The sequence below is a fragment of the Asterias rubens genome, chromosome 4 (assembly GCF_902459465.1).
Source record: "Asterias rubens chromosome 4, eAstRub1.3, whole genome shotgun sequence".
NCBI lineage: Eukaryota > Metazoa > Echinodermata > Asteroidea > Forcipulatida > Asteriidae > Asterias > Asterias rubens.
Window position 1 is genome coordinate 2,046,985 of NC_047065.1, and position 144,179 is coordinate 2,191,163.

At 38.0% G+C, this 144,179-nt stretch overlaps 8 protein-coding genes across 10 annotated transcripts in view; 4 read left to right on the forward strand and 4 right to left on the reverse strand.

Annotated features, from left to right (window-relative positions):
- Positions 1-884: 884 nt before the first annotated feature.
- On the forward strand, positions 885-9,803 carry LOC117289487 (zinc finger protein 3-like). The gene is made up of 8 exons (XM_033770625.1): positions 885-1,198; positions 3,165-3,239; positions 3,668-4,009; positions 4,453-5,114; positions 5,573-5,761; positions 6,431-6,476; positions 7,165-7,228; positions 8,032-9,803. Exons 1-8 carry the CDS (start codon positions 1,147-1,149, stop codon positions 8,978-8,980), a joined length of 2,379 nt encoding a protein of 792 aa, XP_033626516.1. The 5' UTR covers positions 885-1,146; the 3' UTR covers positions 8,981-9,803.
- Positions 9,804-10,613: 810 nt separating this feature from the next.
- Positions 10,614-37,747, forward strand: LOC117288940. Its single transcript, XM_033769816.1, has 3 exons — positions 10,614-11,799; positions 13,910-13,995; positions 37,363-37,747. The coding sequence occupies exons 1-3, from the start codon at positions 11,750-11,752 to the stop codon at positions 37,728-37,730; spliced, it is 504 nt and encodes a 167-aa protein (XP_033625707.1). The 5' UTR covers positions 10,614-11,749; the 3' UTR covers positions 37,731-37,747.
- On the reverse strand, positions 14,543-37,422 carry LOC117288939 (ras-responsive element-binding protein 1-like). Of its 3 annotated transcripts, none has more exons than XM_033769814.1 (3): positions 37,348-37,422; positions 21,964-22,934; positions 14,543-20,181 (listed from the first exon to the last, which is right to left on the reverse strand). In XM_033769814.1, exons 1-3 carry the CDS (start codon positions 37,385-37,387, stop codon positions 15,430-15,432), a joined length of 5,763 nt encoding a protein of 1,920 aa, XP_033625705.1. In that variant the 5' UTR covers positions 37,388-37,422; the 3' UTR covers positions 14,543-15,429. The 3 variants fall into 3 exon arrangements, with proteins under 3 accessions (XP_033625705.1, XP_033625704.1, XP_033625706.1); XM_033769813.1 differs by lacking the exon at positions 37,348-37,422 and adding an exon at positions 36,280-36,594; XM_033769815.1 differs by lacking the exon at positions 37,348-37,422 and adding an exon at positions 25,964-26,074.
- Positions 37,748-41,186: 3,439 nt separating the features above from the next.
- On the forward strand, positions 41,187-54,900 carry LOC117289205 (phosphatidylinositide phosphatase SAC1-like). The gene is made up of 19 exons (XM_033770215.1): positions 41,187-41,218; positions 42,114-42,211; positions 42,395-42,472; positions 43,046-43,173; positions 44,119-44,268; positions 45,295-45,354; positions 45,506-45,539; positions 45,896-46,083; positions 46,682-46,768; positions 46,898-46,966; positions 47,535-47,614; positions 48,058-48,156; positions 48,553-48,691; positions 49,801-49,876; positions 50,919-50,991; positions 52,444-52,537; positions 53,077-53,178; positions 53,458-53,518; positions 54,669-54,900. The coding sequence occupies exons 1-19, from the start codon at positions 41,193-41,195 to the stop codon at positions 54,803-54,805; spliced, it is 1,779 nt and encodes a 592-aa protein (XP_033626106.1). The 5' UTR covers positions 41,187-41,192; the 3' UTR covers positions 54,806-54,900.
- A 5,272-nt stretch (positions 54,901-60,172) lies between these two features.
- On the reverse strand, positions 60,173-83,026 carry LOC117289206 (gamma-aminobutyric acid type B receptor subunit 1-like). The gene is made up of 15 exons (XM_033770216.1): positions 82,906-83,026; positions 80,274-80,501; positions 77,742-77,904; positions 73,795-74,068; positions 72,815-73,072; positions 71,854-71,981; positions 71,311-71,440; positions 67,138-67,258; positions 66,593-66,734; positions 65,484-65,727; positions 64,968-65,088; positions 63,741-63,891; positions 63,189-63,301; positions 62,386-62,593; positions 60,173-61,815 (listed from the first exon to the last, which is right to left on the reverse strand). The coding sequence occupies exons 1-15, from the start codon at positions 83,009-83,011 to the stop codon at positions 60,969-60,971; spliced, it is 3,234 nt and encodes a 1,077-aa protein (XP_033626107.1). The 5' UTR covers positions 83,012-83,026; the 3' UTR covers positions 60,173-60,968.
- Positions 83,027-114,244: 31,218 nt separating this feature from the next.
- Positions 114,245-119,865, reverse strand: LOC117289324 (deubiquitinase OTUD6B-like). The gene is made up of 9 exons (XM_033770399.1): positions 119,793-119,865; positions 118,878-119,038; positions 118,003-118,095; positions 117,577-117,714; positions 117,251-117,316; positions 116,377-116,485; positions 116,188-116,249; positions 115,515-115,621; positions 114,245-114,487 (listed from the first exon to the last, which is right to left on the reverse strand). The coding sequence occupies exons 1-9, from the start codon at positions 119,863-119,865 to the stop codon at positions 114,394-114,396; spliced, it is 903 nt and encodes a 300-aa protein (XP_033626290.1). The 3' UTR covers positions 114,245-114,393.
- Positions 119,866-120,101: 236 nt separating this feature from the next.
- On the forward strand, positions 120,102-129,487 carry LOC117289325 (geranylgeranyl transferase type-2 subunit alpha-like). Its single transcript, XM_033770400.1, has 12 exons — positions 120,102-120,180; positions 121,692-121,802; positions 122,195-122,319; positions 123,112-123,299; positions 123,854-124,051; positions 124,534-124,617; positions 125,073-125,257; positions 125,888-125,984; positions 126,575-126,715; positions 127,446-127,651; positions 128,226-128,424; positions 129,181-129,487. Exons 1-12 carry the CDS (start codon positions 120,178-120,180, stop codon positions 129,336-129,338), a joined length of 1,695 nt encoding a protein of 564 aa, XP_033626291.1. The 5' UTR covers positions 120,102-120,177; the 3' UTR covers positions 129,339-129,487.
- Positions 129,488-135,169: 5,682 nt separating this feature from the next.
- The window catches only part of LOC117289469, a 38,648-nt gene continuing 29,638 nt past the window's right edge, over positions 135,170-144,179 (reverse strand). Inside the window, exons 37-47 of the mRNA XM_033770607.1 lie at positions 143,248-143,370; positions 142,609-142,669; positions 142,292-142,356; positions 141,866-141,994; positions 141,199-141,324; positions 140,076-140,252; positions 138,964-139,254; positions 138,321-138,434; positions 137,223-137,385; positions 136,989-137,088; positions 135,170-136,473 (exon numbers count right to left, since the gene is read on the reverse strand). Of these exons, the coding sequence (XP_033626498.1) occupies positions 136,283-136,473; positions 136,989-137,088; positions 137,223-137,385; positions 138,321-138,434; positions 138,964-139,254; positions 140,076-140,252; positions 141,199-141,324; positions 141,866-141,994; positions 142,292-142,356; positions 142,609-142,669; positions 143,248-143,370 (1,540 nt within the window). The 3' untranslated portion in view covers positions 135,170-136,282. The remainder of the gene's footprint in view (positions 136,474-136,988; positions 137,089-137,222; positions 137,386-138,320; positions 138,435-138,963; positions 139,255-140,075; positions 140,253-141,198; positions 141,325-141,865; positions 141,995-142,291; positions 142,357-142,608; positions 142,670-143,247; positions 143,371-144,179) is intronic.

The window sequence follows — 144,179 nt, forward strand, 5'->3', positions numbered from 1 at the left end:
TGCTCGGACGTTTGGAAAATTACACCGATGTAGGAGTGTTTTTCTTTGCTGTTGGGGAAAAAGCTGCAAGACTTCTAAGTATGTCTCGTGTATTTCTGAATGTTTTGCATTTTGCACTGTATGCTATGGGAGTTTACTTAATGGGGTGCACCCAGATTTTCTCAATGCTTTGTTCAGAAAACAATACATATTAAGACCTTGGTTAAACAAATTTACTTGTCATCAAACTTCAAATTTTATTTTGTAATCATGCTTAGTTACTCTTGCAAAATAAACATGAACAATTACTTTTATCAATCAAATGTGTCTTTTTGAACTGTTTGCAAATTTGTTTTGAAACTTCTCTTAGAAAATGGTCGTGCCCATTTAAGATTAAAATTGTCTGTCAGATTTGTTCTTGCATCGTAAGTCGGCACTTTATTTTACATAATATCAACTTTAAAATTGCCATCATATTTTTCAAGGTTTAACCTAAGAAACAACAGAGTGAATACCTAATCTGTCAAGTTTTATTTCAAGATTTAATTTTTCATGTCATTAATTGCAAAATTCAATTGAGAGGGTTTCTTTTAAAAATCCTCTTCAAAAAAAGAAATTCCTTCACATTTGATTTCAGAATTGGTTCTATTTCTAAACTGGGGGTACCGTGTTTTTTTTTTCCAAATTATTTTTTTCATGAGTAGACACAATTCTGAATCAATTAGATTGATTTTATTAGAAAGTCAATAGTGACCTATTTGCTTTTTTTGCTAGACTGCGGATGTTTTTTGTACAAGGGGTGCGCTCAAACCATGATGATAATTGATTCTTATTCCTCCGCTCGTCCTTTGCTGGTCCCCGTATACGCGAATATCAACACAGCAACAGTCGTCTAGTGCCAGCGAAGTGCTCGGCCGTTCGTATCGTGGCTATTTTATGCTTATTAGTTTAGGGACATCATTTATTTGTTTTCCCACATATCTTCCGGACCAAAAATCATGTAATTTGAGTTTCCAGCTATGGTTTTGAATAATATTCAGTTTGAATATACCTATTGATATATTATTTTGAATTGTTTGAGCTTCGATGTTAAAACATAATCATTTCCCTGTCAATTTAAGGGTTTAAGCCTTGCCCGAACGAGCGTATGGTTACAATTTTTATCAAATGGCGTCGTACGGTGCAAAAATGGCGGAGGCCATTTTCAACAGTTTGTCGGGTAAGATATAAAACCGTTGTATTTCACTCTTTATTAGTCACAAAATAACAAATGAAACCTTAGGCAGTTGTATAAAACATCAGGGATCTATTTCATAGTAAATTCATGAATTGGTAAATTGATAATGACCTTAAACAATTGTTATATGGCGCAACGTAAGGGTCAACAGTCATGAATTCCTAAAACAGTCGCCTTGCACACACTGTAGAAATGCACGTTGAGATAGGGAAAAATAAACAGCCGTGAATGTGTGCTGTGGTAACGTATGGCAAATGCACCCACTGCAGTACTGTTTTGCACGAGTCGTTGAGTTTTGTTGCGAGAAGTATAGTGTTGTAGTGAAGTAATCTAAAGTTAACGGCTGTTCGATTTCATTCAACCAATCGATTTAGGCTTAGGATTTTGTTGGAGGCAATTTTAAATTAACAAAATAAAACAATGAAGAACAAAATGTCTGTCAGTGTCAAAAAAAAAACCAAACATTTGAGATAGGAAAGTACATTCAATTTTCCAACATGTGAACTTTCCTGGAAGAGTTTCTATCCTGCCACCACTTTTTTTTACGTAAGTTTCTGTATGGCGCCACCAGTTTTTCATTGGATATGAAATAATATAGTTATAGTAATCTAATTTACCTCAAAGAGATATCCCTTATTGTAAAAATGAGTGAAAAAGTGGTGGCGCCATTTGGAAAGATTGTTAACAGCTAATTAGAAGCAGTTCTGAAATCTGAGGTCTTGAAATCAAACTCGTGGTAAATTACTTCTTTCTCAAAAACTATGGCACTTCAGAGGGAGCCGTTTTTCACAATGTTTTATACCATCAACCTCTCCCCATTACTCGCCACCAAGAAAGGTTTTATGCCAATAATTGTTTTGAGTAATTACCAATAGTGTCCACTGCGGTCTGCCTTTAAACCATGGAGGAAGGAAATAATTCCTTCACATATTAAAAGTTAGTGTACACAATTTAATATATATTATTTAATTCAGAAATATGATTACAGATAAGTCCCCATGCTCTCCTCAATAAAACTTCAATCTTGAATTTGTTGTTATGAACATGCTTGAAAATGAAATTCATCTATCAGTGTTAAATGTTTGCTTTGTAATTTGATATTTAACCAACTCGGCATAAAATCTTTAGAGTAAAAAGTAAAATGTTGAGGAAAATTTATTTTAAGGAGACGCAAACTATACCATACATACTTATTCTTAAAGGCTGCTTATAAATAAATAAATAACACCCAATGACCCAAACATGATTTTTAAGGGAGAAATAATTGTCCTAAGATTGAAGCTCATTAATAAGGTTGTTGCGTTGCAGCATTCGTGGATTTTTTCATGACTTTTATTTTATTTTAAATCTTTGAACAAGATTGAAAGAAATTACTACTTTGAGAGAAAACTTAAAACTGAAAAAAAAAAAAGCTCAATTGCTAAAAATATAAAGAGACCCGGGTCACTTTAAGGACCTAATCTTGGCTCGATTAAGCAACTAAGATTCAATTGTTTTAAAGACGTTCCTGAAAAGGGAATCATCCATGATCAGAGTTATCATTTTAATTTCATTTGATTTATTCAGAAAGTTTAAAGACAGTGGACACTATTGGTAATTGTCAAAGACTAGCCTTCACAGTTGGTGTATCTCAACATATGCATAAAATAACAAACCTGTGAAAATTTGAGCTCAATCGGTCGTCGAACTTGCGAGATAATAATGAAATAAAAAACACCCTTGTCACACGGAGTTGTGTGCATTAGATGGTTGATTTCGAGACCTCAAGTTCTTACTTCTTTCTCAAAAACTATGGCACTTCACAGGGAGCCGTTTCTCACAATGTTTTATACCATCAACCTGTCCCTATTACTCGTCACCAAGAAAGGTTTTATGCTACTAAATATTTTGAGTAATTACCAATAGTGTCCACTGCTTTTAACCTTTGCCCTTTTAATATCCCCTGCAGTGATGGACACCAACCAGCAGGCAACTTGCCTGATGGAGGGACAGCCACAACATGTTGTACAGACAACGGTCACAGGTAAGAAATATGATACATCATCTAGACTGAGGAGCGACTGTCTGTCTGTCTGTGAAGATGTCTTCTGTGCAGGTGTCTTCTGTCTTGTTAAAGTTCCCAAGGGTAAAGTCAGTCCAACTTGATGACTTTTAATCGAATGCTTGAACAAAATCCTGAAAAGAATTTTTTTTTAAATTCAGTATACCACAATATCATTTTTGTTTGAAATTTTTTGTTTTCAATCTCAGAAAGAGAAAAGAAAATGTAAAAACAGCATATACCTTTAAACAAGGTCACTAAAAATGAACCTGAAAATATAATTTACAATCCAAGATAATCTATCGTCGATGAAGATAATTTCTCCGTTGCTGAAACTCGGGAAAACAAATTTTAACAAGTAAAATTTAAGGTTTTTCAATACAGGTACTGTTTATTTTTTTGTCCAATAGTGTGTGGAGAGGATGACGTGTTTCTTTGCGGTAAATGCAAACGTCGCTTCGTCACCATCAACCAGTTCATGAGTCACAAGCAATCACAATGTGTTATGCCGACCAACGTCCATGTACCTCACGGGCATCCCATGATGCAACAGCACAACAGAGGTCATTCCTATGGCAACCTGGGTCATTCTCCGCATATGCAGGTTTCGTCGGAGGTTGTACTTGGGGATCAAGGGGTTCCGATATCCAACTACACCAACATGGACCAGTATCAGAATACCGTGTTGCAGAGACCTGCGATGGCTATGCCTGCTGGACCCTTCCTAGCTCCACATTCTCAGATGGGTATAGGTAAGGAATTTTTTTTTTATTTTTATTTTTTTTTACAAAGTCCTGTCTTTGTTTTTACAATCTATGTGGTGAGTTGGTTATCACAGTTGTTTTGGTATTTTTAAGTGATTTATCATGCAGCAAGCATTGAATTTCCCTCTTGAAGGGGCATGCTATGAGGAAAATGTAAATTTGTATTTGAACTTTGCAAAGGGCACCACAGCAAAAGCGCAGGGCATCATGGCAATATACCCTTCATATGTAAATTGCACATAGCGTGTGTGCACTAACATTTTGGTTTTCAAAATGAGGGAACATCACGTTTTTTTGTATGCAACTAATGGCTGCGTGACGCAGACGCGATTGCTATAGAGTGAATGTAATAAGAATTTTTATGGGAAGGGTCTATATGCCTGAGATGTAGTGACTGAAATCATTTATGTTGTTTCACATTTCCTACTCAGCCACAACAAATAACCAGACCTACACCCATGCAAATAGTACACCACACATGGGATCCAGTACTATCACCTTGCAGCAACAACAACATCAGCAGCAACAGCAACAACAACAACAACAGCAACACCAACAACAACAGCAACATCCACAGCAACATCCACAACAACTTCAACAGCAGCAGCAGCAGCAGCAACAACAACACCATCAACAACAGCAGCAAGTACAGCATTCAGTCCTCTTGCAATCGTCCAACGAAACCCTCCCAGCCACTTTCACCATCATGCCCAGTGCTCTTGATCAACCTAAAGAAGTTGTCATCCCTCCGAAGCAATCACCAAAACCCAAGAAGCCACGCCAGCCTCGGAAGCCCAAACCGTCTCCAGATTCTCCGAAGCCTCCTAGGCGTAAGCGGCAGGTTCACCTCTCGCCGACCGGTGGAAAGATATCAAGAGCGCCCTCTAAGAAGGTTCACAAGTGTCAATATTGTGATAAGACATTCCCCTGGAATCATGAGCTTCAGAGACATCTTAGATACCACACGAGAGAGAAGCCATTTGAGTGTCCGCTCTGTAAGAGGCAATTTGCTGAGAGATGCACTGTAAGGAAGCACTTGATGACGCACAGGGACCTGTCGAAGAAACTTAATGAAAATCTACCTAAGCATCATGTAAGATATTTACCTCCTGTGTTTTTTGTTGTTGTCTCTTAATTTGTAATTTAACAAGGTCACACAATAAGATGTGGCCTTGTTTCATCATTCCTCTTTTGTAACTTCAATAAAATCATCTCTTTCTTTATCACTGAGGCCAAAAAGCGCCCTCACTGAGGTAAAAAGAGGCAAATAATTGGATGATAGCTGTTCTTTGTGCATAAAACATGCGCATGACCTCAGCGTCCCTGTAGCAATTTGCGGTATGCAAGGAGTCTCTAGTTAAAAACAGGCACATAAAATATGATTTTGTTGCGCTGACGAAATAATAATTTGTCAAAAATTAGTAGGGCCTAACAAGTAACAGGTTTGGATCAGGAAGAGATAAATCTTTACTTAACACTTATTGCCTGCTAAACTTATATGACTTGCTAACTCTCATAGTGTTATTGCTTTCTCTGTTTTCTACTTGATAGCAATGTCCGCATTGCAGCAAGATGTTCGTTGGATCCTTCGATCTTCACCAACACATGAGGAGTCACACAGGAGAGAAACCCTTCAAGTGTGAGATCTGCAATAAATGCTTCTCTCAGAAGTCTAATATGAAGACTCATATGATGAGGAATAAGAGATGTTCTACCATCAGAGCTGCCATGCAGGAAGAGGTAGGTTCACTCTTCTTAAGTTGTTTGGGGTTAAAGGCACTGGATACTATTGGTAATTGCTAAAAATAATTGTTAGCATAAAAACTTACTTGTTAGCGATCAATAAAGAGATGTTGATTGTATAAAACATTGTGAGAAGCGGCTCCCTCTGAAGTAACGCCATTTTCGGGAAAGAAGTTATTTCTCACTAAAATATTTGAATTTGATTTTGAGACTTCAGAATTAGATTTTGAGGTCTCGAATTCAAGCATCTGAAAGCACACAACTTCATGTGACAAGAGTGTTTTTTCGTCCATTATTATCTCACAACTTCAATGACCAATCGAATTTTCACAGGTTTGTTATTTTGTGCATATTTTGTGCACATGTTGAGATACACCAAGTGAGAAGACTGGTCTTTGACAGTTTCCAAAGGTTACCAGTGTCTTTAAAGCTGGACGGGAGAAAGTGAGAGATAGAGAGATTTGTTTGAATTAATCCTTGCAATCCATGCATAAGTTGTAAAACACTTACAACTACTCCAAAGTCTGGTTTAATATTTACTATCCCAACTCAACAATCCGAGAGGAGTTAGGTACAGAAATCTTGTAAGGAGCTGGTATCTCGATTCTAGGCTGGTGAAGTTTTTGGTTTCTAATACTTTTATCTTAATTGTTGTTTTCTCTATAGCAAGCGCAAGAAGAGGCTGCAAAGGAAGGTGATGGAGATGAAGAAGGTAATTATTTGGGATTTGAGGCAGACTATTTTAGCCTTTGAGAAATACTCTGCTAGGGTTGAAATGTCAGATCATTAAATATGTTTTGCATTGAATGGTGTTGTATGAAATAACACTTCTTTTTTCACACCAGTTGTGATAGAGGGTATACCTAGTACAGCCGTCGATTTCACCAAACTCATTCTAACTTAGGATTAATTTTAGGACTTAGGACAAGTTCCCTATCTGAAGAAGTAGGACGCATTAAACCCATCCTATAAAGTTAGGACGGGTTACTCGTCCTAGCTCGAGATAGGATTAATTCTAGCGTTTTGTGAAATCGGCCGCTGAGCACTTAAGAGCTGTTGATGACACCCTTTGTTGTAAGGTAGTTTTACGGAAAGAGGTAACTCTAGAGAAAGAGGTAATTCTCCAGACAAAAATTAAATCTGAAAAATACTTCAGGCATGAAGCCTTTTCTTTCCATCTGTAAAACACACATTTTTATGCATCAAGGGTGATATTTCGTTTCATTTATTCTCCTTCAACTTCGATGACTAATTGACCCAAAACTTTCACAGATTTGTTATTTTATACATTTGTTGAGATGTACCAAATGAGAATACTGGTATGTGATAATACCAAAAGTGTACCCTGCCTTCAAATTATGTTTTATTCATTGTTTTATATTTTATGTTTTTTTCATCAGATGGAAGTCAAGATCATACAGAAAAGTCACCGATTAAACTACGCAGCAGAAGGGAAGAGCAAAAGTGAGCCATTTTATATCATTTCATTTTTTTTGCTGTACTTAGGTAGTTAACATGAATTAATAATATATGATGATCCTCGAAGATAAAAATCGACTATAAACAGGCATGTGAGACCTCCTCTTTTCTGCTGATTTTCTCTTTTTTTCTTAACCTTCTGCATAAAGTATAGGAATATTATCTTTTTCTCTTTTTTTCTTGCCCGCTTTTCTCTTTTCCTTTTTTTTTTTTTTATGGATAATTACTCACCTGCCTGTATAAATAGTTAACTGGCGGGTACAAACATGTACAAAATAATAATAATAATAATAATAATAATAGAAATAAATATGGCTTCTTATATAGCGCTCAGGTCCGTCACAAAGTCAACATTATTACCCCTGGTCACTGGGCCTTAAATCATTCCGTAAACCATCTCAGCTCTTAGTAGGGATGTTGGCTCTGAAAAAGCTGGTGTTGTCTTGATGTGTTGAACAATATACTCTGCTTTTCATTAGTAGAAAGCTAAACTGCTGGTTGTGATGCAGCTTAAGTAGAGCTTGAGGGATGCACATTTGGGTAGGAAGTGTCGCATGGTGTGAAGGATAAAAATAAACTATAATGAAGAATAGACTTGTGGGGTACCACCATGTAATAATTCTCGTTTGAGGGAGTGTTGGCTCTGAAAAGAGCCGGTTTGGTCTACCCTCTTAAAAGACAGTTATTTCTTGGTTTTACCTGCAAGTTTCCTATTATTTATAGTTTGTTCTTATAATTGAACGTATTTTAATTTCTTGTTAAAATATGTTGACTGTCTTGCTTCACAGGGAATTTACTTGCCAGAAGTGCAAGTCTGAATTCACGAGCCTAGAGGATCTAGGCCAGCATCTTACCAGCACCAGGCATCATCACAGCTGTCCATTCTGTAAGAACGCCTTCCCGTGCCAGCACTTTCTTAGACGTAACCTCTCCACCAAGAAGACACGCAAGGGAAGCACCTTTCAGTGTCGTCGCTGCCGCAAAAACTTCAGTTCTGCAGCCATCTTCAAGGTACACATGGCTAGCCACGCCACGGCCAGTCGACCTCATAAATGTGATCAGTGCGACAAGTCCTTCAAGAATCCCGATAAGCTTGCAAAGCACAAGAGGCTAGTCCATGGACCGAAGAGAAAGCTCAAGTGCCCCTTCCGCAACGTCTCCGATTGCAAGAAAGAGTTCAAGAACTTTGCATCTTTACGTATCCACATGGTTTCGCACAGCGGCGTGAAGCCCTTCAAATGCCCGCAGTGTTCCAAGGCGTTCACGCGAAGGCCTAATCTCAACGAACACATGCTAACACATTCCAACGATTACCCAATTCGCTGTAGTAGGTGCAATAAGGGCTTTGCCTACGCCCGTTATCTGAAATTCCACCAATGTCCGATGTGGGCCCAGTGCCAGGACGCCGTAAACGCTACCAAATTATCAGACAATGACGATTCCCAAGAGTTGGACGCTGAAGACAAATCAGACACACTTGATCAGAGCGAGCACATAAAGAAGATTGGGAATCGCTCAACGGCAGACATTGAGAGAGATCTACAAGCAATAACATCACAATTACAGAGCCAGCAGACGCATTCCATCGTCCAGGTGGCCGTTCCGATATCCAATAGTGATGAGGTGACTAGTGAACAGATAGCAACGGCTAACGCTACGGCCATTGCTCTACTGGACATTGGCCAGATGGTGGAACAGAGTCAGAACCAGGAAAGAATGAATAATATGGCGCAATAATTATTACTTCAAGTTCAGAATTCATCTGATGGTTTTTTTAATGGTTCCAAGAGTTGTGTATTATTGTTGGAAACCATTCTATCCCAACCCTTCATTTAGTACTTACTTGTATATTATTGCACTGACAATATGAAATGTTTTGTGATTTGGCTTGAAGTTAGTGCTGTGTGTGTTGAAAATGAAAAGCAATTTATAGATGAAGAGCAATTGTTGTCTTCGGACATGGTCTTTTTTTGTTATAGACTTTGGAACAACAGTTGAAAGCAGACAGACGGGTAAATTTCCATTAGTCATGTAGTTCTGAGCTTGCGCATATTTCGATGGCAATGGAGTTACCTGGTATGTCTGCTGCCACCTAGCATCCCGAAAAGATCTCATTCGAAATCTCTCGTCCCTTTTTCCCCCAGACCTACAAACATAGCACACCTTTAAATCAGGACCCATTTTCATAAAGCTTTTGCGTAAAAACTTGCTAAGCTCAAACACATCTTGCTTAACAGAAACTGGTTACCAGCCAAATTCAATGAAGTTTACCATGTTACAACTGGTGCCCCACTTTTTATTTTGCTTAGCAAAGAAGCTTGATAAGCAGTATCTTCTGAAGATTGTGGTGCGTCAAGTACAAAATTATCCCACTTTGGTTCAAAACATTACAGCAAAAAGCTGGGGATGCACACACCAGGCAATTTATTGAAACTATTTCTGAAGCAAATGAAGGGTGATTCTTTGAGGTACTGATTTAGTTGCTATTGAAAGGAACACGTTGCCTTGGATCCGGGACGAGTTGGTCTTTAAAAAGAGTTTGTAACAGTTTTTTATAAAATGCATATGATTGGAAAGATGTTTTAAAAGTAGAATACAATGATCCACACAAATTTGCCTCGAAATTGAGTGGTTTTCCTTTTACTTTGCGAACTAACATGGTCGTCCATTTATGGGATTTAAAAATTTGACTCCCATAAACGGCCAACTGTGTTAGTCGACGAGGTAAAGGGAAAAACCGTGCAATTTCGAGGCATGTTTGTGTGGATCATTGTATTCTACTTTTAAAACATCTTTCCATATGCATTTTATAACGATTACAAACGCTTGTACGTAGGTTTACCCTTGTACTCAATAAAATTGTTCTACATTTCTAAGGGTAAAATATTATGAATGATATTTAGAGCAACGTTTTAGATTAAGAGTTGTGTTGTGAGTTGAAAGATTCAGATGGTTTGATCAATGAATATGTTAATTCATGGTAATAAAATTATCACTGAAGTGAAGATTTTTTTCTGGATGCATCATGATTATTTTCTCGTCTTGTAGTCAATTAATACAGGCCTGGAATTACACGCAGGTCATGGCCTTGCTTGGTGCACCTTCTAAAGTTTCCCATTGACTTAAAGATTTTCCAATGGAAGTGCCCTACCCGCAAAATGAATCGGCCTCGCCCTTTCAAAGATGAACTCCCAGGCCTGTACATGTTGTTAGTTATAGATGAAAGTAAAGCTAAAATGAATTCTCAGCCACATGGTTGATACACAGTAAAGGCCGAGTCACACTGCAGCGATAACGGAAACGATAACGATCACGCCGCTAAGAGAACGCATTCTATTGGTTGAAATGCTCCACTCGGAATACGCCCACGCTCATTCAACCAATAGAATGCGTTCTTTTTGTGTTGTGATCCTTTTCGTTATTGCTGCAGTGTGACTCGGCCTTAACACTCGAAAAGATTTTCATTGTATTTCTGTTTATAAGGGTCCTCAAAAAAGTTAACTTTAAACCTTTGAATTTTTTGAAGGTGTTCAAACTCAAAACCAAATACAAGTACAAATAAAATCTTTTGTACAGAGATTTGTTTCCTTATGTATTTTATTATTAGTCAATTATGTAATGTACACATAGTTTGAAACATCTGCATAGTAACCCCAAAATTAATAATAGAAATATATAAAATTCATCATGGAAGAATAATAATTAAGGCAACAATGGTGCATATAGTCATCCGTAAGACAATGCGTATAAAATCTGACTATTCTTGGAAGACAGTTAAACACTTTTTTTAAGAAGTCCGAAGTATAATTTGTCGTGGAAGAAACATCGATGAATGATTGTCATTTCCACAATCCATGACAACACTTGGCTATGGCTAAGGTTCTATCAGCCATTTTTAAAGACAATTGATTAGTGTACATGCTTTGAGTGGCTTAAAAAGCCACAGTCAAAACTATAACTTTGAAGGCTACACTTTTGAACCCATTAATTAATTTCCTTAAAACAGAAAGGTAAAACTGGCTTTATACTCAATCTTATCAGCTCATTTAAGAGACAATAACCTACTTGACAATATCTCAACCACCAATGTTCTTGTTTGAATTGCTACATCATTTCATTTCTTTTGGTTTCTGAAGTATTTAACATTTTTATTTCAAGTGATACTTCTAGCAGCCAGTGTGCTGCAATCTTGGTCAGGCTCCTGAACTTCACAGAATGATTACCATGCTATTTCACTTTGTATCAAACCAATGAGCAGACTACTTTCAACAGGGCATGGTTTTACCTGCTTGGGCAGTTTCACAAAGCACCAAGATATATCTGATGAGCTGTCAGCAGTATTGCCATACTGATTTGCATGGTAACATCACAGTTTGCTTAGCAAAATTAAGAGTGATTTTGCTTAGCAACATTAAGAGTGATTTTGCTTAGCAACATTAAGAGTGATTTGCAGTTAATATCAGTCTTAGCTCTTCCTGAAATCAAGCCCACGTAGTTTAGTCTATCATGGACAAAGTAGATTCTAGCAGCATGGAAAAGTCCCATTCAGAAGCGAGGTAAATATTAATATCAGATATTAACAAAAATAAGTGCTTAAAATGAATTATTAATGTTGTACATGTATATGAATGCAGCATAACACTATTACAATGTATTACAGTATACTACACACTAAACCTACACTTTACTTAGGTAGGGCATAGTTTAGGGGCAGCCCACCTTGTTGTGCTGTTATGGCTCTCTTATAACATTGGACTTATGTTATAAAAGAAAGCCATAACAGCCCAACAAAGTGGGCTAGGTTGGGGGGCACTGTTCAAGGGTCATCATCATCAGTCGGCTGCACAGCAGGCGGACACAAGCTTTTCCCATTCTCTCCTGTCTTGTGCTATTCTCCGAATCTCAAGCCAGGAGAGCAGAAAATCCGGAGAAACTAATCTTCCGATGTACTTGGGATACAGTAGGCGCTGACGACCTTGTTTGCGCCGGCCATGCGCTGGGGAGTCAACTGCTCCTAAAAGCACCTCACTTCTCCACATTAAGATATATAACCTTTGAATGTAAACTCATAATAATAATACTATTATTCTTATTATTATATAATATGCACATACTTTACAACTATTAATTATTGAAATGATGTGTCATCACATACAACAATTCAACCATAGAGACCCATAACATAACCAACCAAAAAAAATGTAAAAGTCGTTTATCATTGGCACCGAGAAGTTCATATAAAAAATACAAAAAAATATAGTTTTAGAAAAGTATTCTCTATCGTTGAAGTCATTGTGGAATTGTTGGGAATGTGTAAGATTCAGTTTACAAATGTCTCTTCTTAAATCCTACAAAATATACCAATGCATGCATAGCAAAAGCTGAACATTAAAGCCAATTAAGTCATGATCTGGGTCCAATTTCATAAAGCTGTTAAGCAGAAAATGCTGCTTAGCAAATTTCTTTGCTTAGCGAAAAACAAGTGGGGTACCGGTTACAACAATGTAAACTTTATAGCATGTCGGCTGGTAACATGTTTCTGGTAAGGAAGATTTGTCTGTGCTTAGCAATTTTTTTTGTGCTTACAGGGTTTATAAAATTGGGCCCTTCATCCCAATAATCCAAGTAGAAACAAATTGTAGTCAATGCCCCTATGTTTTAAACAGTGTAGTGCACATTTTTTAGACAAAACAATATTTACAAGTTAAATCTCATAATGGCTGCGTATGATGGGGATGCGAGGGTTTAATGGTTGCATATCAATCCAAAGATAATCTCCCTTATGATAAATGTAAACATATCTCCACCCATTAACTCTACAGCCACCCAACACACACATATAAATACAACCTACAGCTCACTTTGAAATTTCCCCCCACTGTGGTTTCGAAATGAAGAAAAACATCTGAATAATCTCTTCAAGTTGTTGTCAAAATGCAAGGACAAAAGTTTATAAAGTATTTGAATCAAAATTAAGGATGCTGTTCAAAACACATCTTCAAAAACGTGTTTCTAAATAATTTGGTCCACTTTCTGACCATTAATATTTACATTGGAAGTTTAGTGTAGAAGTAACATAGTATTATTAAATTCAATTTGGAACAGAATTTACACAAAAAAATAGCTTAGAAAACTAAGACTACAATGATTCCTTATTTCTTGTTTATATAAAAACTACTGTGGCAAATATTATAACTAAAAAATGTAGTACAATTATGTTGCATTTCTTATTTTCTTTTGCATTGTATATTAAAGACAGTCTTCTCATTCGGTGTATCTCAACATATGCATAAAATAACAAACCTGTGAAAATTTGAGCTCAATTGATCGTCGAGGTTGTGAGATATTAATGAAAGAAAAAACACCCTTGTCACACAAAGTTGTGTGCTTTCAGATGCTTGATTTTGAGACCTCAAAATCTAATTCTGAGGTCTCAAAATCAAATTCGTGGAAAATCACCTCTTTCTCGAAAAACTACGTTACTTCAGAGGGAGCCGTTTCTCACCAAGTGTTATATTACCAACAGCTCCCAATTACTCGTTACCTAGTAAGATTTTTATGGTAATAATTATTTTGAGTAATTACCAATAGTGTCCACTGCCTTTAAGAAAGACGTACAAAGTACATCCATAAATTGATGTATACTTTCTTTTTCTATAATACAAGGAATATGCCCCAAGGCTCTTGGAAGACGAGTTGCCATCATCTCAAGGAACTCAACATTTACCTGTGTACATTTCACCGCCATGCAGGTAATTACTGTTATATTTATCCAAATTTTCATTTTACTTTTATACATGTTGCATTCTAATACAAATATTGCATTAGGGAGAAATTTGACATGATTATTCATCCATGGTTTCCCCCCCACCCCAAAAAAAGAGGTTTTAAAACTGAAACCGCTTACATGAATCATTGGTATTCAGTTTAGGTGAGATTTTTAATTGATAAAGTCTTTGGTGGTGATGAGGTCGAACAGAACTCGACTTTCAGTCCATGATGTGCCCAAAATTAAAGATGAGTTCAGCCAAACAGCACCCTTGCAAATAAATTACATCTTTGCGAGGGTGTTTTTCAGGCTTTTGTGACATGCACAAGGAAGTCTTTAACAATTGAACATAAAGTACAAAATGAACTTGACCCAATTTCACAGCTCTGCTTACCATAAGCAATAAATCAGCACCACATAGGGAAGCAAGGAATTCCGTGCTTACATCAATCATTTTTTGCTTGTGCGCGTGCGTACTCCACGTTACTAGGCATTTCTACGCTTACACAGCTACGGCACAAATTCTGCGCTTTCACAGTAAGCAGAGATTGGTAATTGTAAGCGCAGAATTTGGTGGTAAGCAGAGCCATGAAAATGGGCTCTTATAAAGTCAGCTTATATGCAGCTTCTCAAAAATATCTTTGACTTCTCATCTCTCTTTTTTCATCAATTTTGTAGACTAGATAAAACATCAAGTTAATAATGAAAAAAACATGGAATGGTGAGATAGTTAAAAAATATATAATCAACTTATTATTGTTGCTTGCTTTTTTAGCACCTGTTACAAATAGCAAAATATAAAAGGATATCTTCACACATTATGTAATTATTTTCATAATTGGCTGGAACATTTTGTCCTTGAGGAAGTTGGCAAGGATCAAAATGAGACGCTCTTCTCTGATCGATATAAAATCTCTGCACAGTATTCTTTGACATCTCAATATGTTTTTAAATGCCGTCAAATTTCTTGGATTAAATTTTGGTTTAAAAAATTCTTAAAATTTTTTTTGTTTTGAATGCTTTTTGGGCAAATTGTTCAGTTTTAATCATGTTTGTTCAGTTCGAAGCTTTTGGAATGATTTAAGAACTTTGAATCAAACATAGACTTTGAATATTTTGGGATACATTAACCCCTTCCCCCATCAGTGCCAATGGTCTATTTTCTGTGAGGCCAACAAAGAAAGTGTTACCAATTGTATATGTCTGACCCATAATTTACATGCTATCCTGAAAGGGCAGTATCACTCATGAAATATTGTTGCCTTTTGGATGTACCAAGGCAACTCAAATAAGCAAGATACATTTTTTGGGGTGAGAAGGACTTTTTTCTGATTTCAAAATTTCGAACAATCTTAAAAAGCTGGGCATTTTAGGTTCAAAGACAAAAAAGAGCGGGCACTGAAAGAGTTAAGAAACTTCATTCAACACCGAGGAGCTTGGCAGCAGAATCGGCAGAATCCAACATCTGATCAATAACGGAGGAATCCTGTATCCCAAGAAGATTCTGAATAATATCTGAATTATCCGCCGTCCCGGAAACAAAGACATCTCTCCCACGACCTCTTGGCATCTTAACATCGCTGGCCGGATTATCAGACGGTCCCTCGGTGGAATCTTCATCCCAGGTTGAATCAAAGTTACTCCCTTCCATGTTGGTTTCCTCAAGGTCCGAGGCTGTTTCACCAACCTCCATCTCGCCGTCTTCACCAAAGTCATCAGTTTCCGAGTCACCGTCATCATCCCGCACCTCACCCTCCTCTAGATCCTCCTTATTATCTTCATTCTCATCTTCATCTGTGTCTTGGCTCTCATCACCCATCCCCTTAGAGCTTCCTCCTACGTCCGCATCCTTGACACCTCTAGGGACCTCTGGATCTTCGATGAAACCATTTTCCTTGACACCAGACTCTGCAAGTTCTTGGTTCCCTTCACCATCATTCTCAGATGACATCGCTGACTTCTGTTTCGCAATGAGTCTTAGAGTTTCCTCTTTGCTCTTGCCGTGAAGTTTCAGCATGTGACGCTGACAGTTGAACTTTGTGGTGAAGCTAGCAGAGCACTCCGTACAGCGGAATGGGTGCTCTAGAGTGTGGACTCGGTAATGTCGTTTCAACGTGGTCGCACTTTTGAATCGTTTGCAACAGTTGCTGCAGGAGTGGCGAGCATTCTTACGTTTGGATTTGCCCTTACGGCGTGACGGTTGCCCGCTACCCTCACCAGTGACGTATCCGAGACTTTCTGTGATGAGATTAATATCTTCACTGGTCACTGACAGATCCAATACAGGTTGGCTGTTAACTTGATCGCCTACTCTGGATGCACCGGGCCTGCTGCCATTGATATTCACCATCGTCGGCAGAGACTTCCTCTTCTTCTTTTTGAAAACGATTGGAAAAGGTTTACCCTTATGAGAAAAGAGATGTTTCTTCCTGGAAAAGCCATCGAGGGGTTTTCCCTCTTCACCGGTCACCGTCTTCTTAACGAGGGAGAGCGGTTTCTCATCATGGGATGAATGTCTCCTCTTTAAAAGAGGTTTATGTCGAGTCAGCTTAAGAGTTACGCCTGACATCCCTACTCGGCTGCGGAATTCGGAGCTCCCAAAAGGGCGAGTTCCTCCAAGCTTCGATGCTCGTCTCGCCAGAGCATTTCTGATGACAGATGCGGGTAGTTTCTTGACTTCGTTCTTGTAGCACTCGGGAAAGGGCACTCCAACATGCTGGACCTCGTAGTGTTTGATGAGCTTTAGTTTGGTGGAGTAAGCACAGTCGGGGCATCCCTCTAGGCAAGTGAAGGGGAGTTCTGGAGCTTTAGAACCAGGGCTGGCATTGAGACAGTGTCTACGTACAATGTGTCTCTCGCAATTCGACTTCGTTGAGAAGCTACTGTTACACTGAGGGCACTGGAATGGTTTGAGGCCAGTGTGCGTCAGGATGTGACGGCGCAGTGAGCTGATCCAGGGAAACTTACGGTTGCAGTACGGACACATCTCCTTCGTGGGTAGGTTGGATCTGTCTCGTTCAGTGACCCGCTCTTTGGGCTTTTGTGTCTCAAGCCCAGTTGTAGATTCTGACGATGACGCAATGGATTCATCGATGACTAAATCGTACTCCTCTGATAGCTCAATATCTGATCGTGCTGGTGTGTCCCACTCCGTCTGATCTTCAGATTTATTGGTGGGATTTTCTGGAACTGCAAACTCATTTTTGTTTTCGTTGTCTCCGGTTTCTTTTACACCATCTTTCTCTCCTTTCGGCTTTACCTGGGCCCCAGTCGGTGGGAAACAGACCTGGAAGTTGTTGCTGCTCGCGGCTAGAATCTTGGAAACGCTAGCCAGCTCCCCGCTTGCGTCCGACCCGAAGCTACTACCTGGGGACTTGAGAGTTTGGTTCTCAAGTAAATGCTCGACAGACATATCAGTGGCCTCAACTGATTCATGGGCAATCCGAACTCTAAGGCCTTGACTCGAGCGAGACATGAGCTTAAATTGCATCGGGGTGGCTACTTTGGGGATGAAGGACTGAGCGGGTGACTCACTCTTTGACTCGTCACCGTGTCGACGTTCAATATGTTTATCCAGGCTATCCTTCATGGTGAATGCAGCTTTACAATAGTAGCAGCGGTTAGGGCGCTCTGTGATGTGGGATCGGATGTGTTCTTTGAATACCGAACCACGCTTGAATGCTCGACTGCAGTGCGGACACACTAAGGCATCGATCACCTTGCTGTAGAACTTGTGATACACCCGTTTGAACCGTAGTCGGCCGAGACTGCTGTCAACTGGAGGAAGAAAGGAGGAGTTTTTCTCCTTGGGTAGACTCAGGTCGATGGGTGCATCCACGTCAGTCATGTTGGGCAAGGTGTAGGCACTCAGCCATGATTGGTCACTCAGGTCGCTATCGGAAGCTGCAAGAGGAGATTTCCTGCTGAAGTCAATTGGCGATAATTGTTCTCCGTTACTGGCAAATGAGTTGGCCATGGTTTGAGATATGTCCTTAGTCTCGACCTGCTTGACCATCATGAAGTTATCGAGATCGTCCTTCTCGATCTCAGGGTGGCATTTGGTGATGTGACGGGCGCAGTTGTTCTTGGAACTTAAGCCCGTCTGGCATTTGAGGCAAAAGAACTTACTCGGAGTTCGTTGATGAACCTTCAAGTGATTTTGTAAATCTCTGAAGAATCTGAACTCGCGGTTGCAGAGCTTGCAGAGTGTGTCCGGAGCCCGGAACTTATTAGGGGATGCCTCCCCCGGGGGTCCACCTGATGTGTTGTGAGTAATGTTCAACTCGATGTCTATCTTCGTCTCTTTTCCATGTCGTTTCTTGATGTGTCGCTCGCAGTTAGCCTTCGTTGTGAAAGGAAAGTCACACATCTTGCAAGAATAAGGGCGCTCCCCACTATGGGTTCTCATATGCCTCACTAAGGTGCTCTTATCAGCACTGGAGTAGTCACACAATAGACACTTGAAAGGTGTTAGCCCCAAGTGGCTGCGAAGATGTATCTTCAAAGCGCTGTACTGTGGGAAGTTTTCCTGACAGTGTTTGCAGACGTATTTACCGGTCTTCTTCTCATTCTTAGAGTCTCCCGCCGCCTCTTCGGTTTTCTCCACCTCATTCGGCTCGGATTCGCTTCCAACATCTTGAGATGTTTTCTCCTGTGTACTTGTTGCTGCATGCTCCACCTTGGTCTCGTCCCTGGCAACTTCCATGGGAAAGTGCATCTCTGTGGCTGGATCTCCTGAGCGGGGCTCGTGATCCGCTTGTCTGATGTGGGTTTTGTATTGGTCCGGCAAATGAGAGTGAGCGGGTGGGGGTTTACTCGCAAAGGTTACTTTGGACTTTGGTTTGGATGCCAAGGAGGTTGAGGTAGATGATAAGGCTGATGCTTTTACTGGAGACTGCTTCACACCTCGGCTGAGATGCTTCAGCATCAAGAGGGGGTTACTGGACGCTGATGTCGTCAGCGTCAATATCTTCCCCACGTCAGCAAAATCTCTATCTGCTTCGACTTCATCATCGGAGGCAAATCCTTGATCCGTGAAGGGAAATTTGCTTTTAGTTGGCGTTGCTTGCTGCACCGATGCCATGTTTTTGTTTGATGCATTTTTCACAATGGGAGACGGGCTGGGTTTGAGGTTCAATGTGGCCAAGAACTGTACCTGAGATGGGAATGTATGTGGAAGTTTACTGTAAAAAGCGCTAACTTTATCAGTAGGCTTGGCTTTTTGGAGCAGGACGTTTTCTTTACCATTCTTGAGGCCGACATCTTCCACTTGGCTCGTCATAGTCATATCCATAGCGGAGTGGTTCTTCTTTTTATGAAGGTCGAGGGCGCTAGAGCATGGGAATGCCTTAGAGCACACCTGACATATGAACTGGTGCACGATGCTGTTACAACGGCGTACATTTCGCTCGCACCACACTTGAGCTATCAGAGGGAACTTATCACACGAGATGTCTGCAACGCTACCGAGATCTTGAAAGCCTAAAGGTACATCCGGGGCAGGAGTCGTCTTGGTAGGACTGGGTTTCTTGTGAGACATCAGGGTGTGCATACGCAGGCCTCGGTGATTCTTGAATGTCGCCTCACACATATCGCACTTTATGATGACATTGGGGTGAAGATCCATGTGGGTCTGGAGCCCGTAGTGACACAAGAAGGCTTTACCGCAGATAGGGCAAGTCAATTCCTCCTCCTTGACTCTGGATTTGAGAGGACTATCTTCATCCTCAAGGGCAAGGCGCTTTTGCGGAGAAGTCGACTCTTTGTCAAGCTCATCTGAGTCAAGAAGACGTTTGGATGGGATTCGTTTACGCGGCTTACTGTACGCCGTCTCAGTAACGTACTCTCCTTCCGTGCTTACTGCAGCACCTTTCTCATGGGTCCGGATATGCCGCCTCATATTCCCATTCGTTGTAAACGCCATGGGGCAGATAGGGCACCTGTGCGGTCTCTCCCCAGAATGAATCAACATGTGACGATCCAGGGAGCTAGTGGAGCTGAGTTTCTTACCGCACAGCTTACAGGAATGCATCATGCCGTCCATGGTGGTGGTGTTGTGTTCTCTGAAGTGTAACGTCAAGTGATGTTTCTCCTGGAATTCTTCGGAGCAGACCGGGCAGGTGAGGCAGGTGTTGCCCTCCTCCATCGGGCGACGACGCTTGTAAATACCCTGCAGAAAATAAATAAATAAATAGAAAATAGATCATATAAATAAAAACACATTACCTGCCGCTCATTAAAAAAAAATTGTGAGTTAATAATTAGTTTATAGGGAGACCCCCAACAAAGGGCTGGATATCTCACTTGGTTCAAATCTCGCTCCAGTAATTTGTTGGGTTTTTTTCAAACCAAAATTGAGTTAAAGATTTCTCCAAGAAGTTACAATAAGGTGCGTTAACTTTTGGTAGTATTTGACTGAAAAGTTATTCAGGTTACATTGAAGAAATTTTTGGTTTAATTTCAGCACAATTCAAAATTAAAAAAAGTGTTGAAGTTATTTGTTTTTTCAAATGTTAAAAAAATTGATTAAGAGTATCATAACTTGCAATATTGGTTTCTACAAAATAATATATATAAATATATTAATATTCCATTTTGCTTCTTTCAACATCACTCAAGATGGTCGGTCTGGAGGTTTACTTCCACTTCAAAAACATTTATTTTACTTTCTAAAATCAATAACTTCCACTTCTCAAGTAACTGATTGTGACTCTGAGTTCTCAAACTATTTTTTTCAAAGCAGATCTCAAAACTCATCTTATTAAAGGAACATGTTGCCTTGGCTTTTTCTTTGAAACATTTATAACCGTTTGTTATAAAATGCTTATGGGTAGAAAGATGTTGTAAAAATAGAATACAATGATCCACACAAACATGCCTCAAAATTGCGTGGTTTTCCTTTTACCTCGTCGACTAACACGGTCGGCCATTTATGGAAGTCAAATTTTAGACTCCCATATATATGGCCGACCATGTTAGTTCGTAAAGTAAAAGGAAAACCACGCAATTTTGAGGCAAATCAGTGTGGATCATTGTATTCTACTTTTAAAACATCTTTCTACCCATGCATTTCATAACAAACTTGTATACACCAACTCGTCCGATCCAAGGCAACATGTCCCTTTAATCCTTGCTCTATGAATGAATCTATAGATGAATCAACAGCAAATTAGATTTTCATTTAACTTGCTCTATATTTGTTTATCTTCTTTGCCTACCTTTTCTCTGTTGAGCACTTTGCAAAAAGCTCTACATAAAACCGTGTTTTAATTACAAATTTCTTCTCTAATTTTGTCTTTGATAAACATAATTCATAATTGAGAAGGGAAAATGTGCTTATTATAATGACTGAAGTCCTTTTACGTTAATTTTTATACATAAACAGGAAATGGTTTCAAGTTTGTGTCATCACACATGATCACTATTCAGAGTCCCGATTCTGAATCATCTTATGTATCACTTTGAACTTTGGGAGGCCATAAAGTGTGTCTGCGATGTGCACAGCTGATACCTGTGTATAACACAGCTGTGAATCCATTTCAGAATATATTCAGTCATGCAAATTTTGCTCCGATGTAAAGCCTGGTTCATATTTACTGCGAATGCAAATGCCATTTGAATTTTGACGTAACAAATTCGTCAAACAAATAATTCGCAACAGTTTGAACTGCGAAACATTTACAGCGAAAACATCCATGTGACGTCAAAATTTGTATTGCATTCGCATTTGTAGGAGTATCAAAGTAGAAGTATGAATTGGGCTTAAGTCGAATTATTAAGAGGATGGTAAATGACATTTCTTTTTGCAATGTAATTCCCTCTCTCCCTCTCCCACCAATCCTCCCCGATTATTCTGCGAGACATTTAGTAACTGAATAATGCCTCATATCCTTCACTGAATCCTCCCGCAGCAGATACACATCTACAGACACAGACTATCATCATCCCTCACCTTTACCCAATTTGGATCTGCCAGTACGGATGTGTCAGAGGGTGAGCCGGCCGGCCTCTTGCTGGGCTCCGTCCCTCCTTTGGTGCCAGTCGTCGTCTCTCTCCTCTCCCCACTTGGGCTGTCACTCTGCACTGACTCAGTCTTGACTTCCTCTGATTTGGCCGGGGTACATCCCCAGTCGCCACTCACCTCCCCTCCGAGTGGATCCAGGCCAGCATCATGATGAGATGAATCGCCGACCGACAACGCTGCTGCTTGGTCATTACTCGTCGAGTCACCGTCATCCTCTTCCATCGGTAACGACGGCGTTACATCACCTGTCTCACGTTGATCTCCGCAATCAATGCTGGCAGCCAGATTCAAGGGTTGTACATCTGACTCAGCAGGTAACGATGACATTGCCGTGGGTCTCTTGAGCTCAGAGGACCCACGGCTATTGGGTACTTGATGGATACTCTCAGGCAGGTCAGGTTTGTCTACGGCGCTTACATCCCTCAGGTTGTCCACCTGTTGACTTTCCAATTCATCCTTGTCTACATCAGTTTCCAAACTAACATCATCTGTCACTCCATTCACTGGGGAGTTATTCAAACTCTTTGACGCCCCCTTGCTCTTCTTCCCACTTGGCGCTTTCACCTTCGCTACTCCTTCAGTAGAGCGTCGTCTTTCACTTCTTAACTCAGCACCAATCATCCTGTTCTCCTCAGCCGCAGCGATCTTTCCCAGTTTATATCGCTGAGCAGCGTTCTTACGCGAGGTCCGTCTGAGACCCGGACGCTCTGATCTGAGTTGAGCAACAGGCTTGGTCTTCTTGATCTTTTGATCCTTCTTAGCACCTGAGTGGCTCCCCCTAGTTTCTCTCATGCTGCTTTGTCTGTTCTTAACGTCCGCCATGTCCACTTCCTGGATGTCAGCAATTTGTCCATCAGTCGAGGATGGGACTTCCTTTTCCCCTTCGCCTCCAGAAAAATCTGCATAGATAATGAGATGCAAAAAGCAATCAATTTACCGACACCAGATCAAGAAATAAAGTCACTTGCATAAATAATGTTTACATTTCCAGGCCTTGAACTTCGCTCTGAAGGGGCGCAGCAATTTCCCTCTGGTAAGGGGCACTTCAGTGTAGGGAAATGTAAACTTGTATTGGAACTTTGCAAAGGGCACCACAAGAAAAGCACACGGCATCACGGCAAATGCTGTTGGTTATTTAGAGGCCTGCATTTCTGCGATGAGAATGTGAAAATTTCCTTCCATAGATAATGAGATGCTAACAGCAATCAGTTACTGTAACACATCTCTTAAAGTCACTTGCATAGATAATGTTTACGTTTCTGATGAAAATGGGGGAAATATCTTTTCTTTTTCCACTAAATTTCACATTCATTTTCATAGGGGACTTCCACATATAAGGAGCTTATTGAAAATAAAAGTGCTCATATTTACACAATCCTTACATGATCGAACAAAAGAGTATCTCTAACCATTGAACAACTCAAGAAGGTCACAACAATTCACTTTTACACACACTCAATGTACAAGAATTAACATCAAAGTACAACACACATTGAAATATCAAAATGTTTGTAAATGAAAACAATGAACAAAGTCTACATTTTTACAAGCATACATGTACTCAATGAATATTCAGTTAATAATAGATTTGTTGAACTTCCTTTTTTTCTCTGCCTACATAATCTGGCCGCAGATGCAGGCCATTGCTCATCGTTGTTTTAAATCCTACTCTAGTAAATTTGTCTTTGTTCCTCCCAAACTCATTTAAAACTGTATCCAGGCAGTTTCCCCTTTTTTACTTTTTTATTTGATAGCTCATTTAACAAAGTGAACCCTACAAATCTCTCAACATTTAAGTATTTACTAGATTCACTTTGAGAACAAAAATTATTTGTCAATCAAAACACATTTTTGGCTAAAGATGTCAATTTGGATGAAAACTGTTTGACTAGAAAAAGTAAACTACTTTCTCATGAAACTGTTCTGTTGATTTGTCACAAAGAATTTTAGTCACTGAAAAAGAAGCTGACATTACTAGATTGCCGAAAATCCTGAGCGGCTATGTTCGCCCAGGAAGAATAATCTGTAATCTGATAAATGTTTCATCCAGAACTATTTCTAAAGTTGAATTGTGTGTGAATTCTTCTCTCTAAACCTACATTCCTTTAAAGCCATTGGACCCTTTCGGTTCAGAAAAAAAGAAAAAAGTTCACAGATTTACAAATAACTTACAGGGTTTACAGAAGGCAAGGGTGAAAGACTTCTCTTGAAATATTATTCCATGAAATGCTTTACTTTTTGAGAAAACAGCAAAACAATATAAATTCTTGTTAACGAGAATTACGGATTTATTTTAAAAACATGTCATGACACGGCGAAACGCGCGGAAACAAGGGTGGGTTTTTCCGTTGTTTTCTCCCGACTCCGATGACCGATTGAGCCTAAATTTTCACAGGTTTGTTATTTGATATAGAAGTTGTGGTACACAAAGTGTGGGCCTTGGACAACACTGTTTACCGAAAGGGTCCAATGGCTTTAAAGAGAAAGTTCCCATAAATGTAAATTTAAAAACATTATCAACAGCTGAAGCGCTTCCTACCAAGTAAGTTTTTATGACCACTAATTTTTGGAGTAATTATCGAAGGTATACCCTCCCTTTAAAATCAAGTTTAGAGATGGTAAAACAATTAATTGTAAAAGGTAAGGTTGCGTGCATGTCATCTTGTGGGGGCAGATGGCCACTTTCCTTATAGTGCACAGAAAAATTAAAAGAATATTTTGATGAGGCAACAAGGCTAGGAACTGTGTAACAGCTTCAGTTCTCTGACGTTTGGCCAAGGGAAGAATTAACATTACCACAATATTCACTGATACACCGATACAAGAAACGAAAGTAATTCACATTAAAAAGAGACCGATACTACCTGTAGAATCAATCCCAGCATGGCTGTACAGAAAATACATCAAAAGGGAAATGAAACACTTCACGATCAATTTAATTTATGTCAAATCTTACACTCGATATTTCTAAATTTAGTTTGAGTGATAAATAAAATATGAAGAAAGAAAAACAAAATTCCACAGAAGCTTTATTACTTGCTTTGGTGCAGTAGTTTTTGAGAAATGTGTCAAACAATGTCACACAAAATATTTTGTCTCGGGGATGAAAATTATTTTAACACTGCTCTGTGATTTTCACTTTTTTGTTTTCCTCCAAAACTTGACGACTATAATGAAGCTGAAACTTCTACAGGTAAATTACATACATCAAGTCATGACCCCCCCAAAAAAAAGGTATCAAAACCCTTTAAAAACTTACAACATTTGAAAAAATATATCTAATACTGTTGTCTGTTCTCATCATCTCATAAAGTATTTTAAAAACACCACTTCTTCCCTCAGCCAGCCACCAAAAACAGAGCATCCTTCACCCCCAAAAATATCATTAAAAAAAAACCTCGAGTGAAATAATTCCATTCAAGGCACCATCAGTTTATCACATCTTCTCTCCATTATCACACATCACCATGTTGAAACCACACCAAGCAACAAAAAAAATAGTTACCTTTTAATAATTCTCGGACAAAAACAAGGAAGTTGTTAGTTCTCTGGTTTTGGCCTCTCCAGGAAGTTGTGCATCATGGCATCCAGCGCATCAATAAACTAACAGTGCCGGACTCTAAAACTCTCTCTCTCTTTCATTCCTTGAAGGACCTTGCCTCTACTACAACCCATGAAACCGAGCACAGGAAGTGTGCCATACTAAAGTAATCATCCTGTTAGAGCCACAAGGTCTTTTTTTGTCTTCTAACGATAAACACTCTTCATCACCCCTTCATCCACTCCCAAGGTGGACTCTTCCAAAAAACTAAAAACCACCCCAAAATAAATCCCAAAGGAAAAAAATGACAATTATTTTTCTATCAAAGTCAAAGAGTCATGAACAAGAATTATAAGCCATACATTGAGGCTACGTAGTTTAACTCACAACGTTCGGAGTCTGTGGTTTTTCCCATCTGACTGGAGTGAATGATAGGCCACAGTATCAGCTGCACCAGCCAGCACACACAGGGATGAACTCGGTAGGACGAGGGGAAAAAAATGAAATGAATCATTGAGGCCAAACTTTGTTGTTGGAAGATACCACTTTTCCGAGCTGTAGGGGTGTTGGCAACATCCACATACCATGGAATTGAATAGGTGACCTCTTAGTGGAAACCTCATCATAGCTGAGTGCAGCTGGGAGAGGATGACCCTGATGGCAACCCCCCCCCCCACGAGATTCTTTGTTAGCTTCTATAATCACCTGTATGATGTTGCTATGTATTGAGACTAGTATACTAAACACAGGAGACCTTCAGACGTGCTGACATTGAGATGTGCTTGGGATTAAGTTACTTGTTCCTGATCTATAAAGTGGGCTAGGCATTCCCAGAAGGTAGTGTTGAGACCATGAGAGGAGATTAAGAGTTTGAAAAGAAACAACAAACTACGTCAAGAGGAACGATCAAAAAGAAAAACCCATGAACTTTAAAGTCATTCAACATAAATAGACAGTAAATTATTTTAGGAGTCTGTATCCACAATCCTCGCATACATGTGATTAAACGTAAAGGTTGATTTCTATTAGTCCAGTACTAATTGCTTGATGTATCATTCATTCATTGATGGTTTATTCATGAAAAAAATTCCATGGCAGCCAAAGGCTGAATTATGAACATTTTGTATATCAAGTCAATATGATAAAAAAGGAAAGCTAGTCAAAAATGCTGACCCAAACTAAATCTGGTCTGAAAAATATCAATACTACCCAAGTCCACATATAGGATACCAACATTTGGGATTAGCCCACAGATAAAAACAAATTGTAAGCCAGTTTACTTTTTGTTTATCCCAATCGTTTATATTGTAATTACAATGTACAAAACCAACAGACTAATACAATAAATCCCTCACAACAAAAGGGCAAACTACTGACCATAAAAAAAAACATGTACAGCCATTAAACAATAACTACAATGAAAACTTGTGATAAAGCATACAGCCTGGGTTTGTAGTAAACACTGCTCTATTAACTTCCATGTCAACTCTATCACCCATTCACAACACATTAACATCACAAGGTTATAGTACAGGATGACCATCCATTGGCCGTCAGTCCCTATCAGTGCAAACAATTTAGTTAGGAGGGACCCAGACTGCGCCAACACAACCACCCGGGTAACGGAATGACCTGGCCTTGACTTTTTCACACGGCATTTTGGAGGAGACGGGTATTAAAGAAAAAAATGAGCATGGAGCAAAACAGATGAAGTCAATCGTATCCCGGTTATTTTGTTCGTCCAATCTTAGTAACTATCATCACAGAGTTTTTTAGGATGCAGATTTTATACACTTTACAAGTCATGTATGATGTACAAATCATGTACAAATCAATGCAAGTAAGAGGAATAAAAAAATATTAAGATGCATTAAGTCACTACCAACAACTGTGCAAAATCATTTAAAAAAACTTGACTGTCTCATATCTTTGTACGCAAGGTTTTAGCCAAGATCTCCTGGTAATTTTTTCATCTAATCTCTTTTTATAATAATTAACACTAAGTCTAGAGTAAAAATGAGACAAGTCTTTAGGATGAAGACCTTATAGACTTTACTACTATATACAAAGCAAGGATTGATGATGAAGATAACTAACTAAAATTATATATTAGTAACATAAACATTATTTTTGTAGAAAAGAACGTCTCAACTCATGCCTCATATCCTTGTTCGCAAACGTTTTAACCAGGATTTGGTAAAAGGGTGTCCACATTTCCTGGAAATTGAAAAATTGGTTGTCCAAATTGCTCATTTTTAATACACATGTAAATGCTGTACAACAAAACACACAGACACCTCTATTGCTTTTAGATGCTCATCTGTTTCGACTCTTTGATGGATGTATAGTGTTGAACTTGTTACGATTCTAAATTGTAAATTGATGGTAAGAATGATTAACGCAACCTAATTCATTCAACGACACATGTATATTAATTAAAGTAATACGCTAACGGAGGTTCAACTTGAATGATTGGGCTTTCAAGCCGAGAAGTTTCTGTCAAACATCAAAAACATTGGATGAAACTTCTTAAAGTCACTGGACACATTTGGTAAAAGTCAAAGACCATCATTCTTGACTTGTTGTATCCCAACATAAAATAACAAACCTGTGGAAATTTGGATTCAATTGGTCGTCGAAATTGCAAGAGAATAATGGAAGAAAAAACACCCTATTTGCACCAGTTATGTGTGCTTTCAGATACCAAATAACAAAGCTTCAGGCCTGATGTATTTTAGTATTGAGTGAGAAAATACCTCTTCCTCAAAAACTAAGTTACCTCAGAGGGAGCCGTTTCTCACCATGTTTTATACAATAAACAGCTCTCCATTGCTTGTTACCAAGTCAGTTTTTATGCTAACAATCATTTTGAGTAATTACCAATAGTGTACAGTGCCTTTAACTCAGGAACGTGAGGAAGATGTCATGAATCAATAACATCGGGTATCCATTTCCCAAATGTTTTTCTTTCATGGGTTTTTAAAATACTCGTCTGCAACAGCGACCCCTTGACACTTGCATCTCTGCTTATATATAGACTTTTGTATCTGATAAAGGTTTCAACAAGTTGCAGTATAAACACTGATAAAAAAATACATACTAAAACCGACATGTAGATATCAATAAAAAATACTAATTTGTAAAGCATCCATTTGGCATACAGGTTCAATCGTTTTCATCTTCTATATTTCAAGAATCATTAAAAGGTCACTAAATTCAGTGGATGTGTTGCAGTTAATAGCATCTAAAATGGCTTTATGGATCAACACATTGCTCTTGACATCTTTTTTAATTTGTCATATTTTGTTCCTCATTTCTAAAATATAAGAGTAATTAAATTTTCTTCATGGTAGCTGTTGACATGCAAGTGTTCTTTTTGGCTGTAAATGTGATGTTATATTTGTTGTAAGAATGTCATCAATAATGCTGCATCCCCTTAAAGGCACTGTACACTATTGGTAATTACTCAAAATACTTGTTAGCATAAAAACCTACTAAGTAACAATCAATGGAGAGCTGCTGACAGTATACATGTAAAACATTGTGAGAAACGGCTCCCTCGTAACATAGTTTTTGAGAAAGAGGTAATTTTTTTACTCAAATATTTAAATACCTCAGGCCTGAAGCCTTTTTTTATGAATCTGAAGGCACACAAAGTTGCACAACAAGGGTGTCTTTTCTTTCGTTCTTCCTTCTCGCAACTTCGATGACCAATTGAGTCCTAATTTTCACAGCTTTGTTATTTTATGAACATGTTGGGATACACCAAGTGAGAATACTGGTCCTTGACAAAATTACCAAAGGTGTCCCGTGCCTTTAAAGATAAATATTTGTGATAAAAATCATCCATATTGCAACTCTGTAAACCATTGACATGAAGTACTGATAGTGTTTCCTCATAATAACTACTGTTGTTATAACGCTCTGTCTAAACTGCCTTTACTAACAAAAAACTCCAACCAGCAATGTCCATAAGAAATAAACCCGGTTTACATGGGAGAGATCTACAATGGATGCAAGTCAAACTACACAGAGCTAAATAATCCTACCAGTATCTATCTTAAAATTATGCAGAAACGACGAGTGATGACTTTATATCTTCAGACAGTCATTGTGATTGATAGCTTGAATAAAGAGGAAAAACTGTTTGCTCATAACCATCAAACATAGGATATGTCAAAGTCTCTCATATAGACAGTTTTTTTAGCTACTTATTTAATTGAACTCAACTTCTTTATTTATTTATTTCAACTGGTAAGCCTCATCCTGCTTTTGCCTTTGATAAATTTTTTGGATATATGGCGCTTTATAAATGCTGTATTATTATCCTTTATAAGGAAATATTTCCGTATCCCAACGCTTTTTTAAACTCATTTTTACCAACGGAATATCTCATTTGAGTAAATTCGATACTTCGATATGGACATTTTCCCCTTTCTTAAAACCAAGACTGCCACAGTTTGTCTTCCATTTGTTAAGATAAAATCCCAAATAACATTGTTCAGGGTTAATTTATTTGTATCAGGCCTTGAACTTTTCAGTGTCTTGAAGGGGCACAGCATCTTTCCTCTAGTCGAAGGGGGCACTTCTGTGAGAAAAGTCTAAACTTGTATTGGGACTTTGCAAAGGGCATCACAGCAAAAGAAGAGGACACCACAGCAAAATGAGCAGAGGACACCACAGCAATTGCTGTGGCCTGTGGGTGTCCTGGGTTATTTTGAAACCTGTTGTATTAGTTAATTGATTTATTAAATGATTTGCTTTACATACATGTTCAGCTCCAACGGGGGTGTATAACAAGAATGAATTTGAGACAATTGCCTCCGAACTGGTGCGTTGAGAGGTCCTGGGAGCAGAAGGGAAGAGTATTTTAAGGGGTAGCCAGGGTAAAGGAATAAACGGCATCAAGGAAGTGACAGCCTTTTGAGAGCACTCCACATGGGAAGCCTTACATCCTGACTCCCACTCTAGTAACATGATCTGCGCTGTAGAGATAAATGTATCCATGGATAATATTATGTTGTTTAGAGTCTCGGTAGGGATACAGCAGAGATCATATCCCGTTTAGTCGTAACAGAGTTGAGTTTGGGTTTCTGTATTTATCATCAACAGAACATTGTTTAAATCATAATTTATTTTACTTTTTGACTTTCTGCGAGATACTATCCGGAACTATCCCAAAATCAACAAAACGTTCCATTTGCTTGCATCTCATCACACCAACAGGCCATGAACTTCGCGCTTGAAGGGGCACAGCCATTCTCCTCTAATAAGGAGCACTTCCATGAGGAAAATGTTCATTTGTATAGTAACTTTGTGCCCCAAATCACAGGGCACCACAGCGATTTCTGTGGGTGCTGTGGGTTATTTCAAAGCCTGCACCAACCAGACTGCAGTGGTTTGGGAAAACAAAACTAACAAAAAATCCTAACAAATCATGAGATGTGGGGGAATTTTGAGAGGGGATGGGTAACGGACGATTTTGTAGGATAATTGTTTCATAATAGTCATGTTTCAGAAAATCATCACTGATGATAAACTTACATCATTTGAAACTGAAAGAAATCTAGTCTTGAATCTCATGAAGTTTTGAGGTGAAATGTCGGCAAGCTGTCGCTCGTGTTTTGTTTTTGAACGCTGTTCCTTGACAAGCCCCGCTTTTTGAAAACCAGACTCTGCATTTATTCTATATTGACGATACTTTTTTCTTTCTTGATGATGATTATGGGGAAATAAACTTTGCTTTGAATTGAACTGAATTGTCAGGTGGTACCTTAGGGCGTAACATTCATCAGAAAAAAAATCCTTTAAACAATGATGTTTTAAGGTTAGATTTTGGAGTAGACTTTATAAGGGTCATATTACTGCAGTGTACTTTATCTTAGAAGCCATTACTCATATCAACACATCCAACCTCATCAATTTGCAATTGCATATTTTCTCTTATCAAAAAAGTTAATCTTCATAAATCATTAACTAAAGAAACAGGCCAGGACATTGGCACTCCCCCTTGTGTGTAAACAGCATCTCACGATAAAGACATGGAGAGCTCTGCTGAAGGAATTATTGGTGTTTAATTGAATTTATTAATCATCTACAATAACCAGTCAAACATACTTTATCCCAACTCACTGCCACACCAATGACAACATTACTAATTCCTCTGGTCTGAATTTCATTTAAAGCATTTTTTTAATAAAATTAAAATAACAACTTTTTTTATTTGTCTGAAAAAGAAGAAGACGGAAACGGACTTAAGTAGGAATAATTTCATGCCTGCATTTTAGTCTTTGATAGCGAGAAGATGTTTGCATCTCACCTGCTTTTATGTTTGGAATATAATTTTAGTTATTTTTAGGAGTTTTTTTTGTGTTTCTGTGTTTGTTGCTCTTTGCTTTTTTGGGATGCGGGTTGTTTCTGACAATAGTAACAAAACATTCCTTAAAAAATGACTGATGATTCTCACCACAGTAATACAACCAATACACTAAACATCTTTGGACCAATTTGTCTATTGACCTCACAAGATACCAAAATGTCCTTCCATTCAATCACATCCTACCAAGGCCAGACAATAATTCCATTTTTCACAATTTTAAATTCCATTTATATTCAAATCAGAGACTACTATAAAAAAAAACTCTTCTTTCTATCTTCCCTAGACTAGACACCCGAGCATTCAGGGCCAAGTGAAGCGTAGATGCAACACACACACACACACAAAGATATCTTGTTTGCACAATGCTTTGGCATGGCCTGCCATGTACCAAACTTTACTAAACGCTGAACTTTAGTTTCTAGATGTGTTTGCTGCATGGGCTTGTGGCGACAACTCCTCCTTTGGTAGTTGGAGTGTCAGGGGGGGTAGGCTTATCAAGTAGTGGCACAGACTCTACCAGGTTACGATCAGACAATCGCCTTACTAGGATGAATCATGATTGAATCATGAAGGGTCATGTGGAGTAGGGGTGTGAAGGAAGGAGGACAACTTATACAGGCCTACAATTTTCAAAGTTGCATCCTTAGGGGTCGTTGTCAGTTGTCACACAAGAAGCAACTTTAACAGGCAACTTGGAGGCAACCAACTGCAGTGCATGCTACCGGATCACTTTGGTAGCACATGAGTAATTTTTCAAACAATCTCTTTTGATTCCCAAGAAAATTATGAATACATTATTCAAAAATTAATCGATTCGCTTCTTCTTATTTGTTGAGATTGCCTGGGATTGGTGGTTTGTAAATTGTCTCGTGTGACAAGACCCGTAGTGTACATGTACATAAAACATTCGCACTAGAGCTTGAAAAAAAAAAAAAAAAAAAATAATAATAATAATAATAATAATAATAATAACAGGTATTTATATTGCGCTTTTCCAAAACATGATCAAAGCGCATAACAAAGAAAAGGATAAATTAAAACTAGCTAGAACAAATCATAAATCTACTATTTAGGAAAGAGATAGGTTTGAAGTTTTTGTCTTTAGTTTTTGAAACATCACCAGAACAATTTGTGAACTCCACTTATAAAAAGACTTTCTTAACCATCCTCAGAACATTTACATAAAATGTCAATTAACTTTTAGTTATACATCCAAATGACATTAAAATGGTTGCCTGTGATGGATATGAAAGGCTCTCATCCACAGGACCTGCATTTCCTGTAAGAATATTACTCATAATAAAACACATCAACTTGATTGAAGATTATTAACACACAAAGGGACAAGGACAAACGGTTTCATACTTGTTCTCTACTGGCTACTGAAGAGTGACTGATGAAAAAAAGCAAATTACCTGGGGCTCATCTTTTTGTCATGTCACATATCTTTCTCAAAACTTCTTTCTTTTTAGATTCTGTTCTGAAATACATACTAATCTTTTAATTCGATCAGTATACTTGTTGATTGTTAACTTAGTTCTGAAAATTATTTAAACTAATTTCTCTCTCGTCATGTCACATCTTTCTCAAAACAAATAAATAAACAATACCTGTGTCCATGATAAATTATTACTCATAATAAAACACATCAGTTTATCACTAAAATGGTGCATGAAAGGGTTGAAACACAAATTGTGACTTTGTTTTTAAACATTTATACTGATTCCAATCATCCTCAGCCAACTTAATCTTAAGTGCTGTCGTCTTGGTGATTTGTTGGAACCCAAGCAGCCTTCAAATACCACATAAATAACCATCAATAATAACATGACAACACCAGTTCCTGTTCTTAGAAACTCACATACTCATGTTCACATATTGATTCATAAAGTGTTTCCTAAATAACCAGAGCATTGGAATCCTAACAATTATACTTTATAGTATACCCAAGGTTTTATCCATGGTAATCTAAATTTGCTGAAAATTTAAAAACTGAATGTCCAAATTGTACACCTGCAATACATATGTAATGTACATGTAACATATTAGAGTGTCCAAATTAAAACGGGGCCAACACTATGATTGTACTTATTCCCTTTAAACGTTGTGCATTTAGGAATTCATTATATAATGAGAGCATCTACACTTCATAACACACAAGTCTCCTCCTTATTAACACCAAAGAGCAAACAAGCTCATTTGCATGTACTGTAACAGATAAAACCGATTGTCCGAATTTAAAATAGGGTTTCCAAATTGTATATAGGATGCCAAAAAGGCACCCAGACACCCTCTTGCTAACGCTTTGATTATTATAGCCTACTTTAAGTAACCCCTTTAGACTTTGTGCATTTAGGTATTGATTATAATGAGAGCATCCTACAATTGGAACTGTCTTCAATAACACACAAGTCTCCTCCTTATTCACACCAAAGAGCAAACAAGCCTTTTAAACTACCAGCAACCACACTGCTCAGTCAACCTTGTTCTAGTTCCCTTTTTTCCCACTGGGAGCCATTGATGCAGCCCAGAGAGGCAAACAACCACTGGATGATGCTGACAGTCTGAATCAACAATCCCAAAGGTTAGGAGCAAAGTATACTCCCCCATCCAGTGTGTGTACTCTACATAGCCTGAGCTGCAGAGCTATTTGCATGCTCTGATGGTGTGATAACAATAGGTTTGGGTCAAGGTGTATGCCTCTCTTTGCCTGCCGTGTTTCTCTACAGCAGTCCTCCCCTCCGCCTCACTCGCTCTGGCGGCGGCTCACCGTAATCTAAAATCTATTATTGTTTTCAGGCCTGAGAACTACGGTTCAGCGAGTGACAAAGCACATCAAACTTATTTTTCTCTTTGCTCGGTAAACATCATACTTGGTGACCTAGAGTTTCGATGGTGCTGAAGTGGTACTGTTAGTTCTATTTGGAGGTGACAACAATGGGTGGATGAGAAAGAAAAACTGCCTCATGAAAACACAAAAATATTCCTGAGCACGGAAAGTGAACTGAGAGAAAACAGGAAACTGAGGGGGCAAAATCCAGCCGGTTATCTAAAAAGATGAACATCTGAAGAGAACACAGACATCCTTGAGATGAACCATTATTTCATTCAAAGTATTTTATTGGACAGTATGAAGATGTCGCATCCATTACCCTGAATTTGTTTTACAACGTCAAGTCTTTATTTTGAAAATAGTGTTTTTATTCCATAGAAATTTATATCATTGTCAAAATCTCTGTCAAGTCCCCTGAATGCTTTAAGACCAATCATGGTTACTGTTTTTCCAAACAGCCTTGCTTTGATAATTTTAATTTGAGTGGGGGAAACTGTTTGGTGATGCCCTAAGACATTCACCGAAAATATTTGAAAGAATTTAGTTATTCAGAAGAAAACAATTATTTGGAACTTTGATAAGTTTTTTTGTGAGAAGTTTTGAAGAAAAAAACAATTAAATTATTGGTTAAAACTGAGATACCTAATTTTTTAAAAGCTGCATGATTTTTCAAACACCTATTTAAAAATGAATGTACAGTTTTGCGTGCTCCTTTTAAATTCTATAAACAACATAGTTTCTGTAATTACTGGATCAACCTTGTAAACAAGTTTCTTAAATTTTGTTAGTTCTTCAAAGCAGGAATAAGTAAAACCTCCCAAAACTTTTTTAACACTCACAAAAAAATAACAAGTAACTAGTAAGGGGAAAAGAAAATTATTTTCGATTAAAAATACACCAGATAAACAATTACATCATCTTCCATTATTCTTATTGTAGAAAACATCCTTGTTATCGTTTGACTTTTGATGTGAAAAATCAATAAATCAATAGGCTCTAAACCAATCAATAAACAACTATCAAAATAAAGTCTTATAGACTTGCTAAGTTCCCTCGTTTCCAAAACATTAAAAACATTCTCTATTTATATTTACAAGAAAAGATGACACTACAAATTTCAAATCAGATTTCAAGTTATTGCATCCTTTATAAACAAAGTTATGAAGAGAGTTATCCTTGTCATTTACACACTTGATCCACATCAGCAAAAGTAATTTGAATATCTCCCAAGTGACCAGTCAAAAATACCCCTAGATGCACCATCAGGTCAAACCAGTTGATGACAAGGCATAAACACTCCTTGAAACTAGGCTAACTCTAAAAACAGATAAGTGTGTTCATCAGAACAGAACACCACATGTACATCAAAACACAATCTTCATCATTACTATCAATTTATCATTATTCACTCACCCCCCCCCCCTTAACAATAAAACACACAAATAAAAAACCCCTCCATACATAACAACTAAAGATGTATAACTCATTTACCAGGCATCCTCTTCAAACGCACGGCCATGTCACGCCGAAGTCTTTTCACCATCGCTATCTATTTCTCACTGTCTAGAAACCCAGCCAGATTTTTTTCTTCTTCTATTCTACACCCGAGGCCTGTCTCCATGGCCGCGGTGGTATTGTCCCCAAAGCACTACGCCACACTACTACAGTCCTTGATTATCAATAATGAAACAAAAAACTGCCTCTTTAAACACCCGGCAAGTTAAAAGAACACCTGTGAAAATGCAAGCGCGACCCATTCACGAAGCCGTTGGTAACAGCAGTTCATTATACGGGTGCGGTTGGTTGGTTGGTTGGTTGCATCATGGCTGCTGGCGACAACTTGTTGAGCAGAGGCAAAGCACAGCCAGCAACTTAAGAGGTCAGATGTATCGCGGCGACCGGGCGGATGTGCCGTGTTGAGAATGCAGACAGTAATACGATGTAGCTTACATGCAATGCAAGTCCCATCACTACACCACACACACATCAAGTAGGAAGTTCAGAAAAGACAAAATGACTGCCAGTGCCGCCGCGTGGCAACAACGACTCTTGCATTGAAAAAAAAAAACTACACACACATAAACCGTCTCAACTTTTAGGACGATCCCCAAAAGATGAGATAATCAAAAGTTTTCACTTCACTTTTTCATCACACTCATTTCAGAAACAAACTCTTTAAAACTCCACACCAAACAGACTCATGTTCTTTTCATATGATTCAGACCCAATCACCAACAAGATGGAAGATGGAATTTAGTGTCAGAAGAAATTAAAACTACGATCCCAAACAATTACAGACATTATTAGCTGCATCCTTTAACAAAGGGTAGATCGTGCTGCACGCAGTGGTTGGATTGCTAGATCCGTCACTCCCACACACGTATAAAACATGAGAAAGAATGCATTGGTCCCAAAAAGCAAGAGGAACTCTCGACACTTTCAACAGGATGTCAGCCATGTTCAAATCAATCATCCAACCACTAATAAACTGTCTTTTGTTTTCACATAGGGAGCAATGCTCCATGATATGATCGGATGATTTCACCGAGAATTCCTTACCTGTTCTCCTTGCAGGAACGGCTTGCTTTCGGCGAGACATGATGCAGTCCCTGGTCGTCCCACAGAAGAGATGGGATGCGGCCCGGCGGCAGTCTAGTGTACCTTGTCACGCTCTAATGTGCAACCTCATGAATAATGCATACTTCTTTTTACGTGGTACATCTCAGTCTACTGTAGTCCCAGATCCCGGATTGATAAAAGCCTTTTGCAGACAGTGGTGCTCCAGCTCCCTACCCCTTTCCGTGTGTACTGTGTGCAGCAGAGAACCTGCCTGCCAACGCATCAAAGGCGGAAACAGACGTGAAACGCATGCGCAACTACCCGGGGTATCCTCCCCCCCTAAACACCCGGCATCATCACATGACGACAACTTGCCAGTGTAGGCTTACTCCAGAAAACACCACACAGAGTTTAGGTTTGAGAGAGAGAGGAGATTTCAATACAAGGTCACCTCAGCTATTGCTAGTAGTAGTAGGTAGCTTTTATCACGGCCAGTACACGTAGAAAGAATAGAGATGCATCATCATAATTCAATATTCAGACTCGCCGGTCTATAGTATTGCACAGGAACCAGCAGTGGATAACTCTCAGGAAACCCGCTGTGGATGATGATGCCACTGAACAGGATACTCGAACTTAAACTCCATGGATAGGGTCTATACACTCATACCACAGTGTGAATGTTCAATAAGTCATCTGACTCTTTATTTACTTAACCAAAGTGATAGAACTGATGAACAGACTGAGATGTGCAGTTTTATTCTATTCAAATTGTTGTTGTTTTTGGACTTAGGTCATTTGTACATTATGTTGCTGCTTCATCCTTGATTACATTACAATGAATGGTGTGAATCCAATCAGTAGACTTTGCTTCATGTGAGATTTTGAGTGGGTTTGTGTCATGGGTTCATTACATACAGCAGAGCAATGTACATACATAGAGTAATGTGTGCTTAAGATAGTCTTGGGACCTAAGTGAGGTATGTTGCGCCAATAGTCTTAAAGGCACTGCACATCTTTGGTAATTGTCAAAGACCAGTATTCTCACTGCATAAAATTAGAAGTCTGTGAAAATTTTGACTCACGGTCCATCAAAGTTGCAAGAGAATAATGAAAAAAAGAAAACAAAATTGTTGCATCATGTGTGCAGATGCCTAACAAAAGTCTTCAGCTGAAGTCTTTTATTATTTGAGTGAGAAATTACCTCTTTCTCAATACTACAGAGGGAGCCGTTTTCACAATGTGTTATACTACCAACAGCTCTCCATTGCTTGGTACCAAGAAAGTTTTTATGCTAACAATTATTTTGAATAATTACCAGTAGTGTCCAGTACCTTTAACTGTCAAGACGAAAATACAACCACCAAAGTCACCATCATGAACGATTTACTGTGAATGCAACCCTGTTTATTTTAATGTGAAATTAGCTTACAACAACAACTTATAACTTAACCTAACATAACCCAAAGAGCAATTTGATTGATGCTCAAAAAGATTCTGTGTAAAAATTAAATTACACCAAGAGTTTATAGTTCAACTGAAAGTCTGTCACCATAGCGACCCCGATATGGTTGTGCAGCTTCAAACCGCTGCTGTGTTCTCTATACGGAATGAATGGTTTTGTCATCAGACAATGGTTATCGGTATTTTCTCGTCTGGTTTTATTCTGCACAGAAAACTCGAGCTCGTGATTTTAACCATGGGATGATAACCCAGGGGCCCGTGAGCAAAAGTAGAATTGACGTTTTGTGCACATCCCCATTCATGGATACACTTTTTGTTACAAAGACACCACTGAACACTTAGAGTTACTCTTTTTCAGATCTTGCATTCGACAAACTCAATCACTTTTTATACATCATTGACACTGTGATTGCTAATTGATACATAAGACTTTGTATAGTAATTGAGATGACTGTTACGGGAGTGGTTTTCAAACTGTTATTCATAAAACGACACAAAAAACACGTGTGAGGCCTACGAGTGACTGTGCACCTTTTTGGTCTAAACATTAATTTAGCGAGTTATAGCTGCACGTTGCGAGAGCAAATACGGAGTGAACGTAAACGTCAGCAAACTGTGTTGTTTTTCGGTGACGTCGCCACTTTGGGCCTATTGCATGCTCGTATTGCACGTATGACGTCTGTGCGCACGTACGTACCAGACGTGAAAAATGGTAACTTCACGATGCTATAAAAACGTAAGAGTTTAAGGACACAATCTGACGTTCACGTTCACGCAGAACGTGCAGCCAAACCTCCCTATGGAAACGGGAGTTCCAAAGAGATGCAGTACAAAGCATTCTTTGGTTTTGTCGCCGCACATCTCCTCCAGAAAAGCAGAACAGACCAATCGCCCCTTGAACTTCAACCTTCTGCGTTGTAGTGTATTTTAAATTTGTGTGGGTAGCTAGTAGACAAAATATAGGCCTATGACGTAGGCAACTTATGCCAGCAGGTGATAGAAGATGCTGACATGATACATGAACAATTAAAATGGGGGAGGATAAGGTGACAGTGAGGAAGTATTATAGATGATTAAAATGACAGGTGTAATGCTTTGAGGTGGCATGATCTAATCATGATAATTGACAGTGTAATTGTGTAATTGATTTCACTACTGACATCAAACATTGTTTTTTATTTTATTTTTTATTAACGTGATAACTAACTTGACACCATTCAAAACTAACTTATGATTCGTGAATCTTTCCCAACATAAAGTAATTGCAACAATTTATACCTTTAAAAGTCGTGGGGGTCTGTACCTCAAGCCCTAGCTGGTTATGGAGACCTATACCCCTACCACACTTCCTCTAAGTTCTTGATTATAACTATCCGATAGTGATTAATTGAGTGTAAATAAAGAATTCAGATGAAATGAATTGATAACCATGTATAGAGGGAAATGACTTAATTTTATTTTTTCTTTATGACTTCTTCGGTTAATATATATTTTTTTTTATGAGAATCAGGCTGTTTCTTCATTAAGCCTATAGGCTGTGAACATGGTTTTGTTTGTTTGTTTTTTTCGTACCGCGCAATAGTTTTTTTTTATAGCTGTTGCTAATTGTTTAGTTTGAAAAGTAGTGGCTTCATGTCTCTGTAAAGTGCACCATTTCTAAGGATTTCAGCGCTACAAACATAACGATTTACGATTTCATTTCGACTTCGATCACGTCAGAGGGCGCTGCACAACCGTGACCACAGTGTTTAAAGCTATATAGGGAGGGCCGGCCCCTCTAATGATATATATATATATTTTTTCATGAGAGGGCCGGGTGGTGGAATGACGGTAAAAGTTAAAGTCACCATCATCACCAATACCTACAGTAACTCATCAGGTAGATTATGAGACAGGTCAGTTTTTTTGTCAGAACCGAACGTCCCAGAGCCACTCGGAACCGGAAAGGCCAAAATTGGCATGGACAACACATTTGCAGTGTAAAAATTAGTCTAGCCTGCAGGTTACATCTTATTTAATGAGAATATGGATGCAGAACGTACAAGAATCCCCTATTCAGACACACGTCAGCAAGACTTTCTTTGCCCTGATATTCAACAGGGATAAACTTGATAAACTTGACGGGGTTGACGTCGTTTTCATCCACACACAAAATAATAGTACTAATCCAGAAGTATTTAAACCGCAGTAAGTGTCAATAATGATACGAGTTCAGTACTGTTTAGATACCCGATTGTGTGATATCTTTGTTAAATTTTTGCAGAATTTGTTTCGTTTAGAACTTTTTTTGAATCTCCCTCCCCAAAAAAACCACACAAAGCAAGAGAGGAGGAGTGTCGCGTCATCAACCTTTAACCTTGAATTGAAGTCGCCGGTTCAACATGGCGGTGCACGAGAGTTTGGTGTTGTAAGTACCTCTGTGATTTGATGTAAGCTTTTTGCATGATTTGAAGGATTTCGTGGAGAGAAAACATTTTCGTGGACAAATCTAAGTTCTTGGATATTTTGTCTTCTCTCATAAGAGAAAAGTCTCTCTAAATTGTGAATAATTTCAGCAGTTTCTGTTCGTTATCGCTATAAAGTTATAATTCCCGTCGTATGAATGTACGCACGTAAATCCGTACGTACACATGCAAATTGACAGCTAGCTGCAGCTTTTTATCTATTTTGCTGACTGAGGGGCTTAGTGCTGGTGTTATTTTTTCTTCTCGTTTGTTTCCAATGAAGACTACATCAAGTTCATGTATATTTTCAAATTAGACACATTCTATAATTGTTTTAAATTTAACCAAGTGTTTACAAAATGTTTACAAAATAAAGGTCACACTCACAGTGGAAAATTACAATATTATTACAAAATCAATGAATGTATATTTTGCTGGTAGCCTTTTTTTTTACACATTGTGCTGGCTTTATTTGAACAGAAAGATGGTAAAGTATGTGAATGTTGATGTTGCCATGTATTATTTTTATTCTTTAAAAAATCCAGGTATATGCTTAGTACTTACTAATTAGCCGACTTTGTGTGTATAAAATGAATAGATTTTAGACCAGAGTTAGGTAGCTTTAGTTGATTGAATTGAAATCCCCACTGCTACTGCTAGAGGGCTAGTGCTAGTGCTACTATTTTTTTTAAATATTATTTTATTTCATCCCTCCAAATTTCAAAAAGGATATTCTTATTTTGTTATCGAATGTTTACTCCACCATTTAAATGGCTGTTCGTTATCTTCTTTTTCTGAATTGAGGCTCCTGAGATATGCCAAAAATTCTATAACTTATTAGATTTCCTTTATTTGCAGGTACACCACAGATGATAAGTTTTATGTTGAAGCTCATGATTCCGGAAGCAAGGAGTTGCTTATTATTGACAGACTCAGTCAAGAAATTACACTCGGTGGTAAGATTTATTTCCTAAGTGGTCATCAATGTTTGTGGATGTCATAATTGCAATTGTATATTACCCTTAAAGACACTGGACACTTATGGTAATTGTCAAAGACTAGTCTTCACAGGTGGTGTATCTCATTTCTGATAATAATTGTTTGTACTTATTTTTAATTTATTTATATTTTCTTTACAGATTCTGGTAGTCAGATCCCTCCCTTTGCAACCAGCAAACCAATATGTGGACTGATGGGTACCATACGATTGCTGGCAGGTAAGCAAAGCAAGACTACCCTGACATAGAATATCTTGCATCGCCTTCAACCTCTGGAACCCTGGTTCAAATCCTACCGGGGCACTATGTGGATTGAGTTTCCAGTCCCCACCTGACTGTGTGTGGGTTTCCATGGAGTAATTTTCTTGGGTTTTCCTCCAACATCTAAAACTTCTTCAATGTCTTCTCTCACTTGCGTTCTTGGCTACTACAGTGATTAAGTTTGCTTTTTCTGAGAGTCATTTTGTATAAAGCACTGTACATTCAATACTGGATTCATATAGTCACCTTACAAAACCAGCTTACATGTTTTATTTATCGTAAAAACCCTCAAATACTTGGGTCGACAAAAGTGTTTAATCTCATACTTTGTATCGGTAGTATTTGTATGTTCTTACCTAAGACTCTTAGTTAAGAGAGATTTGCGGTAAGGCCATCTGAAGAGACCGATTCTTTTCAGAACCAACTGAGACTCAACTAAAAAATTTGCTCATGGTATTACCGCAAACCTCTCTTAGTTTTACTTACACCATGCAAAGTGTCAAATCTTACTTGTATGTTCTCCTTGTGCAGGTCCGTACTTGGTGGTGATCACCAAGAAGTCCAAGGTTGGAGAAATCAACGGACAGACCATCTGGAAGATCACTGGCCATGAGATTATTCCCTACAAGAGGACATTCCTGCATCTCAATGAGCAACAGGTCTGTTTCTTTGTCGTTCTTTTTTGCCTGTATGTCTGTCTGTCTGTCACACAGCAGCAGTATTCACATCTTATTTACATCTTATTTACATCTTATCATTATGAAGCCACGCCTAGAATTACACAGAGGCATTGGGGGCCATGGCCCTCGTTCAAAAGTTTCCCATTGACTTTAAGATTTGGAAATGGAAATGCCCTTTGAAATTAAAATGGCATTGCCCTCTCAAAGATGAAATTCCAGGCCTGTGATGAAGCCATTATTAGATGCAAAATGACATTCCTGCATCAGAATGAGCAACAGGTCTGTTTCTTTGTCAGACTGTTTTTCTGTCTGTCTTTCCAACAGCAGTATGCATGTTTACATCTTTGTTTAACAACGAGAAGCCGTTATAGGATCTAAAATAAATGGAAATGAAACAAGAGCAAAGAATAAAGAAAAACGCCATAATCTACAAAGTATTTTTGAAAGTCAATATAGGAAAGATACTTCTGAATGTTGTTAAATTAAATTATTTTAAATTGTCTGAACTGCTTGTATATCCTTACCACAAACAGCATCATATTTATTACTTCTTTTTGCCACTTGTATTAAGTGCTTACATCAAAGACCTTTGTAGTGACTTGTATTTGGTCCTAAGGTAAAAGGACACATTGCCTTGGATCGGGCGAGTTGGTCTTTGAAAAGCGTTTTTATGGAGTCAAAATTTTGCCTACACAAAATGGCCGACCGTGTTTTTTGGCGACGTAAAAGGAAAATCGTGCAATTTCAAGGGATGTTTGTGTGGATCATTCTATTCTACTTTCAAATTATCAACCATATGCATGTAATAACAGACGGTTTCAAATGCTTTTCAAAGACCAACTCGACCGATCCAAGGCAACGTGTTCCTTTAATGTTTAGTGCCACTATTATTTTGTATGCATTTTTTATGTATATTTCTTGCAGAAACAGGATAACCGCACCTATGAGTCAATGGTGAACTATGTCTTGGACTCAAATGACTGTTACTTTTCAACGACCTATGACCTGACACATTCCCTGCAGAGGCTTTTCAACACCAGCCCAGAGTTTCTGCAGATGCCATTATTTGAAAGAGTGAGTACCAACTTAAAAAAAAGCTTTTTGACCCTGTGCATATTGTGAAGTGCTACAGGGACGCTGAGCTCTCGCACAAGTTTTTACGCACAAAGAACAGCTATCGTCCAATGATTTGCCTCCATTGGCCTCGGTGAGGCGCTTTTTGGCCTCAATGAGGCGCTTTTTGGCCTCAATGAGGTGCTTTTTGGTCTCAGTGAGGCGCTTTTTGGTCTCAGTGAGGCGCTTTTTGGCCTCAATGAGGGCCCTTTTTGGCCTCAGTGAGGCGCTCTTTGATCTCAGTGAGGCGCTTTTTGGCCTCAGTGAGGCGCTTTTTGGCCTCAGTGAGGCGCTTTTTGGCCTCAGTGAGGCGCTTTTTGGCCTCAGTGAGGTGCTTTTTGGCCTCAGTGAGGCGCTTTTTGGCCTCAATGAGGTGCTTTTTGGTCTCAGTGAGGCGCTTTTTGGTCTCAGTGAGGCGCTTTTTGGCCTCAATGAGGGCCCTTTTTGGCCTCAGTGAGGTGCTTTTTGAGAGTGTGACATCATACGCAAGAGGTCTATAGATGATGTGACCTATGTTTACATTCAAACCGCCGTTGACAAAACACTATATACGCCATGTTTCACTGGGCACTGAGTTGCGTAGTCATGGTAAGATTGCGTACACTTTCTAGCTGGCTGCCAAAACACAAAGGTTTTGCCCGGCAGTATGCGTGCGAATCATGTTATGGTTTTCGTGTGACGTCAGAGGTCACATCGTCTATACCTAGAGAATATTAGCCACAAAATGAAAACGCTAGCTAGCTGCATGATCACTGCGAGAAGGTCCGAACTAAGTAATGATTGGTAATGATCTGGGCCAAATTTGGTGGTAAAATCCGCAAGACCACAGGGCTTGTATCAAAAGTGTTTACTGCAGATGCCATTATTTGAAAGAGTGAGTACCAACTAAGTAAAACTGATAGACCCCCTTGTGTAACGTGAAACGCTGTTTACCATGCTCTGATTGAAACCCGCAACTGTTGTTTTTTTAATTTCTTTATTCTCTAGGCTGATCAGCGCTTCGTCTGGAACTGTAATTTATTACGAGAGCTTGCTTCGCAACCTGAGGTAAGATCCAAACAATTATTTTTAGAGGGAGTGTTGTTGTAATTAAATGTTTTGACTCTTTATAATTTTGTTTACTTATGTGAAAAGTTGCTTCAGTTTGAACTTTGCAGTTTTATTAAAATTAGTTTTCACTTGGTTTGTTTATTTTCAGCTGAGCCGTTTCATTTTGCCAGTGATGTGTGGCTGTATCCTTGTTGAATATGATATAATAATAAAAATCATCCAGAGTAAATCTTTTGAAAAATTCTGAAAATTTCAGAATTTGTTTTCTAAAAACATGGCAACAAGTCTAAACATCTATACAAAACACCAATTGCTTAGGTGTTCTTTTAAAAAACCATTGTACTAATGAGACGTGCCGTGGTGCCCTGTGCCATGGTGCCCTGTGCTTTTGCTGTGGTGCCCTCTGCAAGGTTCCAATTTAAACTTACATTCTCCCCAATAGAAGTGCCCCATACCAGAGGAAAATTTCTGTGCCCCTTCAGGAGCGAAGTTCAAGACCTGGAAACCATTCCGTTATTCCTTAACTGTCGCTGACCAGTTGTAACAATTAGAATAGGGATCCTACATGGGAAACGTTTTGATTACATCGTGATCTCAAGACGGAGTTGTTTCCGAGCTGGGACGAGGTATTACATGAGAGGACTAGACAGCCAGGGACACGTTGCTAACTACGTAGAGACAGAACAAATTGTGCAATGTAATGGATGGAGAGGATCATTTGTACAGGTAAGACTGAAACTCTTCAAGTTTTTTCAAAACTATCAATGCACAAGAAGACCCCAGTGCATACTTGTCTCAAAGAGAAGGGGTGCCGTGGTATCTTCGAATCATGATCTTCAATCATGATTAGAAGAATGCACTCAAAAGAAAGATGAAGTTCTTGTTGGCGATGTTCGTTTTGTTCACATAAATGCCGATATCGCAACACGAGTTACTGGCTGCAACAGAAATTACTGGAAAAGAGATATCTGTATCATACAAACATCTGGACCAAAACCAACTGTTTTGATCCAGATAGACTTGCCCAGTCCCTCCGAGTCTGCCTCCCAAATAGTTGATGTTGCGCCCTCTACCAGGGACTAATACAGAAAACAGTATCACCAATCAAGACTAACCTAGAAGAAGATAAGCATATGTATGATGTAATGACTTGCCAACAAAATTGGAATCTCTGATGATTGTGTAACCCTTTCTATTTTGGTCTGTCTTTGTTACACTCGCAGCAAAGAGGATTCCAGAACACTGTTATTGTGCATTCTTTAGTGTCTGTATTTACGTGTCAATAAAACATTTGGTTGTTTTGTTTGTTTGTTTATGTCAACAGACGAGGGGGTCAATACCGCTGTACTGGTCCCAACGACCAAACATCAAATACAAACCAAAGATTCTAATAAGTCAGGCACAAAACCATGTAAGTATCTCGATTAATCAATCAATCAATCGTTAAATTTAAAAGGCGCTAATCAAAGAGCACAAAACAATCTTTTTCTTAGTTGGTACAACAAATAATAATTTGTAATTTTGGTTTGTTTTGGTCCAGTTGGATGGATTCATGAGACATCTGGACAGTCAAGTGGTCAACTACGGAGAACAAGTGCTTGTCAATCTGGTATGCTTTCATTAATTATTTTTTGATTGGTTGGTTTTGTATATCATTCACTGCTCTGTCATATTCAACATCCCGTAAAGACAGTGGACACTATTGGTAATTGTCAAAGACTAGTCTTCAAAGTTGGTGTATCTCAACATATGCATAAAATTACAAACCTGTGAAAATTTGAGCTCAATCGGTCGTCGAATTTGCGAGATAATAATGAAAGAAAGAAAAACCTTGTGTCACGAAGTTGTGTGCTTTTTGATGCTTGATTTCAAGACGTCAAATTCTAAACTTGAGGTCTCGAAATCAAATTCGTGGAAAATTACTTCTTTCTCGAAAACTACGTCGCTTCAGAGGGAGCTGTTTCTCACACTGTTTTATACCATCAACCTCTCCCCATTACTCGTAATCAAGTAAGGTTCTATGCTGATAATTTTTTTGAGTAATTACCAATAGTGTCCACTGCCCAATAGTGTCCACTGCCCAATAGTTTCCACTGCCTTTAAATGGATCAGGTGTGAACTTACCCTTTTTTACTAAAACAGAGAGTTAACAAAAATTGTGACTTATTCTTGTACAGATTGATCACAAGGGAGTTGAAGACAGGTTGGAGAAGACGTTTGCCAAAGCTGTTATGGATGCTGGAAACAAAAATATCAAGTAATTATTACTTTCTAAATCAATGAACAATTTCAGCATCAGCAATTTATAATTGAGTCATTGCATAGTGGAGAATCAAGTAGTCTTCAGTCCAGTCATACTTCCTGCGAATGCGATACTAATGTTGTCATCACAAATTTCACTACAAATAAAATGCAACAGTTGAATTGTGTTCAACTCAGGCGAAACATTCGCTGCGAAAACAGCCCCATGTTCGCATATCATTCGCAGGAAGTATGAACCGGGTATAAGTTTGCGGTAACACCATTTTTTTGATCTCCGTTTGCTGAGCAGAATGAAGTTCTGATAAGAAGTTGGACTGCATAGTTATGAATGAACCTGTCCTGAGGTAATAGTGGGAATTTCTCAAAGTAATCTTCATTATTCCCGACAGAGATATGTTTTTGTGTGGAATAATCTGAATTGATGTTTGATTTCTAAAGGTATGAGTCGTTTGATTTTCATCATGAGTGTCGTCGAATGAGATGGGATCGACTCTCAATCCTCATGGACAGACTCGCAGCGGACCAAGAAAAATACGGGTGAGTAGATTGCACTAGTATTGTGTGTAACTCAACACTTTATAAACGTCTTTTCTCTATTAGTTTCTTTTATTTTGTGTTTAAGCAGAGATCTAAAATCCATGCCTAACATCCCTGTGACATACACTTTCAATCTCTGGCTGTTCACTGTGTTCATATATGGGTTGATGCGGCTGGATGCCATAGGCGCCCTTGGCATGTAACCGCGTCCTTTGCAATTCAGCTTCTCAGCTGTTATTAAGGATGATTTGCCTCTCAAATTGTTATTACACAAAACTGCTGGTGTGACATATTGTTACAATCATGATTGTTGAAAATATTTAAGACAACACATCATTTTGTTTTCTCTCTTAAACCTATCAACCTCTATCCCAACCGTGCAATGCCCTCCTACAGGTATTTCATGATCACCCCTGAGAACCAGTTGTTGAAGCATCAGACTGGAGTATTCCGAACCAACTGTATGGATTGCTTGGATCGGACTAATGTTGTACAGAGTCTACTGGCTAGGAGGACGCTACAAGAACAGTTACAGGTGAGCAATTAGAAATCCATTGTTATAAACCACAAGGGAAACTGACTGGGTAGGGCTTGATAGCTTAGTTGGTAGGGTGCCAGCGTGTTAGTCCGGAGGTCATTGGCTAGTCAAGTTGTCTTTGTTCAAGCCTAAGTCCTTTAAATTTACCAAGTCAGTTTCCCTTGTGTTTAATAACATTTGACATCTGTTTCTTTGTTTAACCCCAAATGAATTATAAATCCATCTATCAATGACTGAAACGTGCAATATTGCAAAAATTATGCAGAGTAAATCTTACTAGTGGACTGGCACCCCGGGACCAGGGAGGCTCAGCGGTTTCCTACCCCCCTCTGACTGGAGCCTTGCATGTGGATTGGGTTTTCAGTCCCTACCAGATTGCATAGGTCAAACTTTTACCTGTGTGTACCCAAGCCATAGAGCTATATTATATATATTGACTAGAGCGCTAACTTGCTCTGCGTTTTGAAGCCACCCTGGGCGCAGACATGTTTGATGTGTTGCGTGACTATGGAACGATTTTAATTTAAAGAGAACACACATTGCCGCAATTTTTTTACATTCGGCTTGTGCGCTTACGTATGCGACTGCCAATTCGCATACGTCCGCGCTACGAAAACCGTCAGTTCGACTTGAATGACGTACTAAAAAAAGTATACGCGCCTTTTAAACATGACGCACATGACGCTCGTAGTTTGTACGCTCATCAGCAGATTGTGCATTCACATTTGCTGCATTTTTTTGGTTCGCTGACACATAGAAAAGAACAAACGCACTATCATGCCAATAGCCGTACAGTTGCCGTACAAAATTTCAAGCTTTTGTATTGGTTTGTACATAAACATGGATGCGCCCACACGGCTTCAAAACCTTAGTGCGTGTATAACGGGGTGTTAGCGCTCTAGTCAATATATATAGCTCTATGACCCAAGCTCATACTTCATTCATTGTTACTCCAAATAGAGAGTTTCACTTTCATAAGTAAATAGAGAACACAACAAGTTAAAACAAGTCTTTTTGCTTTTAGGTCAATGGTTGCAGTTGGAATATAAAGTGTTTATTTTTTGTTTAGTGATATTTGTTAACGATGAATCATTGTTTGATTGCAGAGATTTAATATTCTGCGACAAGGAGAGAGTATTGATGAACATCTAACGACAGCGTTCGAGAGCACCTTCAAAAACAGTAAGTTAATCTAGAGTTATTCAACCATGTCATTTTGATCTCCTCTGGGAAGAAATGGTGGTTCTAAGATAAGTTCTGAGATGGTGTTGTTCTCATTGTTTCAAATGTGATGCGATCAAACTATAGTTTAATCATAATCGGTTTTTATATAGCGCTTGTTACACTTTGTGTCAAAGCGCTTCCAACATTATTACCCCTGATCACTGGGCCTTTTTATTCCTTAAACCATCTCAGCTCCCTGGGGAGTATAATAATAATAATAATAATAATAGTACAAATTTAAACCGCGCTTAATACAACGTTTCTAAGCGCATGGTGCTGGTGTCCTGGTGAAGACAATAGGGACTTTTCGTTTTCGACGACGGATGGTTCTGCGACGGTTTTTCAGCTAAACGTTGTCGTTTTCAGCACAACGAAGAGTCATCCCAAGTACTGTCGTAGAAATTGAGGGACGACCGTCCTCAAAGCCGACGCATGCGCAGATGACGCCAAATGTCATATTTACCGTCGCAGAACCATCCGAAAACGAAAAGTCCCTTATAGTAAACCAGGGCAACAGCACCCAAAACAAAGAACAATATACAGCTTTTGCTGCCAAATATGTAGCGCAGTAAGCTAAACCAACCACAAGAACCATCTCTGCCCGCACAGGTACCCATTTACCCCTGGGTGGAGAGACGCATTTATAGTTGAGTGTCTTGCTCAGGGACACAAGTGTCAGGACCAGGATTCGAACCCACACTCTGCTGAACAGAAGCATCAGAGCTTGAGTTCGCGCTCTTATCCGCTCGGCCAGACAACCCCTCAGTTGATGGTCACACTCGTCCCGACTTGGTCACTATTTCGCGAGTCAAACACTAAATCTCTCGCAAAACAATGACTGCTCTTCTGTTTGAGAATGCAATGTATGTTTTGTGAGGAGTTTCATGTTAGACTAGCCAAATTGTGACAAACTCGGGGTTTAAATCATAGCGTAATACATAACTAACCATCTAAGATACTTGTATTTATCTTCTAATATCCCTGTCTCTGTTTCTTTCAGCATGGGCAGATAATGCAGACTTTTGTTCTAAGCAGTATGCAGGAACAGGCGCACTGAAGACAGACTTCACTAGGTATGCAATATTAATATACAGTTAGAGAAGCACAACCATCTAAAATACTCCATATTAAGTCCATTCTTACCATTTCTACCATGCCAGATATACTGGGGCGAACCCCTATTCTTATCGATAAACTTAACTGTGTCCTTTTTAATGCATTACACAACACAATGGACCAATGACTTTGGTGTCCTACTCAGTGTTATCAGTATCCATATGTTGGAATATGAGTTACCTGAATGCCTTAGCTTGAGGGGTCAAAAAGGTTCCACCAATTCAGTTGGCTTGCTTGTCTGTTTAGTCGTTTTAACATCACAGTGTGAAACAAATCCTCTATACACTGTGTCATTCCTGATACTTGAATAAAAATCATAGAGCTATATATATTGACTAGAGCGCTAACACCCCGTTATACACGCACTAAGGTTTTGAAGCCGTGTGGGCGCATCCATGTTTATGTACAAACCAATACAAAAGCTTGAAATTTTGTACGGCAATTGTACAGCTATTTGCATGATAGTGCGTTTGTTCTTTTCTATGTGTTAATCGAAGCAAAAAATGCAGCAAATGTGAATGCACAATCTGCTGATGAGCGTACAAAACTGCGAGCGCCATGTGCGTCATGTTTAAAAGGCGCGTATACTTTTTTTAGTACATCAATCAAGTCGAACATAGGGTTTTCGTAGCGCGGACGTGCGCGAATGGGCAGTCGCGTACGAAAGCGCACATGCCGAATTAAAAAAAAATCGCGGCAATGTGTGTTCTCTTAAAATTAAAATCGTTCCGTAGTCACGCAACACATCAAACATGTCTGCGCTCAGGGTGGCTTCAAAACGCGGAGCAAGTTAGCGCTCTAGTCAATATATATAGCTCTATGATAAAAATAGAACAACCTGTTTGCAAACTGCTTACCAACTAAAAGCACCTATGGTATAAATGTAAAAGACTCTGCTAGGGTCGAAACGTCAGGTCATTTACAATTTTTTGCATTCTTAAAGACACTGGACACTATTGGTTATTGTCAAAGACTAGTCTTCACAGTTGGTGTATCTCAACATATGCATAAAATAAAAAACCTGTGAAAATTTTAGCTCAATCGGTCGTCGAAGTTGCGAGATATTAATGAAAGAAAGAAACACCCTTGTCGCACCATGGTCACACGAAGCTGTGTGCTTTCAGATGCTTGATTTCGAGACCTCAAATTCTAAATCTGAGGTCTCAAAATCAAATTCGTGGAAAATTACTTCTTTCTCAAAAACTACATCACTTCGGAGGGAGCTGTTTCTCACAATGTTTTATACTATCAACCTCTCCCAATTTACTCGTCACCAAGTAAGGTTTTATGATAATAATTATTTTGAGTAAATACCAATAGTGTCCACTGCCTCAGTTGGCTTGCTTGTCCTCTATAGAAATTATAATTTCTAATACTTGGCAGTTGATGGTGGTTTTTTTCTTTGTTAGGACTGGGAAGCGGACACACTTTGGAATGGTGAAAGATCTCTACAACTCAGCACTACGCTACTACAAAAATAACTTTGTGGATGGCTTTAGACAGGTAAAGAAAACCTACTCACTACCAACAAACTTTGGTTGTAGCAATAAGGGTCAGTACAATTCGGCAAGACTTCATTGGGGTCAAACTGAGGTCACCCTTAAAAAAAGAGAACAAAGTTTCAGAAAATTATCAGTTCTGCCCAGTAGGTTATGTTGTTGCTCTTATGGTTTTCTGTTTATTTGATTGTCTGTTTGTCTGTCAGTCAGTTGGTCGGTCTTGCTTTCTGTCTTTAAGCAGATTCTCGACAACAGCTAAGGATGGATTCATTTTGTGGAAAGAATCAATGACAAAGGATCAAGTAGATTTTGTTAACTTCTTTATCTTTTTGTGGACAAATTGTGAAAGTCAATTTTATTTGAGAGACGAAAGGACACAGCCAAGTATGAGAGCGCCACCTTGTGGAGTATTCCTAACATTTTACACAAATCAAGTTTAGGTTTCCATCTCCTACTGCTGAGAAATACTCTCTGTTTATTGATTTCTAGATACTAGATTCTATTTAGTTTGATCAGCTGAATAATCCTTCATTAATTTTCCAGGATTCAATCGACCTGTTTCTTGGTAACTACATCGTGGAGGAAAACGAAGGCATCTCCTCACCATCTCCACTCAGACCAAAACATGATACCAAGTTTATTCTGGTAAGAACCTTTATCTGACCTCACAGTAATTTGATGTTTCTGTAAGAATGCCCTGCTAGTCTCAGACGACGCTACTGTATTTTAGTGGATAGTTTTGGTTCATTGCCATTTTTTTAGAACAACTTGGAACTAACATAATTCATTTCAGAGCAGCTACTTCTTCAAAGTACAGGTTCTTACCTAATTGCTTCACTCGAGCTTTCTCCTGTGGACGAAAATAAAACAAAAAACTTTGATTGAAACGATTGCTTGAATTGTTTTTCCATCTTACCATTTCAGCTTCCAGTGATTTGTATCATAGCTTTCTCAATGATGATCATCAGCATTCTCATCCCAGCAGGTAAGATGATCCGCGGCAATCTTGTAGACACCATTTAAAAAAAAAAAACATCCCAGTATTTTTACCTCCGGCTTAACAGACGTATTAAGCATTACGGTTGTATGGCTTCTGACTGGCACCCCTGAACAAAGATATTAACGAAATAGGGACACCGCAAACATAGGGCTAGATAGCTCAGTTGGTAGAGCGTTGGCACGTTAATCCGGAGGTCGTTGGTTCGAATCCCACTCTAGTCAATTCTTTGTTCAACCCCCCATCCCAAAAACTATGAAGCATTCCTGACACATTGTTAACTCCTTAGGAATATGCAGCACCATCAGCCAAATAAACACAAGCTATAAATCATTTACATCAAGTGTCATTGACTGGGATTGGAACCAACTTACAGATGACTCAGTCACCAGAACTTTAACCAAAAAAACACCTTCCCAGTGCACCATGTGACAATAAGAAATTACTTAAAATGAAGATGAAGTTACAAAACATGGAAACTAAGTATGGCTTGAAAGTCTCATAAGAGGAAGGGAACCTAGAAGGGGGGGTAACCCTGCTTCAGCCCCAGGAGTACCGGGTAGGTGGCAACAAGCCCCTGGTGACAGGTGATTTGGGCCGACAGCCCAATTCAGTCAAGTGTAGCCCTCGCCTTGAAGTTGCTGTCCATGGCCCCGTGATGAAAGTCGATCTCGATCTCTTTTAAAGGCAGTGGACACTATTGGTAATTGTCAAAGACTAGCCTTCACAGCTGATGTATCTCAACATACGCATACAATAACTAACCTGTGAAAATTTGAGCTCAATCGGTCATCCAAGTTGCGAGATAATAATGAAAGAAAAAAAACGCCCTTGTCACACGAAGTTGTGTGCGTTTAGATGGTTGATTTCGAGACCTCAAGTTCTAAATATGAGGTCTCAAAATCAAATTCGTGGAAAATTACTTCTTTCTCGAAAACTATGGCACTTCAGAGGGAGCCGTTTCTGACAATGTTTTATACCAACAACCTCTCCCCATTACTTGTCACAAAGAAAGGTTTTATGCTAATAATTATTTTGAGTAATTACTAATAGTGTCCACTGCCTTTAAACAAATAAAAAAACTTTATCGGTTGTCTTCCAAGATTGGCACTTTTTTTCTCTCTCCTCTCTTCTCCAGCTGACCTCTACCTTCAAGCATCCTACGTGTTTTTCTGGATGGCCGCTACCGCTGTATGCCTCGCACTCATGTACATATATGGTATGGAGTTTGTGAATCAACCAAGGCTAGCTCAAGCTAAGGCTAAACTGGATTAGCTGCTAACCGAATGCAGTAGGCTTAAAGGCACCGGACAGGTTTGGTAAATACTCAAATATAGCATAAAAACTTACTTGGTAATGAGATGTTGATAGTATAAAACATTGTGAGAAACTGCTCCCTCTGAAGTAACATAGTTTTTGAGAAAGAGGTAATTTCTCACAAAAATATTTAAATCTGAGAAAGACTTCAGGCCTATATTTGAAGAGTAGATGCTAAGGTAAAGTTTGTGTTACAATCCCAAGTAAAAATCAAAAACATTTAAAGCAAGTAAAACCATTTGCTAGGTGCTGCAGCTGGTATTCAGTGCATTCTGTGTTAATGTTGATGGTAGCTTGTAATCTACATCAATGCTCTGAGATCAGCTTTCTGTCTACGCACAAGCAACACAAAACATGTTCATCTGGAGGGGGCCAAGCTGGGGCAAATGTTTTAGGGTTGTATGTTTGTGTACTGATTTTTTTTTTTTTTTTTTTTTTTTGCGGGGGGGGGGGGGGGGGGGTGGTTGGCTATATAGTGTATTGAACCATATCATTTGTTGCATTTTCTTTTGAGTCCGTGCACCTTTTTGTTGACGTTATACTGCAACCAACTGAAAGTCCTAAGTCTTAGCCACGCTTTATTTTTTAAAAGGCCTTATAAAGCGACCCCATGCTGGTCATCTTGGTCAAGCTCCTAATAATTCAACAAAATTCAAATCCATATTTATCACATTAAAGGGCCATCCATTATTTGTACACCCTGTCACTGTATTTATAAATATAGGAGTTGTATATAATTTAACATATTGAAAGGATATTTTGGAAAAAACACATATTATTGTAATGATGGGTCAGGCTTCAAGTATGTAACAATAGACTAAGAAACATTCCTTGAACCTGAGTATAATTGGTTAACACGAACTCTGTGTATACTTATTAATGTTAAATTGTGATTCTATAATCGGCATCGAAGTTTCAATCTTACAAAAACCAAGGCATGTTTTGACTTCAGAAATGTTATTGCATACTCTCCGGCAACGTAAGTCCGACAAATCAGGTCCGACATGCGTGCGCATCTGCTTTGCGCGCGCGGCCGAGTTGTGCAGAAAGGCATTGGAGAGGCTCATGTGCTCTTGCACACACGTGCATTGTGGGCGGAGCCTAATGGATCAGTCTATTCACGAGCCTTGAAGTGTTTATGCAGCTGTTCAGGGTTTAGGCAAGCACAGTTAATGTTCCCGTCAACTCAACATCCTTATTGTCATTATTGTTTTGTTTATTTTGTTTGGAGTTCATTGTCCAGATTAATTTTGGAATATGGACGAGGCTACTTGGAAATCAAGGTGTGTGTTGTATCAAACTCAGTGCCTTGTCTCTTAAAGATATTTATTGCATTCTTAATGTTAGTGTAGTGTGAGCACACAAACCACGCAGCGTCAGAAGTAGGGAATTTATTCTAAACTTATAGCGTCTTACTTTCTTTTTGTAAGTTTTGCAAGTCTTATACCTGACGAAAATCCTTCACGCGAATTGTTAAAGTGAAGCATATTGTTTCATAATGTGGAAACAGTGCATACTAATTTATTGTGTTATGTTAAAGTTCCCTTTGTATTCCCTTTTAATTTAAGTATAAGGCAGGCTTTAAAAACTTTCCCACAGACTCCGAGAACAAAATTGTGCACGTTAATAATCACAACTCAAATCGATCAAAATTAGTACCCTTAGCTTGTTTTGAGTATGATTAACTGCGCCACTGAACCAAGCATTCTAGTCTTGTTTGGCGACGTTTATTTTGTTAATGTAGTTGCTGATAACGCAACATGAATTACTGGAGAAGAGATAGTAGCACACAAACATCTGGCTCTTAACGATCCTGGGGTGGATTTCACAAAGAGTTAAGACAAGTCTTATCTCGAGTTGGGACGAGTTAATCGTAGGACGAGTTATTCGTTAGGACTTGCCTTAAGTTTTTAATAACTCCTACGACTAGTCCTAAGTTGGGACTTTGTTTGTGAAACCGACTCAAGACTCATAGACTTGCCCAGTCTTGGGCAAGCCTCCAAAACAGTTGTTGTTGCGCCCTCTTTCGGCAACTTGTACAAAAAAATAGCGTCTTCAGTCAAGCTTAAAAGCATGCTTGACAATGGGGCTAAGCGTGCTAAAAGATTTTATGGTTTATTTTTTATTAATGTTGGACATTATGTAAGATGTGAATAAAAAAGGTGAAGTGCTTCCTTTAAAATCACACTAAAATTCAACCTTATAAATTATCAAAGATGCTTGCCCCTACAATTAAGTATATGTTTGATTATCTGAATCTTATTTGGTATCAACATCTGTTCATTTTAATGTTTTCTTTAAATCATTATAACTTCTGTATTAATCAAACTTACGAACATCTAATAATTTGTTTTGCTTATTTGAGAAACTTTACTTGTATTTAAGACTTATTTAAAAATTCTCACTTGGTTAATTTAACTTTTATCATATCATATTTCAATTTGCATTTGTAGTCGTGCGGGGAAAATAATAACAACCATATTCTGCATTATTAATGAAAATAATTATATCATGTTTTGGTAAAAATGCATACAACGAGGTGTTTAACAAATTGCATTGAATGTATTTAAACAACACGGATGTTGAATCATGAATATGAAATAAAAAAACATTTGCAATTATTAGTGAAAAGTCAATCGTTTAAAGTGTGTGCTATATTTTAGTTGAAATATTATTATGAGGATTTAAACAAAAAAAATCTTTTTTTTGGGGGGGGGGGGGGGGGTGATGTCCTATTTCAAATTTTGGGCAAAAACATGAAACATCGCTAAGGGCAAGTCCAGAATTTTAATCCAGTTTGCTCGCAAAAATCACAAGGAGTAAGGCCAGCATTTTAATCAATTTTTGGCCCAAAATGGAGAAATTTGCAAGGGATAAATCCAGCATTTTTAATCCATTTTGGGCCTAAAATTGAAAAATTTCCAAGGGGCAAGTCCAGCATTTTTATCCATTTTGGGCCTAACATTGAAAAAAACGTAAGGGGTAAGTCCAGCATTTTTACTATATTTGTGCACAAAATTTACAAATTCACAAGGATTAAGTCCAGCATTTTTATCCAATTTGGGCCAAAATTGTAAAAAAAAAATACAAGGGGTAAGTCCAGCTCTTTTATCAATTTTGGGCCTTAAATTGAAAAATTTGCAAGCATTTTGATCAATTTTGGGCCAAAAATTTAGAAATTTGCAAGTGGTAAGTCCAGCATTTTTTATCCATTTTGGGCCTAAAATTGGAAAAAACGTAAGGGGTAAGTCCAGCATTTTACTATATTTGTGCACAAAATTTACAAATTCACAAGGATTAAGTCCAGCATTTTTATCCAATTTGGGCCAAAATTGTAAAAAAAAATACAAGGGGTAAGTCCAGCTCTTTTATCAATTTTGGGCCTTAAATTGAAAAATTTGCAAGCATTTTGATCAATTTTGGGCCAAAAATTTAGAAATTTGCAAGTGGTAAGTCCAGCATTTTTTATCCATTTTGGGCCTAAAATTGGAAAAAACGCAAGGGGTAAGTCCAGCTCTTTTATCCATTTTGGACCAAAAATTCAAAAATTTGCAAGGGGTAAGTCCAGCATTTTTATCCAATTTGGAACAAAAATTGAAAATTTGCAAGGGGTTAGTCCAGCATTTTTGTCCATTTTGGGCCTTAAATTGAAAAACTTGCAAGGGGTAAAAGTCCAGCATTTTGATCAATTTTGGGCCCAAAATTAAAAAAATTGCAAGGGGTAAGTCCAGCATTTTGATCCATTTTGGGCCTAAAATTGGAAAAAAACGCAAGGGGTAAGTCCAGCATTTTTATCCAATTTGGACCAAAAATTCGCAAGGGGTAAGTCCAGCATTTTGATAAATTTTGGGTCAAAAATTGAGAAATTTGCAAGGGGTAAGTCCAGCATTTTTTATTCATTTTGGGCCTAAAATTCAAAGATTTGTAAGGGGTAAGTCCAGCATTTTGATCAATTTTGGGCAAAAAATTGAGAAATTTGCAAGGGGTTAGTCCAGCATTTTTATCTATTTTGGGCCTAAAATTGGAAAAAACGCAAGGGGTAAGTCCAGCATTTTTATCAAATTTTGGCCAAAATTGGAATATTTGCAAGGGGTAAGTCCAGCATTTTTATCCATTTTGGGCCTTAAATTGAAAAATTGCAAGGGGTAGGTCCAGCATTTTTATCAAACTTTCACAAAAAAGACTTGAAAATTTTACAAGGTGTAAGTCCAGCGTTTTATGAAATTTGGGCCAAAAATGAAAAAATTCGCAAGGGGTAAGTCCAGCATTTTTATCCAATTTGGGCTAAAAATTGAAAAATTTGCAAGGGGTCAATCCAGTATTTTTTTCTAAAATTTGAGCCCAAACTCTACAGTTGTTTACAAAAACCCAAATGTTACATGAGCGACTGATTGACCCCTACCACAAGAAACAAATCTAACAACACATTTCTTTCTCATCATCTATATATTTCTTACATATATTTTGCTTCTCCAGAATATACAAACAAATTATTAGTTATGAAACTCCTTTAATTGCACTTCACAGAAAAGTTGTCCATAGTAATTGCATAGTTTTTAATTCTCTTTTACAACAATTTGAAGATCCATTGGATTACCACCGGTGGGCTTACAGGCGTTTTAAGTCATTGCTGACAAAAACAGTCTGAGACTTCCAGATCTTCTGAGAAACAAATAAAACAACAATTAAATTTGTTATTGCAATGGTAATTTAATCTTAAACTCCTTTACTCAGAAATATGAGGTCTATTTCTCTTGCCTAAGCAAGGGAAATCTACAGGTTGATAGTGTTAATCGGGATATTAATAAGTGCAAAGCTAGTGTTTTTACAAATAATTTCAAGCTTAAAAACTTGCAATTATCTTTTCTCATAACCCCAACAAAATTACTTCCTTTTAAACTTTGCACGATGGCTTTACATTAGTAATGAACAGTGTAAATTATCTGCAATAAATATAGAGTCAGTATCCAATGTGGGTATACGATATGCTTGTCATGCCTATCAACTGGTGACTGACCAAACTATAGACCGTATTTACGATCATCTCAACAGTCATTGCTTTCTGCTACTAGAGCTTCTTCCATTTTTTATGGCCACAGATCTTTTTCTTATGCCGCACCGTTTCTTTGGAATAGTCTTCCTGTGCATATTCGCCAAGCTAATACTTTACAATGTTTTAAGTCCTTGTTGAAAACTCATTTGTTTAAAGCTTCTTTTTTGTAATTTGCCTATTTGTATCTTGTATCTTTCTCTAATTGTTTATTTTATTGTTTCTTTAATGCGCTTAGAGGCTTTTGCATTAGGCGCTTTATAAATGTCTTATTATTATTATTATTAAATAACCCCTTTGTTGCTATGAAAGTTGCCATCTTGTAGGGTAAACTGTAATGTGCGTCTAAACGCGTACATCAAAGAGGCACACGCAGCGTTCCCGGTTTGATTTCTACGGTACAAGCACGCATGTACACACCCACACGCTCACAGACGGCATGTTGTAGGGCAGATATTTGAACGATGACGTCTCAATACGGTCTATAGTTTGGACAATAACTCAGTCAATCATGGGGTGTGACATATTGATTCAACTTATTTAATTCACAGAATTAAACTAAGCACTCATTTATTGCATTTGATATCATAAGATACCTTTAAAATAGTTTGCATAATTTATTTAGGTGATGGAAGTAGTATACATGCTATATACAGTTTATAAAAAACTTCCAACTTTAAAAAAAAATAAAAAATTAATGTAAAACAATTTGCTATGTTGTAGAATTTAATTGGGCTAGAAACAGAATGCTCGTGTTTTGTTTACATGTTAACTTAACTTTAGAGAATATAATATTCAATAATACTTGTAATGGAAGACATTGTGTGCATATGTTAATCTGGTATAATTTGATTGTTACCATTATTATCCTAATTTCACTCAGATATATTTTGAAAAAGACCAGAAGTTTTGGCTCTTTGTACTTGTGAAAGTACAAAATACAAATTGTCTTAAAACATGGGTGCCTCTCAAAGAACCCTGTTTATTCATACTTTTATTTAAGGGCCAATTACTGATCCCTGTGGAACATTTTCCCTTTGATGGCCAAATAGTGATGTCATTTCAGACTCATCAAGCCTTACTTTCTTCTGAATTTAAACATCTTTCATTTATTACTTTTTTGGAAGTGTGGGGTGACCGGAGGTTACCTAATGACCTACTTCTTGACCTTCTGTGTTGTCGAGACTTCCGGGTCGGTAACAAAAGAGACTCATCTCCAATTTGAACAACAAAACCAGGCTGTAAGTTCAAATCATGAAACTTATTCTGCCTTGCACCAACCATCTTGGAATTATTGTTTACTGTCGGATCAATAATATCTGAATCAGTTGCCGACCGACGCAGTACAAATCCCCCGCCAACAGTCATCTCACCCGACACACTGTCTGTGATGTTAAAGTCTACTCCACTCGATGAGCTTGAATCTCTTGGAGCTGACGTACTTCTTAAGCTAGTCCTCATCGATTGATTGAGAGATATCAAAGAACTCCTTGTAGTACAAGTTATCACAGAGAATGTCGACGGCACAAGTTCCTGAGTTGAGGACTCTAAGTCTTTATGTTTACTTTCCGCATCCGACATCTCGATTGTATGTAATGTATGTGAACGGCGTCTATTCCACGACAATGTTCGGACAAACGACGCTCGTAGCCGCCTCCCGAGACTCGCAACCTGATCCGTCCTCGAGATGTTTGGTGGATCGAAATCCATAATGGTGCCCTCACTTTGGAAGCTGTCTGCCCTGTTCCCTCTAGGTGCAGTCCGAGAATGCGCTAAGTCATCTTCTAGAATGTTCATCACGGGTTCGTTGATGGACGGTTGGATCAGATCTAAATTAACGCTCAGGATTTCAACGACGTCGGAAGCTGTTGGACGTTCTTCAGGTTCAATGGACCAACAGCGCTGCATCAGTCCAGCACTGCAGAGGGTTCAATGATAATTGATTAAATGTTTGACTTAGAGGGATGGTATTGAGACAGACTGAACAACAAACTTTTTAATAGGAAACAACTTTCTGAGAGGCTAAAAGGTTGTTGTGATCAGACTCCAAAATGAAGCTCTGAAAGAATGTTTCTTGTGTGAATTCAAGCCATAGTCTTCAACTCACTTTGTTTATTCAGAGCACGCGGTACGTTTCAATTTTGTTAGTTGACTGTGAGTACGTGAAAGTTCCCACAATAGACCGATCCATTAAGCTCTACCCCATTGCGTATTGACCAATCGCAACGCAACGAAGGTCCAACAAATAAGGTCCGACATGCGTGCACATATGCTTGGCGCGCGCGGCAGGGTTGTGCAAAAAAGGCATAGGAGAGGCTCACGTGTTCTTGCTCAAACGTGCGTTGTGGGCGGAGCTTACTGGATCGGTCTATACCTGTACTACTGCATGACCCTAATTCCAGAGCAATGATTGATCAAAAGTTTGACCAAATTTGAAAATATATATCCTCATCCCAATCTAAGAAAGAAGAGAACTTCTCAAACTTACAGAGATGGGCTACAGTCGTCCGGTGGTCTCATAGCATTGTTATGACGGATAAACTCCAACACCTCCGCATTGCTCAAATCCTTATAAGGAAATCCGCCAAAGGTCACGACCTCGTAGATGATTATACCGAGGCTCCAGATATCGCTCTTTGTTGTGAAGATTCCTTCATTGACACTCTCTGGGGCCATCCAACGAACTGGCATCTTACCTGCATCAAGAAATCAGAAAGAATCTCGAGGTTATATTGTTAATTAAATTTCATTGTATTTATTATTGCACAGGGTAAGTCCAAGCAGTTACAAAACAGACATTGAAAATACAAATACGCTAAAAATGATACGATGATTACACCACACCATACAAAGTAAAAACCTGTTTGATGTCGCTGTTGCTGTTAAAGCTATTTTTGTTGTTGTTATTAATGTATATATCTTGTTTGCTGTAACACCATTTGGGTATCTACTTGCTGGGTAGATTATGTTCTTTTGAGATCTGACTTGATTTATATTTAACTACCACAGAGTAGATTTAACGAATTCGGGAGACTTCTCAGTTCTAAAAAGAACTGTTCTCCTTTTTAACTACTGCTTGGGTGGAATGTAGGAAATTGGCCGGAACTACTACTGTTGTTTATGAAGTGGATCAAGGGGACTTTTCGTTATTAACTTCACTATCGCATATTGAGTTATTGTCTCAAAGTTTTAACTAGCCATTGTCAGGAGACTGTTATTGTTGTTGTTATTGTTGTTATTATTGTTGTTGTTGTTGTTGTTGTTATTGTTGTTATTGTTGTCAATGTTTACCTTCCCTGCTGAGCCTGTAATAGTTAGAATCATAAGTTGCTCTAGTCATCCCAAAGTCTGCAATCTTTACAGTGTAAGAACAGTCCACAAGGCAGTTACGACATGCTAGATCTCTGTCAAAAGAAGATATCACAAAATAGCAAAAGTTATCACAAAGTAGCAAAAGATGATAGCAAAAAGAAGATGTCACAAAATAGAAAAAGATAGCAAAAGAAGATGTCACAAAATAGCAAAAGAAGATAGCAAAAGAAGATGTCACAAAATAGCAAAAGAAGATGTCACAAAATAGCAAAAGCTATCACAAAATAGCAAAAGAAGATAGCAAAAGAAGATGTCATAAAATAGCAAAAGAAGATGTCACAAAATAGCAAAAGAAGATAGCAAAAGAAGATTTTACAAAATAGCACAAGTTAACACAAAATAGCAAGAGATGATATCACAACACAACAAAAGAAGATATCACAGACAAAAGATATCACAAAATAGCAAAAGAAGATGCAAAAGAAGATTTCACAAAATAGCAAAAGAAGATATCACAAAATAACAGCTTACCGATGCACATATTTATGAGAAGCTAGGTATCTCAATCCAGTAGCAACATCAAGAACCATAGCGGTGAGTCGCTCTGGAGAAACGGTCATGTCATTGGATGAACTCTGGCTTACAAGATGGCGTCTCGCCAATAGGAAGGTCTTTAAATCACCTGTTTAAATCAATTAAATAATGAAGTGTCAATTACAGGAACCCATCACACAGATGGAAGCAGTCGTAGTTTTCAAAAAGACAAATTTCTCAGTGGTATGTTTTAGACAATAGTGATTGAATCATTTGCTAGTAAAATCAGCAAGGTTGACTACTCGATGAAATCACACCACTTTCTCCCGGAATATTTCTGTATTTATTTGTCAAACAATTTGTTCAGGATTTGCAGGTGTCTGAATAGTTTAAGGGCCCTAAGCCTCATATTTCAATGCACAGTTTGCAGAAAAGGTGTTTTCCATTATTAGCTTTATATTTCTGCTCACACAGTTTGCAAAAAAACCCAAATAGTCTTGACTATAGCCCCCTCCAAACTTGAATAATATTTGGTCCTTGGGAAAAAATAGGAACATTTGATTGAGTACCAAGGCTGACCTACAAGTACTCATGGTATAGACTTTAAAGGGAAGGTTCACGTTTGGTAGTTACTCTAAACAAATATTTACTTAAAAACTGACTTGGTAACAAGCATTGGAGAGCTGTTAATAGTATAAAACATTGTGGGAAACAACTCCCTCTGAAGTAACGTAGTTTTTGAGAAAGAGGTAATTTCTCACTAAAATAATAAAAGACTTCTAGAATCTTTTATTCCTATCTGAAAGCACACAAATTCGTCCAACAAGGGTGTTTTTTCTTTCATCATTTTCTCGCAACTTCGATGACTGATTGAGCTCAAACTTCCACAGGCTTGTTATTTTATGCTTATGATGGGATACGCCAAGTGAGAAGACTGGTCTTTGACAATTCCCAAAGCTGTACCTTCCCTTCAATAAACTGTTCAGGCTATCTAATATAAAACAAAATCAGATTTTTCCAAAGGCAAAACAATCAGAAATCACACTTAAGTATGAAGAACATCCTTGCTGGTGAAATGAACATGCAGGGTAAACATTCCCCAGGAATTCCCAGGGTTTATTTCCTGTGAATTTGCTCTGCTGTGTGAACAGAGTTAATCATTATTTCATTGATGCTTAACTATTGGTCTCTAAGTAATAGTCTGGTGACTCATACATAACTTACCGTGTAACATGAAATCCATGATGGCGTATATGGGTTCCCTACGAGTGCAAACGCCCAACAGCTGCACAATATTTTTGTGGTCAAATCGTTTCATCATCTCAGCCTCACTCAAGAAATCGAGCTGTGACAAGAAAACAAGCAGAAAAATATGAGGAAATATTTTGATTATTGCTTTAGTCTTCAAAACACACTGCATACTGCATGAGGTAAGGGTTAAACAATCTTTGACATTCTGTCAATATCAACTTCAAAACAAATATTTTGTCAAACTTATCTATGGTTTCTTGGTCTTTATAAGTGAAAAGAAGTCATCAAATCAAATGTTATCTTTCAGAAGAAATCGGTAGAAGGTTGCTTAACATTTGTAGCAGATAAAAACAAAATTACAGTAACTTGAAAAAAATCAAAATCTTCAAAAGAATAAAAAAATAACCAGTAATCATTTAGTGTCGGGAACTGACCAATATTTACTTAAAATATAACATCCCCTCCTCTAAACAATGCCGCCTAACCCACCTTTTCCTCAATGGTAGATTCCACTTTAAGCGTCTTGACTGCGACCCCGACCCACTTGGTACCCGTCAGCAACGCCTCCCCGCCATACACAGTCCCAAAAGCGCCCTCGCCCAGCTTACGATTCAGGATAACATTAGTCCGAGGTATCTCCCACTTGTCCAGAGAGAGTAGAGTGCTCTGTCCGAGAGCGATGATGCCAAGATCCTTCACTCTCTCTTCGGCTTTCTTGATCTTACGATCATAACTACGGGAGAAATAGAAATAGGGTGTTGACTCTCTCAGTTATTTTTTATTTATTACATCTATTTCATTTCTTCTTTGATGTGTTTCATTTAATTTACTTGTATCATTTATTTCACTAATTTCACCTTTTTTTTTTTTTACTTTTTAAATTTGTTAACTTTTAAACTTTTAATCTTTTTAACTTATTTCACTTATTTCACTTATTTCACTTATTTCACCTATTTAATTTTTTTCACTTATTTACTTCATTTATTTCATAGATTTCATCTATTTCATTTATAAATTCTGGTTGTGCAGCCAAAATGACTCTCAAAAAAGTGAGTTTATAGTGACTGTGCTAGCCAAGAAACCCATGGGAGAAAAACAAAGAAGGACATTTTCAGTTTTTAGATGAAACCCCTGGAAAACCTCAGAGAATTATTACAGGGAAAACCCACGCAGTCAGGTAGGGACTAAAAACCCAATCCACATAGTGCCCCCGGTGGAATTCGAACCGGGGTCCTAGATGTGGAAGGCGAGGCACGATTCTACTACACCAACCTGACCCCCTACTGTTGTCTACCAACAAATCAACATTTTTTTATTCAAAACTTGTCCAACCACTCAATATTATAAGTGATGTTTGAAGTTTTTCATGGTATAGGCAAGAATAAACTACAGTAAACTTACTAAAGATAATATACCTTATGCATTGACGTCATCTAGCCGCCATCTTAGAGGTAAAACGATGACAAAACAATCGAGACGCACAGATTTGTACGCAGGTTTGGCCAATGAACAACCTCCTTTTGACCTCTAGGTGAGGGCGCCCTACTGAAGTGTGCATAAGGTCTATATAAGAATCTTCAAGAGTTTGAGAGACTTACGCTTTCTTGACGAGGACAACAAAGATGATGAGTATAACGAAGACAACGATGATGAGGAAAGCATTAAGGATTGCCATCGCAGATTGGCAGTCAACATTGAGAAACGATCGGAAACTCTCTACAGCGCATCCCCTACCATCAACTGAGAAACAAAAAATAAAATAAAAGTTCAAATTCTTTCGGGGTCACCTTAAGGGGATGTGATTTATTTCAGATATCAAAATAATAAACCACAAGTGAAACTGACTGGGTAAATTATAAAATTGCTTTGGGTTGAAAAAAGAAAAAATTGAAGATACAAGTGTCCTAGTTTTATAAGAAAAGAAACGAAAACGTAACTCACAAATAGGACCATAGGAACTGAAGCTTATAGTCCTGTCTTGAACATTACGATATTAAGATTTATCTTTTTTGTAGGTAACTAACTTGTCTGAAAGGGATGATTGTTTGTATCATTTTATCTTCAAAAGTTTCAGACAATGTTTTTGTGGTCCCCTTTTGTAATCTCTCCTAAGCAGCCATAAACATTTTCATATTCTACTCACTTATTGTTCCATCGTGGGGTATTTTTCCATCATTTAACCAGACGATATCGCTTGCATTGACTTCAAATGTCCCAGTCCAGACACTGCTGTTAATTTTATGCGGAGCGTATTGAGCAATCGACTGTAACAACAAACAAGAGAAGAAAAGTTAGGGTAAAAGTTGTGGAAAACTTGCAACTTTTCAACTTCACAAAATGTAAAAGTAAAAATCCATAAAAATAGGAACGTTTTGAGCAACCTACTGTAAAAGCAAAAAAAAAAAAACACCAAAACACCAAAAAATGAAAAATATATAAAAATTCTTCAGAATAAAAACGTTTTGAGCAATCGACTGTAAAAACTCCCAAAAAATATTTGGGTAAACGGTTGTGGTAAACAGTCCACTTGTTAGCTTGTCATCTTCACAAAATAATCAAATCCTAAAATTAACACCGCAGTTTCATCTGTGTGAATTCAAAGTAGTTGAGGTTTCCATTTGTTAATCAATTGTTTATCCATTTTTTAGCATCTTTGGTAATTTAATTTAATCCTTTTTTATGCTTCTTAAGGCCTTAAACTTATTTTAAGACTTTTTGAAGATCAGGCATAATATTTGGTCCTTTGAAAAAAAGTAAACTTTTTGACCTCCAAGGTCTGACCTACATGCACACATGATGTATGCTTTAATAGACTTTTCAGGCTATTTAATCATAGTTTTTCAGAACTTTCCAAGGACAAAAAAAAGATAAAAAAATTTAGACTAAAGTAGGAAAAATATCTTGCATGAAGGATCCTCCGAACCGCTGAGAGGTGGTTCGATCAAACAAATCATTTGAAATCAGCGTCACTTCCACCTTCCACCGTTTTCATAATTCCTCGCAAGACTCACGACTCATCCCAACAAACAATTACTCACAGTCGCGGTACATTTAGTCACGGACGAAAACCCTCCGTTCCACTGCCCTACATCTTCACCCCTTCTCTCCCACGACGGCCGATGCCAGAACACACTCCAGCCAATAAAGGATCATCCAATTTCCTTGGGATGTCACTTTAGGTTTAGATGGAACAATTAGCGGACCCCCAAACACAAGAAATCGTGTCTATCATCAGGGTTTTCTGAAGTATCCTGGCAGAGTCCCCTCTTACTTGCTACCCTCTCCTGGGGGAGCGTGTTTTGGGAAAGCGGGGACAGTGACCGGGCGCTTGGCTGTAATTCCCTCCTTCTAACGTGTATTGCTTGTTACAGGTAATTATGTAGCGGGTTTTATCGTAGATTTCCTTCAAACTGAGTTTATTCACCTCTAGGAGACGTGTCTCATAAGTAGTACGAACTCACTCTAATTGACACACATCAGAGAGGCAATGTCTTAAGTTCTTACTAGACTGTGGTGTGTCGATCATTTAGGGATAAGTTAAAAGTGAAAAGTATAACCTTGGTGAATGATTTGCAGACATTTGTTTAATGAGATAATGTTGCCACTTGTACCACAAAATTACCTATCTAATATGAAAAAAAGGTTAGGAGAAAATTATGATTGAAGTTGCACTATAATTAAAACTGCTGTTTTGAGTTTTTAATTTTTTTTTTATCTAAGACAAAAATTAAGATGACTACTTTATTCGTACAGAACTGTCAATGTGTTTTAATTCCTGCAACCTTTTTAATTAGTAATTAGTAATCACATACTCAGAGTGCTGTGTACAAACCAATGCATTAGGATAGGTCACTTTGTGAAATTACTATGCTTCTAGAATCATTAACAAAAAATCCCAACAAATTGTAAAAAGAAACCAAGAGAAAACCATAATGGAGTATGACAAAAGTCCGTGGAAAATCTGTTGATACTTAAAGAGTTTGTTAAAGTATATGTGCACATTTTTGGATTGATGTATTTAATTATTAAATGTTTCTTTATTATTCTTTACTTTGTGTTTTTCCACATATTGGGCATGGTATCAATAATAGATCTGCCGCCAAAATGATTTCAGATCATTTCAAAACAAAGTTGGATTTCTGTTGAAATAAAACAACTTTAAGTTCTTTAATCCCGACTCATCTGGAGTTCAAGGTTCACAAGATCACTAACATGAAGGACAAGCCTGAACGACGGCCAATCACAGCACACTCATTCACCCCTGATAATCCCAGCATGATGACGAGCGCCTCCTTACAAAACATCTTCAAGAGGTATTCCACAGGGGGGAAGGAGGCAAAAAAGCACTCGACAGTTTCTGTCAAGCAAGTAACTTATTACAGCAATAATGATTTCCATGATCTGTATGGCGGTCGGGTTTCGACATGAAACAAAACTCAAGTCAATCTAGAAGTCTTTGGCGTTCACTCAACGGTAGAACGGCGGGAGACGCTATGTCTACTCTAACCTCTTGTGGTTTGACTGTGACTCAGTCGAGGAATCCGAATGATTGAAGGGTACGAACAAAATAAAGAAGGAATTCCCAAACCAACGGGGACAACATTTCAAAAACTCCAACTCGCTTTTTTGTTCTTGTGTCATTTCTGACTGTTATCCAATTAGAAACGTAATCTAATTTGGTGGTAACTTAAAGACTTTGATTGTTTTGATGTTGGATTGATGAAACTTAACTTCAGGATATGTACATCATTGATAGTCCTCCAAGGTTTTGTTTTAAAGTATAAGTCACTATTTTGTTTGGAAAAACAAATAATAGTTACATAACTAAACTACCAAGGATGTTTATCTGCTGAGCACAGAAGCTTAAAGTAAAAGCTGGTTTAGCGATACACAATACCAGGAATATTACAGGTATTAAACTAAACAATTTAATATTTGTTGTTAAAACATCATACATTGATTTTTTACATATATCCATTGATTGTTTAAAGTATAACAATCACAATTTTTTCATAATTTCTTTTTAGATGAATCAAAACAAACCCAATTTGTCACTATAGATGATACATGATCTATGCAAATTTAATCAGATGATTCAGGGTTAAAGGCAGTGGACACGGTAGGTAATTACTCAAAATAATTATAAGCATAAAACCTTACTTGGTAACGAGTAATGGGGAGGGGTTGGTAGTATAAAACATTGTGAGAAATGGCTCCCTCTGAAGTGACGTAGTTTTCGAGGAAGAAGTTATTTTCCGCGAATTTGATTTTGAGACCTCAGATTTAGAATTTGAGGTCTCGAAATCAAGCATCTGAAAGCACACACGTTCGTGTGACAAGGTGTTTTTTCTTTCAATAACATCTCGCAACTTTGACGACCAATTGAGTTCAAATTTTCACAGGTTTGTTATTTTATGCATATGTTGAGATTCACCAAGCGAGAAGACTGGTCTTTGACAATTACCAATAGTGTCCACTGTCTTTAGTAATAAAAAAAATGACTAGAGCAGGATTTGAACCATCGACCTCTGGATTAACAAGCCAAGAGCTCTAGCCCTATTGGCAGTCTCCATATTATGTCAATATCTTTGTTCAGGTGTGCCAGTCAGAAGCGGTACAACCGCTAAATTTAATTAGTAGAGCCTAGATCAAGTTTGATTTACAAAATGAAAGAAACACAAACATTGATTAAATTCCCCAAATCACCAGACAGTAGCCCTTTGTCCTTGTGTCTAACGATCTACATCTACAGAGCTCATGTCCTTTAGAACTACCTTAATATTCAGGAAATGAAAATGACACAACACAACTCAGCGCTCCCCAGTGAGTATCATTGAGTCAGTGGAACCCACGTCCTCAAGGTGCTCTCAGAGAAGTCTGAGATCTTAACTTGAATCAAGTCTGTAAAAGGTAAACCTTTACCTTCACTTAAAACGACACAATTGGTAATTACTCAAAATAAGTGTTAGCATAAAAACTTACTTGGTATAAGGAGCAATGGAGAGTTGTGAGAAACAGCTCCCTCTGAAGTAACACAATTTTTGAGACAGAAGTATTACTTCTCACTCCTTGCAACTGATAACCAATCGAGTCCAAATTTTCACAGATTTGTTATGCATATGTTGGGATATACACCAAGACGTGAGCAGTTTTCTTTAGGGGCATTTCTATGAGGAAAATAATAATTTGTAAAGGAACTTTGCAAAGCGCACCACAGCAAAAGCACAGGGCACCACGGCAATTGCTGTGGGTTCCAAGGGTTAATTCGCGGCCTGCATGCATCAAATGAAAAATCTCAAAAAATGCTTGTACTCACTGTGATGACCTTTGACCCCAGGGGTAGATGCTGAAAGATCCGGATAGGGCCTCGACGATCTGTCCCGTCAAAAACCACTTTGCCTGTCATCCCTTCAAACTCAGTCTGAGACAGAGTCTCCATAATAAACCTTTACAGAATCAAAATAAACTTTCTCTTAAAGGCAGTGGACACTATTGGTATTTACTCAAAATAATTATTAGCATAAAATCTCACTGGGTAACGAGTAATGGGGAGCTGTTGGTAATATAACACATTGTGAGAAACAATGAAGTAACGTAGTTTTCGAGAAAGAGGCGATTTTCCACGAATTTGATTTAAAGACCTCATAATTAGATTTTGAGGTCTTGATATCAAGCATCGGAAAGCACACAACTTTGTGTGACAAGGGTTATTTTCTCTTTCATTATTATCTCGCAACTTTGACGATCAATTGAGCTCAAATTTTCACAGGTTTGTTATTTTATGCATATATTGAGATACACAAAGTGAGAAGAGTGAAATAGTTTATTTAATTGGTTGCTTCTATTGATGTCTACTTACTGCATCTCACGATTCTGCCTTGAGACAGTCAGCGCACCTGGGCTTTCGTGCAAGAGTTTCTCATATGCTAAGGCAAAGGTCCAGACTGCATCATACGCATACGCCGCAAAATCTGTTGCCTGCTTTCCCTAAAAGTAAGAAATGAAAACAATTTTATTGGTGGCATGGCAAAACATATTTTCTCAAAGAAGGAAAAAAAAAAGAAATAGATTTCCATATGTACAAACCATTATTTGAAAATGTGAGGTCATCAGACTTCTTGGAAAAAACTACACTTATGGGATTTTACAAAATTTTTACGTTTCCCCCAACTCTATTGGAAGGTGAGTTGATAACAACCCAAATTTTATTTTGGAGCCCCTCTTTATGTATTAACAAGATCCTTTCAGTTTTGTGTATCAAAATGTTTTCAAGTTTGATCTTTGCTTTGTAGTGCAGTGCACTTTGTAGATGCTGCTGGTAATTGTTATGTTCCTGTTCTTATAATGAATTGCTGTTTTCAAGTATGCTTTTTTGTAATGAACTTTTTCCTAATGTGCGAACCTCCTTTTTAAATATTCCAATATTAATATTGAGAAAAACAATAAATATAACTGCTGAAATTTTTTGGGGAAAATATTCAGCCATAATAAACCACAAAAAAAAACTAATTGATATTCATGCAAAAAAATGATACAAACAATTTATACAAAAAACACCCAGAAATCTTTTGAAAAACTGCATTAAAAATTAATATTTTGTATCCCCGATGCAAAATTTAACATCTATTATATGCATTAAAAATAAATTGCACATTTCATAATTTCAAAGGCTAGTAACCATTTGAAGTTATTTCATTTATATTTTTTTGCTTATTTTAACATTTAAATCATTATTTTCTACACTGTATTTACTGTCAATATTCATATTGAAGTTCTGGAAACAAAAAAAAGTAAAATAAATTTAGCCAAAAACTACCAACCTGATGAATGAGTTCCCGTTGATATCGTTCGTGCCACTGAGTAGCACTGAGTCCTCCAATCACTCGCTGACCCCCTTCCGCAACACTCATTCTCGATAGACTCATGTAACCAGCTACAGCTAGAGCCATCTCATGAGTTCTACAGGGTACCGACTCAGTGGGTTCATGCATATCACTATTGTAGTAGTCGGTGTCCCACCAACCATCAGGGTAATGTGAGGGTAAGAACCACTGGTAGCCTGCGTAGCCGGTAACATCCTGAATATTGAAACACAATAAAGTAATTGGTGATTGCTGTATTCCGTCTTAAAGTTGGAAACGTTTATTCAGTTGGGAATTTATTTTAAGGGAGGGTATACCGTTGGTAGTTACTCCAAAAATTCATGACCATAAAAAAAAACTACAGCTGTTGACAATGTGCAACATTTTGAAAAATTAGTTCCCTCATAGGATATGTGGTTTTAAAAAGGATTCAAAAACATTTCAATCTAAAAAACAATTTTTGCAAAAAAAGTTTCTCAGATTGTGTTTTCCAATTACGGATTTATTTTCTTCCAATGCAGACATAACGGTAAGAGAGCACTTTTTGAAATGAAATTCGCACAAAAATGTAGCCTGCAGGAAAAATACTAAATGCATTGGGGCACCTTGATGACTGGATATGTGTGATTTAAGCCACTACTATTATTATAGTTATTATGGGTGCGTTTGTTTAGCTTCCCTGGGTCATCCCCGGTCTGCCCCGGTGCGTTCGAAAAGCTTTTGACGTCATTCCAGGGGCTCACCCAGGTCAGCACCCAGTGCCCTGCTTGTGGAGTGGGTCACTTGGGGGTTGGCCCCAGGTAAACGACGTCACTAAGAGAGCGGTGAGTGTTTGTTCGTTTAGCTCTTGTCAGGGGCTCACCCGAGTGAGCACCGCAGGGTAGACCCAGGGAAGCTAAACGAACGCACCCTATATGACAACTAATTTGAGTCTTCACCTGTTGATAAGCTTCACATAGCAGCACTCGTGCCGCTGCGTCAGAAAACTTTCCAATGATGATACTCGCTCGCTGGTTCTTAATGTCTTGAAAGAAGAGGGCTGGGTTTAGAGGGAGAGGGGTGGTGAAACTCTGAGATGAGACGAGAGTTATCTCATGTGACTCAAGAATGTCTTCTACAGCTGAGATGACCTCAAGACTTGAGATTGTACTGTCAGATAACGCTGCATAACGCTTCCAGTTGTTGGTCTTGAAGAACTCTATCAATGCATAACTGTAAAATTTAATAAAAATCAAAATTATAGATGTCACTTTTTCATTCATTTTGTTTATTAAAACAATCAAATCAAAGTAAACCACAAGGGAAACTGACTGTGTAAATTGTTCAATATTTTGGGTTGAACAAAGAAATATTTACAAGAGTGGGACTTAATATACGTCCATATTAATATGCCAGTCCTCTACCAACTGAGCCTTGTGTCATGGCCGAGGGGGTTAAGAGCACTGGATTCAAGCACTGGTGTTTGATCAGCAGGGTGTGGGTTCGAATCCCGGTCGTGACACTTAAATTAAAATTGAGGAGGTAGTGCTTTCTGCTCTACTGGCCAGGCTTTGAATTGATGATACCCAAGCCTACATTCGTATGGACTGTGAAAGGGGTAACCTTGTTTCAGCCCTAGGAGTAGGTGGCAACAGCCTCTGGAAAATATAATTGTAGCCTTGGGAAGTGGCAACTTGCATATATATATATTTATAAAAAATAAAAAAAACTTCTGTTGGCAACCTCCTTATTGTGTCAATCTCTGTGCCAGTCAGAAGCCACTCAATCTATAATTGTTATACAGCCAACATTAGGGCTAGATAGCTCAGTTGGTAGAGTGCCATCCTGTAAAGTCTGGAAGTTGCAGGTTCAAGTCCCACTTTGGTAATTGTTCTTTTTTTCCAGCCAAAAATAAAAAGGATAATCACATTTTTGTTAAAAATAGTTTGCAAAGAAGCCCAAACTTTCATGATGGACAGGCAAATACATATCCATATTTATTCAGTTAACTGATGTTTATGACAGAGACTTTAAATAAATTAATACCAAGCTCAAAATCTTACACAGAACTTAATGCACAATTTTTAAAAGAAGAAAAAAAGAAATGCAAAATGTCTCAATTGTATATTTTACACTTGAAGTGGTCAGAAAAAGTAAGACCTATTAGTAATCCGTTCAGGTCTAATAAAAAAAGGGAAGCACTTCACCAGCAAACTCCCAGTAACGTCTGACATCTGTAAATCTCCAATAGATCAATATTTTATCGGTGTTGACTTCCAATAATGTTTGACACATGCACCAAAAGGCAAGGGACAAAAAAGTTGACGTCCACTTTTGCCGACTTTCGATCCCTCCCCTCCATCAGTTGGCCGCTAGAGACATCATGAGTCACGCGTATCTCCTCGCTAAGTGCAGGAACAGTTTGTATTTTCCTTAATTTGTGGCATTTGAAGTATGGGAAGTCATCCTAGCCGGGGCAAGGCTGTCTTGGCTGTGACCTAATGCCTTCCATGTGTCGTTGAGAACACACTATGAAAGTCAAGTCTCCTCAGAAACTCCAACCTCCCTGATGAGCGAAGACTGCTTTGCCTAGACTTGTGGACAAGACGTGAATGGTCTGTCGCAGTGAGATAGTCGAGTCGCGGTGGTGGCGTAATGATTCAGGTTTCCCCGATCGAATACTGCTCTCGCAAGATCACTGTTCAAGCGCGAAGCTGCTGGTTGCCAAGTTCTGCTCCCCTGTTAAATGGGACCAGACTCATGAGAGCAGTAGTCTTGCGGGGGCCAGCAGTCTCGCGAGAATACTGCCAGTGTCGTGGGAAAGGCGAGGAGAGTTGGTCGCTGAGAGAGTCAGAGCGCTATCACCGTGACAGACATTTAATGACTTGTCCACAAGTCTATGCTATGCTTTGCCCAATTCGATACCTGCTAAATATCACACCCTCCACCCAAGAAAAAATTATTTGATGACGATTTTGACCCCAACCCATCTCGTTGGATTTGAGGGGTTGCTAATGATTAACGCTGAATTCCCTGATGAAATCATGATCAAGGTCATGAAACAGGCGTGCTGCGACAAGATTAAAAGGAATGTCTACCCCCCTCGAAACTTAAAACTGGAACACATTGCGTCGGATTATCACGATCACGTCTATTTGAATGATCTTCAAGAAGTAATATTCGAGGAGTTTACCCTAAGGGCCATGTCAAACAAAGTAATTCACAGGCAATCAGTTCCAGGGAATCTCTCAGAACTTCGAAAAGGCATTCACATTTGAATCTAGTTCTTGATTATATATTTTTCTGTAAAAGTTGTACTAATAATAATACCAAAAATTGTATTTTTTAAACTGGTCGCTCTTGAGTGAGAGTATCTTTTTATTTTGTAATGCTTTGGCAAAAAAATTAACCTTGTATGTGCACACTTTTTTCTTAGGGATGGTAAGACATTATAAAAACTACTGATATGCTACCAAAGTGGTCCTCAAAGTTGCCTGTAATGCTGCCTCATGTGACGAAACCCTCACTCAGGATCAAAATAAAATTATGCTACTTGTCCTCTCTAAAGCAACCAACTTGTGGCAGTAAATTTTACCCATCAAGATAAATAAACTCTTGTCCTGAAGACGAGCAGAGTATACTGTTCGAAATGTCGAGACCCAACCGGCTCTTTTCAGAGCCAACACTCACACAAAAGAGATTTACACATGGTTGTACCCGCAAGTTTACTATTTATTTTTAGTTTCTTCTTATTCTTCTACAACAATTTTTTAACAATTTTTAAAAAGTTGTTTCTACAAATACCTCGTGAGAAATGTTTTTATTACAGTTCACACAAAAAAGACAAAACTCCCTCTACTAGAAAGTAGAGAAGAAACATGATCTTTCTAGAAATTCTAGAAAACTGATAACTCATTATGCTTCCTTGTAAATGTCCATAAAAAGTGAAGTCCAAGACACTGGTTTTATCAGGGAGACTGGTCATTGTCGGTCATAACACTGGTTAGAAATTTAGCCCCATCAGAAACTATGAATTATTATATAATTCAATAAACAAACTGATTCCTTCACTGAGAAGACAAAACCCCAACCCTCTTTCTAGAAAGTAGACAAGAAACAATAAGTTATCAAATGCCTCCTTGTATGTCCATACAAAGTGAAGTCCAAGATGGAAGCTTTAGCAGTAGACTGGTCATTGTCGGTCATAACACTGGTTATAAATTTAGACCCATCAGAAACCATGAATCACTGGGGTAAAGATAGGACATGATTCGCTACGGAGGAAACTGCGTTTTAATCCCAGGGGGGGGGGGGGGGTGCAGAGGATAAATGAGTCGAGGTAGATCGATATCATCTTAACTTCCTGCATCAAGGAGTTGTGCAATTAAGATGTTTCACTCATTTATTTGATTGCTAAACAATATCTTCATATTATTCTTCTAGATTCTGGTTGTATTAAACAGGGCTCGAACATCAGATGGACTGTATGAGCTGAGAATTTTAGCCCCGACCCAGTAAACTCAGGACGGACCAAGTCCAGCGGTCTGGGGTTTTTCAGTTGAATAATAATGCACCATTGTGTTTTATTTTGAAAAATTTGTTGTAGAATATGTTGTGTTTTTCCCCCTTAATTTTCACAATTTTGCCTGAGTTTGTCTTATCTTGAACCTAAGGGAACTTGGCAACAACCAACTGCAGTGCATGCTACAGGACCGCTTTGGTAGCACATGAATAACTTTTCAAACAACGTCTTACGATCCAAACAAATAATATGTGAACATTCAAATGTGAACGGATTCTCTTCTTGGAGATTGCCTGGAGCTGGTTATTATTACTAGAATTTTATTTCTCTCCACAAGCTCAATAAAATTACGTTTAAGGATGCAAAGGTGACTAAGTTACTTACGCATCTTCATCTGCACTAGGTATTGTACGAGCAAAGTATGGAAACTGCACGTCACTGGATAGGATGGGTGATTCTGCACTGTAGCTTATAACAACAGTCTTATAGAGACCAGCTATTAAACCAACAACTTTAGAGTCATCTGACTCCATTGGACCAATCACACCTATAGAAATAGACAATTAGATTTGCATATCATACATATTCAAGGTAGATAACTTTTAGAACAATCATAAAACAGGAAAACATCATGTTGCTGGATAGTGTGCATACATACATATTCATGATGATGACAAACTTTTAAACCAATCATGAATCAGGAAAACATTATGTAGCTGATAGTATGCATACATACATAATCATGATGTTGAAAAACTTCTAAACCAATCATGAATCCGGAGAGCTTAATGTGATATTCATTAGACATAACTTATTTTGACCAATCCATGAACATTTAGGACTAAGAACTTCTTAATTGTGCTAACAACTGAAAAAAAGCAAGTATTTAGTAAATTTATTATTAGCTCAGTTGGTAGAGCGCCAACAAGTTGATCAAAAGGTGGCAGGTTAAAATACAGCTCTAGTAAATTATTCTTTGTTCAAAACAAAACTAATGTTCAACTTTACCCACTCAGTTTCTTTTGTGATTTATTATTTGCTTCAATAAATTGCATTTAAAAACAACTCGCAGGGATTAAATATAAATTTTTCTCAACGAGCGTATAAAATAGCCAGCAAAACTTGAGAAACAACATACAATATTTGGGTGTTTGAAACCATATTGAAATAAAGGTCTGTATGCGTTTGGCAATGATTTTAAAAAAAAATGTATCACTTTTTATCTCCCAGTTTGAATTTTGAGAAGTGTTTAGCTAAAACGGTTTAGCTCAGATTGTCTATTCCAATTAAGAATTATTCCTCTTGCGTGGACATAACTACTCCATATTCTTGGCAATATCTCAAATTGCTACACCTATTGAAATAAAATGTTCACAGGTCACGGTATATATCAACAACTACATATGACTGAAACAAACAAACAAACAAACAAACAAACAAACAGTGGGTTCCAATTACCAACCATATACAATCCCTTTTAAAGGATTCGGGTACTTTTTTCAAAATGTCCACAGATTTACTTTTAACTTACAGGGTTTGTAGAAAATGATTGTGGAAATCTTCCCTTCAATTATTACTAACTAAGGTTGTGTAGTTTTTGAGAAATGAGAAAAACAAGTAACAAAATAATTTTCGTCTCATGAAGACGAAAATTATTTTAGCATGTAAAATCCTATTAACCAGTTATGATATTATACCAAAACCATAGCATAACTGGTTAATACGTTTTTACATGCTAAAACTGAGACGAAAATTATTTGTTTTACTCATTTCTCAAAAACTACAGCATCTCAGTAAGTAAAATTTCAAGGGAAGCTTTCTACTATCGTAATCTTCAAACTTGGTAAGTTTAATGTAAATCTGTGGACATTGTGTTTTGTGTTAGGAAAAGGTACATAGACCCTTTAAATTAATAATTGAGACCGGTAACTTTGATGAGAATGAGCGACGACAGACACAGGAAGATTGTGGAGCCATGCTGGATAAGTAGCAAGTGTGAATCAATTGGGAAAATAAAGTCTTACATCTGTCTCCAATAAAGAAGAGAAATCTAAACATGAGATAAGTAGATTAGAGAGCTAAGAAAGCAACGGAGGATGACGTATGTGACTTGGAGAGGATAAACAGAGATAAACGGAAGGTGGAGTGGGAATGATTTAAATGTGTTAATGATTGACAGAGAAAATGTGTAGTTTCCTTCAATTGATTTCAAAACAAATGTCAAATCCTTTTTCAATAATTTATTATTATTAGTTGAGCTGAGGTTCATTGAGTACAAACTCAGAGGAAGTAAAACTCGAAAAAAAAAAAGACAAGTTTAAACCACCGACCTCAGAATCACGTGCCGGTGTTCTACCAACTGAGCTATCTAGCCCTTAACTGGTGGTCTCCCTATCTTTGTTCTTTACCTGGAACTGGGCCCATGTTCATAAAGCTGCTTAAGCACAAATGTAAAAAGTACAACAAGATGCTTACCAGAATATAGTTAACAGCCGAAATTCTATGTCACGTGTACATCTTGTGACTGGAATTCTGCTTATTTTTGCTAAGCGCAAAACTATTTGTAAGCTAAATTATGTGCTTAAGCAGCTCTAGGAATTTAAGCCGTGCATAAAGCCTGTAAGCACAAACAACTTGCTAAGCACAGAAAAAAAATGCTCAACAGAAACAGGTTACAAGCTAAAACTACATTAAGTTTACATTGGTTGTGCGTTGTGCCACACTCAATTTTTGCTCAGCATAAAAATTCTTTCAACAGTAGGCCTTTCTGCTTAACAGTTTAATGGAATTGGGTCCAGGTTGCATGCAGATTGCCTCATGTGACACTGTCTTAAAGTTGGCAAATCTCAGTGTACTTTTATATATAAAAAAATACAAAAATACAAAAAAAATTGTATTTGATCTGAACTTTCTTACCTATGATTGGTTTTGCTTTATCACTTTGTAGTCTCAAGTAAGATGCTACTGCGTCACTCCCATCAGATCCATCTACAATCAGCTCAATCTCATGAGAGCTTAAGATATTGCCGTCTTTATTGACCGCCTCTACAGCAAGCTGAGCACCAATCCCAATGCTACTAAACTCTGCCATGTTGTCTGGGAAAAGACCTCCGAGGTAGATCTTTCTCTTAGGGTTCAGCTTGTCTGTTAGGTAAGAAAGAACAAGTTATGCTTTAAAAAAAAATAATAACCCCAGAAAATTAGGAAGTGGATCTGGGTCTCGTTTTAGATATCCAATGATGATGATGCTCGTAAACCTTCTTGGCGAGGGATTGAAGCGTCAGGCCATTAAATATTTTTTTGCAAAAAAATATAAGGACAGTCAAATCACCCTCAGAATAATGCTACATTTGCACAAGTTTTATACCATTGGAAAGCCCATCTCAAGGACTCACTCTTCATTATACTTTCATTTTTGTGAACATTTTGTAGGCAGGATTAGCGGCCAGGGAGTAGAGCAACTTTTCAACTTTCTTAGTAAATTTTAGACACACTGCCTGCTATTAATCTAGAGGAATCGGCTCACACACACTCATGATCGTTGAACGTCAGAGGAATTTCAGTTTCTCACAAGTTAGACACAAGGAAATTTATTGCAGTGTAGAATTATAGTCCTTTTAAAAAAAAATCCTCAAATGTCTTTGGAATTAAAATCAAGTCCATGTAATTTATGTCTTGTCAATCAGGGGATTTGACAATATTTTTGTTTTCATAATGACATCATTGGGAAATCATGTTTTCATGACTCATGGTCTCTTTGGAGTTCATGACGAGCTTTGATTTAAATTCGCTCTGGGGTTTGTGGCGTTAGTCAGAATGTACACAAAGTGAAATCACAGAAGCTGTTGTGTGTTACTCAGGTCTTTGTGGTTTCAAACTGAGAATTGCAAGAGTCTACCACACAGGTCGCTGTGGTTTAACTGAGGTAAGGGAAGTAGAATTGCCAAAATCTACCAGACAGGTACTCATTAGCGGTTGGGTTGGAAATCAATCAAAGCTACAACTTTTGGAACAGATATTTTAGTTGCTGTTATAAATATCTTTAGAAAATAGCATTAGCTGTCTCAAACGGCAATCAAAAGGACATTTCGTCAGCGTTTTCACGAAGTAGCACTCACTGCTATTACCAGCAAAAAATAACAATCAGAGAAACGGCCTCTGAACTTGAACACTTTTTAGAAACCCGCCTCCCTTCAAAACTTCAAAGTATTTCCATTTAAACTTCTCAATGTAGATACTTGATCTTAACAATTAATCTTATTTTGACTCATTTGCATAATTAATTATGAAACTAGTCTTTTTGCGTTTTCACAAAGTAGCACGCGCCTATACTACAACACAGCATTTTGTGTTACTTTATGAAACTAGGTCAGCGCAGGCGTTGCGTGCTACTTCTTAAACCGCTTTTACCTCACTTTGGCTTGAGTGTGTGCCATGCATTACAATGGTAAACAGAGGTTTGGGTGCTGTTTCGTGAAAACAAAAAATGCCACGTTTGTGAAAAAATTGAAAAACACTGATTAGCTTAATTAAAAAAGTAAAGCTGTCTGAGCTTTGAAACTTCATGGAATTGTAGGTCTTCATGCATTATCAACAGAAAAAAAAAAAAAAAAAAAATCCCTAAGCACGTAGCGTGCTACTTCGTGAAAACGCTGACGATTTATGGTATAAATGCACAAAATAGTTAATGACCCTGGGAGAGTCTTTCTCAAAGGCTAATATCACAAAATAATGGTGGTTGAAGCTTAATCAAAGCTTCAACTTTTGGGACAGCATCATGGATATTTTAGTTATGTTATAACTATCTTAAGAAAACAAATAACTAGCTGTTTCAAACTGCTTACCAACCAAGATGATGGTATCAGTAAAAAAAGGTAATGGACTGTTATTTTGAACATAGCAGAGTTTGTCTCAAGAGCTAATAAATGACAAAACATTGGTGGTTGTAGCGTAATCAAAGCTACAGTTTTGGAACAGCGCCTGGGATATTTTAGATATGTTTATTAATATCTCCAGATAATAAAATTAGCTGTTGCAAATTGCTTACCAACCAAAAGGACCTGTGGTATCAGTGCAAAAAAAGGTAATGGCCCGATGTCTTTCTCGAAGGCTAACATGACAAAACATTGGTGGTTGTATAGCTTAGTCAAAGCTACAAGTTTTAGAACAGCATCGATGTGATTTAGTTATGTTATAAATATCTTCAGAAAATAGAACTGGCTTTTGCAAACTTCTATCAACCAAAAGAATCGAGGTATAAATGCCCCAAAAAGTTACTGGCCTGATGTTTTGACCCTAGCAGAGTCTTTCTCAAAGGACAAATGACAACACAACACACATGAACAAAATTACTGGTGTAAACAAATATTTTTTACAAACTTTGCAAAGTGGACTAGTTTTACAAAAGTTAACGAGGTTTACAAACAACCTGCTGCAAAGTTTATAACCACATAGGAGTGCCTTCAGTAAAACTAATCTCTTAAAAATTTTAAACAAAAATGCATCTTAGGAAATTGATTAAAGAAAATTAACAAGAAAACTCAATTACCTGGAACCCATGTACTCCAAACCACTTTGTTTGCTTTCAACCATTCACACGCAAAGTTCTCAATATCACCATCACTCCGATAAAACGTGCCTAAGATAATCAACATCTCAAAATCGCTGAAGCTGAGCTCGGTGATCATCATACTGATGTCAGGTGCATTCTGGGATAGCGGAAGCCATGACACTTTGCTGACGGGGTAGGGTTGAAAATCGCAGCCGTAGCTCGTCTCTGATGTGGATCCTTCCACGCATGTTGGGAAGGAGATTCGATGGTAGAGGCCGGACGCTGTTAGAGTGTTGGGAGTCCAGCTGAAGTAGAGGGTTGGCTTGTTGCCTTGGGAACGAGCGGTGACGTAGGTATCGAGGTGTGGACCAATCCAAGCAACGATGATGGGGAGGTTGAGACTTACAATTTGACCAATCAGCATGCGGAATGAAGTATCTAAGAAGTAAACAAAAGGTTATAAAGTGGCAACAAAGTTTTTTATTAAACCTCCTAAGTTTGAACAAGGGCATAGGTCACTGAGAATTCGTCATCTTTTTTTCATCTTTGAGAAATCTCTCATAAAATAATTTTTTTTTCATGAGACTTAGAGTTTGACGAATCAGCATACCAAATGAAAATTCTAAGAAGTAAACAAAAAGTCATAAAGTGTCAACAAAGTTTTTTTTATAAAACCTACTAAGTTTGAACGATTCTTCATCTTTTTTTCATCTTTAAGAAAACTCTGCCTCCACATTCAAATATTATTGACTGTACTTTTCTTCTTCTTGATAATGATACGTGGAAAATAAACATTGCTTTGCATTGAATTTTGTAATGCATAAAAAGTAAATGCATCAATACCCCATATTTGGTTAATTTTTTTAACAGGAATCTCCTTTTTCATTCCTCAATCTAAAACCATAGGGATATGAGAAACCATGCATCATTTTAATAACACCAAAAAATTAAAATCAACGTCCATCTGAGGTCACTACTCCGATTAACCCCCCTCCTCCGACTCTCAACCCCATTCACATTGACTCCTCACAGCAAAAGGTCAGCTAATCTGTGTCACTGCTGTGCCAGCTAAGCGTGAGAGATGTAACCAAGATGTGAGAAATCAGCTCCAAGGTATAGCAATCACGGACTGTCCATTAAATCTAGGCTGTCACCGTATCATTACTATGTCATCAATGATTCAGTGGAGTAGCAGTAATGTTCTTTAATGCCACTGACACAAATAGGTCTCTACATAAATTGCAACCAATGAGAAACCCCTAGTATACACGGTTTCCTGTGACAGCCCTCTGTATCTTACAGTAAGGCCATGTCCAAAACGACGACTTCGGCTACAGCTACGTCTAGATCAGCGCGTCTACCAGTGTTGAAGAATAGGCAGACGCGCACGATCTAGCCGTAGCTGTAGCCGAAGTCGCCGTTTCGGACACGGCCTAAGAAACTGGTTAAAGGCACTGGACACTATTAGAAAAATAGCAAATTAGGAAAGTAGCACAACGGTTCCACTTGGCTTAGGACGCACCACTGGAAGTTGGTCAAACTCTGGGGCCTCCCCAATGCTGTTTAAAGGTACGGGACACTATTGGTTATTACTCAAAATAATTGTTAGCATAAAAACTTACTTGGTAACGAGCAATGGAGAGCTGTTGAAAGTAAAACAACATTGTGAGAAACCTCTCCCTCTGTAGTAACGTAGTTTAAAAAAAAAGAGGTAACTTCTCACTCAAAAAGGCTTCAGGCCTGAAGCCTTTTTGTAGGCATTTGAAAGCACACAAACAAGGGTATTTTTGCTTTCATTATTCTCTTGCAACTTCAATGACCAATTGCGTAAAAATTTTCACAGAATTATTATTTTATGCATATGTTGAGATACACCAAGTGAGAATACTGGTCTTAACAAATTACCAAAAGTGTCCAGGGTCTTTAAGCTGACAGGATACCAGCATATACAGTGGTTATTCACTCTAGCATGATTTATGCGTTAAACATCACTGAGGGATAGGTGGCTTAATGATTAGCAATGTAAAGGGTTGTTGGATCCAGGATTACTCCCTTGGTGCCCGGTATCCGGTGTTATTCACTGATGATCAACCAACTCCCCATCCATCACTGTAGTAGGAACTGCTTATTCATGGCGGAAACATTCAAAATTGTGGTAATTTTTTTTTCTCAGATTTTTACCTGTTTGAGTAATTTTTGTACTTTTTTTCCAATGACAAGTGACATGCATATAAACTACCTATGATTGGCAGAACCACTGGTTCTTTTAAGAACCAACACTATTCAAAAGAGATTTCCACATGGTGTTACTTCAAACCTCTCCTAAGCTGTGTTCCCATTAGACTTTTTCTTTTGCTGCCACGCAGAAAGTTACAGTGAATGGCTTTGGTGTAATTCTAACGGGCGTTCCCACCTCGACTTCCCACCATGCCGCGATGTTGCATAAAATATACTTTAGTAAGAAGAATATCATCTACATGTACGTAAAAAGGAAGACATGAGAAAGCCTTCCAAAAAGACTCTACCAGGAAACCTTAGACAATTAATTTTTTGTCCACAAAATGTGAATACATAAGAGACTACAAACCTGGAAAGCCAACTAATAGAGTAGAGCAACTAGAGACGGTTGTGTTTCTAGTCACCCCGCCTTTACACCACGTCGGGATAAACATTCCATTCACACACGGTTCCTTCTCGCAGTAGAACCTCGGCCCTTCCGAAGAAGACTTCACCCCCTTCAACGGAGGTCTGATGACGACGAGTCGCTGTAAATCAGTCATGGGTAGGGAGAGCTGTTCGATCATCTTAGGGGAGTGGAGACTTTTCCAATGATCGGCGACGATGTGGTAGAGATCCCACATCTGTACGACAAGACGTTGAGATATAAACCATCCATATCTAGTCAGGAAAAAAAGCAAATAAAAATAACAGATTTATTTTGACTCCTAAGCACTTGAGTTCCAGGCCTTGAGTTTCTCTCTTGAAGGAGCACAGCAATTTTCCTCTTGAAAGGGGCATTTCTAGGAGAAAAATGTAAAACTTGGCAAATGGCACCTAAGCAAAAGTACAGGACACCAAGGCAATGCTGTGGAGGCGCCAGTGACTTATTTTGAGGCCTGGTCATGAATACATACATTAAGAAACAAAGACCATCTGAAAACCTTGGAGTGTAAGCTATCAAAAGCAACAATTCATCAACATGTCATACAAATTATTTGTTTTCTTGTAATGTATTTATTTTTATTGTTTATTTATTTGTTTAATTAATTAATTAAAAGATAAATTAATCAATACTTTTTTATTTATTTTCATTTTACAAAAGGGGAATTCCATTAAAAAATTTCCAAAGTTTATGGGGAAAAAGGTCCCCGTAAACTTTTGCAAGGGCAGCAAGGCCAAGACCAGGGCAACAGATGCTGTGGTGGCATCTGTGTAATTCCAGGCCTGTCGTCCCCATCCAAACATTGACAGGTCATTAACTGCCCTCTGGGATGAAATAAAAATAACAGCGATTTGTGCGATATTCAAATACTTTTATCTTCGATTAAACAGAACTTCAGAAAGTAATCTGGTTGATTGGTACCAGTAGGAACTTTATAATCAGTAAGCCTCTAAATTAAAACTTATCTAAAAAATTGTCTGATAATAACAACCCAAATGTTTGTTTTGAAAAAGAATATGGATCCCGCCAACGAGCACAAAGGTTGAAGTGCAATTTAAGCTTAGTGTATGCAGACAAATTGTGACACAACAACAAGACAAAAATCAACTTTTTAATCATACAATCAATCAAGATAAGATTAATTTTAATACATCGGACCCAACCTAACACAGAGTGTTTGCATAATGTCAAAGGTCGAGCTCATTAATGTGGTTAAAGGGAAAAAAAACAATAGCTGTTGCAGACTGTTAACAAACTAAAATGAACCCCTTGTGCAGGAAAGAAAAGTTTCAACAAATCAATAGTTGGAAACAAGTTGCCCCTTTTTCAATTCCAGCAGCAGTAAAAAAGCAAGACCAATTGTTCCCAAAGAAATAAGATTTCAAATAAACTTGTTTTTGTCCCTCCAAAAAAAAAACTTCATAGAAAAAATTGCAAAGGGGTGAGGCCTTTTTAAGTACAATTTAAAGTGAACTGTTTTTGTGTCGATCTCAAAAACCTGAATAGAAAAAGATGATAGGGAGTGACAGAAGGTTTTTCATGAAATAAGATTTTTTTTTCTTATTTCATTAATACCAGCTCAGAAGTGTATTGTAAGAATGGTTGTCATCCCCTGAACTGTTGAATGCTTTGTTTCACTCAATAAATTGAATTTCACAGCGGGTTATGTCTTTGCCATTCGACCCCTCCCTTTTGCATCACTCTTTACACGATTAAGAAAATGACTATAGCATAAGGTGTTGCTGGAATTTCCAGTTAGGAAATGTGGAAATCAGTTAATTGGCTGACAACCGCAGCCTTCCGGTTTCCCACACCTAACCTACTGTTTAATAAAATAAAAAAGTACAACAATATCCGAGCAGCTGACACGTACGAATCCTAAAAAGGTTTGATGCTATGGAATAACCCACATATCTGACTCATAAAGCTCGATATTTAATAGCAAGGAATTTCTTTTACAATTTCATTATGAGAAATAATCATAACCTTATTTGCAAGGCTAATCAAATAATCAAAGTTAGGTTTAATTTAGGCCTGGGGCCATTTCTTGGACATCTGAAAGCACACAACTTTATGCAACAAGGAAGTTTTTTCTTTCAATGTTATCTTGCAACTTCAATGACCAATTGAGCCCCAAAATTCATGAGTTTTATTATTTTATGCATATGTTGAGATACACCAAGTGAGAAGACTGGTCTTTGACAATTACCAAAAGTGTCCAACGCTTAAATGATTATTGAGGAGAGGGAGGGTGGGTGCACGTACACACTGACTGTGATCGGAGGAAGACTGTAATGGGTGACTTGATCTCTAGTACCACCTGTCGTTCGGAACTCAGTTTGCAATCGATAGACCGAAGTGACTGTAAGGCTCTGATAGGGAGAGGTGGAAATCGGATAATGGATAATGGATTTGATATTTCCCACTTTAATCAAAAAGCATAACATAGATTTACTTTTTCTGTTGAAGCGTGTTTTAGACAGCGCTGTTGGGTAGTGTTTGGAGTGGATTGGAATTTAAAACATTGCAAGATAATTTGCTTTAAAGGGAAGGTATACCTTTGGGAATCACTCTTAAAATTAATGGCCATAAAAACCTTTGGTTATACGCCTAGACAGCAGTGTTTGATAATATAAAGCATTTTGAGAAACTTTTCACTTTGACCTAATGTGGTTATGTAAAAAGTTATTATATTTGTGCAGCAAGGGTGTTCTTTCTTTCATTATTCTCTTGCAACTTCGGTAACCAATTGAGCCCAAATGTTCACAGATTTGTTATTTTATGCATATGTTGAGATACACAAAGTGAGAATACTAAGTCTTTGACAATTACCAAAGGTTTCCGGGGCCCAATTTCAAAGAGCATGTAAGCACAGAATTGCTAAGCAGAAACAGATTATCGGCAAAAATTACATTAAATAAATATATTTGCGTCTTGTGTCAGTCTAAACTTTTGCTTAGCAAAGCAATTTTTCAAGTAGTATTTTCTGCTTAATTTTCTGGTCCAGTGCCTTCAAGAGATGCAGTGCGAAAAGGGCTGAAGACATACCTTGCGGTGTATCCTAAGAACCCATTGATTGAAACGGTCCCAGTCTGTAGCCATAGAGCGGCCTCCAGGAGGTTATCTTGCCACACTTCTATATTCACTGAAGAATTGGTCACATCTTTAGGCATCAACCATGCTCGACAACTTCAAGAGAATGGGAAAGAAACAGTCAATGCTAGAAGGTAGTTCTGATTACCCTCATAACAAAGCACATTGTGATGCTGCAAATGTGTTACAAATGATTCTGTGAGCAGGGTATGAAATTCAAGTTCTGGTGGTTTTAGTCATCGAAGTGTGGGTTCGAATCCCAATCATGACACTTCAATCAATCAACAACATTTATTTCCATACATACATATACATTAATAAACAAATTGATTTTACATAAACTGAAAATGTATGGAGGCACGAGCCATTAAAAGCAAAAGCTTGTAGGCTGAGATACCTTGTACAGAGCAATACAAAGATCGATAGTATTTTATATGATATAACATTGTGTCTCCCTGAGCAAGATACTTTACTATAATTGCTTCTCTTCACCAAGGGGGTATAAATAATGGGTATCTGTGAGGGTAGAGGTTGATATTGTGTCATAAAAGCTTTCAGAGTCCCACAGCTTTTGAAATGAAGGTTGGCGCATTGCCAGTGTTTAACCACAAGCTAGTTGGACTGTCCAAAATATTCACTAACTTGTCAAAAACTGTTATTGTTTGACTGCAAAAGACATCCACCTACTTGTCACATATCAGAAGTTGATATTGCAGACGGCTCTTTGTAATTTACACCCTCTGACAAGAATGACTGTGGTTCACCGCAATGGCCTAGTTGTCACTTACATACCCGGCAAGCACCTTATTCATACTACCGTACTACAACCTCAAAGTGGATTATGTGTCAAAACTTGTTCACATTTATTTTGAATAAGTTTAAACAGTCTCTCAGCATCTGTTTGCAAATTGTACACAATGTTCTTTCTCAATTGAACAATTTAAGATTGTCACTCTATGACATGCTCTGTAAAAAAAAAAATAGAAAAAAAAAAAAAAAAAAAAAAAAAAAAAAAAATAGGGCCGTTACATTTGGGATTTGAGACTAGATATACTACGAGGCAGTGTTTGGTGCTCCCATACACTGCAGTAGCAGCAAATGAGTTATCATCAATTTTATTTCAAACATTAGGCCATGGGTTTTGTTCTTTAAAAGGCACAGAATTTTTCCTCTGGTAAGGGCATCCATATAAGAAAAATGTAAATGCATTGGAACTTTGCAAAGGGCACCACAGCAAAAGCACAGGGCACTCCAGCAATAAGTCATTTCGAGGTTTGGTGGACAAAATACTTTGGCACCATCAGATTTGGGTAAATTTGTCTGTAGACACCCAAACCAAACAGTGCACTCCTATAGCGTCCACCATATCTCAAAAAGGCTAATGGCTGTGGGTGCCATCGGGTATGTTTATATGGAGGCCTGAAAAACATGACATACAAAATATCAAATCAAAATCTTATCTTATCTTAAAATCAATGCCTATAGATGAGTTTCAACCTGAGTGAGATCGAACATTGTGCAGGCATGACATCCCACAGGGGACAACAACTTCCAAACTTTAATTTCAAGATGATTCAGCAAGATTCCTCAGAGAGGAGCATGAGGGGGAGAGGGGGGGGGGGGGTGGTGTTCTTTTCCGTTGTGAGCTAGTGAGGGGGTATGTTACTGGGAGCTTCCTTACCCCTTGGGAAAAAAAAAACTACACCCCTTGACGCTGGACTTACCTGGTGTCCTGGCAGCCGGAGATTCGTTGCAGCGCCACCGTGGAGTTGTGAAAGTCACTATCAGAGTTCAAGATTTGCACGTCTTGATAACCAAGTACTTCCTGCGCAAGGATCTTGACTAGGTAGTTGTTGAAGTCTGCCGAGGGGTTAACGCCGGGTTTACCGTCGAGGAGAATGGGTCTTGGCTCTCCTTCGATGAAGAACTGCTTCTTGGGGAACACTTCTGTGAGACAAACAAAGAACAAAAAAGGCTTTTTAAAACTTTGCATTTGAACAAATCCTGCTTGTTATTGTACAACAATTAAATCAGGTGAATTGATTCCTTCAACAACTTTTTTACAGAAAAGAAAAAAAAGTTGACACCTGACAACTTTTTAACTTTTCAAGTAAGTTTATATAATCCATACCTATCCTTTAAAGCATTGGACCCTTTCGGTAAACAGTGTTGCCCAAGGCCCACACTTTGTGTACCACAACTTCTATATCAAATAACAAACCTGTGAAAATTTAGGCTCAATCGGTCATCGGAGTCGGGAGAAAACATTGGAAAAATCCACCCTTGTTTCCGCGCGTTTCGCCGTGTTTCAAATAAATCCGTAATTCTCGTTAACGAGAATTTATATTGTTTTGCTGTTTTCTCAAAAAGTAAAGCATTTCATGGAATAATATTTCAAGAGAAGTCTTTCACCATTGCCTTCTGTAAACCCTGTAAGTTATTTGTAAATCTGTGAATTTTTTTTTTTTTTTTTTTTTTCTGCACCGAAAGGGTCCAATGGCTTTAAACAATACAAAAATTTGGTGATCACGTTTAAACAGACTTTGTCTAGTTGATATTTTACTTGTTGTTATTGTGGCAATCAAAATAAGGCAGATCAGTTTCTCTGAAAGAATTATTCTGGTATTCGAATTTGATAAAAAGTAAGTTTTGTTGAAAACAAAACAGTCTTGTACCCTGTTGTTAAATTACAAAATTGTCACATGTTGGTGTTTTGCCTTATCATAGTAGAGCATTGTACTACCACAGATGTCTAGAGGCAGTTCAAATCCTATGTGTTAGCATGCTAACAGTTCGAACCCCACCCGAGTGATTTGCCTGTGAATTATTTCCACAGAATTTGGCAAAGTATTGAGTAATGCTTTATACACATCACTCAGTGTAAGGGTTAACAAACAAATTATATTCCAAAAAGATGAGAAACTATTTGAAGCAGATCATCAAAACCAGGGCAAGTTCATAGAAAATACAAAATGGTTTGCAAAGATAAAAACCTGAGGGAAAGAAGCCAAGATTTCTACACTGCCTGGACACTCCAAAGGGAATTTATACAAACATAGTGACAAACATTTAGGATGGCAATACAGGTAGAAATGATCAACTAATCTGTCACTCAATCAATCAAACATCTAAACTGTAAAACCTTGGGAGTTACTGTAGGCTTTCCCAGAGATGGTTCAAAATGACACATTCATACTCAGGGAATTCATGAGTTATTGAGAAAGTCACAATATTCCTCCGGCAAAGATTTGTCATTTTTTTATATGCTGAAATAAACAAAGAACTACTTGTCAACTGACCATCTTGGATGGTTTCTTTTTGTACATTAAAGGCAAAACATACCTTTGTTTTTTTTAACCGTTTGATTGTTTTATTCTTACATAAATGTAGATGTATAAAATCAAAATTAACACGTGACGATTTCATTTCAGAAGGTGGTTGAGTTTTTGAGATGTCGCTAAAAATCTGGAGTGAACATGTCCAGGTACTAGGCAAAAAATCCCTAACAGCAAAAACACAATCTGAGAAGCATTAGTGACAGTAATGCTTCTCAGATTAAACTTTTGGGGCATAACAGCCGATATCTTTTTACAAAACCACATCACTTCAAAGTGAAATGATTCTCAAAATACTTTAAACATTTGAAAGCTGCTGTAATCAGTCTAACCAAAAGTTTGTATTGCCAACTAATTTCAAGAGTGATTATCAATCATATACCTTCCCTTCAAGATAATAATTATTAGAATGCAGAATGTTTTAAAGCATTATTATAAAGCTCCTATTATTAAATATACAAATGGTACACAATAAGTTTGACAAATAGATTCCCTTTTATATAATTCACTGAAATCGCTTTAACTGTCACTTTATAAGCTTAAATTGACAAAATTTCTTCCTTCAGGTGTTTCTCATAGCCGTGTTCTTCACACAGCTCTAACAGAGTATTTATTTTAAAGATTATTAAGTTGCCAAGATTCAATAAAATAAAGATAGTTTGTGTTGTTTGTACAACACAGACAGTCTTTCAAAACTTTAGTTTGTCTTCAGGGGACAGTTCCAATCTCATGAGACTAGATTCACATACATTTGTTGAAGATCATTCATGGTGAGTAAACATGACACATAGGCCTACACAGACTTGACACAAGTACATTTTTATTGCTAGTGTGATTGTAAAATGAACATTTTGTAAAATTGCCATTCTGAAAACCAAGAGAAATGTCTAGAGGGAATTTTAAACCTAGTTTACAAGTCTTTAAACTATGTCTTAGACAACACAATTGAAAATAATGTATCAATGTGCTTTACATGCGTCCCCTGGTCAAAGGCCCGATAATATTCCTTTAATCTTTCTCAGCTTCCGGGGGAGTATACAGCCATAACCGCCAAGGGGCTCTGAAGGTTTTTCAAACACAATCTAACTTTATATCTCCAATAAGACCTCTTGATGAAGAGAAACAATTATAGTAAGGCATCTTACTCAAAGACGCAAAAGTGTTGTGACCGGGATTCGAACCCCCACACTTTGATTTATACTAAAAACGACCAGAACTTGAATTTGACGCTCTACACCGCTCGGCCATGACACCCCGTCATGTATTAATTGAGGAAACACTGTCAACTTGTCACAGGCATTTATTTTAACAATCGTTGGGGAAAAAGAAGTGAAATTTCCTCGATTGAGGCCACATACTACGACTCTTCTTTCTAACATGCTCCTCTGTAGAGATATAACACAACGGATACTTCCAGTCCATGACTACTGGGCCCAATTTCATAAAGCCTGTAAGCACAAAAATTTGCTTAGCATGAAATTTCTTCCGTGATAAAAAACAAGATTACCAACCAAATTTTGAATTTTTGCATATTGCTTGTTACTGGCATTTAGCTGTTGTTTGCTTATCCAATCACGTGAAAATCTGGTTGGAAATCCTGTTTTTATTAAGGAAGAAATTTCATGCTAAGGAAATTTTTGTGCTTACAGGCTTTATGAAATTGGGCCCAGGTAGAGGTGCGAGGTTGGCAAGAAAATGGAACTCTGCCATCTTCTTTACTAATTGTCACCCCTTAGATTTCAATTAGAGGCCAGCCCAGGTCAAAGATTTCAATTTGCACCGCCAAGACCATTATCCAAATTCACTTCCGAAAAAACACACAGGAAATGATAATAAAATGCACCAAAGATGGATGTTATGTCCAGAAAATTAAATATGACCAAGTAGCCTTTGACGAAGGAAATGACCAAACGTGGTTTCAGGCGAGAGGTATGCCCTGAGTTGATCTGGTTTCAAGACTCTAAGGATTAATGCTGACCTTAAATAGCTGTTACTCATCAGGTTGTAAATCCCCAAATGAATTCACTAACAACCTCGGGGGATCTGACCATTTTTTTATGAAACCAAATGTGCTAAATTTAACAAAGATGGGGGACTTTGACAATCAAAGTTTTTTAATTTGAAATCTGAAAGGATGCAATAGTATCAGGGGGGGGGGGGGGGGTGGGGGGGAGGGTAAAGAGTATTATTTAAATTTCATATGTAATGGGCTCAATTTCATAGAGGTGCTTAAGCATTGGTTAACAATTTTCTGCTAAGAACACCAGTCATAAATTGTACTTGTGACTTTTTTGGGCTGGTAACCTTTTCTGGTAAGCATAATTAGCTGGTTTAGCTATTTTTTGTGTGCTTAGCAGCTCTATGTAATAGGGCCTTGATGTGTGAAAAGCGTTGTGTACTGAGTGCTTTTTGAGTCCCACATGAACGACAAATCAAAGGCTACACAAATTCTTTTTGTTTCAGTGTCAGTTTTGTAAAAAATTACACTGATCTGGAAGAAAGTATAGGAAAGCAGCTTAATGGAGCTAGAATTCACCTTCGCAGATTAAAACAGAAACTTCTTTAATACCACTGTTAGATTTTTTGATTTACATTCTATTGGAAGAAAGTCAGTAACTATAGGAAAATAGCAGTTGCTCTATAGAGCTAAAATTCACCTTGCAAATTAGAAGCGTAAACTTCCATAATTAAGTTTGTCACCAACTAATTGTAGTTGTGTCAGAGTCAAGTAGTGAACTATTCATTCCAAGTCATTACCAAGTATCGAGTCAGTTCTTACAAATCCACACCGAGTAGCAAGTAATTTCTTACAAGTCAATGTGCAAAACGCGAGTCATTTCTTATAAGTCAGAACCCAGTTCACAAGTCATTCCTTCCGAGTTCAAGTCAAGTCATAAGTGTAAATAAAAGTGACTTGAGTCGGATGTAAGTCACAACGTCACTAACTTGAGTCAACCTCTCTCAGCTGATTTAATTACTATTTTTCTGGTTCCTTGCTTTACTTTTGCGTACAAAGTCCATCTTTAAGGAAACTGTGTGGACAAAATTAAAAATGTTGTCCAAACGTGTATTTATGCGTTCCATACATACAGCAATTGTTATTTACGTTTGGGGCATCAAGGCTAAGACCAGAGCCCAATTTCATAAAGCTGCTAAGCAGAAAATACTGCTTAGCAATTTGATTCCAGTGTGTGCTTTGTAAAGGGTACCCTATGAGGAAATTGTACCCTATGAGGAAATTGTAAAATTTCTACTTGAGCATTTCAAGGGCAACAAGGCAATGATCAGGGGGCATGGAGGCAATTGCCTTCATTGCATCCGTGAAGTACCAGTCCTGCCACGTTGCAAATGAATAAACTTTTAACCAAGTCAGCATCAAATAGAAGGATGACAAAAGGGGAGGGGTAGGGGGGAAATATGACAGCAACTTCAGTTTCAAGTTACATGCTCATGGCGATGTATATACCTGCTTCACGTTTCACCTTCACTGTCTGTCTTGGGACTTTCGTTACAGACTAAACTGGTCTGCTATTTAGTTACAGGGTGTGATGATTGGACTATGACTGGACAGTTTTAACCGACTTTATGCCCCAAATACCGGAACGTTTAAGAAAAGAGGCTGGATTGTTCAGATCGGGGTTAATAGTCCGTCTGTTTAATGTCTAAAAAGCGAGCTATAATTTCATAATTTCTCTGCAAGAACATTGGGTGAGTCTGAAGTGCAATACTTTTCAGCGTAAAAAGAGAAATTTTTTTGAAATGTAAAATAAATGGCACTTAGGGTGAACAAAATTTGCAATAAAAGAACACTTGAGAGATCTGAACATGAAAGTATCTATAAAGATACACACTGGTTTGTGTAGTTGCACCAAGTGATTTATTAATATTTTCTTGGTTGACAGTTAAAGGCTTTAACAGTAGTTGAGCTTTGTTATTTTTCTCTGATTTCAACCTAATGTAACCAAAGTGAGGCTGGATGGACAAAACAGTCTGGTGCTTTCATTGGAGTGAATTGTTAGGCCTATTATTGTTAATAGAAACAGGGAACCTTTAGAAGGCCACCATGATTAAAGTCTTATTGTCAAGGGAATGAACTACAGTGGCTGTCCTAAACCACATCAATTTATCAATGGGGGACCTTTGGTGGCAGCAGACTTACCAGGTAAAATCCGTTGTTCTCGGTAATCTGCGCATGCTCAGAACTACGTAAACAATTGGAATTTACCTGGTAAGTCTGCTGACACCTAGCGTTCCAAAGTCTCCCATTTGAGTCCAATGACTCTGATTGGCCACAAGTTGGACCCAAAGTACACCAAGGCATCTGATTGGTTGATCAATTCCTAATCCTTTTTAACAAAAAAAAAACTGCTGACAAAGCCTACATATACATACACAATTATTTACACATGCATCAATTCCTTATCAAATCCCAACAGAAAAATTGAATCTCATGTTGCACATGGTCCCTAAACAACTCTGATTGGGCACATTCAAACGTTAACTGACAGTTGGTTCTTGACATGATCCTGTTTTTCCACCAGGGATCAATTTCACAGAGCTGTCTGCCTAAGCAGACAATATTGCTAATTTCTGCTAAGCAAACATTAGCAGGACACCAGTCACACATTGTACACAAGAGATGGCATTTTGGCTGGTAATAAAATTTTGGTAAGCATAATTATTTGGTGCTTAGCTACTTTTTGTGCTTGAGCAGCTTTATGAAATTGGGCCCAGCTACGAACTTTGAGTGTTGTCTATACTGGAAGAAATTGCTAATTTTATGACAATGTTAGTGTGGCATTTTGTACAAATTAATCTGTAAGCAAAAAAAAAATGCTAAAAAGCACAGACAAATCTTGCTCATAAGAAACTGGCTACTAGCCAAAATAACATTAGTTTACATTGTTGTGACTGGTGCCCCACTAACTTATTGCTTGGCAATGAAATTTGCTAAGCAGTATTTTCTGCTTAAGAGCTTTATGAAATTAAGCCCAGCTTGCAAAGAAAGTGGCTTAAAGTTATCATTTCAGATCGTATTCGCCAACCCAAGACAAAACACTTTAAATGTCAGGTCATGAAGAAGTCTACATAAGGAAATCATTATCATCTTACAACCACACAATCAAGAAGACGAACTTTAGTTTGAACTTGAATCCTCTGGTGTAAGGAGGAGGGTCTCTCGTTCACCCATCCTTCATCATCAATTGTTCTACTCAGCCCCTTGTCTCAACTTAACAGCTTCTCACATCTTGAGCAAGGAGACAAGCCTGCCCACAGATACTACACACCAACTCTTTCTCATCAAGTTGTCCATACAAGATAAGATCCCAATCTCGACCCACGAGAGGACATTAACAAAACAAACAAGTGGGTGGTACATTGATACCACAACCACTGGGGGCTCGAGGAATGGGTACAACCATCCGATTTGCAAACCGGAAGGTGTCATTATATTTATTACAAATGACATGTGCTTCGATTCCAAGATGGGTGTCACCTAACACATGGTGCGTATTACTGTCACTGAGTCAGCTGTGGGATGGGAGCCATAGCTCCCTTGGTGCACAGCGTGCCCCAGCATTACACAGGAGTATCTAGGGCCAAATAAAAAACAAAACATGTTTACTGTCCTGCCTTTTAAGTTTTGGAAAACAGGAACGAGATTTTAATTTTTTTTTTTGTAATGGCCGCCCAACACATTTTAAAAGACTACTGACTGAGCTATTTTTTTGTTTTTCCGAAGTTGTCTAAATCCCTTATTTATCCTTTTATCTCCAATATAAAAAAAGGAGGCAGCCTCTAACAAGAAAGTGAGAGGAGATCGTTTAAATGTTTTTGTTTTTTTTAAAGGAGAAAAAAAAGGAGACGGCCTCTGAAAAGGAAGCGAGTGGGACGGGCTGAACATGTTTGTTTTTTATTTGGCCTCGGCTTGTAGTAGCATCACCACTTTGTAACTACTACACCTGTTATAGGAGAGTTCGGCTGCACTCAGAAGGTCTCTGGTTGATTTATGGATCTGGATCATGACTAAATGGGACATGCCAGGATGATGTTTGCATTTCTTGGGGTCCTGTTCTGCCTTTTGATTGGGGCGACATCAGAAGCGAAGCAACAGAGAGCGAGTTAGTGATGGGGGTAGAGACCCAAGGGGGGAAGGGGCAGAATTTCGGTGGAACAATGAGTCTAGAGAATGAGAACATATGGTTTGCCGGCTGTTCTAAAACATTTGAAAGACCCAAACATGAAATTCGAAAGAGATGAAACAATGTTCTCCTGGGAATCGATATTGGACAACTTAAAGGAACGTTACAGAATTGGTAAGAAACAAAAATCGTGAAGATCACAGATTTACATAAAACTTACACGGTCTAATGATGATAGTAAAAAACATCCCTTGAAATAGGCCTATTCCTGTCTGAAATATCATATTTGATGAGAAATAAATAATCTACCTTCGCGTTTGGAGTTTATCGCTCAGTGAGCGTTTTATTCATTTTTATTCTGGCATCGATGCAATGCAAAATTTGTAATCGGTTTTTCACTATTCTCTCGTGACCCAGATGGCCGATCGATCTCAAACTTCCACAGGTCTGTCAGTTTATGTATATGGTGGATTACCTAAAGTGCTTACACTGTCAGCAACTATTTTGTTAGCAAAAACCAATTCTGTAATGTTCCTTTAAGATGGCCTTTTTTTTAGCTGCTGTTCAAAATGTCTTTAATCTAAAGACAAACATTTACTTTCTGTATTCATGAACCTCGCTGCTTCAAAGAAGGAACTAATTGTTTTTAGGCAGTTGCTTCCAACTCTGTTTAGATGACTTTCATCATCTGATTGGCAAAGGTTGTAGGGCAAGTACTATATACCTGTGATTTTGTACAGTGCTTACACACATCGGTGTACCACCAATGCAAATTTAAAGGCACTGGGAAACTATTGGTAATTACTCTAAATATTTGTTAGCATAAAAAACTTACTTGGTATTGAGCAATGGAGAGCTGGTAGTAGCATAAAACATTGTGAGAAACGACTCCATCTAAAGTATTTAGGAATTTTTTTAAAACTTATGGAATTTTGAAGAATGAAAAGGAATATAATAAAGCCGAGTTGGGTTGAAATCAAACACAGTTGAGCTTAAAAAGCGCAATCTCCATTATCTTTACTTTGAATAAGCAGGCCTCAAATGAATCCACGGCACCAGCAATTGCTGTGGTAGGTCTAACCTGTGTTTTTGCTGTGGTGCCCTTTGCCAATTGACGTTTTCCTCAGACAAGTGCCCCTTACGAGAGAGAAACTGCCATGCCTTTATCAAGAGCAAAGTTCAAGGTCTACTTATTAAATACCAATGGTAGCATCTTGGACAGAGCAAAGAGACAGAGCACAAGATGGAACAAATGACTGTCCAGTGCGGTCGATCAAGCAAATCACTCATTTCCTAAACATACTGTTTCAATGAACGTCTTATGGAACACCTTGAGTATCCCACAAAGGGTACGCCTAACGACGGTAACGAGACCATGTAGAACAATACACATTTGTAATATGTAATACAGGTGTACAAAGGAAACCATAAAGGGTACAGGGGGAAGAGGTCCCACGAGACGGGAAGCTTATCAAATCTGACATTTATTACTTATGTATTAAGATTCATTTGTCACTGTCAAGGAGTGTTAGCTTTGTCATGCATAACACGGTTATTGGATGCGGTTTATTTTTGGGAGGTATTGTTAAGAGCAGCCGCTGAAGAGGAAAATGGGCAAGAAACGCAAAACCGCTTGGGTTTTTGTTTCTTATTAGAAGGGGAAGTCGACTGTTGGTTCGATAATTTTGCTATTAATATTTATTATTTTTAGGTCACAAAAAAATGACAGACTAATAGATAAAGAGAGCCTAAAACAAAGACATTTGCAACCCTGAAGGTTGTCCCAAATATTCATTTTGGTTTCTCTGTTCTGTTCCATCACTTATTTTGCAACAGCTTTACATTTTAAAGTAAAATTAAAATTTCTCACATTTAGTGAGCAAATTGTTTTATAAATTTTCTTAATGTTAAAAATGTTTGTTTGTTTGTTTGATAGGATGATCTTCCCATCAAAGGAACTCGGCAAACTCACACAAGAGGAAATAAACACCAACCTTGCAACAGTCAATCTCTCTCAGACAAATTTTTAATTTTGTGATGAATGAGTCAAAATGATACTGGCATGACAACTAACTATGGAATAACACAAAGATGTCAAAAACAATCTCATGCACTAGCTGGTAAAAGTAATAGACAATCTGCAGACTGTGTAGAACCTATATAAAAGGTACCACTTTTTAAAGGCAGTGGACGCTATTGGTAATAACTCAAAATATTTATTAGCATAAAACCTGACTTGGAAACGTGTAATGGGGAGAGGTTGATAGTATAAAACATTGTGAGAAACGGCTCCCTCTGAAGTAACGTAGTTTTCGAGAAAGAAGTAATTTTCCACGGTTTTGATTTCGAGACCTCAAAATCAAGCATCTGAAAGCACACAACTTCGTGCGACGAGAGTGTTTTTTCGTTCATTATCATCTCGCAACTTTGATGACCAACTGAGCTCAAATTTTCACAGGTTTGTTATTTTATGCATATGTTCAGATACATCAAGTGAAAATACTGGTCTTTGACAATTACCAATGGTGTTCAGTGTCTTTAAATGATATACTTTTATTAATTTCTGACTTTACGAAAGTTAAAATGTGAAACTTTGTTAATTTAAGAAAAAAGAAAGACTTTTTCTCTTGTGCCCAAGTGACACCAAAGTCAAACTATTCTTATGTTAAATCTTCTGAATTTTGACCTCACCGACTTTCAACGAAACTGCTATGTCATTGGGGTTAAAAAGCATAGAAAGTGCAGCAGATACCCAAGGCAGGTGGTTTAATTCCCTGAACTTAAAATCTGAAAGTAAAAAAACACCAACAACTGTTGGTCTGGGGGATCAAGTCGGAAAATCTGCTCCACGACAAAACTTGCCAAAAGAACCATGACTCAAGTAACATGCTTGTCCAACTTTGCACGTAGTGTACATCGATCGTTGCTCAGGAAAAAATCCCGAAGTCCGAGGAGGGTTATTATCCAGGGCCTGGAGAGAGAGAGAGTTTGTAGTTCCTTGGGAAGAGCAGCAGGCGATCGGATTACAACCATGGTAACTGAGTCCTAATCACCCAAAACTGGTTTGCCATATGACATGTGTTTCCTTGGACTGGACACTTTTCTTTGTGTTAAGGACTTTGGGGTTTCTTAAAGTTCACTTTAATAGTTAATGGTTTTAACGTTCAATCTGGATTGCAGTGTGCAGAAAATAATAAAAATGGCTGTGTTGTTGTTTGTTAAGATGATCTTCCCGTCAAGGGTACATGGCAAACTCCCCCAAGGGGCTCGATATGAGCACCAAGCTGGCAAAACAGCCAATCTCTCGCGTGAGTCTGGTAGATAACTCAAGGAAAATTGTGGTAGCACTTTAAAAACTAACTATTACATAAAAAACCCTGCAAGCTTTCAAAGCAATAACTACTTGCATCTGATGAAGTAGTTGTTGCTATGAAAGCTTGTGTTTTTTTTTGCTACCACTAGCTTCAGTGCAAAGAGAGGAATTTGCCTCTCAGATCTCTTAATAACAACACAATAATTCCTGCAGCATCTGACTAAGGATCCATTAGAATCTTAGAATTATCATGGATTGTTGGAACAAATTCTGCATCATCTTATTTTTACCATTATTTGTACTGACTAAACATTTTAGCCCATGAGAATGACGTTGAAACGTCGGGCCATTAAAACTATTTTTTTTTTGCATTTATACCACAGGTCCTTTTGGTTGTTAAGAAGTTTGCAAAAAGCTAATTCTATTCTCTAACTTAAAAACTATTTTCAGAAACTATGTGGAAATCATCTGGCAATTGACAGGGGAAAAAAATTAAAAATTCAAGCTGTAAAGTTTCAGCGACTGAAACATTGATCTGAGGCACGATATCAGTTACCAACAAAAACATTCAATAAAATCACAAAAAATATTAAGACGGCAGAAAATCCGCATCTCAATCAGCGAGCGCACAGTAAGCTTAAAATCCTCAAGAAATGATTCAAGAACAGGGGGTCCTCAGACCCTGAAACAAAATACTTGGGTTAAAGTTTCCAATTTAGTATATCCTGAGGTGCTGAGGTACGCGTCTACGGTTCTGTTTCTTAGAGGGATAAGGTGGGCCCAAACAGACTCCTCGGCAGAAATTGAGCATACTGGCGATGAACAATGACTTAATCCATACTGTGCTCTACAGGAATTCAAACAGAAGGCTTCTGACAACTCGGATGAGATCACTCCCCTGAAAAACCTCCCCCCTTGCACCCAAACCCTTGTGCCTCTCAATAAAGTTCAGTTTGGCAAGTGTAATTAAGCCGATCATTTGTTGAAGTACGTGCTTGACGCTCAAAGCATTATGCATACAGGCATACCGGCGTTATGTGAAATACAGACGAGTCTGAGTTGTACCTGAGGAGTGTTGAATACCACAGCATCCTTTTGATTTTTTGAAACATGGTTATAGTCTATGACACAAGTGGATCAGAGCATATATTACTGATCGCAATGTTGAGTTGTTAAGCAAAGCAGCGGTTCTTCTCAGAACCATAACCCCACTCAAAAAGAGATTTGCACATGGTGAACTGCAAACCTCACCTGGTCTTTTTTTTTTTTTTTTTTTTTTTTGGGGGGGGGGGTTGGGGAGAGACTTTACACATTAATAAGAGCAAATACTTTCCTCCCCAAACATGTCAACATACTACTTAATTATGCTCATATCCTTTGAAAACATCAAATAATCAACCACAAGGGAAATTGACTGGGTAAATTGATTTAGAATTGATTTTTTTTTTTTACAAGTAAATATACACTAAATAAGAAACCTACAAAGCAAGCAGAAACAAAAGACAGTTCTCTAAGAACAAACTCTATCTGTAGATTCACACATGGTGTTACCACAAACCAAATATATACAGAAACAAATAAACAACACTTCCAAAAGAATAAAGAGAAAAAAAATCAGCCACAACATGTTCCTCTGCTTGTCTTATGATGCACATCTTCTAACCCTGTTTCAATCAGACTTGCCTTGAAAGTGATGATGAAACACCTACGAAATAAAACTCTCAGCATTCTCCTCTTAACTTCTCAAATGCCACGCTAGTGGCCCGTCTAATTGAGCAAGTGAGACCCAGCCATGGAAATTGGCTATCGTTTAAGCAAAGCAGGGACGAGAAATGACATAATCCTTCTGACCAAGAGTGGGACAGGGCAGAGGGCTGGGGACAGGTGTGTTCACGGCAGGGGGGTCAAAAACAGGTGCGAGTGTCACTCACTTTTTTTTAATGTTTAATGTTGTGACTCAACATAGTGAGACGCAAACAGGTTTTGCTGTTAATTAAAATAAATTGAAGAATTCAAATTTCACTAAAGAGGTGTTTTATATTACTTACAAGGGTGTCAGAAAGGGTTTTGGATCGGATAGAAGAAGATGATCGGAGCATACTGATCAAAATGTTGACAACCACCGGTTCTTTTCAGAAGTGCAGTTTGAATGGATTTCATTCAATTGCTTGTGCATGTTTTAGAGCTCCTGTTTAAAGGAATTCGTTTTCCTGACTGGACTGCAAAGTAATTTTTGGGGCAAAAAGAACCATTTATTTTCAAATAAAAACACTATTGTTATTTTTATAAATATTTATACAAGGTCCTTTTTCATTTAAGGTCCTTTTGATCATTATTCGTTGAAATTGCAACAAACAACCTTATAGCTTTGGACTCAATGAACTGACATTTGAATGCCTTGTTTAACAAATTTGGTTGAATTCAATGATGAATTTTCTTCAATACTTGATCAATACACGTTAACCTCCTCAATAAGTGACAGGCATCATAAACAGCCCATAACGAATTCCACAAAGCGCCCCCAAGTTTAACTTGTCATCAAACCTATACACTTCAAACGAGCCAAAGTTCCTCCTCTTACTCACAACGATGTCACTCTCTAACCTGCTTCTATTTTCTAACCCCACTCTAGTTTTATCTCCCCGTAGCCGGCATTTCGTTCTAATTAGTGAACGCTTGGATTTGTTTCCAAGCGTGAAGCCTATCACTTCATTTCATCATAGAGGATTTCATGCCCCCCTTGGTGGTGGATTCTCACTGGTGGATCGTCTTTGGTTACCTGTGGACAGATTGAATAATGACCGAGCAGGAACCGAATACTCAGACCCTGTTTTTAGACGAGAGAAAAATCCGAGGCTAAATGACTGCTTGCCTCGAAGACAGAGACTGGTTCAGTTTGTATTTTTTCATCTCAAATTTCCACCAACCCGAGTTTTTCGATTGGTAATCACTAATGGCTGAAAGAAAAAGATTACTTGTAATTGTGCACTGGACCACCCGCCCGAGGCCAGTGGTTTCAGTGTCGGGCCTGTAAACTCAAGACAGAACAAGTCCAGAGGTCTTGGTTTTTTCCTTCTACTCATCCTCTTTGTGTCAAAAGAGTGATGTTTAAATGTTGAGTTTGGGTCGAAATGTTTTCTTGGAACACTTCAGAGTATCACCAGTAAAACAGAAGGAAGAGATACATCTTCTCTTTTCAAATAAAACAGTTTAGATGATAAAACTGTGTTCTTATTTTGGTTCTAGTCTCTTCTCATTTTGATTCTGGTCATTTTGGGAAGTGGATTGCTTGGGTGGCATTCTTACGCTACTTATTTCCAACGCAACGTCATACATCAAGTCCATCTCAACGTTCAGTCGTTAGTCAACTAGGCCAGAAATTAGACATTTCCTTGGGGATTTCCCAAGTATTAAGCATGAAATCTAACTGGCTGGAACTTGGCAATTGGCCAAGGGTTATAACCCTCCCCCATCCTCAGAACAAAGATACAACTCATTCCATATTCATTTATCGAGGATGAGTTGTTAAAGAAAGTTGCTTAAGCTGTATAAAATATGTTTAGGCCTATGTTAGCCAATGTAAGGCACAAAGTTAAGTTGCTTTAGCTGTTTGAAAATCACCGAAAAAAAAGTTTAGGCCTATGTTAGCCAATATAAAACACAAAGTTAAGTTAGCCGTTTGAAAATCATCATAAAATATGTTTAGGCCTATGTTAGCCAATGTAACGCACAAAGTTAAGTTGCTTTAGCTGTTTGAAAATCACCATAAAATATGTTTAAGGCCTATGTTAGCCAATGTAAAAATAAGTTAGCCGGTTGAAAATCATCATAAAATATTTTTATAATATTTAATAGCCAATGTAAGGCACAAAGTTAAGTTGCTATAGCTGTTTAAAAAACTACCATAAAATATATCTTAAAAAAATTGTAAAAACACAGTTTTTAACCAAATCAGGCTCAAGTCCTGGAGGATATGGACTTTTAAGTATTTAAAAATACCACTTTAAACTAAGAGGAAGGGCTAATCTAATCTATCGAACAATGCTGTCAATTTAACTTGGTTCATTAAGAGTATTCTGGAAGAGCAATTCTCTTCAGTCCTTCAAGATATTATACAGGACTCAGAAAGTTAAGGGCAAAACATAACTTTGGTTTTTGGAAACGCTTGATTGTTTGAATCCTATAAATGTAGAGAGCCTAACAGCTGTCCAATTAGAAGTATTGAATTTATTTAGGGGATGGGCAGTACAAAGGCTTGCTTGATAGAACCCTTATCTGAGATAAGTCGGAATAGATTCACAACTTTTCCTAGTCTTTTATCAGTTTCCATGGGTGACTGTGTATCATCACTCCTTCGATCTGAGAACACACACATTGTCTTCTTTAAATCGTTGATCCGTCGGTTATCAGATCAGGATGTAAGGTGATTGTCAAATTATATCGGCAGGAATGGATTAAGCAAAAGGGGAGGGGTAGCAGGAAGAAAGAGTAAAAAGACCAAGATGTGTCCAAGCCTGTATGCTTCGTTTTTGACTAGGGCAAGGGGCACCAAGGCATTTTCTCCTTGGTAAAGGGCACCCTATATGAGGAACTTGTTAATGTCTATACTGTAGCATTTCAAGGGCACCAAGGCAATGACCAGGGGGCATGGAGGCAATCACCTTTGTTACCTCTGTGAAGTATCAAAGCCTTCCCAGCCCCTACAAATTATAAATTAAGTTTTTAAGAACAACACGAATTGGCAAAAATATCATTTCAAAGTAGACTGAAAGCTTCAATAATTGTAAAACACTAGTTTTGAAGATGTTTTCTTATAACAGATTTGTTTTTAAACAATTATTTAAAGGGAGGGTGTACCTTTGGTAACTACTCCAAAAATTCATGACCAAATTCAATTTTGTTCCCACAATTTAACAATCAACACCAGTGATTTGTCAGAGTCACTCGGCTTCAGAACTAAAATGAAGAGACGATTATTGCCGATGTCGATGGCGACGTGGCAAGTGTCTGCCCTGTCAAGAAGGTAGCTGTCTCCACCCAGGCCTGAGGCAAAATCATCTCAGCAACCGTGGGACAGGTGGTGCCGATTTGCAGGGCAAGACAACCGATGAAAGTTGCTTTTATTGAGCACGTTTTCAAGTTTTTATTAAATTAACTTTGATCAGTGAGTATCGATTACCAAATAAAAAGTCAAATGGACTGTGAACGCCTTAGGTATGACAACTTATTCTGAGTACAGCCGAGTACAGAAAATCTAAATCTCAAGTCAGCTACTTCAACTTCGTTCTCCAAAAAAAAAGAAAAAAAAATGGTGCCGATTTGCAGGGCAAGACAACCGATGAAAGTTGTTTTTATCGAGCACGTTTTCAAGTGATTATCAAACTAACTTTGATCAGTGGGTATCGATTACCAAATAGAAAACTATATCTTCAACGGGACTGGGCCCAATTTCATAGAGCTACTTAAGCAGAAAATTTCGCTTAGTAACTCTCTGCTAAGTTGAAATGAGCAGGATACCAGTCGCAAATGATACAAGTGACATGGTAGTTTGCCTGGTAACCATATTCTGATCAGCGTAATTTTGTTGAGCAGCTATATGAAAGTTGGCCCTGGTTTGAACGCCTTTAGGAATGACAATTTATCCTGAATACAGCAAATCAACGTACTTCAACTTCATTCTCAACAAGATTGTTTTTTCTTTCATTATTCTCTTGCAACCCCGGTGACCAATTGAGTAAAAATTTTCACAGATTTGTAATTTGATGCATATATGATTGGATACACCAAGTGAGAATACTGGTCTTTGACCAAAGGTGTCCAGTGACTTTAAAGGTCTGCGTTCATCTATTTGGTTGGTGTTTTTCCTCTCTTGTGATTGGTTTTGTTCATCCATTCTTCTTCTTTTAACTTTCTGATCTTATTGGCTGATGTGGGGTTCAAAAATCACCTTTACCTTAATTACACGAGTCAAGGCCCTATGTGTTAGAACCTGTATAATGTTCATTCTGCACGACTAATTTCTCATTTGTCCTTAAATAAATATTATTGAAGAGACAGATTTGTTTTCAGATAAAAAAAAAACAGCTTTTGGAGATAGTTTCAATTGAATCAAGTTACACAACATGCAATACATCTATGGTATGTCGTAAAAGTTCACCTCCGTTTTGTTGACACTTCAAAGGTTATCTTCCCTAAGTACAGAGATTGTGTTTATTATCTGATAAAAATCCAATATTATACAAGTCAATTGGACCAAAGTTAAATAGTTAAGTGTAGAATTGTAAAGACCACTTCTTGGTAGAGGCTGTAAAATAAAGCCATTGGAATTTATTACAGTCTCTGGTACAAGGTTTTATTAGTCAGGATTTTGTAAAAGGGTGTACTGTCCAAATTTGCTAAAAACTTAAGAACTGAGTAGGTCAAATTGTTCATAATACATACAGGCAAATGACAGATAAAACATGGTGTTTAAATTTAGAAACAGGGTGTCTTTTGAAACCCTGTTTTAAATTTGGACACCCGGTTTTAAACTTTGACATCAGACAATCCTGTAGAAAGAGTTATATCTGTCAGTGCCACAAAAAAAACTAAACATAACATGTTTGTATGCCAACCTTCACACAACTTTTAACTGTGACGAAATTTGAAGAAATACAAAGTTAGTCTTTGGGCATTGATTTTTAAGCATTAAATAAAGGAATAAATTCCACTGAATCAAAGTTCATCACTTACCAGGAATATCTTGTAGGCATCTGGTGTTCTGATGAACCACAGTACAGGTCACAAACAGAGTTGAAGAAATGAGGAACATCCCCACAGTCAAGATGCAAGAACGCACCATCTTGGAGATCTGGTCAAATTACTCAGATATAAAGCAGGTGTTCCTAGTTCTAGTCAGCATAACCTACTGATGCTTACAGCCAGTCAAAAAGTCGTCCTACAATTTGAGAAAAAAGTTACCTTTGAATATTGGTATTGGAATAGTTAAAGTTATAGCCTAAGAGGAAAGATGTTTTTAAAGTAGAATACAATGATCCACACAAATTTGCCTCGAATTGCATGGTTTTCCTTTTACTTTGCGAACTAACAAAGTCGGCCATATGGGAGTCAAAAATTTGACTCCCATAAATGGCCGACCGTGTTAGTTGACGAGGTAAAAGGAAAACCGTGCAATTTTGAGGCATGTTTGTGTGGATCATTGTATTCTACTTTTACAACATCTTTCTAACCATCATTTTTCTTTTGATGTCTAACACAAGTAGGAATATTATGATTTCTTTTATGACTGATTTGTGTTATGACTAAAGAGACTCAGATTGTTTACAAATATCCCTTTTATAAATAAACATGACAGGCAGAATGATGAAGAATGAGTGTCCGTTTATACTAAGTAATGTTAATCAATATTGCCTGATTCTGAGTAGGTAATCCAATGACCACTCCCAAGCCATCCCACACCCAATCCTCTAAAGAATAATGACTTAATTGGGTGACTGATTTTAAAATTCAATGTGTGTTATATTTGTCATGAAGTCACATTTAATATCTGTTTTATAACAGGATGGCTTGTCCTTTTGTGTTAAATGCAGTGGACACTATTGGAAATTACTCAAAATAATTGTTAGCATAAAACCTTAATTGGTAACTAGCAATGGAGAGCTGTTGATAGTATAAAACAATGTGAGAAACGGCTCCCTCTCAACTAACATTGTTTTCGAGAAAGAAGTAATTTTCCACTAAAATATTTAAATTTGATTTTGAGACACCAGAATTAGATTTTGAGGTCTTGAATGCCTACATAAAATAACAAACCTGAGAAAATTTGAACTCAATTGGTCATCGAAGTTGTGAGATAATAATGGAAGGAAAAAACACCCTTGTCACACGAAGTTATGAGCTTTCAGATGCTTGATTTCGAGACCTCAAGTTCTAAATCTGAGGTCTCAAAGTCAATTTCGTGGAAAATTACTTCTTTAAAAAAAACCATGTTACTTCAGAGGGAGCAGTTTCTCACAATGTTTTATACTATCAACAGCTCTCCGTTACTCGATACCAAGTAATATTTTATGCTAATATAATAGTAATTTTCAGTAATTACCAATAGTGTCCAGTGCCTTTAATATCACACTAAGAGCACCCAAGGTAAAGAAATAATTTCCTTGCAAGAACTACCAACAAGAAAAGGTCAAAAATGTCTGGGTATTAACTATTTTTGCATTAACTGGCGGACTGTTTGCCAGGAAGGGAAATAATTGGCCGAAAGAATCAAAAGCTAAACGGATTAGATTTGATTTCCCCCTAATCACCTCCAGAAAATTCCACTTCCATTGTTTATAATTCTTCAAAAGAAAGCAGACTAAATAATGTATCTTTGAATTTAATGATGGGTTTAATATTCTATAGTTTAAAACCAAGATGCTTTAAGAAGGAAAACCCAGTGGTCAAATTCACCAGCACTGATTAGTGACTTCTGGAGAAAAGGATTGTGAATAATTAAGTTGTGACCTTAGGAAGTCTTTAAGGACTTTCTCATAACATTTTGACAATGACAAAGGCACTTACAACTTTATGACAAGTAATACTACTAATTTGTAATGCAAAACATAGTAAATGGCCTGACATTTGGAACCTAGCAGAGTCCTTTTCTCAATTAAAAAAAAACAAAGTTTGATGTTTTAATTTTATTTTCAACAAATAAATCCAATGTATAAATATTTACTACTTGCATTAAATTTATATAAAAGTGACTTACCAACTTGTATCTTGTATCCATAGTTACAAATGTAGACAAAGTGGGTACACTATTCTCCACACAGCACAAACACTTTTGTTAAAGTCCACTCCGCTGTGAGGCAATCACTGGGTCAGGTAGTCCCCTAGAGAGCTAGGCAAGGTCCAGGGGCGATGTCGGGTGTGACGTACCTCCCAAATAAAGTGCAGTGAACTATTCGATACGGAATATTGAATGTCAGTAGAGTACGAAGGGCTGATCAACATGCTGGGAACTCATGACCACTTGGTTTGTGTGAGTGACCCAAGTTCTGCCGAGGTCTCAAGAAAAAAAAAGGCCTGCAAAACTAAGTAACCATCCCCCACTTGGTCCACCTTACGCATTGAAGGGATTTTGTGACGCACTGTGTGGATATAATGCTATACAATAAAGCCCAAGCCTGTCAGTCAATTTAATAAGTCACTTGTTGCCTGGACACTCTGTACCACGGATACTCACGATTGTCAACGTGGGAATACCGTGGTGGATGGAGGTATAAAGCGTGCAACAATAATACACAAGTGATTCATTCCTACAGTCTGTACAGTGTAAATCATCACAGCAAATACAAACCAAATGTTTGTGTCATAACCAAACCACGTGAACCTGTGGCTTTTATAAGAAGGTGGTTTACTTGTTATAACAGATAGTCATCATGTACCTTGAAGGCACTGGACACTATTGGTAATTACTCAAAAGAATTGTTCAAGCATAAACCTTACTCGGTAACGAGTAATAGGGAGAGGTTGATAGTATAAAACATTGTGAGAAACAGGCTCCTCTGAAGTAATGTAGTTTCCAAGACAGAAGTAATTTTTCACTGAAGTATTTGATTTCGTGACCTTCCGAATTAGATTGTGAGGTCTCGAAATCAAGCATCTGAAAGCACACAACTTCGTGTGACAAGGGTGTTTTTTCTTTCACTTTCACTTCGACGACCAATTGAGGTTTAAATTTTCTCAGGTTTGTTATTTTGTGCATATGTTGAGATAAACACCAAGTGAGAAGACTGGTCTTTGACAATTGCCAAAGATGTCCAGTGTCTCTAAAGACACTGGACACTATTGGTAATTGTCAAAGACTAGCCTTCACAGTTGGTGTATCTCAACATATGCATAAAATAACAAACCTGTGAAAATTTGAGCTCAATCGGTCATCGAAGTTACGAGATAATAATGAAAGAAAAAACACCCTTGTCACACGAAGTTGTGTGCTTTTAGATGGTTGATTTCGAGACCTCAAATTCTAAATCTGAGGTCTCGAAATCAAATTCGTTGAAATTACTTCTTTCTCGAAAACTATGGCACTTCAGAGGGAGCCGTTTATCACAATGTTTTATACCATCAACCTCTCCCCATTACTTGTCACCAAGAAAGGTTTTATGCTAATAATTATTTTGAGTTATTACCAATAGTGTCCACTGCCTTTAAGAAGGTGGTCTACTTTACTTGTTATAGCAGTTAGTCATCGTGTAACTTAGCAGGGGACTAAGACACGTGTAGTGCTAACTGTATTCATGGTTTCCTCATTATGCAAGGGCTCGAATTACGGTATAGGAGGGGGGGGGGGTGGGAGCCAATCCACAGGACCACAGGGCTATGTTGCTGAAAATTTGTCAAAGGCCACAGTCAGAATGGTCAGAATGAGGACAAATCTTCCTGGCTCAGTTTTGAACAAAGCACTTTTAGTTAGAGTAATAGAGAAGATTTATACTTCATTTATCAAATACTAAAAAGAAATGAAAGGATTTTATCAGACTCAAAATCAACATATAATATGTTGTTTTTGTTCAAGATGTTAAACAGCTTTGGGAATGAAAGAAAATGAACTTGGCCTAAATTTAAGTGAACAAGCTAAGTCAGTAAATTTAATAAGCTTGAATCTACACTAAACATTTTATTGTTTATTTTATCAAAAAGTTATGGTCACTATATGGTACAAAAGAAAGAAAAAATCGTCTTAAAACTACTTTGAATGAAACCAATAATATATTTTGAAAGACCAAACATTCCTGGCACTGTCAGTCTGCACGTCCCACGTGCATTACCAGTACGGCAGTAACACACAGACTGTGGCCAGCCACTGAAATGTGACAAGACTCTGAATCTGATTTTCGGGTGATTATTAAAAGTTTCTAAACCACTTTGGTTTGAAGATTTTTGTGTACAAACTTCACCTGGGTGGAACAAAAAATATTGTCACATCCCCCAAAACTGTATGTATAAGTATAAAAAGTAATGTGGAAAAGCAAAATATACGAACTTACGAAATTATTGTCGTAGCTGTTGATTGACTACTACCACATTCCATTGTTATCTTTTTTTGTCCAGCTGTTTGTTTGAAGTTTATCCGGTCAGAAGAGGGCGCAATCACTCTGGTTAACAAAAGACCCCGCCTTTTCGAAACCAATGTTTCAGTGAAGATGTTTTAACATGCGCTTTCAGAACGGGCGCCAAACAGGCCGACGGAGGCTGACTTAGAAAAAACCCGAAGAGAACGCCACGGTCTCGAATAGGGACAAGTGACTCTTATAAATACCGTCGCCGAAATGGGCCACACAAATAATACACTGTTAGATTGGTTTTGTTTCTAGAGGAATTGTTTGTTTATTCAAAACAACCTCGGTGTTGAATGGGGGGGGGGGGGGGTTTAATGCTTCATGTTGGCTCCTTCAGGACAGGTTTTCAAACAGGCAAGCATTGATGAGACAAAAAGTGTAAGCCGAAACTTAGTGGTCATCGAGTTGTTAAAATACAAATCTTCCATTTTCACAAGTACAAAGCAAAACATGTCCTATTCAATAGAGCATTCTTTATTGACTAAAATGTCACCACAAACTTAAATCCTTTGTGGAGAAAAATTAAGTAAAAACAATTTTCTTTTTACATTTCTGTGCTTTTTATATTGGATGAAATTAAGTACCTCTAGGTAGGATTTTATGATCAATCATTCTATCACGATCAATCTAAATCTGTTTCTCAAAGGTTTACTCTAGCAGATGTGTGGATAAGGTCCCAAAACAACGAACAAAACTTCAGGTTTTCAGAAACAGTTTTCTTGATTATGCTTCTTTTCAGAGGGAAATTTTTCACAGAAAAAATTCTTCTAGTATAAACCTAGTTTTTGAGAAATAAGTAATTTACCACAAATTTACCACAAATTTGATTTCAAGACCTCAGATTTAGAATTTGAGGTCTCAAAACCAAGCATCTGGAAGCACACAACTTCGTGTGACAAGGGTGTTTTTTCTTTCATATAGTTATCTCCCAACTTCGACGACCAATTGAGCTCAAATTTTCACAGGTTTTTATTTTATGCATATGTTGAGATACACCAAGTGAGTAGACTGGTCTGGACAGTTACCAATAGTGTCCAGTGTCTTTAAAATCATCACAGTCAAATTCCCTTGTGGTTCATTATTTGATATCTGAAATAACAAATTCCAGGTTGTATCGTAAACTTGGTTGTGATCCGTGGCTACACAGCAGTTAACAGTTGAATGGCTTCTGACTGGCACTCCCGAACAAAGATATTGACAAATTAGGGACATCATCAAAAAAGGACCAGCTTAGTTATAGTCAAATCCAGCTATAGTCAAGTATTCTTTGTTCAACCCCAACTCATTTACGATTTATCTGGTCAGTTTCAGGTCATATTTCGCCAATTCCCTTTAAGTGCAGGATTCCACAGAATGTACCTTTATAAAAACATATTGTTTTCTATTAAAGGGAAGATACACGTTTGGTAATTGTCAAAGACCAGTCTTCTCACTTGGTGTATCCCACCATAACCATAAAATAACAAGCCTGTGAAAATTTGGGCTCAATTGGTCATCAAAGTTGCGAGAAAATGATGAAAGAAAAAACACCCTTGTTGGACGAAATTGTGTGCTTTCAGATAAGAATAAAAGACTTCTAGCTAGAAGTCTTTTATTATTTGAGTGAAAAATGACCTCTTTCTCAAAAACAACGTTACTTCAGAGGGAGTCGTTTCCTACAATGTTTTATACTATCAACATCTCTCCAATGCTTGTTACCAAGTCAGTTTTTAAGCTAATATTTATTTTGAGTAATTACCAAACGTGTACCTTCCCTTGAAGGCCTTTCAAATAAATTACTGGATGACAATCCGAAGAGCCCTTAGCAGCAGGCATTGCCTGCCATTGGCTGTTATAAACCTTCACTCTCCGGTTGATTGGATGGCGTTGAAGCAGCAATGACCGAGTTATAATGTTCCCCAAGCCCATATGCATGCCGATGGTATCTGAAATAATATTATATCATATTAATATCATTACTGATGGATAAATATTGTTGATTTTTTATAAATTGAAAAAAGAATCCAAAATGTTGTCCCCTATGGAGAGCTGCCAACATTTGTATCAAGGAGATTTTGTGCAACAATCAGGGAGGTACAGTAGCCCTGGTGGTCTTACACTTTCGTATTGTACTACAGTGACGTCCTAGATATCAGGGTACATTTCTGGGGCGGAAAATTTTCAAAGCTTCATAACTCAAATCTTACCTGCAAGAATTTCACTAATTTCAACAGATTCACATTCCATGGCAGCATATATTTTTCTGCGGTGGGTTTTGAACGTCATAAATTCTTCACAAATCTGTCATTTTCATGAAATAATGCAGCTCCCAACGTTAAGGAATTCCCAATTTTGTTCGTACTCTCACAGTCGTGTGTACGCAAGACGCGCAAATCTTGCGTTGTGTTTGCGTGTTAACGCTGTGCATTCAAGATACGGTGACCAAGAATTCATGCGTCTTGCATCTTGCGTCTTGCACGCGAATGTATACGCGTACAGATGGCAGCAGACAGCACTGTGGGAGCTGCATTATTTCACGGAAATGACGGATTTGTGAGGAATATATGAGGACCAAAACCCACCGCAGAAAAATGTATGTTGCCATAGAATGTGAATCTGTTGAAATTAGTGGCTTGTTGCAGGTAAGATTTGAGTTAAGAAGCTTTGAAAATTTTCCGCCCCAGAAACGGGCCTTAGTAGATAGGACTCTGTATCTGTGTACAGAGGAAGAGTCCTATATAGGGCTAGGAGGTACAGTGTATTTAGAATTACATTAAACATAACAAAAAACAAGTTTCCATAATCAGGGAGATTTCATGTGTTTATTGGCCCAACAATATAACAACTGGCCTTGGGTCTATGGTCCAGTGTAAAATTCAAGCCCTGATATCTGAAAGCCACTCTCAATATACTTCTACAAGCAAACAGATTTAAAGTGTGGGGAAAGAGTAAAGGATAAAAACGCTAACTCACATCAGAACTAGAGGATCCTGTTGAAACTGCTCACCAATGTTAACGGCAGGACTGTCTGCTTGGATGACTTGAATAGGTATCTTAAAGATGCTAGTCATTGCACTCATCTACAAGACAAACAAATCAAATCAATATCACTCGAACAGCACCTCAGGTAAAGAAATAACGTTCTTGCAAGAACTTCCCACAAGAAACAGTTTAGGTTTCACATACTGTTGGCCAAATCCTGCTCTGTGAATTTATGAATTACTATATTTTACGAAAATGCACCTCAATTGTTTAAATTTCCTTAGTGTAAAGAAGACCAGTTGAGAATACTCGCCCAACTCAGAAGGCCGGATGGCGACTTCAAGGTGAGGGCATCACCCCAAATCAACTGCCACCAGGGACACGTTGACACCTACTCCTGGGGCTGAAACAGGGCTACCCCCTTCACAGTCCATCAGGATGTAGGCATGGATATCATCCACCAGGAGCCTGGCTGGTAGAGCAAAATTCACTACCTCCCCAACTTTTTACGAGGCAATTATGGAAGTGCCTTGCTCAAGAGCACAAGTGTCATGACCAGGATTGGAACCCACACTCTGCTGCTGACAACACCAGAGCTTGGGTCCGATGAACTACACCGCTTGGCCATGCCACACCACAACAGTTATATGCTGCATTTACCTACCTCAGGTTGTCCACCCCAGGCTGCTGTGGTTTCAATATCTCTGCAATAACTCTCATATTCATCTGTTAAGAAAAACAACCACAACACAGGTTAGTTTTACTGTATATAATAAATCTACATTTATATAGGATTAAAACAATCAAGCGGTTCCAAATGCCCTGTAATTCGAGAAATAATATGAGCTTTTACCTAATGTGTAAGGTTCATCTGAGTCGGCCTTTGATAAGAAATACAAGAAATCATCGATATGGGATCTCATGTAGTCTGCAACACGCTCCCTGATTTTCTGCATTGTCACCTGCAAGAAATTATAATTAAGAATAAATTTTTAAGAGTTGATAAGAATTCTACTTCCATTCAAATGAGTTTCTTGTCAGGAAAACAGAGGAGCAAATATACTTTAGAATACATTTTTTCTGAAAAAAAATTATTGACATATTAACTTGGAGACCACCAACAGAGGGCTAGATAGCTCAGTTGGTAGAGCACCGGCACATTAATACGAAAGTTGTTGGTTCAAATCCTGCTCCAGCTCTTTGTTCAACCCAAAATTAATTTCTTAAAATTTGTTTTCACAGAACTCAAATTTAACATCTATACAAATTCTACTCCCATTTCAAATATTGTGTTTGGAAATGGAGAAGCACAATGTAAGGCCACATAAAAAAAAATTGTTGATCGTCCTTTTTTTTTCTTCGGATGGGGGAGGGAGGGACGTTTTTTTTGTATAATTTATTGACAGTTTTGTTGACATGCCAAATATGAAATAAAGAAATCATCACAATCACTATAAAACAGAGGGTTTGTGTGTTTTTGATGTTTTCATAGTTTTGTCAAACACATTTAACTCCTAGATGACATTTTCTGTAAACTTTTTCAAACAACTAAGCACAGTGTAGCCCAAGTAAATGTTTGAAGAATTGTTCTTGCTTTGCCACCATGAATAAAAACCTTCTTTAAACATCTTTTCAAACCTGTACATTTTGAAAAACAACAATTTTTGATAAACAATTTTTTTTTATGTGGCCTAATAAAGATTGACAAGGAGACGAATAAAACAAACCTCTGTTCCACGCAGACCAAGCTGATGTTGCACTGCATTGTACAGACAATGTCCATCTGAAGAAATCTGAAGATAGATAAATATAAAATGGAAAAATAAAAATTTAAAAAGAAAATTCAAATTCGTTTTTGCCCACAGCAGGAATCGAACCCGAGTTCTAGAGGTGGAAGGCAAGGAAAGATAACACTTCACACTCACATTATGAACCCTGGTTTCAAAAGACTGGCCCGATCGGACATCATCAAGAGAAATAATTTTCTTGTACTTTTGAAGGTGCCCTCTCCTTCCGTCTCAACCCTGAATGTGATGGAAATATCATCCTTTACCTCCTTGACTTTTAATCCTCTGCTTGCCAAAACACTCTCAATCTTTTTCTCTTCTATTCTTCTTGAGCTGAACTCCAAATTTGCTGCGTCTTCAGCGCCACATTCTTCCCGTTGCTTCTCCTTGGCTGCCTTCTTATCCTAACGGTAAAATTAAGAGAACAGTCTAATAGGTTATTTAGAATTGGAATCCATCCAAACACTTACGACAAGTCATCCAAGGTTTAGAAATTTAAAATAATACTACTGACTTTTTAAAAGAATAGAGTTTTGAATAGACTGCTGCCATCTATAATAGAACAATAGGCCTATACAACAGAAATGCACATATTTATGCGTAAGAATGAGCAACTACCTTTTGCCCTCTGTGTAATGGCACCCTACATAATGAGACGCCATCGAATAATACGATATAAAGTGACTACTTACTCTTCTTTTCTGTGCTTTACTGACTCGTCCAGGCTGAGTATTCTCACTGTTCTCTAATGTTAAGTCATTTAGCTGCCCAGAGAGGCCATTATCCTAGAATCAAAATCAACAATCAAATGCTAAATACTCAAACCCAGGCATGTATGCTTTGTTTTTGAAAGGGCAAGGGCGCCAAGGCATTTATTCCTTGGTAAAGGGCACCCTATGGAGGAAATTGTAAATTTCTACTGGAGTATTTCAAGGGCACCAAGGCAATGACCAGGGGGCATGGAGGCAATCACCTCTGTTGCCTCCATGAAGTATCAGGCCTGCAAACCTCTTTTGAAGGATTTGTTATTTCATTAAATGTAGCAAATTTCTCCACAGTGGACCTTAACAAGTAGGGCTCTAATAAAAAATACACAAAATACAACATTTATATCACGCTTCATACAAAGTGTTTCTAAGCGCTTTACAAAAAAAAACCAATAGGAATAAACAGGTAAGTTTTCAATCTAGTTTTGAACGTGTTCACACCCTTCAAAGTGATGTACTCTGTGAGCTTCACTGTATTGAACGAAACTTGTTGTTTGTTTGTTTGTTTGTTTGTTTGTTTGTTTAGATGATCTTCCCGTCAAGGGAACTTGGCAAACTCCCACAAGGGGATATAAACACCAAGCTGGCAATAGCCAATCTCTCTCGTACAAACATTGGTTAAACGTCTATGATTATGGATTGCATAAATCAAGAAATTGAGACTCAGTAAGTAGAGGACAATACTTATTCTAGTCATTGTGAAATCAGTGGTTAGCTTGGTAGGATTCAAACCCACAAACTTGTGATTGCAAGTCCTGCAGTCTAACCACTAGACCACATTGACTAAACTTGACACATGCCTGTGTTGTATCCCCTTTGTCTACATCATCCTGGAGTGCATTTAGTTCTTTTTCTTGTCTCTCACTAAGGTCTGATTCTAGCTTGGCGATGTCTGCCGTTACTTCTTTCTTTTTCTTCTTATCTCCTTTCGGGATGGAACGTTTCAACGCTTGTATCTGAGCTGATCACGACAGAAGACAAAAATAATTTAGTTTAGTTTATAGTTCATGAGATACATTTTTGTCAGAATAAATTAATCATAGGTCAAAGGTTGATGGAGACTGTTGCTAAATCCTTATATTATTATCAAATGGTCAATCGCATATTTATTTAAGTCCAATAAGTTCAAATATCATTCTTAAACCTCACTTGGGCATGTTTGGCGTTGTTTCAATGTTCTGCTTTTGAACCGGTGGCAATTCAAGCAATGCCATTTTGAAAACTAAAATATGAATATGTTTCAGAATGAAAGTTTCTTAAACATGTAAGAAGTGCTGTATTACTATCAGACCACCACTTTTTTACTCAAGCAGGGTGAATAAATAAATCCAACTCCAATCCTGTAAAACAAATTAATTTTGGGGAAGTGTGTTGACCAGCCAGATTCAGCATCCTCACTACCAGTCTATTTGAATTCATTTTATACATAGAGTAAAGACAATATCACTGGCAATTTCTAAAAGAAATCAGTTTACATGTCCTGTACGAACGAAAAAGACTAGCTCAAAAGTAAAGGTAAAACTTTTGTAAACCAAAAAAACAATCAAAAATCGGTGTCGGCAATACACGTCTTTCCGCCTTCCAAATGTACCAACCATAACACTTGCAGATCAGTGCTCTTTTTCATCAATTTACCTCCTAAATATACTATTACACTCCCATAACTTCACATATTGCTTTTAGGTTGTAAACAATCATTATTCTAGAAGTGTTACCTTGTAATTCTTTCTTTTCCTTTCGATGTGTTAGCAGAAGTCTTTCTTCAGCGCTACTCCCGTCTTCTGCCATTGTTGATATACCAATACATAACGTGTAGTTGGTGTCACTCCTAAAGTTTTATGTAAAAATCATACCTTATCCAAATACAACACAAGTAAATCACACACAGATAGTTGAATGGAACTATTTAACAAAAATTAGAGTGGAAATAAACATCTTTTTAAAATAAAGAATTTAATTGTGCAAGGAAACTTCAACTACTTGTAAATAAATAATTCAGGTCAAAGGTCATTTAAATCCCATCACACACATGCACTACTGCAACATCAGAAAAGCACAGTCATAATTTAGAGGCGACTCCCTGCAAACAGCCGAATCAAAATGGTTTGTATTTGCCGTTTTTAATTGTCACAATATATTCTATTTTATTTAACATCAAGTTTCAGATATACACCGTGGTGTCTTGAAATGTAAATCATGTTAAAGGCAGTGGACACTATTGTAGTATTGGTAAATGTCAAAGACTAGCCTTCACAGTTGGTGTATCTCAACCATATGCATAAAATAACAAACCTGTGAAAATTTGAGCTCAATCGGTCATCGAACTTGCGAGATAATAATGAAAGAAAATAACACCCATGTCACACGTAGTTGTGTGCGTTTAGATGGTTGATTTCGAGACCTCAAGTTGGATCTCGAAATCAAATTCGTGGAAAATTACTTCTTTCTCGAAAACTATGGCACTTCAGAGGGAGCCGTTTCTCACAATGTTTTATACCATCATTGATCAACCTCTCCCCATTACTCGTCACCAAGAACGGTTTTATGCTAACAATTATTTTGAGTAACTACCAATAGTGTCCACTGCCTTTAAATGACTACATGGTTGTAACTTGTAGGCTTGTTCTTCCGATTGAATTATAATAGACCAAGACAGAGGAAGGGAACCTTTTGAGAACAAACTTGTAAAATAAAGCCCATTGTTAAATAATAGTGCTAAACTGGGGCGCTGTACTCGGGTTTGTTTGAGAAAAGAACCGGAGTACAGCCCCCAGTTACTAAGTCTACACGAACACGGGTCCAATTATTTGAACAGAATTACTCTACTGGGTGCACTATACCACCTGTGAAAATTTGAGCTCAATCGGTCATCGAACTTGCGAGATAATAATGAAAGAAAATAACACCCATGTCACACGTAGTTGTGTGCGTTTAGATGGTTGATTTCGAGACCTCAAGTTGGATCTCGAAATCAAATTCGTGGAAAATTACTTCTTTCTCGAAAACTATGGCACTTCAGAGGGAGCCGTTTCTCACAATGTTTTATACCATCATTGATCAACCTCTCCCCATTACTCGTCACCAAGAACGGTTTTATGCTAACAATTATTTTGAGTAACTACCAATAGTGTCCACTGCCTTTAAATGACTACATGGTTGTAACTTGTAGGCTTGTTCTTCCGATTGAATTATAATAGACCAAGACAGAGGAAGGGAACCTTTTGAGAACAAACTTGTAAAATAAAGCCCATTGTTAAATAATAGTGCTAAACTGGGGCGCTGTACTCGGGTTTGTTTGAGAAAAGAACCGGAGTACAGCCCCCAGTTACTAAGTCTACACGAACACAGGGTCCAATTTATTTGAACAGAATTTACTCTACTGGGTGCACTATACCGCTTGCTAAAAAGTAAACAACAATTAACAGATAATTATCAAATATATTGTAAGGTTTAAAAAACTAGACTTGGTCAGTTGACAGTTGGTATAAATTGTTTCAAATCAGTCAGGACACTGTTTTTTTCACATCTGATTATGAATAGTCACAATAATAACAAATCTTCTGAGATTAATCTACGATTCTTTTTAATCAAACCTCATTTATTTGTCATTTCAGCATGGTCGACTCAAAGTGAAGACAACCGCTGAACAGCAGGAGGCCAAGAGAAAAGAACGAGAGAAGAAACTCAAAGTGTACTCGGGAGCTACTCAGAGAATCATTCAGAAAGTAATTAATAATCAATAATAACTTCTTGTTCCTACATGACACCTATTAAATACTAAAATACAATTCTTTTTTGGTATATTTGATGATGAGATCATGGGATATTATTAAGGCCGTCATCATGGTGACGTCCTTGCGCGTGCTGCGCAGGCATTGCTCGGTGGCTAATATTTGTTTATCATCTGTACGTTTCTATTGTTCGGCATTTTGGACTTTCGATATGGAGCTTCAAACGGGCGGAGGTATACTAAGTATACACAAGTATCATGACAGGGATTCGAACCCACACTCTGCTGCTGACAACCCCAGTGCTTGGGTCCGGTGAACTAGACCGCTCAGCCACGACACGCAACAATAATCTGATTTGTACTTTTGTTTTGTTTTATTATTGCCAGAGAAAGAATGGAGAGTTTGACGAAGAGGCCTTAGAGTTCACCAACCAACTCCTCTCAGCAAATCCAGATTACTATTCCCTCTGGAACTACAGAAGAGAAATATTCCTGGAGCTTACAAAGACTAGGTTTGTTAACGACCCAGTAACTGGGGCGCTGCTCTCCTTTAACAATTTTGTTGACGTCTGTGGTTCGTACAAGCACTCCAGATATTAACATAACTTTTTTTAAAGGCATACAGTGCCCAAGTTACTGGGTCTATGTTTTCTCCTACTGTGTAGTTTTGTCAATAATTAGGTAAACTGATTCTGTAAGGAATTTCTGGTGACAGAAAACATGTGAATAATCTCTTTTTGAGTAATGTGGTTTTGAGAAGAATTCAAAAATCAGGTTAGTTTGGTCTATGAGTAGTAATATAGCCATAAAGTCCACAGATCATACATGTGTCAATGTTTAAAAAAAACATACAGTAACTTGTGTAAATCTGTTTTGAGTGGTTTGGCTCTTAAAAGAACCAGTGGTTTACAACTCAATGTTTTGATCAGTATGCTTTGCTTGTCTTCAGGAGGATGCTGGATGCTGCTTAAGTACTGCCTTGGAGAGCAACAGAGTCCAGAATCCTCTGGAGACAATCAGAGCTTACTGATCGAAACGTTGAGCAGTCAACTATCTGTTCTTCTCAGAACCAACACTACTCAAAAGAGATTTAAACATGGTGCTACCGCAAACCCCATCTAATTACACTCCTCACCATGCAAAGTTTAAAATCCTACTTAGTAATTTAGGACTTGTTTAATTGTTTTGTAACAGTATGCCATTAACAGACTGACTCAAGTCTTTGTCAAATCATCTTGAATAAAGCTCAACTAGCCTCTTACATAGGAAGTTTTTTTACATGTTTTACTAACTATTTTCCCCAGTCCTTCTGAGGATCTTCAGAGCAGATACAGTAAGGAGCTGAGTTTTCTTGAATCTTGCCTGATGGTCAACCCAAAGTCTTATGGTGCATGGCATCATCGTTGCTGGGTTATGGAACACATGCCGGAACCAGACTGGAGTAGAGAAGTCTCATTGTGCAATAAGTACTTGGAATATGACGAGAGGAATTGTGAGTCACATATTCTTCATTCAGAAATGAAAACAACCGCAATTATTATGTCCAAATCTAAAATATAGGCAAAATATAAGTCAGTATTTAATCTTGACGTTGCCAATCGTATCTGACGTCTCTGGATGACTGAATAGAACTTTGATTCAGTTTGAATCTTATTTGAAAAAGCTGTCTGCAATATTGGTCTGTTTGTTTGTTGTTTGTTTATTTGTTTGTTTGTTTGTTTAGATGATCTTCCCGTCAAGGGAACTCGGCAAACTCCCACAAGGAGACATAAACACCAAATTGGCAAAGGCCAATCTCTCTGATATAAACATTGTTTAACGTCTATGATAATGAATTGCACAAATCCAGAAATTGTTAAGTTCAACCACAAGACAACAATACTTATTCTAGCCGTTGTGAAATCTGTAAAATCAAACATACAACCTTGTGATTGCAAGTCCTGCAGTCTAACCACTGGACCACACTTTAGTGAGACAATGTTGCCATTTTTAAGTAGTGTATAATACAGTAATCTGTCAAACTTGACTGATTTCTTGGTCTTTTAGTTCATTGTTGGGATTACCGCCGATTTGTTACAACTAAAGCTAAGATTGAACCCGCTGAGGAACTCAAGTTCTCCACAGCCAAGATATCAACTAACTTCTCAAACTACTCCTCGTGGCATTATCGGAGTAAACTTCTTCCGTTACTGTATCCTGATCCTGAGAATAAAGGACGGATCAAAGAGGAAATCCTGCTGCAAGGTACGAGACAAACTTTGAATAAAACTCAATCACAGTGCTAGTCCAAATTGCCCATTGTTTTGTTGTACGTGTTTCATTTTCACTTGTTATTTACTCTTCTTGCTTTTTGTTGGTGCCAGTTTCACATTAATTTTTGTTCTTGCTGCACAGGAGGCAACTAAGGGGGTCAAGTGAATTTGAGTTGTGCCAACTGGTCAGGGCTGGATAAGAAAAAGACAAGAAAGAATTTCATCAACTGTCAAACTTGTTTTTTTTTAAACATTTATGCCAAATAAATTTCACACAGTGGCTTAGAAAAGTACAGAACTCCAGGAGTGCTTTGAGTCGCAGGCAGTGCTAACTCTAACCCTAACACTAACCCTACTGACACCCTTGCAAGCTAGATCCACAGAGCTGCATTGGTTATGCAATCCATGACCAGCACCAAGACAATGGTCTTCTTCTTTTTAACTGTCTCTTTCTTGCTTTTGTGGTTTCTTCAGAATATGAACTGGTCCAGAATGCCTTCTTCACTGACCCCAACGACCAGAGTGGTTGGTTCTACCATAGGTGGCTCCTTGGAAGAGGTCAGTAACAAGGTCAAAGGTCAACATTGAAAAGATGAATTGGTGCCTTTGTTTTTTACATTTTGTGTTAAAACCAAATTGTTTTGTAAAATGGAATAATTTTAGTATATATCAGACATCAGAGAATTGTCTTCCTTAAAATATTTGTAGATTTGTTTTTTAAATGGTGAGAAAACTGATTAACATTTTGGGAATGTGTTTGATGTTAAATCTTGGAAGGATGACATTTCTTCTGAGTTCATTTCATTCTTTTTACCAGCATCTTGGCCTTACATTGTATGAAAAACATACAAAATATAGTTCTAATAATACTTATAATGATTGTTGAAAAATTGCTTTCCATGTCACATAGACATCACAAAGTGTTGTTCCATAAAAATCCAGAAGTTAATAAGTTAATAAAAATATAGATACATTTATTTATTTTTTGATGAATTCCTTGTTTTTACTGACAGCTGACAAACCTCAGGAGATCCAGCTACTCTACGTTTTCAGAAACCCAGCTCGGATAATTGCAGTCTTTGCTCAACCCATTAATCTTGCTGAGAATTCTTCAGAGATATCTGTGACTATTGACGGAGAGAAGAGTCTTGGTGCTTGGAGGAACTCAAAAGGAACAAAGGACCATGCCTTAGTTTGGGTATCCTTGTATTAAGAAGCAATGAGGCAGTGTTGTTGATGCGAGTCGTGACTTGGACTCAAGTGGGATTCGAGTCACCAATTTCATTTACTTGCGACTTGACTTAACTTGGCTTCGGGCAAAATTACTTGTGACTTGACTTGACTTGTGCAAAAATCACTCAACAATAATAATTTTGATTTTACGACAGTGCAGTTATTGTTTAGAATAAATCTGGGAAGTCTAGTCTTCGGCGTTGATGCCAACTATCCCTATGTTTATGAGTGCTCAGGGATATGCAGATGTACGGGTGCACCTGCCTATTGATATCTTTGAGCAGGATTTTGTTGTATAAGTTTGTCACAACATCGTTGGATCGGGCTTAGGGCGACATTATGTGACTTGACTTGACTTGCAAAACTTCAACTCCTGATTTGACTCCTGAAAACTTGACTTGTGACTTGACTTGAGCAAAAGTTACTGGTGACTTGACTTGACTTCGGAAAAAAATGACTTGGTTACAGCACTGCAATGAGGAAAACATTGGAATTATGTAAAATGTCGTTTTGATCAATTCTAATTTATTATCAATTAATTGGTGGCAATGTGAGCTGAGTATTATACTTTCCTGAGTTAGAATAATTTGTTTAGATACATGAAGTGAATGCTAATGTGTTGACAGCCTCCCATGATGTGTGTTTATCAATGGAAGACACTAATGTCGGAAGACAATGCAGGATGTCTGAAGGTAAGTATTGCTTTATTCGATGTTTCGATGTGCAATCATATAAAGGGATGGTATACCTTTGGTTTTTACAACCGTTTGATTGTTCTACTCCTATATAAGTCGATATACATGTATACAACATAACTAACATTGGAAAATTTCATTTCAAAAGGTGGAAGCGTGTTTTAGATATTGCCAAAAAAAAATTGAGTAGTTTAGTCCATGCAGGAAGAACAACTGTGTAATTGGAACACAATCTGAGAAATGTTTCATGCTGAAAAAAAGTTTTCAGATTGAAATATTTTTTTAATCTCTCTCTCCCACTTTACTTAGGAGGGAATTGTTTCTAAAAGTTATAATAACTGAAGTGCTTCTTATCAAGTCAGTTTAATACAGGTCATACATTTTAAGACTCATTACCAAAGGTATACCCTCCCTTAATCTTTTTTTATCCAAACCACAATGCTTCAAAGTGAAATGTTTCTTGTCAAAAGCTGTCGAACTAACCAAGTAAGTTTTTTATTGTCTTTAATTTTTAGGAGTGTTTAACGCGCGTATCCTTTCACTTTTAAGTTGGTTCCTAATATCTTGACTTTGATGTTGATTTCCAGATGAGACTGAGTCCTGGAGTAGGGACACAACGGATGCTATGGGCCTCTTCTCTGCACAGCTAAGTGTAGAGAAGTCTGGGGTCCTGACCCAGGAACTAGAGTCATGCCAACAACTACAGGAGTTGGAACCTGATAATAAATGTAAGGATTTGAAGTTTTGCATGGTGGTAGTACAATTAGTTGAGGTTTGTGATAGCACCGTCTTTCCTGCTTAAGAGGATCGGAGCATACTGATTGAAATGTCGAGTTGTCAACCACCGGTTCATTATAGAACCAACACCACTCAAAAGAGATTTACACATGTTGCTACCTTGCAACCTCACCTCAAAAATGTATGGTGATACTTCATTGAAGTAAATGGATCTAAATAATTACTACCACTTAAATTCAGGTCCCTTTCTAACCCTCCAGATCCACCCCCCATACAAATACAAACCCCCTTGAAGATTATGCATTGAAGTTAATCATGTCAAATAGGCACTTTGTTCATCGAGTAAAGTGGGGCAGTGGGGTTGGCGAAGTGGTATCTTTCCTCACCTTCGACCCCTAGGACCCTGGTTCAAATCCCACAAGGGGCAATATGTGGATTGGGTTTTCAGTCCCTACCTGACTGCATAATTCTCTGGGTTTTCCTCCCACATTTAAAACTGAAACCTCTCCTTTGTCATTTCTGCATTCAGTTTTTGGCTCGGTTAAAAGATTAAGTTCACTTTCCTTGGTCCTCGGATTCACAACCAGAAGAAATGAAATGAAAGCTTCAGCCCATCTAAGAAGATCTTAATCTTAGGCCAATCTAAAGATGACATGATGATGTCGACTTGACTCATTAAACTAACGAGACATCATTATCTCCCCTCCATCATCGTTCTAGGGTGTCTCCTGACCATCATTCTGCTCATGAGGGCGGTAGATCCTCTGCGATATGAAGAGGAGACTCTACGCTACTTCCAGACACTACTCAAGACGGACCCCTGTAGGGCGGGGTACTTCAAGGACCTTAGAAGCAAGTTTGTCATCGAGAATGAAATCACTAGAAACATGCAAACTGGTAGCAGGGAACTGGATTTATCAGATAAGGTATTTATTTTCAAGATTGGGAAATTCTGTTAAAGGGAAAGTAAACGTTTGGCAATCGCTCTTAAAATTAATGGCAGTTAAAAAATGTGGTTAAAAGCGTACAGCAGCTTTAGATAGTATTAAGAATTTTGAGATACATTTCACTTTGAAGTAATGTGGTTATGAAAAACAATATTAGTTTTTATCCCCCTATTCCCATTCGGGATTATTCTTCCTGCTTGGACATATTTACTCCAGATTTTGGGCGATATCTTAAAAACCTGACCACCTATAATTATATCTTCATTTTTGTAAGATTAAAACAATCACCGGTTCCAAATACCTCAGGTATACTTTGCCTTTAACCAAAGTTTTTTTAACAAGTTTAAAACAAAATTGTAGATTCAGCTTTTTAATCTTGGATTGTTTCAGGAAATCTTTGGCAGTATTAATTTAATGAAATTTAGAGGCAGACACCAAATCAAATGAGCACATAAGCAACATGTTAGAACTTCACAGCATATCCTTGTGATCAAATTTTTTCTACTGTAATTTTATTCAAAATAACCAAACTTCTAATTTCATCTTCCTACAGCACCTTACCAGTTTATGCCACACAGAGCTAATGGTGCTAATGACCCAGGTCAACTTATCATCCAATCAGCTTTCATCTCTCAAAGGTTGCCATGCATTGCAGTGTACTCGCACCTTATTGGCCGACAACAACACACTGGAAGATCTGACAGACCTTCAATATTTGCCCGACTTGGAAACGTTATCAGTAAAGAACAATTGTATCCTTTTAATGATTTATCTCAAACAGGGGAGTGTTTTTGTTAAGATAACCAATAACCATTTGGGTTGATTTGCCATTTAAGTAGGGTTTAAAACTTTGCATGGCGGTAGCATAATCAGGTGATGTTTGCGGTGAATCTCTTTTGAATAATGTTGGTTATGAAAGGAATCGTTCGTTTCAACTCAACGTTACGATCAGTATGCTCTGATCGTCTTCAGGAGAATGTTGGACTCTTTGCGCACTACCGAGCCAAGCCCCTACAAGGCAGTACTTAAGCAGCATCCAGCAACAGAGTCCAGCATCCTCCTGAAGACGATCAAAGCATATACTGATCAAAACATTGAGTTGTCAACCACCGGTTCTTTTTAGAACCAACACCAATCAAAAGAGATTTACACATGGTGGTACTGAAAACCCCACCTGGTTGCCTTTCATGCCAATATCAAAACAGGTATTGATTACAGCTGCGAAAACACACAATGTTTCATTGTGTAAAGGTAAAACCAAAATGACATCCTTTCTCCCTAATGCAAATATACACAACTATGGTTTTGTTCGCGGTACGTAGATTGCAGGATTCAAACACAGTTTAGACATCTGCTCAAGAATGCTGGGGTGGGTTCGAATCTAATCGAGTCGAATGGGGACTTTTGAGTCTTACACATTTTGCAGTTTGCTATAGAAGGGTTTGGGATTGTAAGGGTTAATAATAACTTGTAATGAACCGATTATTTCCCTTAACTTGTTGTATCAGCTATCAAGACAGTACAGAATCTCCAAGCATTACAGTCCTGTGCGAGACTACAGAGTTTAGACGTGAGCTCCAACCCTATATGTGACATTCCAGAACTCAAAACCAGAGTGAAAGAATGTCTTCCAAAGCTTGTTTTACTAAACGGAGAAACCATTTGAAAAGTTATATATGTGCCGGTTTTCACCTGTTCACTTTATGAACAATAGTTTGAAAACAACTGATGTAGCAGTGATATTCAATAGACCTTATGCACATGTCGTCATTTCAGTAGGGCGCCCTCACCCAGAGGTCAAAAGGAGACTGTTCATTGGCCAATACTGTGCGCCGCGCGTACAAATCTGTGCATCTCGATTGTTTCGTCACCGTTTTTCCTTTAAGATGGTGGCTGGATGACGGCAATGCATAAGGTCTATTAGCAATCACTGTGTCAATGATGAAGACAAATTGCTTGAGTTTGTTAAATACAAGATCACTGCTCACCTTTGTCCATTGATCAAACGAAAGAAGAGAAGATCTGAAAAGAGTCACTCAATATTTATCTGTTAGTCATTTGGTGTCTTTAAAGTAAAAAGTTAACCTGTGGTTGTGCACTTATTATCAAATAGCGTCATCTTCTCTTAAATGATTGCAGACAAAAACCCAACATATCCAGACAGTTTACTCTGCTTTTTTTTTAATACAAAAACATTACTTCCAAAGAAGTGATACAATCAAAATGTTAACAACAAATACAAAATATAATCGCATGTTGCAATTCATGCCTGTGATTTTACAACTATTGATTTCAATTACTTCGATAATAGGACCTCTTAACAGTAATAACAACAACTGAAACAAATGTTGCTACAAAATCATGTCACTAGACCCCAATATCTTAAAGCTGTTAAGCAAAAAAAAAATGCTCAGCAAACTTTGTTGCTTAGCGAAAAAAGAAGGGGGTAGCAGTCACAACAATGTCAACTAAATGGAATGTTGGCTGGTAACATGTTTCTGCCAAGCAAAGTTTGTCTGTGCTTAGCAAGTTTTTGTGCTTCCATGGTTTATACAAATATGTCCATAATATATTTGAAGGATTAGATTTGAGAAAAGCAAATCATGTTTGGCAATTTCTAACGCTGTGAATGAACTATTTAGGTTAACAACCTGGTGTACAAAAATATAGAATTATTATTTGACAGTACATTTTGGTGTGTCGTAAGAAATTATTCCATGTTAAATATAACAAGTGTAAAATGAAATTGATAAACAAAGTTGTTTGTTTTACTTCACAAACCAAAAGAATAAGTAATTGTTTTAAAATAACCAATGCTATGAAACTTTCTTTAAAAGATGGCCAGAGCATATTATTCCAAACATCATTTTTTTTTCAAAAATCACCACTAAAAAGGTTGCAGGTTCGAATCCCAACAAGCTAACCGCTGATTTCACAATGACTGGAATATGTATTGTCATCTAACTACTGAATCACAATTTCTTGATTTGTGAAACTCATAATCATACCAATAAAGCATTGTTTGTATGTATGAGAGAAATTGGCTGTAGCCAATCCCCTTGTGGCAATGTGAAATATCAATGTTTAACATTACTTTTTTTTATTAAAAGCATTTAATGTTTGTTTTTTTTGTCAATCTATGTAATAAACACAATTACTACATGTATATGACTGACCTTTCCTAATCATCCAAGTCCCAATTCTTTGTTTTACTGAAGTGTATGACACATTTGCTGTGGTGCCCTGTTGTAAAGTTCCAATAAAAATTGACATTTTCCTCACAGAGGTGCACCTTACCAATTTGAGCTCAATTGGTCGTCGAAGTTGCGAGATATAAACGAAATAAAAAAATCACCATGATCACACAAAGTTGTGTGCTTTCAGATGCTTGATTTTGAGACCTCAATTTCTAAATCTGAGGTCTCGAAATCAAATTCATGGAAAATTACTGCTTTCTCGAAAAACTAAGTTACTTCAGAGAGAGCCGTTTCTCACAATGTTTGATACCATCAACCTCTCCCCATTACTCGTTACCAAGTAAGGTTTTATGCTAATAATTATTTTGAGTAACTACCAATAGTGTCCACTGCCTTTAAGAGCAAAGTGCAAGGCCTGACACTGACTTACTTTTTTTTAGAACAAGACCCACATCTAATAAAAGTTACTCCAACATTATTGTACGTTTACTCTTATCAATGCAGACAAATCTTAACAGTAAACCTACAACTAATACCTGCTGAACAAATGAAGAAACTACTAAAAAATATATTTTACAAAAATAAACTTAGTCAAAGGATTTACATACTTACAAAGCCAAGAAAATTCAATGTCTTCAATAACTTTTAATTGCACTTTCTTTTTGCAAGAGGTGGGAAAAATTGCTTAACAAAGTAATTATTTAAATAATATTTGGCTGGCTGAGGGCTTTAAGCTGGAGGCTTTTTATCTTAGATTCTAGTCATCCCTTAATTGTCTACTAGTTGAGACTTCATAGTTATTTTACTTGACTGTCATCAATCTTCATCATGGAGAAGCCATTTTACATTTCTGGCATTCAAACCAACATAACCTAGCCTCACTACCATGGGCAGCGTGCCGTATCGATGCCTCACGTCACTAACATAGGGATGGACTAAGAAAACAAACACTGATTTGGCTCCCACAAGTGTCTAATTTGCGTGCTTGTTTGTTCAAAACTTTCAAGCGCTTGTAAGACGCTCAGTATGTACGTGTGAAAATGCAAGTATTTTGATGTGGTTCACTTTCAAATGCATCATGATTTTAGAAGGTCACCCTAAACTATCACAAGACATACAATGTATCACAAGATCCAATAAGAATGAGAGAAGACCAGTTGCTCTTTGACTTGATGCGTCTATTGCGTATGACCATACTTAAACCGGCGCATAGAGTGGATCGGCCACAGGCTTAAATAAATCTAGCACACTTCAATGAACCAATTCCAGGGGTTACGAGTGAGCAAGGCATGCTGTGAAAAAATGGCCAGCGAGATTGAACACCCCAGGGAACGAGGTTGAATAATAGTCAGGTCCCTTGGAGCGGGTTACTGCCATCAATGTTTACGGAGTGGAGGGGATCGGCACCGTATTGAGGAGGAGGCTGATGTGGTTTGGTCATGTGGAGAGAAAGGAGGATGCCAACTGGGCCATCGTAATTATGGGTGGGCCCACACCTGTTGTCCGACCATGCAAGACATCCGCCCCACTGATTGAGAAGATCAAGGAGCGCCGGTTGCGCCTTGCTGGTCACTGTCTATGGCAACCAGAGCTACCAGCCAATAAAGTCATCGTGTGGGAGCACACTCAAGACAGGCGTGGTCCCGAAAGACCCACCAAGATCATGCTCAAGACCCTGATTGAAGATGCAGGAGTAAGCAACAAGGAGGAGCTAATCAGCTGTATGCAGGATAGAGTTGTGTGGTGTGTCATACATCGAGCAAGACTCAAACTTGCGGCAACGTGACAACTTGGGTCGACTGAGTGAGTGAGTGAGTGAGTGTCTAGATACCAGACTCAATCAACCTTCCCCAAGCAAGAGCCAATGAGTAACAAGATTCTCGCTCATTTGATGCCTGAAGAATTATGACAGACAAGATGTCATTGTTACAAGGTAGATGTTCCAAATGTCAACCAAACCACCATCAAACTACCAATCTCTCATTTATTTATCAACATGGGAATCTACCAGCGCCATCTTGAATTGTATCACAGCATCTTTTCTTTTGAGAAATTCTGAACTTGCAGTTAGTGAGCAACCCCGTTTTCAACTTTTTTCCTGAGTTTCGGAACAAAAGTATCACTTAAGACAGAAGTTCTGATCCAGCAGAATGCTACTTTGAACCAAACTCTTTTCACATTTGGAAGTAAATTCAATTCAAACAGCATTACTTGTTTAGAGATTTTGCTTGAGCTATCCTGTGCTAACTTCAAATGCATGCAAGGCAAACAAAGTTTGCACCGTCCAAAAATTGGCACACTGCTAATTAAACAAAAAATCAAATATAAAAGATTGCGCTCGAAAGAACACTCATTTGTGCATTTTTTTAAATCTCATTTTTGGGGGAAAGAGGCCAAAGGCCGGAATGCATCACCAATACTGAACTTTATCAACTAAGCAATGTCACACCAGCATCAATAACACACAAGCAATGACTAAAGCTGATCGAACGCGCAACTAGGCATGACACTCCTATCTCAATACTCCTGAACAAGAAGACCCTACCTACAGAACCCTATCGTAGAGGTGGAGCACTTATGAGCAACTACCAACAGCAAAAAAAAAAGAGTTTCAAGATCGCCTTGACGTCACATACACCAGGCTTCTTATGAGGGTACAGAACATCTCATGGCGTGAGCACAAGACCACAGAACAGATCTACGGCGATTTCCACCAATCTCGACTACTGTTGCTCAACGCAGAGTCCCCTTCGCAGGTCACTGCTTTCATGCTAAAGACAAGGTCATTCCTGACGTGTTATTTTGGAAACTGCCGTGCCCTAATAGAGGACCTCGACCACTCAACTACATCGACGTGATCGGTAGAGTCACGGAGGCTGAAATCGTGGACCTTCCAAACTTGATGAGGGCTATAAAACACCGTCGGCGTGACGTTAGGCATGGAATCTCGGTTGCGACCGCTAAATGATGATGATGGTATTGGAACAAAGCAACTTCACCCAGCCACTCAACATGCTGGAAACGAACATCTAACAAAACAAACAAAGTAGCCACTGAGCAACGCCTGTGCGCCGTACAATGATGGCGGGGGTTTGCCGAATTCCCTTGGCACAAAGATCACCGAAACAAACAAATGTTCCACATTCCTAGAAATGATTTGGAAATTTCATCAACAGACAAACCAAAGTGTAGTCCTGAATAGTTGTGGTCAAGTCAGAATATGTTCATTTAGTGACAGAATTAAACTTCAATTAGTGTTCACTTTCAATGAACTGCATAAATAAAAACTTTATTTTTTTACTTTCAACGAGAGAAAAGAGGCACTCCTTCAAAGGTCACTTTCTTCCTGCTCCTAAAATGTAAACCGAAAAATATCCATAAAAATCCAGAACAAGGCATCAGAAGTTCGACCAAACTAAACATTAAGTAGTATCGGAAAACAAAGAAAAAGTGACAGAGCGGGACTTAAACCTGTTTCCTCCAGATTAACTTGCCAGTGCTCTACGTACTGAGCTATCTAGGCCTATGTTAGCGGTCTCCCTGTTTGTCAGTATCTTTGATCGGGATGCCAGTCAAAAGCCATACAACCTGTAACTGCCATATAGCTAGGGATCACACCCAAGTTCTCGATACATTGCAAGCGGCAGCACAGGGATCACAATAAGTCTTTGTTCTACCCAAAGCTATTTAAAACTTGCCAAATCAGTTTCCCTTGTGGTTTATTACTTGATAAACTAAACTTAAAGACATGGACACTATTGAAAACTGTTAAAGACCAGTCTTCCCACTTGATGTGTCTCAAAATATGCATAAAATAACAAACCTGTGAAAATTTGAGCTCAATTGGTCATCGAAGTTGCAAGATAATAATGAAAGACAAAAAAACCATGTCACACAAAGTTGTGTGCTCTCAGATGCTTGATTTCAAGACCTCAAAATCTAATTCTGAGGTCTCGAAATCAAATTCGTGGAAATTTACTTCTTTCTCGAAAACTACATTACTTCAGAGGGAGCCGTTTCCATAATGTTTTATACTATCAACCTCTACCCATTACTCGTTACCAAGTAAGGTTTTATGCTAATAATTAATTTGAGTAATCACCAATAGTGTCCACCGCCTTTAAAGAAATAATTTAAACACTTGTGCAGCTTGTCCAAAAGAAAAAAAGGTTTGCAACAATAAGGTTGTAACTTCAACCCTTCTGTATTGTTGATTCTATTCTTTATAAAAAAATGTAATGAGCTGTTGCAAACTGCCTCCCAACCAAAAGGACCTAGTTAGTGGCCTTACGTTTCTCATTGCGATGATGACTGAATGCGACTCAGAGGGTCATGATTCTCATCGCTAGCGTAACCAAACTCAGCTCCATCCTCAGAGCTATCCAGACGTTCAAACTTTAAAACGTCAGACATTTCTCAAAGCCATTATAAAGTATGGTGGACACACCCATAACACTGAGTTCTTATTGTGCTTTATAATACCCGATGGTCGACTTGAAGTGCTAAGTATTTTTCATGCAAGGTATGTGGATCCAACATGTTTACAAAGTGCTGTACTATGGCAATACTATGGCACTAGTATCCACCGCTGCCACCAAAACAAAACAGTGCACTTCTATAGTGTCAACTAGGTGGCTACCGCATCTCAAAAAGGCTAACTGTGATGCCTCACTGCGATGATGACTGAATTTGACTCAGAGGGTCATGATTCTCATCGCTAGCGTAACCAAACTCAGCTCCTTCCTCAGAGCTATCCAGACGTTCAAACTTTAAAACGTCAGACATTTCTCAAAGCCATTATAAAGTATGGTGGACACACCCATAACACTGAGTTCTTATTGTGCTTTATAATACCCGATGGTCGACTTGAAGTGCTAAGTATTTTTCATGCAAGGTATGTGGATCCAACATGTTTACAAAGTGCTGTACTATGGCAATACTATGGCACTAGTATCCACCGCTGCCACCAAAACAAAACAGTGCACTTCTATAGTGTCAACTAGGTGGCTACCGCATCTCAAAAAGGCTAACTGTGATGCCTCACTGCGATGATGACTGAATTTGACTCAGAGGGTCATGATTCTCATCGCTAGCGTAACCAAACTCAGCTCCTTCCTCAGAGCTATCCAGACGTTCAAACTTTAAAACGTCAGACATTTCTCAAAGCCATTATAAAGTATGGTGGACACACCCATAACACCGAGTTCTTATTGTGCTTTATCATACCCGATGGGCCTCTTAAAGCGCTCAGTATTTTTCATGCAAGGTATGTGGATCCAACACGTTTACAAAGTGCTGTACTATGGCAATACTATGGCACTAGTATCCCACCGCTGCCACCAAAACAAGACAGTACACTTCTATAGTGTCAGCTAGGTGGCTACCACATCTCAAAAAGGCTAACTGTAATGCCTCACTGCGATGATGACTGAATTTGACTCAGAGGGTCATTATTCTCATCGCTAGCATAACTAAACTCAGCTCCTTCCTCTGAGCTATCCAGAAGTTCATACTCAGAATTGGAACTTTCTGATGTATCCAGCTCTGGAACTGAAGCAATTGGGATTTTATTGCTTGGAGTTTTCTTCATCTTTGGCTTGATGGCTGCAAAGTAAACAGACGGAGGAGTAAAATTAAGCGTTAAAATATAAATCAAGAAATCATAAGTTCTTATATAGCGCTTTCTCACACCAGATGGTCATATCAAAGAGCTCAGAATTGTTTCCTTGCAAGGTATGCATGAGGAGCTATTTTCTTAAGTATGAGACTTATTTCATGTAATAGTTTACAAGGTGCTGTGTGCTTTTATTTTCGATAAGTGCACTGGGTTCTTTTACGTGCATTACACAACACACAGAACCAATTAATGGCTTTACTTTCCATCCGAAGGACGCAGCAAAATGTGTCTCGTTTAAGGACACAAGTGTCACACCCGGGACTCGAACCCACACTCTGGAGATCAGAAACTACAGAGTTTGAGTCAAGTGTTCTTATCCGCCCGGCCACGACACACCTTACATACTGAAGAAAGTCAGTTGGTAAAACACAACCGTTACTACGCTCCTTTTTTTATGTATTTTGTTTCTACGTGTGTGGTATGTATTGAAAGAGATACTTACGATGTGAAGTCTTCTTCTTGATCCCAAAACGAGCTTCAACCTCATCGTCTGAATCAGATTCCTCGTTCCATCGTTCGAAATCCACACCAATGTAAGGCAACTAGGAACAAACAAAAAAACACATCTTAATTCAACTTCTGGCTGTTATAGACACAGGTTAATATTAGCTCTTTGAAATTGGACCCTGTATTGTTTGAAGAAGCGACTCAAAAAAAGAGACTAATCTCAACTTACCTTGCTCTTGTTGGCAGCCAATCTGGACCATTTGGACCCGACGCTCTCTTTGTACAACGTGATTAACACTTCACTGCCTGAGGGGACAGCTGTATGGTCTGGCGCCCTCACACGACCATAAAGGTTCAACTTAAACTCGTACATAGTTGCATCTACGAGAGTACTAAAAAAGACAACACATGAAGGTGTTAGGATTTTGAATATTTAGTATTTACAAATAAAAGTACATTAATTCTGTTCTTCCTGTTGGAGAGAAGTAAGTTATTGAGTTAACATCTCATTTGCAGCACATAACTGTTTAAAACATTTATAAAAAAACGTTCATCTGGATTGTTGATAATCCAGAACATCTATAACCAAAATAGTCCAGACCACGCCTATCTTTAATAGTTCTTATATACAAACAAAAAATATAAAAAATTATATTATTTATTTATTTATTTATATTGCGCCCATTCCATAAAATACACACAAGCGCATATCAAAATAATAAAGAAACAATTAATAAACAACAATAGTAAAAAATAATCAGGAAACAATGAAATAAACAACAACAACAACATTAAAATGACAATGATTACAACAGCAAAAATCACAAAATGAACACAACAAATTGTTTCAAAGTTAGGAAATACTACAATCCATAAATGATATACACAAGACCCTTACAAAACTTCTCGTACAATTAATGTTAAAAAGGCATGTATCTCAATTAACAATAACCGTATCATTGTGTTTTACATGACCACAACGTAAGGATACAAAAGGCAGTTGAGCATTGGACTTGGTAACCAGTCTAAAGAAGCTCCTTGCTTAGGAGTGAAACAGAGGCCCTTTTCAAAACCCACTTTCGGCTTTGGAGTCGGTTTCAGGCTCCGTCCTCTCGTCTGAAACCCTGAGCGTGTATGCGCAGCATGCACTATTGCCACAAAACAACCGCGGGGCCAAGCTAGCCTGAGCCGAATCCAAAGCCGAAGCCGTGGTTTCGAAAAGGGCCATAACTACAATAACAAGTAAGTAAAGTTGTTCTGTTTTTTTGTATTCGTAAAAAACAAACATCGTGCTCCATGTCTGAACTTTTGGTGTGTATTTCATTACCTGAAACTAATGCTTGTTGATGTCAGTTTGATGTCATAAGTCTGGACTCCTCTGAGCTGTACACTGAGGACGACCGAGTTTGAACGTTGGGACCATAGCACCTTAGGATGGAGTCTGGAAGATAAACACACAAATTTGTAGAGCAATAAGTCGGCTGTGGTGCCCCTACGACCTTCAACAAGGTTATTGGATTAAATACAAGTACAAGTACAAAATTCTACAAAACAAAGTTGATGTTAATGTATATTTGGTTTGCGGTAACACCATATGTGTATCTACTTGCCAGGTAGAGTTTGTTCTTAGAGAACTGTCTTGCTTTTATATTACCAGGGTGGATGGTATAGAAAATAGACTGGACTACTACTTTAGCTTATAGGATCATAATTAACTGTACTGCAGCGGAGTCAGTTCTGAATTGGTCTCAACGTTTCTAATAGTTAAAAAGCAGGACAGTTCTTTTCAGAACTGAGAAGTCTCCCGAATCTCTGATTATCTACTCCGCGGCAGTAGAATAAAGCAAGACAGTTCTCTAAGAACAAACTCTACCTGGCAAGTAGATACACACATGGTGTTACTGCAAACCAAATATACATTGATACCTCGCCATGCAATGCCTCAAATCCTATAAAGTTGATGATCTTACCTCGGCAGAGCACTTTCTGGCACATATTCCAATGGAGGCATATCGTTCAAATCCTCCTCAATCACAGGCTCCTCCCCCTCTTTAATCTCATGAATATCAATGACTTTTGTCTGATACTCAACTGTTGATTGGCCTATTCCACCAGATGGCGGATTTGATTGGCTGCTGAAGAAGCTGAAGTCTGCTTGGACGTCGGTGGTCATGTGTTTCTTTGTGTAGTTGATGAGGCGGACGTGGAGTGTGCTTAGCAATTGGTGTGTGCTTTGTGAATGACTCATGCACATCAACTGACTGCAGAGAAATAAAATAGCAAATTTACGTCATACATTTTGATAACCATAACTATTTCTTATATAATACTTGTTAGTGATATTTTGTATGTGGAAGAAGTAAAGACCGTTTTTTTTTTCACCAGGATGACTCAAAAATTCTGAATTCAGATAAAAGTCTTGACATTTCTCATCCCTGTAATTTTAAGAATGAAATAATAGTTATGTATAAAGCATATAACAAGGAGAGACGGGGGAAATCTTAAAGCAGTGCATGGACGGATGTGTTGCTGGTCGTGCTGGAAGAAGAAGAAGACCAAAAGCCAGGTCGATTGACAACATTCGTGCAATGAAAAGACATAACATGCGTGAACTAACGACAACTGTCCTGGATAGGGTGGCTTGGAGGGATTTCGTTTCTCGGGCCACCACTGGACGACGGAAGCCCTAATGGACTTAAAGGAACACGTTGCCTTGGATCGCCCAAGTTGGTCTTTGAAAAGCCTTTGAAACCATTTGTTATGAAATGCATATGGTTAGAAAGATAACTCAAAAGTAGAATATAATGATCCACACAAACATGCCTGAAATTGCACGGTTTTCATTATACAGCGTGAGGAAACATGGTCGGCCATTATTTGACTCCATAAAAAGGCCGACCGTGTTAGTTCGCAACGTAAAAGGAAAACCGTGCAATTTCGAGTGATACTTGTGTGGATCATTACATACTACTTTTAAAATATCTTTCTTACCATATGTATTTCATGACAAACGCTTTTCAAAGACCAACGCGACCGATCCAAGGCAACGTGTTCCTTCAAGAGAAAGATAAAGCCTACATACCACTCTACACAGTCTAACATCTGCTGTTCCGCCATGGCTTGTAGATTCTCCATGTTATTGCTACTCAACACTGATAATGCTTGAGCAATGATGTGAACCAGTGGACTATCCCTGGTCTCCCATAAAAAGTCACACAGCACGGTAAGTCCACCCTCCTCACGAATCAAATCTCTATTGCTGAAATCAAAAACAATTACGTTTTAATTTTTTTTTTTTTACTTCGGACTTAACTATTTGTTGGCAGGGGCCGTCACGGGTAAGGCAAAAGTAAACAAGAACTGCCATCAAAGTGATGTGCCCTCCCAGACCCCGCCAACAATGGCATACATGGATATACAAAATATAGACAAATATTCTTTAGACCTTTAATATATCTACAAATATTTCACAGTAGGGTTTGCAGTGCGATGACACCATGTCAAAATCTCTTTTGTGAGTAGTGGTAGCTCTGAGAAGAGCTGGTTTATGCTCGATGCTTCGTTCAGTGTGCTCTGAGCATCTTCTGGTGAATGCTGGACTCTGCTCTGTTCTCCAGAAGACGATCAGAGCACACTGACTGAAACATTGAGCAGAAAAAAACGGCTCTTTTCAGAGCCTACACTACTCACAAAAGACATGTTTCCAGGCTTACCTTACTAACTTAGAAATTTCCACCATGCATAGCCTTAAAGACACTGGACACTATTGGTAATTCTCAAAGACCAGTATTCTCACTTGCTGTATCTCAACATATGCATAAAATAAAAAAATCTGTGAAAATTTGAGCTCAATCGGTTATCGAAGTTACGAGATAATAATGAAAGAAAAAACACCCTTGTCACACGAAGTTGTGTGCTTCCAGATGCTCGATTTCGAGACCTCAAATTCTATGTCAAAATCAAATTAGTGGAAAAAGACTTCTTTCTTGAAAACTACTCCACTTCAGGGGGAGCCGTTTCTCACAATGTTTTATACTACCAACCTCTCCCCATCCAAGTAAGGTTTTACGCTAATAATCTTTTCGAGTAATTACCAATAGTGTCCACTGCCTTTAAGTCTCAACTTGTTTTCAATATTCAAAATTTTTCATTTGGCAAACCATAAACAATGTACAGTACAGTAGCATAGTATTAGTAAGTCTTACCCTAGATGAGCAGCCATCTTGGATAGCGCCCTCAACATGTTCATCAAGCAATCTTTATCTTTAACGATACCCAGCAGCTTGCAGAGTGATTTCAATCCACCTGCCTTGCTTGCGACTTCTTGATTCCTGTCAATGGTCAAAAACAAATTTGATTGTTAATACCATGATTCAATAATGTAAATAAAACAGTATTCTAAAATTTAATGTTGCTGGACAATTTTAGAAATGAAATTCTAATAATCAGCAACAAGGGATTATAGGATATTATTTACTAACCACTATCAGCAACTAGTGATACTACAAATAAATAATAATAACAAGAAAAGAAATTAACATTTTGCAGGTATCCCTCTAAAAAAAGGGGTCATAGCGCTTGAGGAGGAAAAACAAATTAGGACTGTGGATTGTGTGAGTAGGCTTGTTTGGACAGGTGAGATTTTAAAGTTTTTCCTGAATGTTGTGATGGATGGAGATGATTTGATAGTCAGTGGGAGTTGGTTCCACACCCGGGCTGATGCCACAGAAAATGACCTATTGCCCCAAAGAGTGGAAGTTCTGGGCTGATGAAGCATCCTGAGCTCATTAGAACGCAGTCCGGTGTACGCGAAGGATGGATGAGACTGTTGAGGTAGATTGTCACTACACAGTATTCATACAAACTACTTACTGAGTGTTATCAGCAACTAGTGACGCTAGTGCTGAGCTGGCTTGGTTGATGACGGCAATCGTTACTGACTGATCTAGAAGTCTACACAGGGCTTGGATTCCACCATAATCTTGAATACTTTTCTTGCTTCTAATGAAGGAGAATGAAATTACAAGGTGTTATAAAACTGGACATTAAAGCCAAACTAACTTTCTTAAGCCCGGTTCATACTTCCTGCGAATGCGAAGCGAATTTGACGTGAATTTGACGTCACAACCCTCCTTTCGTAGCGATACTCGCAAGTGAGTTGAGCAAAGTTGAACTGCCGCGAATAATTCGTTGCGAATTTGTGACGTCAACATACATATCGCATTTGCATTCGCAGGAAGTATGAACCGGGCTTTACTCATTCTTGATAACAGTTTTTAAAATTCTCAGCAAACTTACGCATTACTTCCTGATGACATCATTAGAATATAAGGAATGAATTCCTGAAGCCCAGCATCATCCGTCTGTAACATCAAAACAACAAGGAGAACATTTTATACACAAACACACATCTAAAATAATGGCAACACAGTGGTCATCGTGATTAGAAGGCAGGACTTGCAATCACAAGGTTACAGGTTTGAATCCGATCAAGCTAACTGCTGATTTCACAATGACTAGAATATTAATATTGTCGTCTAGTTCCTGAAACAAATCTATGTAAAGTAATACACAAAAACACACAATAAAAATAAGAAGATATGAAATCCACTCACCTTAAGCAGCAGCCTGCATAGTTGATGTAAACCTCCAACTCTGCAAACAACTTCACAGTTTCTATGTCATCAATAAAAAATAAGTTTAAAAATTTCATAAATAAATGTATAATGTAGATACTGGATGGTTAAATTCAACACAAGGGAAACTGACAAGATAAATAATGTTTTGAGCATGGCCCCTACGAGTAAAGAGAAATGACCACAGAAAGAGCTTACTCAGAGCTAAAATATAAAAAAAAAGAGAATGAGCCAACAAGTCGTGACCCCAAACTTAACTTTCAACTGTAACTGATATGATAATCACAAAGTTGGATAAAGACCGGTTCATACTTCCTGCGAATGCGAATGAGAAGTGAATGCTGACGTCACAAAATCCCAACGAATAATTCGCAGCAGTTCAACTCTGCTCAACTCACTTATATCGATGCGGAAGGAGAGTTGTGACATCAAATTCACGTCAAATTCGCTTCGCATTTGCAGGAAGTATGAACCGGGCTTTCACTGAGGTGTACTTGGGTTCCCTACTCACTGAAAAAAAACCCACCCAATATTTAATACAAATGCTTGTGTAGCATTTTAACAAAAATATCCTCGTCAGCTAGACAATAAAACAGAATATTATTAATTTGTTATTACTTTGGTTTTTTGAAGCATCCATACACCAGACCAGTAGCCAGTGTATCAGTGAGTAACTGGTCGTCCTTCATCGAGACTAGTAGCTGACATAACGGAGTCACATCAACCTCGTAATCCAACTCGCTGAAATGAGATCAAGAATAAATGACATCATCAACTAATCAAAACAAATGCAGGGGCTGTGGTTGAAACATCATCAGAGCAACAGGACAAATTTTGTCACAAGGGGAGATTATTATTTTTTTTTTAGGGGGGGGGGGATAAAAACTGATATTCTTTTATAACATTACTTTAATATCTTAAAGCTGCTTAAGCGCAAACAAAATTAACTAAGCACAACAAAACTATGCTAAGCAGGACAAGGTTATCAGCCAAAGTACTATGTCACATTTACAAGTTGTGACTGGTATCCTGTTCGTTTCTGCTTAGCATACAATTATTAAGCAATATTTTCTGCTTAAAGCAGCTTCGTGAAATTGGGCCCAGGGGAAACACAATTATAGATTGAGCAAAAACGAGCAGGATACCAGTAACAGCATGGTACTTTGTTTCTGTAACTTTATTCTGCTAAGCATAATTGAGTTGTGCTTAGCTTCTTTTTCTGCTTAAAGGCAGTGGACACTATTGGTAATTACTCGAAATTATTATTAGCATAAAACCTTCCTTGGTGACGAGTAATGGGGAGAGGTTGATAGTATAAAACATTGTGAGAAACGGCTCCCTCTGAAGTGCCATAGTTTTCGAGAAAGAAGTAATTTTCCACGAATTTGATTTCGAGACCTCAGATTTACAACTTGAGGTCTCGAAATCAACCATCTAAACGCACACAACTTCGTGTGACAAGAGTGTTTTTTTCTTTCATTATTATCTCGCAAGTTCGGTGACCGATTGAGCTCAAATTTTCACAGGTTTGTTGTTTATGCATATGTTGA

Bases quoted from the DNA above. Each gene is read 5' to 3' on its own strand.
- LOC117289487 (XM_033770625.1), top strand. From the start codon at position 1,147: ATGGCGTCGTACGGTGCAAAAATGGCGGAGGCCATTTTCAACAGTTTG. The intron at 3,240-3,667 runs GTAAGAAATATG...TTTGTCCAATAG, and splicing joins TGTACAGACAACGGTCACAG to TGTGTGGAGAGGATGACGTG. The intron at 7,229-8,031 runs GTGAGCCATTTT...CTTGCTTCACAG, and splicing joins AGCAGAAGGGAAGAGCAAAA to GGAATTTACTTGCCAGAAGT.
- LOC117288940 (XM_033769816.1), top strand. From the start codon at position 11,750: ATGGACAAAGTAGATTCTAGCAGCATGGAAAAGTCCCATTCAGAAGCG. The intron at 11,800-13,909 runs GTAAATATTAAT...CTATAATACAAG, and splicing joins AAGTCCCATTCAGAAGCGAG to GAATATGCCCCAAGGCTCTT. The intron at 13,996-37,362 runs GTAATTACTGTT...TTCTCCTTGCAG, and splicing joins TACATTTCACCGCCATGCAG to GAACGGCTTGCTTTCGGCGA.
- LOC117288939 (XM_033769813.1), bottom strand. From the start codon at position 36,331: ATGGTGAAAAGACTTCGGCGTGACATGGCCGTGCGTTTGAAGAGGATG. The intron at 22,935-36,279 runs GTAAATGAGTTA...TTATCTATGCAG, and splicing joins GCGTTTGAAGAGGATGCCTG to ATTTTTCTGGAGGCGAAGGG. The intron at 20,182-21,963 runs GTGAGGGATGAT...TATTTTCTGCAG, and splicing joins CAGATCCAAATTGGGTAAAG to GGTATTTACAAGCGTCGTCG.
- LOC117289205 (XM_033770215.1), top strand. From the start codon at position 41,193: ATGGCGGTGCACGAGAGTTTGGTGTT. The intron at 46,084-46,681 runs GTAAGACTGAAA...TTATGTCAACAG, and splicing joins GGAGAGGATCATTTGTACAG to ACGAGGGGGTCAATACCGCT. The intron at 48,692-49,800 runs GTGAGCAATTAG...GTTTGATTGCAG, and splicing joins CGCTACAAGAACAGTTACAG to AGATTTAATATTCTGCGACA.
- LOC117289206 (XM_033770216.1), bottom strand. From the start codon at position 83,011: ATGTTGATTATCTTAGGCACGTTTTATCGGAGTGATGGTGATATTGAG. The intron at 73,073-73,794 runs GTGAAGACTCAA...TTCAATATTCAG, and splicing joins TATGTGAAGCTTATCAACAG to GATGTTACCGGCTACGCAGG. The intron at 63,892-64,967 runs GTAAGTTATGTA...TGATTTAAACAG, and splicing joins CATGGATTTCATGTTACACG to GTGATTTAAAGACCTTCCTA.
- LOC117289324 (XM_033770399.1), bottom strand. From the start codon at position 119,865: ATGGCAGAAGACGGGAGTAGCGCTGAAGAAAGACTTCTGCTAACACAT. The intron at 117,317-117,576 runs GTAAAGGATGAT...ATCTATCTTCAG, and splicing joins GAGGATTAAAAGTCAAGGAG to ATTTCTTCAGATGGACATTG. The intron at 114,488-115,514 runs GTGAGTTAGCGT...ATATTATTTCAG, and splicing joins CAGGATCCTCTAGTTCTGAT to ATACCATCGGCATGCATATG.
- LOC117289325 (XM_033770400.1), top strand. The intron at 121,803-122,194 runs GTAATTAATAAT...TATTATTGCCAG, and splicing joins CTCAGAGAATCATTCAGAAA to AGAAAGAATGGAGAGTTTGA. The intron at 122,320-123,111 runs GTTTGTTAACGA...TATTTTCCCCAG, and splicing joins CTGGAGCTTACAAAGACTAG to TCCTTCTGAGGATCTTCAGA.